General features: G+C 47.4%; 1 protein-coding gene across 2 annotated transcripts; it reads right to left on the bottom strand.

The window, feature by feature from the left end:
• Positions 1-44,742: 44,742 nt before the first annotated feature.
• Positions 44,743-108,770, bottom strand: ATP13A3 (ATPase 13A3). 2 transcript variants are annotated; one of them, XM_051991596.1, is made up of 33 exons: positions 108,707-108,770; positions 83,773-83,873; positions 82,532-82,705; positions 80,529-80,702; positions 80,271-80,341; positions 79,488-79,568; positions 78,680-78,749; positions 74,358-74,492; positions 73,545-73,617; positions 71,791-71,922; positions 70,738-70,917; positions 69,940-70,097; positions 69,488-69,676; positions 68,230-68,291; positions 67,638-67,788; positions 66,170-66,286; positions 65,353-65,370; positions 65,110-65,263; positions 64,915-65,035; positions 63,768-63,892; positions 62,931-63,109; positions 62,574-62,696; positions 62,401-62,480; positions 61,720-61,762; positions 61,526-61,635; positions 61,187-61,283; positions 60,289-60,361; positions 58,506-58,683; positions 57,000-57,187; positions 55,031-55,119; positions 53,561-53,641; positions 52,029-52,118; positions 44,743-47,556 (listed from the first exon to the last, which is right to left on the bottom strand). In XM_051991596.1, exons 2-33 carry the CDS (start codon positions 83,821-83,823, stop codon positions 47,359-47,361), a joined length of 3,765 nt encoding a protein of 1,254 aa, XP_051847556.1. In that variant the 5' UTR covers positions 83,824-83,873; positions 108,707-108,770; the 3' UTR covers positions 44,743-47,358. The 2 variants fall into 2 exon arrangements, with proteins under 2 accessions (XP_051847556.1, XP_051847558.1); XM_051991598.1 differs by lacking the exon at positions 52,029-52,118.
• Positions 108,771-121,466: the final 12,696 nt, after the last annotated feature.

Genomic DNA, 121,466 nt, shown 5'->3' with positions numbered 1-121,466 from the left:
GCAATGCAAGGACACCCTCAAGATCGCTCTGAAGAACTTTAGAATGCCTCGATGACATGGGAGACACTGGCAGCGCCCAGCACTGCGTGCCCTCATGGGAAAAGGGGCTGTGCTCTCTGAGCAAAGCAGACTCGGATTAGTCCCAAGGAAACTCATGATGCACAAAATTAGAGAATCCCAAATGTTCATAGGGACTGTTTGTATCTAATCCGTGGCAGAGCATTCTGAGCTCCGATTGGCTGGATCAGCCAGTCAGCCACACTGGACTCTTAACATATGATGTCATTCTGGCCCTCTTCAAGAACAAAGGACAACAACCAAACAACCTTTGCAATACCTGCCCTGAAAAACAAACAAAACCAGTCAGGGCTTTGAAATAAAACAAATTGGGACCCAGTACGGTGGAAAACATAGCCAAGAAACACTGACTCTGGGAGGGCTTCCTGCTTCCTGTTGCTCCCGGCCCCAACCTATTTTCCACATCACAATCCACAAAACATTCCTCCAGCCCTGGGGAGCACATGACTGCTCCACATCCTTCCCTGGCTGCCCACTGCCTCTGGGCAAAGGATGATCTCCTTCTCTAGCATTCAAGTTCATCCTCTAGCTGTCCCCCCCCCCCCAAACTGATGAGACTTTCCCAGCCCCAGCTGGAGAGGTCAAGGAAGGGTTGGGAAGGAAGTGGAACCTGAGCTAGGTCCTGAGGGAAGAGGAAGACGTCAACAGACAAGGTGTGCAACTACACAGTGGAGGGCAAGATTGGGTTAATGTGACTGAAATTCTGTAAGACAACAGGGAATGGGCCTGGACAGCATGGGGAGGAGGAGGGTTCTAGAAACATAGGGGAGATGGTGAGGAAAGTGGTGCAACAAGGCTTGGCCCATCAGTAGATTGAGCACTGAGGTGCAGAGTGCTCTCTCTGTCCTTTCCAGCCTCACTGGCTGCAATAGTGTGGAGGCAAGTAGGGTACGGAGACAGTGCTGGGTTGGGAGGCAGGAAGACCTGGGTGCATAGTCTTTGTGTGGCTTTAAGCCAGGCCTGAGTGGACTGCTTGTCAAGAATGGAACAGAACTAGACAGTATAAAAGACCTGAGGGTTCACTTGCCAAAACAGACACAGGAGCTATATGAATAAAAACATAAAACACTATTTACTAGATAAAATCAGACCTAAATACCTGAAGTGATATTTATTGTTCAGCTAGCTAAAGCCAAAGTAATTTTTAAATGAAAATTTTGTCTAGTAATGAACTGAACCAGCTACGCCCAGCGAAAGAACTCTGGGAGATGACTAAGAACCATTACATCGAATTCCCAATCTCTCTATTTTTGCCCGCCTGCATTTTGGATTTCCTCCACAGGCTAATTGTACAATATTTCAGAGTCCAGTTCTTTTTGTGCAGAAAATAATAGTTTGGACATGTAGACTTATTTTGTATTTAGTTTATACTCTAATATATTTAACATGTATTGGTCATCCTGCCATCTGGGGGAGGGGGTGGGGGGAAGGAGGGGAAAAATTGGAACAAAAGGTTTGGCGATTGTCAATGCTGTAAAATTACCCATACATAAAACTTGGAAATAAAAAGCTATTAAAATTTTTAAAAAAAGAAAAAGAAAATTTTGCCTAACCTATTTAATGTCATCTCAATTAAATTACTAAAGGCATCTTACTGCCTTAGAAAAAATAACAAGAGTTCATTTGGTAAAGGAAGCTGGTAAGCAAAGTTTCTGCATCACCAAAAAAGATCCCGAAGGTCCAAGGATGGCAGAGACTGGACCTGGAGAAGAATGTGTAGCTGAAAGTCAAAAGAGGAGAGGCTATTGCACAATGGGAGTTCTGAGAGGGAAACAAGGAAGGGAGGACCTGCCGGCCAGTCCCTCTGGTCCTGGGAGAGAAGAGGAGCCAGCAGGGGAGGAGATGGTGGAACATCATCAGGAGAGGTTCTAGCTGGGAAGCTGCTACCAGCAGACGGAAGGCGGGGAGAGAGAGGGAGGGAGGGACAGAGACAATGAGAGAGAGGAAGAGAATGGGAAGAAAGGGGAGACAGATGGAGAGAGAGGATTTTCCAAAGGAATGAATGAAAACCCAAGAGAAGGAGGGCCAGAACTGAGCCGGATGGAGGGGAGAGGGAGCAGGGAGAAAGCTCAATCCCAGTGAGGTGCCAGATGAATCTGCTGATCTCACTAAGCTATTCATCAGAAGGGGGGCTGGATTAAAAAAATATTGTTTATCCAGTGACTCCCCATCTGGCCCATTAGAAGTATCTCAGCTCTGGGAACGGCCGCCGTCTGCATCGTTGTGTGCCCTGAAATGGCATCCAAGATTTACCTTCCAAGATGGGACACCAAGCTGGGCCAGGACATTTGGCTTCCGGCCTGACCAGTCACTCACCACGTGGAGGACCATAGCCACTAGGCTGGTCTCCAGATGTCTGCGGGACTCCTGGCTTGGTCCAACCTCCCAGCCACCTCCTCTCGGACTCTCCTTTGAGAAGCATCCAGGACTGGGCCAATCACCCCCAGGGCTCCTCCAGACTCAGTCAGCCCTCTTAGGTGACCCTCTGCCCCTCCCAGTGATCCCCAGGCAGGGCTAGGTCTAGGAACAATGATGGAGTCTTCACAGAGACCAGCAGACAGGAGGACAGGCCTCTGTCCTTAGAGGACTTGAGGGACCAGCAGGGCCAGAGGGGCTAGAAGTTCTGCTTGGCCCCTGAGAGCAGAAAAGGGAGCAGAGTGAGGAGCAGAGGGGGGTATTTCAGAGCGGGGGAATTCGGCTCCATCTAAGTAAATCCTTCCCGCCAACTATGGGCATCCCAAAGGGGCAGTTCCTTGCTCCTGAAAGTCTCCAGGGGAGGCTGGGGGCCTGGTCAGGCAGATGGTGGGAACAGTGGGAAGCTCTCAGGATGCGGATGCAGATGCCTGGGTCTGAGTCCCAGGCCTGCCACTTCCTCAGAAATCCCTTCGGCTCTCCGGCCTGGGCTCAAAGGGAGAGGACGGCCTCCCCTCTCTCTCTGGCCCATGGGAGGAGAGGGCTCGCCTCTCACACTCTGCCATGCTCGGCCCCACGTCGTTCTGGGTCAAGGAGGGAGCCACCGCTTCCTTCTCTGACCTGAGCCCCTTCTTCCTTCAGACATCCTGCCCTGGGCAGACGCGGCTCCCTGGTGCGGGCTCCGGGGCCCGCAGTGGTCTCCCACAAAGCCTGTGGTTTCCTGTTTTCCATCAGCCCCTGTCACTGCTGGCACAGCTACTCCAATCATCCTTCAGACCCTCCGGCCTCCCCTCAAGCTCTGGATGGCTGAGAAGTGCCAGAGCCAGAACTGCAGGCCCTCCCTAGGGAGGCCGCCCTACAGAGAAGGCCCCGCTGCCGCCAGCCCCCCACCGGCCTCGTCGGCCAGGGCCCGGAGCCTCCCGGGGTCACCATCGCGGGCCCTTCCTCGTGCCTCAATAACACACGCTACCCACGGGCCGCTTGCCCACTGGCGCAGATGCCAGTTAAAGGCCTTCAAGGCCGCATTAATTATACCCTCCTCACTGGTGACACGGCTGCGTCCTCAATAACTCGGGTGACTCGGCCCGGCTTCCTAAGGGAGAAGCCAAGCGTCCGTCCCTCGGCGTCCACAGGCTGGGTCGCCGCCGCCGCGGGCTGGACAGGTGGTCTGCTGGGTGTTGTCCCGGGCCCTGGGACTCCCTCCCTTCTCCCAGGCTAGAAGCTTGCTCTTGGGCAACAGCCAGCGGAGCCCCGTGCATGACTCACAGGATATCACTTAATTAGCCAAGAAGCTTCCACCGTTTGGGGCCTGGAGCTTCTTGCTTCTCTCTGCAGCTCTCAGCTTCCGAGAGGAACAAGGTCTCCCAGAGAATCTGGCCAGAGTCCAATTCTGCACCCCCTCCCCCTATCCAGCCCCTCAGAGCCCCCTCCCCCCTAGTCTGGCATCTCCCCGGAACACCACTTGCAAAGAGGGGGTTATCTCCCCGGAGACCCCGGCCCTTCGTGCCCTAGTGCTGTGGTCCTTTGCACCCCGGCCAGCTGCCCAAAGAGGCCTTTGTCGGCCTTCAAGAATGACCTCGAGCCTTCCGCGAGTCCCCAACCCCTTCCCTGGTGGGCGCCCTCTAGAGTCTGGGGTAGATCCTGTGTAGATCTGAATCAGGAGCCAGCGCTGAAGCTTCCTGCCTTCTGGGGGAAGGGCACCAAGCTCACGGACCCCCCAGGAGCAGACAAAGCCTCACAGGCTCTGAGGGCCGCAGGGGCCTCAGACACGGGCTCCCCCAGCCCTTATAATGCTCAGAGGTGGAAAATAAGTCCCTGAGTGCCAGCTTCACACGTGACAGAGCATGGGTTCCTGAGGGCACCGAGCATGGTGGCAGTGCCGGGAGGGGGCCAGTGCGGCCGAGCGGCCGAGCCTGCGTGTGGGGGGAGGAGACCGAGCACGGCCCGGCGTGCTCCCCTTCAGGGCTCTTCTCCAGCCGCAGCTTCCCCAGGCACCTCCTCCATCCCAAGACCACCTTAGCAGATCGCTCCAGAGACAGCATCCCACCAGGGGAGAACTGACCTGCGGGGGCTCCCCCGGGACCCAGGGATGGCCCAGAGCGGGAAGAAGGGGCGGCTCGGCAGGCAAGGCTGGCCAAAACCTGGGGGTCCCCCGGACTCATGGGCTGGAGCTCCATCGCTGCCCCCGAAGCCGCTCCCCAAGCTCAGAGTCACTAAATCAAGATTCCCTTGTTTTCTGCTTCTTTCCTCCCAGGTCTCCTTGCTCCAGCCTCGGCCCAGATCTCTGCTGATCTCCGTATTTCTCAGCCTCTGTCTCTGAGGCAGCAAAGAGTGCTGGAGCCCGGGACCCTCGGCAAGCCCCTCATCCATAAAATGGGGCTCGAGCACCAAACTCAGGCTTGTTGTGAGGAACACCCGAGGTCACAAAGAATCTGAGCGCTTCACACCGCTTAGTCATTTTCAGTCAGGTCTGACCCTTTTGGAGAATTTTCTTGGCAGAGATACTGGAGCAGTTGGCCATTTCCTTCTGCAGCTCATTTTACAGATAAGGAAACTGAGGCAGACTTGCTAGGAAGTATCTGAAGCCAGATGTGAACTGGCTATTGTTTGTTTCTATCTTTGCCTAAAGAGTTGTCTGTTTCTGTCTCTTCCTGTCTCTGTCTCCCTATCTCTGTCTGCCTCCCTCCCTTTTTCTGTCTGTCTCTCTGTCTCTGTGATCTCTCTCTCTCAGCCTCCCTCCCTTTTTCTGTTTGTCTTTCTGTCTCTGTGATCTCTCTCTCTCAGCCTCCCTCCCTTTCTCTGTTTCTGTGTGTCTCAATCTCTGTCTCTCTCTCTCTGCCTCTCTCCCTTTATCTGTCTGTCTCCCTCTCTCTGTCTCTATGTCTCTTTCATCTATCTCTCTTTGCCTCCCTCCCTTTCTCTTTCTTTCTCTATCTCTATCTCCCTCCCTTTCTCTTTCTTTCTCTATCTCTGTCTCCCTCCTTTTCTCTTTCTTTCTCTATCTCTGTCTCCCTCCTTTTCTCTTTCTTTCTCTCTCTGTCTCCCTCCCTTTCTCTGTCTTTCTGTCTGTCTCTCTCCTTTTCTCTTTCTTTCTCTCTCTGTCTCCTCTCTTTCTCTGTCTGTCTGTCTCCCTCCCTTTCTCTTTCTTTCTCTATCTCTGTCTCCCTCCCTTTCTCTTTCTTTCTCTATCTCTGTCTCCCTCCCTTTCTCTTTCTTTCTCTATCTCTGTCTCCCTCCCTTTCTCTTTCTTTCTCTATCTCTGTCTCCCTCCCTTTCTCTTCTTTCTCTATCTCTGTCTCCCTCCTTTTCTCTTTCTTTCTCTATCTCTGTCTCCCTCCCTTTCTCTTTCTTTCTCTATCTCTGTCTCCCTCCCTTTCTCTTTCTTTCTCTATCTCTGTCTCCCTCCTTTTCTCTTTCTGTCTCCCTCCCTTTCTATGTCTTTCTGTCTGTCTCCCTCCTTTTCTCTTTCTTTCTCTCTCTCTGTCTCCCTCTCTTTCTCTGTCTATCTGTCTCCCTCCCCTTCTCTTTCTTTCTCTATCTCTGTCTCCCTCCCTTTCTCTTTCTGTCTCTGTCTCCCTCCCTTTCTCTGTCTGTCTGTCCATCTGCCTCTGTCTCCCTCTCTCTCCCTTGCTCGTACTTCTGTCTGTTCATTTCTCTCGTCTGGTATTTCCGTCTCTGTCTCGCTCTCTGTCTATCCCTCCTTCTTCCCTCTCTCCTTCCCTTTCTGAATCTCTAGAGAAATGGGTTGAGTGCGGTTTGGGACAGCAATCTGTGCAGACATACAATTAACTTGGCAAGAGAGGCCGGGGGGAGAAAGCCTTTCAGGCATTTCCTGGCAAAGCAAAGAGAAGGATTGAAATAAAGTTTTCCCAAAGAAGCTCCCGACTTCCAGTAAACAAGCCCTCGGGGCTCCAGGGCTCCTCGGTGAAGCTGAAACAGAATTAAACTTGGTAGAGACTCTGGGGATGCTTCCTGGTCTCGGACCCAAACTCGCGGGGTGGCCTGTGAAGCTGGGGGGCGCAGAGGACTCAGGAGAGGAGGTGACTGTTGTTAGCAGCCTGGCTCCCAGTCCCAGCTCTCTCTGAGAAAACGGGAGCTCGCCAGGGGCCACTTCGGACTCCTTTCCTGCCCAGCCTTGTCTCCCGAAGGCTGCCCTCCTGGCCTCCGGGAGCCATCTCTCTCCTGCCAAGGGCTCCTGGGCTCTCTCCTTCCCCTCATTTCTCCAGTGGCTGATGAGCTCAGCTCACCTTCTCTTCCGCTCCCTATTTGAGGCTTCCATCTCGGACTGTATGAAAGCCCAGGCAGAGGGGCTGAGCACCCCAGCTTCCTCTCGGCCCCCAGCACAAGCTCGGCCCTGGGCTCAAAGGTTCCGGGTCCCAGAGCAGAAGTCACAGCAATCCAGGGTCATTTCAAAAGGAAGGCTCTGCCACTGAAACTACAGGCTGAGTTTGAGGGGTGACGGGGACTCCCTTTCGGGAGCGTGGAAGCAACTGGCCCCGAGCGTCTGTGTAAGCCGGAGCCCCGCTGAGAAGGCTGCATCTGGTGCGGGAGCCGGAGCTCGTCCCCAGCAGGCTGCTCTTTCTCTGCCAGGCCTTAGGGTCACCACAGGGAGTGGGAGGGACTGAGCGGGACCACTCGACTCAGGACAGTGGTATTGACACCCCTCGGACATGGAGTATCGTGGACCACACATGCTCCCAGGCCCCCCAAACTCCTGGCTGTCTCAGCTCACTGGGACCATGGGATTGAGTCAGGGAGAAAGGGGGCAAAGAAGGTGGGGCTCACGCCCTGCCAAGAGCCTGGGGAGGCTAGATGGAGTCACGGGGACTGAGCCAAACAAGGGAAGATCAAGAACCCGACGCTAATCTGGATCCAGATAGGAAAAGTGAACCATGACCTCAGACCTGGGCAGTTTGGGGGCGAAATGGGGGAAGAACATCCTCCACTTGACACACAAAAAGAGTCTGACTCCTCAGGACATCCAAAGGAAGCCCAATGGCTGAAGGAGGGTGCCTCAGTTTCTCCTCTGCCCAGGGGGCCCTGACTACACTAAGTGGTCCGCAGTCCAGGGTCCTTCCCAGATCTGACGTTCCGTCTCATACGCTCGGCACTGCCTTCCAAGGCGGCGTTCTTTGCCTCATGTTCTAAGACCTTCCACGAGTACGATATTCTAGGCTCAGATTCTGTATTTCAAGCTCTCACCTCCTCTATTTTCTGTTCTAAAAAGTCCCGGTGGTTGTAAATGTGGGCAAAGAGAATGAAAAACCTCTGTCCTCTGGAACAAAGAGCTGCTCTCCGTTCCAGGCGCAAAAGGAAAGACCATGGGCGTTTGAGGAGATTTTTGAAATCTTTCTTCTCCATCCAAATTATCTTCTCTCTCCCCAAATACTGCCCTGAGACTCATTATTGAATGACAGGAGAGTCCTGGCCAGAAACAGCAAGGAAAGCCGCCCAATCCAGAGGAAAAGCCGGGATCCCCACTGAGGTCCCTGGAGCTCAAGCCCAGCTCAAGGCAGAGAATCTACTCAGATGTGCTGGAAGCTCAGAAATATTGCTCAAGGAAGCAGCCCAGGACCTCTGCCCACCCTGGATGGCTTCAGAACCACGCTCTCCCAGCTCTGCTGTCGGGGAATCTGGGAGTGATTTGGGGCCCCTCCCAGCACAAGAATCCCCACCTGAGGGGTCAGAGCGAGATTGTCCGTGGGGGAGAAAAGAAGGGATGAGAGGGGGCAGAGCAGGAGGGGACCCAGGCGGCCCAAGCCAGCTGCCAAGCGGCTGCTCGGGGCCGGCTAATTGGGGAGGACGAGACGCTACTTACCGGCTCCTCCTCTGGGGCAGCTGCTGAGAAGAGGCAGTCCAGAGAAGATGCGAGATGGCTCAGGACTGCCGCATGAATGTGGGGAGGCTGGGGCGTCCCCCTATTTAAACAGTCCAAAGCAATGAATCAGCAGAGGGGCCGTGTCAGAGGTTAGGAGAGCAGGCGTGTTCTGGGAGCCAGGGGGAGCTCCCTGCCTCCTGGGGCTGCCTGAGCCCGACAGCTTCTCTGTCTGCAGGGCCCGTCAAGGCGACTCCCAGAAGCAGCCCCTTCCTTCTTCCTCCTCCCTCCCCTCTTCCCATCTCCTTTTTCCCTTCTTCTTCTTTCTCCTCTTTCCTCTCTTCCTCTCCCTTTTCAAACCCTTCTTTGTTTCTCTTATTCTTTCTTCTTATCCTCTCTTCCTTCTCCTTTTTCTTTCCTTCCTTTCTTTTTTTTCCATTCTTTATCTTTCTTGCTTTTATGCTTTCTTGCTACCTAAGTTCCCTCCCTGTTTCACCCTCCAATCCATTCCTTAGGATCGGATTTAAGAGATTTAAGTGTTTTTAATAGTCATCTCCTCTAAGTCCTCACAAGGACTTTTCACAAGGAAAGTGAAGCTCAGAAAGAACATGCAGAAAATAAGAGGCAGATCTTGGAGCTCAGCTCTCATTCCCAAATCCAGCACTGCCAGGGTATCCCATTGTCTTCCTCCTTCCTTCTTTCCTTCCTCTCTCTCTTCCCTCCTCCCTTCCTTCCTTTTTCCTCACCCTCTCTTTCTTTCTCCCTCCTTTCCTCCTTCCTTCTCTCCCTTTATCTTTTCCCTTTTTTGCTTCCTTTTTCCTTCCTCCCTCCCTTCTTCCTTCCATCCTTCTTTCCTTCCTCCATTCCTCTTCCACTCTCTTTCCCTTTCTTCCTCTCTCCCACCTTCCTTCTTTCTCTTCTCTTTCCTTCCTCCTTTCTTTCTTCCTTCCCTTCCTCCCTTCTTTCCTCCTTCCCTTCCTCTTTTCCTTCCTTCCTTTTTCCTCTTTCTTCCTTCCTTTTCCCTTTCTCCCTCCTTCTTTCTCTTCTCCCTCTATCCCTCCTTCTTTCTCTCCTCCCTCCTTTCCTCCTTCCCTTCCTTTTTCCTCCCTCTCTTCCTTTCTTCCCTCCTTTCTTTCTTCCCTTTTCACTTCCTCTCCACTTGCAGAATCTCTCACAAGAAGCTATCACTCTTAGTATCAGAGAAGAGCCCTGTGTGAGTACTCACCTAAGTACTTACCTAAGAATGTGCAGTCAGACTTTCTGGAGAAAGGGATGATGCTGGGTCCTTGCTTAAGAACTCCTAAGAGTCAAACCTAATGACCCTTCCTCAGGCCTCCTCTTCTGAGGTCTCTGCAGCCTTGGACTGCCAGTCCCCCTCCTCTCCTGGACCCTCTCTTCTCTCCAAGTTTTCAGCACATTCATTTCCATCTCTCCTGGTCCTCCTCCTTCCTCTCAGACAAGCCCTCCAGAATATCCTTTGCTGGATCCTCATTGAAGCTGCCCTCCCACTATGATGAACAACTCCTTGCATTCCCCCTCTAGCCTTGGTGATCACATCAGCTCCCATGGAATCATTTTTCATTTCTATTCAGACAATTCTCAGATCTATTTATCCAGCCATACGCCCTTTCCTGATCTCCGGCTTCATTTCTCCCCTGCCTACTGGATGCCTCATTATGGCAAGATCTACAACTCAATGTGTCTGCAGCTGAATTCATTATTCTCCCTTCTTTCTAACTCCTTATTTCTCATTAAGGGTCCATCACCTCCCCATTTCCCAGGCTCAACACCTCGTGTCATCCTAGATTCCTCACTCTCTCACTCCTGACGCTACCTTTGAAACATCTCTTATCAAGGCCCTTTCCCTCTTCCAACAATACCCTCACCTTGGTGCAGACCCTCACCATCTCACCCTGGACCATTGCAGGGAAGGGGGCGATCTGCCAGCCCCAAGTCTTCCCCCATTCCATTCCAGCCCCAAGTCTTCCCCCACTCTGGTCCAGCCCCAAGTCTTCCCCCATTCCATTCCAGCCCCAAGTCTTCCCCCACTCTGGTCCAGCCCTAAGTCTTCCCAACTCCAGTCCATCTTCTGTTCAGCCATCAAAGTGACTTCAAGTCTCCACTGAAATCCCACTTTCTCCAAGAAGTCTTTCATGATCCCCCTTAAGGCCAGTGCCTTCCCTCGTGGATCCCCTCCCACTCTCCTGTAGGCGATGTGTTTGTACCTGGTCATTTGCCTGATGTCTTCCCACTAGACTGGGAGCCCCGTGAGGGAAGGGCCTGTCTTTGACCTCTCTAGGTCCCCAGCATCTTGCCCGGTGCCTAACACAGAATCCTACTTCATAAATACTTGGCTTGACCAAGACTCCCATTGGGGAGCGTTACCAGAGGGTTCTGCTGCCGCCACTGGAGAGGGTGGTGCTTTGGAGCTCCGGTAATTAACAACACATTTTGCTGGTTTTATTTATAGAAAAGACATTTGTTTGAGATTCCAATGTCTTTGTGCAGTCTCCGTTCCCATCGTCACCATAGTCCATGCGCAGATCCTGGGGAAGGGAAGCTGGTAGCAGCAATACCATCTGGGGCTTTGAGCTTAGCCACGGGAAAAGCACATCCAATCCCCTCACTTTATGTAAACGGGGCCAAGAGATCTGCCCAGAATCATGAGCCAGCAACAGAGCCAGCTGGGGTCTCCCTCCAGGATCTCAGGCTGCAGATCATGGCTTCTCTCTTAGTCTGTTGGTCACCGAGTGAGAGAAGGGCTCCAGATGGGAGAGTCTCAGGGCTGGATCTTTATATCTGAGGCTCAGAGTGAGGGAAAGGGTTTAAGACCCGAGATGGTTCCCATCACCACCTCTGCTACCAGCAAGGTGGGACAAGAAACAATTCCTATTATTTGGGGAGGTTTGAAGGGTTGAGCTCTGGGGACTGGGTGCTGCTATAGGTTCTAGTCCAAGATGTAGCCTTCACCTATTTGGTTGCTTGTCTTGGACCAAGACATTCTGCCCTTCCCTGGCTTGGTTTGTCCACTCTGTAAAATGGGGAGAGTAATATTTACCTGCAGTACCTTATTGGAATGGCAAGGAGTTTAATTAATGTTTGTCTTGTGCTTTGAGATCTCTGGATGAAAGGAAAGACATAAAAGTGCATAGTGTTATTACTGAAATGGTTGGTTGGTGGCTTGCCACCGTCAAACCAGAAGGTTTGAATCATGCAACATTCTTGGGCATTTTGGTCCGTGATTCACGGCCAAAAATGAAAAGCACACAGGCATAAAATGACGCGAGTCTGGGAGATGCAGGCAACTTGGGTTTCTTTGTTTCCTACTCCCTCCGCCATGATCTCAACCACTCCCTTCCTCCACAGCCGGTATTCCAAATAAATAGAAAACGACTTCATCCCCAAGCACTGCTTCTCCAAACTGGCAATAACCCAAGCCCTGAAAAAAGGATGGATGTAAGGGCCAGGGCACCCACTTCTTAGGAGTTGGAGAGCTCATTCCGGCAGAAGGTGTGGGTGGGGAGCCTCCCGTCACCTACTGCTAGTCCTGGAAGCATCATCTGCTGCCAGGGTTCCCGGAAAGGACACCTCATGTGCTCCACTCATCATCCCCGTGACTTCCCCAGCACAATGCCCCTCTTGGGCCGCTCCTCCCTCATAGATAATTGCCTCCTCCTTAGAATGGAAGTTCCATGAGGGGAGGGATGATTTCTCTTTGCATTTGCCATCACAGCAGCGTGTGGCACATTAGCAAACTCTTTTAAAATGCTTTTTCCTCCATTCACTTGTTATCATAGATGGAAGAGATGTTAGCAATCCAGGGACCACCCTCCGCTTTACAGAAGAAGGCACAGACATCATTAAAATGCAGCCAGTGCTGCCTTCTGGGACAGCCTGTCAACCTGTGCCCACATACCTGACAAAGTAGCACCGGTGACTCATCGGCTCCCTGTTAACTGCCATTAATTTGGTCACAAGCTCGCTGGTCCACTATCTTAGGGAGAGGGCTAAAATTTCTCTGTCTTCTAAAGACAATGGCAGAGACCACATCAATCTCCATTGTTGAGCTTTCCACAGACTCCCTTCCATTCTTGAAGGTGCAGCCCAAGTGCCATCTTCTGTCTGCAGCCATCCCAGGTCCTCTCAGTAACTGGTGGCCACCTGACATTTCCCTTCTTTTTATTTCTTTTTTATAAATGTGCTTTTTGTCTCTTCTACTAGAATGTAAGTTCCTTATGACTAGGGATCAGTTGATTCTTTGTAACTGGTCTTCAGCACCTCAGACAGCGCCTGGGAACTGGACATTAACAATATTATCGATAACAGCACTTATGGACTGGCTGATTGATATGTCCAGAACTTCCATCACCAGACCAATGCCCCCCACTCCTGCATCCATTAAGTTTCATCATCATTAAGTCTCTCATTACCCCTAATACCACCATCTAGTCTCCTTGGGAGAACAAAATGCCTTGGGTTTTTGGATTGCCTTAAATTTATTGGCTCAAAGATCTCTGCACATTTCTATCGCATCCTCTCCTCCTTATTCCCCAGCATCCATTTTTTTGCACCAAGGGTAAATATAAATCAGTTTCATAAGACCAATATGAGAAAGTTGTGAATGACCAGCAGACATTTATATGAAAAGAATAAACATGGGAGAAAAGATAATAAGCTGCAATGTGATGAGTTAGGAGGGAAAATAGCAATCAAGGGAGCTAAAGGGATATTGTGCTGTATTTGGAGCCAGAGTTTCCAAGACTGGAACAGGGATAGGGAATTGATGTGCGATTTCTCTGGGGTAAGAAACTCCCGTAGGAGGAAAGCTCCTCTACCAATACAGGACAAAGCCTTTTCCACTCCTCGTCTTAGAAAGAAGGTTGAGAGGTAGGGTGTGTTCAAGGAGTGCTAGTGCCTCTGGTGTGAGGTTGCTGAGCCCTTTTTTTTTATTATAGCTTTTTATTTACAAGGTGTGTGCATGGTAATTTTTCAGCATTGACAATTGCAAAACTTTTTGTTCCAATTTTTCTTCTCCTTTTCCCCACCCTCTCCCCCAGATGGCAGGTAGACCAATACATGTTAAATATGTTAAAGTATAAGTTAAATCTGTCAATATAAAGTTATTATAAAATAAAATAAAATATTAAAAAAAAGAAAAAAGCATAAGTTAAATACAATATATGTATACATATCCATAGTTATTTTGTTGCACAAGAAGAATCAGACTTTGAAATAAGGTAAAATTTATCTGAGAAGGAAATCAAAAATGCAGGCGGATCAAAACGGAGGGATCGGAAATGCTATGTTGTGGTTCACACTCATTTTCCAGAGTTCTTTCCTTGGGTGTGGCTGATTCTTTTCATTACTGAATAATTGGAACTGATTTGGTTCGTCTCATTGTTGAAGAGGGCCATGTCCATCAGAATTGATCATCATATAGTATTGTTGTTGAAGTATATGATGATCTCCTGGCCCTGCTCACTTCCCTCAGCATCAGTTCCTGTAAGTCTCTCCAGGCCTTTCTGAAATCATCCTGCTGGTCATTTTTTACAGAACAATAATATTCCAAACCGTTCACATATCATAATTTATTCAGTCATTCTCCAGCTGATGGGCATCCACTCAGTTTCCACTTTCTGGCCACTACAAAAAGGGCTGCCACATGTGGGTCCCTTTCTCTTCTATAAGATTTCTTTGGGATCTCTGGGGTATAAACACTGCTGGATCAAAGGGGATGTACAGTTTGATAACTTTTCGAGCATAGTTCCAAATCGCTCCCCAGAATGGCTGGATGTATTCACAATTTCACCACCAATGTAGCTGAGCCCTTTTGAAGGCTGCTTTCCACCCTGGCTGTCCACTTGATCCATTTGACTCTCACCTGTGGCCCCAAGAAGCCGTAGCATGCACAGCAACCACATGTGATAAACCATTTTGGCAGATGGGTTAAATCCAGCCGAGGGTCACTGAGGGTCAGACCCTTCAGTGAGTGGGGAGGATGTTTGGAGACTTCCCCTGGTGGAATGGAAGATGAGGACGGTTTGTTACCAGTGCTTAGAGCTCAGACAAGATCCTCCACTGTATCTTGAGCCCTCACCAGTCATCTTGACTCTGTCCACCACTGGACTGTGATGACCCTGGAAGAGAGAGAGAGGCAGACAACCACGTGCAAACCTGCCTCACTGAACTCCAATTTGCACAATTTACCATTTCTCCCTATTTCAAAGTCTTGTGGTGATGAATGTGGCAAATCAGCAGGTGCCGAAGCCCTGGCAGCTGCAGTCGCAGCCCTGCACGGGCCCAGTCACCTTCTCGGGGGGATTCAGCAGCCCCGGCGTGTCTGGGCAGCCTTTTAAGCATCACGCTGCTCACCTGCGTGAGGAAGGGACTAGGAAAGGTGCCCCACAAATTGTCTGCCCACCGGGCCTGGCGCCGGATTCTCAGGAACAGCGAGGCAGATTCAGTTTTGCACTGAAAGGAACAATCCAAAATGTCTTTATGACGCCCTGGAGGCCGTTTAGGAGCCCAGGGTGCGTCTCGGCTCCTCAGTGCTGAGGGAGCCCAGCCATTTGGTGATAAGGATGTGACCTTGGAGAGGAGGCTGAGCCTGCCATGGTCCTCTCAACAGGCTCTCCTCTATCCCTGCTGAAGCCACTGCCCATCTGCATACACAGGCTGAAGTCAGCCCTCTCTAGCCAAACTTCCAGCTGCAAAAGGTTTCTGAATCGCATTAAGGCTCCGCTCCTGCGGCAAAGCAGCTGGTGCCGATTCTATTCCAGCTGAGATTCACAAGGTGAAAGGTCCACTGCTCATATACGAGCTGAGTGAAGATTCCTGGGAAATAATACAAAGGCACAGACTTGAAGGGGGGCATCCATCACACAGGAGAAACAGCCCCGTGTGGCTCGACTGTGGCTGCATCCAAAAAGGGGAGGGACCCGGGGAGGGGGCAGCTTGGAGGAGGCTTTCCACAAAAAACAGGGGGTTTACTTGACCTTGGAGGGAAGAAGGTTCCACTAGGATTTATTCTTTAGGAGAATCACTATTTACCGGGCAGACTATTGTGGAGGAGAGAGGCGATGTAGGCAGATGGCTGCTTGATGAGAGAGGTGATGGGGGTCTGAGCTGGGGTGATGGTGATGAGAGGAATTATGGGAGATACCATGGCGACCACTCAGAGGTGAAGAGTCAAGGGTCACACTGAGGCTGTGGATCTCCTCAGGGATGGGGAGGATGGTGGTGCTCTTGATCTCACTAGGCAAGTATCTCCAGGAGAAGAACTAGCAGTTTGAGACTTCCAATAGACAATGGTTATTATGGAGCTAAGGTTTAGGAGAGATGATAAAGAGATCGATAGAGATGATGGCTGAACCCATGGTTGCTGACGGACATCACCAAGTGGGAGTACAGAGAGCCTGAGGAGGAGGCCCTTGGCCAGAGCTTGGGCAGCACTCAGTGGGCATGGCCTGGATGAAGCCAGTAAAGAAACAAAGGGTAACACAAATCTAGAGGGGCAAAGTACCCAGGAGGAGTCAGGGGTCAAGGGGGTCAAGGGCTGCCAAGAGACGAAGACGGGTGAAGACGGAGAAAATGAGAACAAAGTTGTCCACGAGGAGACTTAGACCACGGTCACTAGAGAGAGAGGGTTGAGTTAAATGATGAGGTTGGAAGCTGGGACAAATGCATCCAGGCACGCAAACACCAACGGGGGCAGGAGAGTAGATGCTCTCTGCGCTACATGGCTACCTAACAGTCAGCACTGCTTAAGCACCACTGTGTGCCAGGTTCTGGGCTAAATGCTGGAGACACAAAGCAACTCCCCCAAACGCTAGTCCTTGCTTTCATGGAGCTTACAGCCTCATGAGAGACGGCTTGCAATCGACAGTGAGACAACAAGAGAGGGCTCCCTACTGGAGTGTTTGCATCCATCTCGGCTCATTCTTTTTTTATATAATTTATGTTTTTTTATTAAAGCTTTTTATTTTCAAAACATATACATGGATAATTTTTCAACACTGACCCTTGCAAAACCTTGGGTTCCAAATTTTCTCCCCTTTCCCGCCATTCCTTCCCCTAGGCAGAAAGTAATCTAATATATGCAAATATGTGCAGTTCTTCTACACAAATTTCCACAATTATCAGGCTGCACAAGAAAAATCAGATCAAAAAGAAATAAATGAGAAAGAAAACAGAAAGCAAACAACAAAAAGAGTGAGAATGCTGTGTTGTGATCCCCACTCAGTTCCCACAGTCCTCTAGGTGGAGAAGGCTCTCTCCATCACAAGATCATTGGAACTGTCGGCCCATTCTTCAGACCCCTTTTTGTCACTCGATGCCCCGTAGATCTGGGGTCTCCTTCCCCTGGGAGTAGAGAAAGGACTTTCCCTGGCGTCTCAGATTGGCTCATCCAGAGAAGCCTGGCTCACACCCAGGTAAACATGGGACAGATGGACAGACACACCCAAGCAGCACACGCCCTCCTATCTCAGAAAGCCAGTGATTCACCTGGCCGGGACGGACAGTTTGGATTAGACAATGAACAAGCCGAGGGACAGGGTTGGAGGGAAAGGAGACTTCTGGTCAAAAGCAGTTGATTCAGCCCCTGTCTCACCCATGTTTATGTGAGACTCCCCCGTGTTTATAGGGCAGTAAAAGTGGGCCAGTCCTGCCAAGCTCGACCAGGTGCCCGGGGCTGGCACTGCTTCCGGAGCCTTGCCAGCCTTAATTAAAGGTCAGGGATGGGTTTGGGAAGAGCCAGAGCCTTCCTGAAGGAGCCCAGGGTTGGGGCAACCACGCTGCAAGAACGGACAGGTCCCTCTGGAATGCACTGCATGAAGGAGGCTTACATGTACACAATGTAACACATGGGGCCCAGGCCAGGGCTGGGGAGCTGCCCGGGCCACTGCTGGCATGAGCCCCTTTCTCTGGGCCTGAGAGGGAGAGAACAAGGAAGGGAGGAAGATAGGGAGGAAGGAAGGAAGGAAGGAAGGAAAGAAGGAAGGAAGGATGGAAGGAAAGAAGGAAGGAAGGAAGGGAAGAAGGAAGGAAGTGAAGAAGGAAAGAAGGAAGGAAGGAGGAGAGAGGGAGAACAGAGGAAAGGAGAGGAGAAGGGAAAGAGGGGAAGAAGGAAGGGAGGGAGAGGTGAAAGAAGGAAGGAAGAAAGAAAAAAGAAAGGAAGGAAGGAAGGAAGAGAAAGAGGGAGAAGAGAGGGAGGAAGAATGAAGGGATGGAGGGAAGGAGGAAAGAAGGAAAGAAAAGATGGAGGGAGGGAGGGAGAGAGGGAGGGAGGGAGAAGAAAGAGAGGGGGGAAATAAAGGGAAGGAAGGAAGGGAGGGAAGGATGGAGGGAGGGAGGAAGGGAAAAGAGAGGGAGGGAGGGAGAAGAGAGGGAGGGAGAGAAATGAAGGGAAGGAGAGAAAGGAAGAGGGAGGCAGTGAGGGAAGGAGGGAAAGCAGGAGAGGAGGGAAGGAAGGAAGGGAGGGAGGGAAGACAGACATACAGAGAAACAGCCTCAACTTCTTTTATTGGTGTTTTTCCTGCCCCACCTACTTGGCTACTTAATAAATGCTAAATAATAGCAATGACTTCCAACACCCAGCCCTCATTCCCAGAGCCTCACAGGAATCGGCTCATCTCCCCGGCTCAGTTTCTCCATTTGAGAAATGAGGAAATTTACCAACAATTAATTGTTACAGTAAAATACTTTGAAGATGAAAAATGCTGTGAGTGCTTATTACGATCATTAGCAGTGAATGGGAGGCAGAAGTAGGTTAACAGTTTGGAGGGGCCGACCTGGCTCTCTAATGACTGGAAGGCGTGAGACAAGGAAGAAGCTACAGGTGGAACTGGCGGAAAAGGGGTTTCAATGAAGCCCGATCTAACTGAATGGAAGCTAACAAGCCCTGACCTTGACCCCTGAACCACAAAGAGAGTCCAAGTATTTCAACTCAATTCAATAACATCTATTAAGTACCTACTATATACCAGCCACTGGAGATACAAGAAAACCAGGTCCCTGATCTCAAGGAGATGACATTCTATTTAAGGAAAAAATGTAAATGTGTAGGTATGGAGATAGTTAGATAAACAGACAGATAAATAGATGGATAGATAGACAGACAGGTAAATGATAGACAGATAAATAAACACAGAGACAGGTAAAAGATAGATAAATAGACAGACAGACAGATAAATAGATGGATAAACAAGACAGACAGGTAAATGACAGATAAACAGATAAATAGATAGATACAGAGACAGGTAAATGATAGACAGACAGACAAACAGATAGACAGACAGACAGATAAATGATAGACAGACAGACAAATAGATAGACACAGAGATAGGTAAATGAAAGACAGATAAATTGATAGATATAAATAGACAGACAGACAGACAGACAAATAGACGGATGGATAAGTAGATAGATAGAGAGACAAATAGATGGATAGATAGATGTAAATAGATAGACGGATGGATAGATAAATATAGATAGACAAATAGGTAGATGGATGGATGGATAGATAAGTCGATAGATAGATGGATGGATAGATAAGTAGATATAGATAAATGGATATTTAAATAGATGGGCAGACAGACAGGTAAATGATAGACAGACAGACAAATAGATAGATGGATAAGTAGATAGAGAGACAAATGGATGGATAGATAAATAGGTAGATAGACAGACAGATAGATGGACAGACGACAGACACGCGCATCCACGCACAGTGTATGGCTCTGTCCACTTCACATGCACCTCTGTCTGCAGACTATGAGTGCCCACCAGTTGCCCCTGGCTGGGGCCCTCTCAGTCTCCTGCGTGTGTCTTGGATGTGACAGGCAGGCCCTGCAGGCGCCTGGAGGGTGTCGGCCCTGTAATCTGTCTCTGCAGAGACACAGCTCCAGACTCGCTGAGAGACTTCTGGGAGAGCCAGGCGGAAGAGGAGAGACTGGAAGGACGGGACATGCGGCCCCAGAACACAGGAGACCCCCGGGAGCAGAAGGTCCTCAGGGACAACCCGCAGATGCCCGATGTTCCCGGCCCCTCGGTCCCAGAGACCAGAGCGGACTCCTCGAGTTCTCCCTCCTCCGTGTTCACCTTGCTCTAGCTGTGGGTCACAGCCCCACACTCAAAATGGGGGCCATGGCAACAGTACAAGGCACAGTGAGTTCAGACACAGTGACTCCGAGGGGCTCTGGCAGCACCTGCCACCACGCGAGCCCCGCTTCTGCACTCACCACGTGCCCTTAACACCGTGCACAGCGCGCTGCCCAAGCGCCGGGGCTCGGATTCAGGAAGGGACGTGTAAACATTTCTCAGGGAAAGCGGGTTGAGAGTGCTCTGGTTCAGACCAATATGAATTTAAATCCCCAATTCCCGTATTTATTCGATCCCCTTGATACGTATGTTGGCTCACTGTCCATGGTGGGAGGAGAAAGCCACGTGGCCACCATTAGGTGTTACGTCCCCCCTTCCACACTGACCCGACATGGGAGACGCCAGGACCGGGGAAAGGGGGTCCTGAACCCCACAGAATCACCCCCTAATACCTGGCTACAGCAGCTGTAGCTCCAAGCCCCTCTGAAGAGAGGGAGAAGGTGCTCGAAGGGCCTTGGCCCTCCCCACAGAGGCAGAAACCCGATCCTTGCAGACTTGGTGGGGGGACAGGGACTGAAAGCTCTAATCTGGCTGCCGTTTTCTGCTACACGTGGGCTGCTCATTATGGTGTGTGGCTCAAATGCGACACCCACGGAGAGAATGTCAACCCGCAATTCTGAGTGTGCACTGCAGTTATTACCTGGGGACAGGTTGTACCGCCATAGAATGGAAGCTCCTTCAGGGAAAGGGATATGCTTTTAATCCTCCCCACCTAGCACAGTGCTGGGCACATAAAGGTGCTGGACAAATGCTTGCTGGTTTTTCTTAAGGTCTTTTCAAAAGACAGCGGGCAACAAACCAAAAACCAGCCCTCAGAGACAGCGGGAAGAGCCCTCGGAGGACGTGGGAAGAGCCCTCGGAGCACGCGGGATGAGCCCTCAGAGACAGCGGGAAGAGCCCTTGGAGACAGCGGGAAGAGCCCTCGGAGGACGTGGAAAGAGCCCTCGGAGCACACGGGAAGAGCCCTTGGAGCACGTGGGAAGAGCCCTCAGAGACAGCGGGAAGAGCCCTCGGAGGACATGGGAAGAGCCCTTGGAGCACGTGGGAAGAGCCCTCAGAGACAGCGGGAAGAGCCCTCGGAGACAGGGGGAAGAGCCCTCGGAGCACGTGGGAAGAGCCCTTGGAGCACGTGGGAAGAGCCCTCAGAGACAACGGGAAGAGCCCTCGGAGGACATGGGAAGAGCCCTCGGAGCACGGGGGAAGAGCCCTCGGAGCACGGGGGAAGAGCCCTCGGAGCATGCGGGAAGAGCCCTCGGAGCACGTGGGAAGAGCCCTCGGAGACAGCAGGAAGAGCCCTCGGAGACGGGGGGAAGAGCCCTCGGAGACAGCGGGAAGAGCCCTCGGAGACAGCGGGAAGAGCCCTTGGAGGACGCGGGAAGAGCCCTCGGAGCACGGGGGAAGAGCCCTCGGAGCACGCGGGAAGAGCCCTCGGAGACCGCGGGAAGAGCCCTCGGAGACAGCGGGAAGAGCCCTCGGAGCACGGGGGAAGAGCCCTCGGAGCACGCGGGAAGAGCCCTCGGAGCACGCGGGAAGAGCCCTCGGAGCACGCGGGAAGAGCCCTCGGAGCACGGGGGAAGAGCCCTCGGAGCACGTGGGAAGAGCCCTTGGAGCACGTGGGAAGAGCCCTCAGAGACAGCGGGAAGAGCCCTCAGAGGACGTGGAAAGAGCCCTCGGAGCACACGGGAAGAGCCCTCGGAGGACGCGGGAAGAGCCCTTGGAGCACGTGGGAAGAGCCCTCAGAGACAGCGGGAAGAGCCCTCGGAGGACATGGGAAGAGCCCTTGGAGCACGTGGGAAGAGCCCTCAGAGACAGCGGGAAGAGCCCTCGGAGGACGCGGGAAGAGCCCTCGGAGACAGGGGGAAGAGCCCTCGGAGCACGTAGGAAGAGCCCTCGGAGACGGGGGGAAGAGCCCTCGGAGGACATGGGAAGAGCCCTTGGAGCACGTGGGAAGAGCCCTCAGAGACAGCGGGAAGAGCCCTCGGAGACAGGGGGAAGAGCCCTTGGAGCACGTGAGAAGAGCCCTCAGAGACAACGGGAAGAGCCCTTGGAGCACGCGGGAAGAGCCCTCGGAGCACGGGGGAAGAGCCCTCGGAGCACGCGGGAAGAGCCCTCGGAGACAGCGGGAAGAGCCCTCGGAGCACGGGGGAAGAGCCCTCGGAGACAGCGGGAAGAGCCCTCGGAGACAGCGGGAAGAGCCCTCGGAGACGGGGGGAAGAGCCCTCGGAGACAGCGGGAAGAGCCCTCGGAGAATGTGCTCCAGACCGTGGTCTGAAGGAAGCTCGAGAGAGAGGGTCTGAGGCGGGGGACAGAATGAGTTCTCCTTCGAACACATTGAATCTGAAATGTCGAGGGGCTTTGGTGCTGCAAGGTCCACCCCCGGGGATGGGGGGGCGGAGGAGGAAGCACAGGCTTGGGGGTGACAGGCGAGGCAGTAATTGTTCATGGAAGAGACCCCAGAGAGAGAGCAGAGACCCCAGGGACCAGAGCCGGCCCCCAGTGACGAGCAGACACTTGAGACCCTCGGTGGAACCCGCCGCTGGGTCCAAACCAAAGCAGAATTGCTCGGGAGGGGAGGAAAGCCCAGGCATCGTCTCCAGCTGGTATTTGGGTGAGCGCCCATAACTCCAGCTATAAAATGAATTAATCATCCTGTCCCCTATTTACGGAGGCGACGCTGCTGACCCAGGGGAGGACGTGATTTCGGGATTGTTGTCAGTCCGGACCACGACGAGCCGACCCCGCCCTGACATGGGCCCCTCCGGGAGCAGGGACCGGGGTCGGGGAGAAAGCTGGCGCACGTGGCCTCGGCCAGCCAGGAACTTCGCCGCTGCTCGGTGGCCTTGGGCCGGGGGCTCCCAGCAAGCTCCCAGCCCCGCCTTCCAGGCCCCACGCCCCTCCCAGAGACCGGGGGCTTCTCAAGGGGGCGGCGCCCTCAGCACGTCCAGGGCGCTGGGAGGTTAGCAAGGGGCTGGCCCTGCCCCTGGCGAAATGTGCCGGCCTCCCTGCCCCCCGCCTCCCCCCGGGCCCACTCCGGCCTCCTACTGTCCCGCCAATGCTCGTTGTGCGCATGTGTGTGTGTCTGTGTGAGCACGTGTGCGGGGGGCGGAGGGAGGGAGAAAGGCAAAGCCCCACCCCGGCTGCCACGGCCCGAAGGCGATCCCGGGAGTCAGGAGTTCGGGCTGCCATCGGACCCGTCCCCGCGCGGTGAGCCCCGGCCCAGGCCACAGGGCTCCACGAAGGGCTTCGGGGGCGGGCGAGCACTCGGATTCCGAGGGGCAGCAGGAAGGGTGCCGGCCCCGGGCAGCGCGCCCTCTCGGGAAGCTGAAAAGCAGGGAAAGGGAACCTCCGGGTGCGGGGGCAGCCCGGGAGGGCGGGCCTGCGTTCCCCCTTCAGTGGAAGCTCTTGGGGGGCCGCAGGGACGGAGAGGCCTTCCCTGGGTGCTTCCAGGGCTGGAGGGAGGCCTTAGTGGGAAGAGGAATGGATCCCAGAGCTCCTCCGCGACCATGGGTCTGAGCTCAAACACCCCCGGAATGGGGGCTCGTTCCGTCCCGTGTGCATTGGAAGCTGCGGTAATAAGAGAGCGGGGCGGCGGAGAAGGGCGGAGAGGTAGAAGGCCCCAGAGCACCTCCCGCCACTTCCCCTCAGCCGCTGTGCATCCCCGAGCAGGGCCCTTGCCATCTCTGGACCTTGCCAGGCTCTAGCAGGAGGTCTAGGAGGGGCGAGGAGAGCCCTCACCTCGGGGGCCGGGTCTGCTCGGTCCGACTTCCAGCTGAGCGGCCTGGAGGGGGCCCACAGAGGGCCTGGGACCTTGGGAGCAGGAGCAATGCCATAGCAGGGGAGGGGAACCCAGAAGGCAGTTTCCTCTGCCACCATTCCCACGAGAGAGCCAGCACTGCCTCGCAGGGCATCCATCATGTCTGTGCCCTGTCAGGCTGGGAGGGGGGGTTCTGAGGGGAACGTGCCCTCGGTTTACTGGGGACCATCCTCAGCCGTCCACCAACTAGTCAGCATTTATTAGCCTCCTACAGGGGCACTGAGCTGTTGTCAGGGGTCGAGCCTGACCTCAAGGGGCTTGGCTGCTCTGAAGGATCTGTCTCCCTCCCTGCCCTCAAGAGGCATCAGGGATCTCAAAGGGTCAGGCCCGCCCTCTCTGCCCAGGCACAAGCCAGGGGGACCAAGATCCAGGAAGGGGAACTAGAGAGGTCAGGCTGGGCCCATGTGAAGGGGCCCCAAAGGCCCCGCATCTGAGAGAGGGGGCACTGGGCCCAGAGTGGGCATTGAGCCCCAGAGCGGGCAACAAGTACCAGAGTGGGCATTGAGCACCAGAGCGGGCATCGAGCACCGGAGCAGGCAACGAGCACCGGAGCAGCCATCAAGCACCAGAGCGGGCATCGAGCATCGGAGCAGTCATCGAGCACCAGAGCAGCCATTGAGCACCGGAGCAGGCAACGAGCACCAGAGTGGGCATTGAGCCCCAGAGCGGGCATTGAGCACCGGAGCGGGCATCGAGCACCAGAGCGGGCATCGAGCACCGGAGCGGGCAATGAGCACCAGAGCAGGCATCGAGCACCGGAGCGGGCAATGAGCACCTTCTGTGTGCCAGGCACTGTGCCAGCACTGGGAACACAGCAGAAAATGGAAGAGCAAACCAAGAACTCTCACAACAGTGAACCAGATACCAGGAAACCGAGCATCCCCCGAATGTCTCCGGGAAAGGTGGGATAAAGAAGGCTCCCCCAAACCCAGCAGGGAAATCACGGGGTGTGGCCAGAGGGCTCTGCACAATGTGAGGAAGGCACAGGAGGAGGAGGGGCTGAAGGAGGAGGGACTTTTCTCTATTAAGAATATTCTTTTTGAAACGAATGGCTGGGGCAGAGATGGCAGAGAAGAGGCAGCGGCTGGCCTGGCTCTCCCCCGGACCCCTCGGACACCATTAAACAACGCCACAAGACAATCCCTGAGCCGTAGAACCAACAAGAGCGGGGAAGGTGACTTTTCAGCCAGATGACAGAAGGTTGGCAGGAGAGGGTGAGAGCGAGCGCACAGACCCTGGGAACCTCCGATCAGCAACGGGGGCAGCTTCTTCAGGACTGACAGGTGGTAGGGGGTGGAACTGCCGCTCAGAAGGGGGTCGCAGCTTTGCTGGCTTCCCTAGCACAGAGCAGGACCTGCTGGCCCGGCCCAGATGTAACCCTGGATCTTAGTCCCAGGTGAGAGGAGTAGCCAGAGCTTGTGGCCACAGGGAGCAGGGGCCCTCCCCAGAGTGCCAGAGCAGAAAAGAGTGCTTATGGCCCCTGACAGGCCAGGGCGCAGCAGCGGAGTAAATACGCTTCTCCTTTCTGTTTAGGTCACAGCACCCTGGAAGAACTGAAAACTTACAGTCCCTAGAAGCATCTCTGAAAACAGCTGCACAAAACCCTCCCCCCTAGAAGCAGAGCCCCCCCTTTAACAGAGTCAAAAGTCAAGAAATAAGCAGGAAAAATGAGCAAAGAATAGGAAAAAAGAATGCTGACCATAGAAAGGTACAAGGAAGATCAAAACCCACACCCAGAAGAAAACAACAAAGTCAAAAGTCCTTCATCTGAAGTCTCCTAGAAAACTGTAAATTGGTCTCAGGCCACAGAAGAGCTCAAAAAGGATTCTGAAAATCAAGTAAGAGAGGGAGAGGAAAAATTAGGAAGAAAAATGAGAATGAGTCAAGAAAATCATGAAAAGAGTTGACACTTTGGTAAAGGAAACTTACCAAAAGAATACTAAAGAAAATAACACCTTAAAAAATAGAATAGCCCAAATACTAAAAGAAGTACAAAAATCCAATGAGAAGAATGCCTTATGAAGTATTACAGAGGAGAAAAATGCCTAAAAATCCACTCTGGGGGGGAAAACTCTTTAAAAATTAGAATTCATTAAATGGAAAAGGAGGTACAAAATCTCAGTGAAGAAAATAATTGCTTCAAAATTAGAACTGAGCAAGTGGAAGCTGATGACTTTCTGAGAAATCAAGAAAGGATATAAAAAAATCAAAGAATGAAAAAATAGAAGACAATGTGAAATTACTCAGTGGAAAACCAATTGACCTGGAAAATAGCTCTAGAAGAGATAATTTAAAAATTATTGGACTACCTGAAAGCAATGATCAAGAGAGAGACAGAAAGAGAGAGACAGAGACAGACACATTATCTGTCAAGAAATTATCAAGGATAACTACCCTAATATTCAGGAACAAGAGGATAAAATAGAAATTGAAAGAATCCTGAAAGAGATCATCTGATCATTTCCTGAAAGAGATCCCAAACGGTCAGGAATATTAGAGCCAAACTCCAGAACTCCATGTCAAGAAGAAAATATTGCAAGTATCCAGAAAGAAATAATTCAAGTATCCTGGAGCCACAATTAGGATAACACAAGATTTAGTAGTTCCTACATTAAAGGATTAGAAGGCTTGGAATATAATATTCTGAAGGGCAAGGAGCTAGGATTACAACCAAGAATCACCCACCCAACAAAACCAAGTCTTCAAAGGAAAAAATGGACATTCTTCAATGAATGAAATAAAGGATTTTCAAGCATTCTTGATGAAAAATCCAGAACTGAATAGAAAATTTGACTTTCAAAACAAGACCAAAGAGAAGCATGAAAAGATAAACAGGAAAGGGAAATCATAAGGCACTCAGTGAGGGTTAAACTGTTTGTATTTCTACATGGAAAGATGATACTTGTAACTTTTGCATTTTTTTGGACAGGCAGGAATATATACAGGCAGAAGACATGGGTGTGAGTTGAATGTAAAAGAATGATATCGAAAAATTAAAATTAAGGGGTGGGAAAGGGATATACTAGGAGAAAGTGAAAGAAAAGGACAGCATGGGGTAAATTATAAAATTTATAATTTTATTATAAATAAAATTTATTTTTATCGTATAAAAGAGTAAAGAAAAAGTTTCTACGGTGGAGGGGAAGAGAGGAAGGCAAGAATAGGGGATGGGGAAAGGGATGTGGGTGAACCTTACTCTCATCCAAATTGGCTCAAAGAGGGAATTACAAATACATTAATTGCATTTAAAAACCTATCTTACCCTACAGGAAAGGAGAAGAATGTGATAAGAGAAGGTAGCATATGATGGAAGAGAGAATGGATTAGGAAGAGGGGGGAGTGAGAAGCAAAACACTTTTGAGGAAGAACATAGTGAAAGCAGAAAGAGAATAGAATAAACGGGAAAGAAATAGGATGGAGTGAAATGCAGTTAGCAATAATTACTATGAAAAAAAACTTTTAAAGCAAGTTTCTCTGATGATGGCCTCATTTCTCTTTTTTTTTTTAATTTTTTTTTTGTTTTTTTTTTATTTTTTGATGGCCTCATTTCTCAAACATGTAGAAAACTGAATCAAATTTATAAAAATAAGAGTCATTCCCCAATTGATAAATTATCAAAAGATATGAAGTTTTTGGATAAAGTAATCAAAACTATCCATGGCCACATGAAAAAAAATGCTCTAATTCAATACTGATTGGAGAAATTCAGATTAAAACAATTCTGAGGTACTAGATCATACCTAATATATTGGCTAAAAGAACAGAAAAGGAAAATGATGACTGGTAGAGGGATTGTGGGGGAAACGAGGCATTAATACCTCGTTGGTGGAGTTGTGAACTGATTCAACCATTCTGTAGAGCAATTTGGATTTATGCCCAAAGGGTACCCTTTGACATAGCAGTAGCATCCCCAGGTCTGTATCCCAAAAGAGAGTTTTTTAAAAAGAAAAAGAACTTATGTTGTATTAAAAATATTTATAGAAGCTTTTTTTCTGGGGCAAAGAATTGGAAATTGAGCGGATGTCCATCAAATGGGGAGTGATTGAACAAACTGTGGCACATGATTATGATGGAATACTACTGTGCTTTAAAAAATGATGAACAGGATATCTCAGAAAAGCCCGGAAAGACTTCCATGCACTGATGCTAAGTGAAATGTATTGTAAGATTGATCAGCTGTGAGTGATTTAGCTATTCTCAGCAATACAATAATCCAGGACAAGTCAAAAGGATTCATGATGAAAAATGTTATCTTCCCAGAAAAGAAACTGATAGTGTCTGAATGCACATTGAAGCATACTTAAAAAAAAGTCTCTATTTTTCTTGAGGGTTTTTTGTTTGTTTTATTTTGGTCTATGTTCCTTTCACAACATGACTATCATAGAAATGTTTTGCATAACTGCACACATATAACTATAAAAAACAAAAGTCTTAGCAAGAATTCCATGAAGCTGCTGGTAAATGGAAAAAGATTTTTATTTAAAATTGGGTGTGTCCATTAAGACACATATATAGCCTTTTATTCCCTATTCCTGATTCAAATTTCCTTTCTGGAGCCCCTAATCCCACTCCACTCACCAATCTGAATCTCACATTTTCTAGCCCCCTTTTCCCTATTTTATTTATTTATATTTTTAAAGCTTTTTATTTTCAAATATTTCCCAAAAAATTCAAAAAGTCACTTATATGTATCAAGCAAAAGGTGTCTGTGGTGTTCTCTTCTTTCTTTTAATATATGATTGTTCTCTCTGGGAGCAGGTTTCTTGGGGAGGTTTAGTTTCAGTTCAGAGTAATAATCCCTCCAAATACAGCCAGCTGATAAAATCCAAAGGTTTATTTCTTATCCCTTTCCTTGGGCCCGGGCAGCTATCTTAGAGACCTATCTCTCTGCTTGGTTCCAAGAGCTCTTGCAGCTTGTCCTTTGCCTCTGCTTTCTTCAGCCTCCAGCCAGCACAAAGATGGAGGATGGAATGAATCTGACTTTGCCTCCGAGAGTGGGCTTCTGTACCTCCCAGAGTGCTGTCTGGCCCCGAGAGCTTCTTGCTTATATGCTGTTCTCTGAGTACACACCAATCGTTATATCACTGGGAAACCACTATTTGTTGTAGGATTAAATCAATTCTAAACTAGATCTAAACATTGTCTCCTCAATTCCCCTTAGTGCCTTGTTTCAGGTTCTGGCCCATAACATCTCCTCGTAGGGTCAGATCAATGATAGTGAACCAGGCTAAATTAGATAATTATTGTCTCTTTCAACTCTAATGAGTTAACACTCTGCAAGGATTCCAACAGGTGTCAACCTTTCCCAAAGCTGGCTCATTCTATAAAATACAGTGATCCTTCCATGGGGCAGAAGGAAGCAGACTGCATGGGACAATGCCCTCCAAATTCCAGGTTACTGGCCCGGCAGCTACTTGTACCCTGGGTCACACAGAGCCTGCCCATCCCGTGCTTCCATCGACACACCGAGAGCTCATTGCCCTTGCCTCTGCTCCGTGGCCGTGGCCCCAAGGCCATCACTCAGGGCTGGCGGGGATGGCTCTGCCCAGGCCCTTTCCCTCAGCAGTTCCAAGAAGGCTGGTGCTCAGAGCTCCCCTTGCTTTACTGGCTTCATGGGAAACTACAGCAGGTTCTTCTTTCCAGCATTAAAATTCTAAAGCCACAGTTAATGTGTACCTGGTGCACCAGGAGGGACTCCACCTGAGTCCCTACTTCTTGCTACCCTGGTCATAGTTTTGTCAAAAAATTACTTCACAAAGGACAAAAAGAAGAAAAAAGAGCACGGTCTATGAAGACTGGAATGCTAGCCAGGGACAGCCATAGGCTGGTGACCACTTTGTAAGAAGTTCTGGGTCCACGCAGAAAAAAGGAAACCCACAAAAATGAGTCTATGTGTAGCCTTTCCCTCCTATGGGGACATGGTGGAGACCTGAAGGGTCTCCATCTCTCTGCAGAGGGAGCTTCCTTGTCCAGTGACAAATGACTAGATACACTCATAAGGAATGGAATTGTATTAATCTCGACATTTTCACTATTAATGAGACCAAAAGGTTCTCCCACACTAGGGCAACACCCTCTCTGCAGTCCTTCTCCTTTGGAATATTCAGCCAATAGATGCTGATGCAACCTTTCTGGAGAGCAATCTGGAACTCTGCCCAAAGGGCATCAAACTGTGCAGACCCTTTGATCCGGCTGTGTTTCAACTGGGCCTGTATCCCAAAGAAATCTTAAAGAAGGGAAACGACCCACATGTGCAAAAAGGTTGGTGGCAGCCCTGTTTGTAGTGGCAAGGAACTAGAAACTGAATGGATGCCCATGAGCTGGGGAATGGCTGGATAAGTGATGGTATATGAATGTTATAGAATATTACTGTTCTATAAGAATCGATCAGCAAGATGATTTCAGAGAGGCCGAGAGAAACTTACATGAACTAATGCTGAGGGAAGTGAGCAGAACCAAGAGAACACTGTACATAGTGGCAACAAGATTATGGGATGATTAATTCTGATAGACATGGCTCTTTCCAACAATGAAATGATTCAGGCCAGTTCCAATGGTCTTATGATAAAAAGAGCTTCTATACTCAAAGAGAGGACTGTGGGAACTGAATGTGGATCACAACAGAGCATTTTTGTTATTGTTTGCTTTTTTCTTTCTCATTTTTTCTTTTTGATCTGATTTTTCTTGTGCAGCGTGATAATTGTGGAAATATGTAGAGAAGAATTGCAACTATTTAACAAATATTAGATTACTTGCTGTCGAGGGGAAAGGATGGGAGAAGGAAGGGAGAAAAATTTGGAACACAAGGTTTTGCAAGAGTGAATGTTGAAAACTATCTTTACATATAATTTGAAAATAAAAGGCTATTATTTAAAAAAAATAAGTGTGAGAAAAGCCAAATGGATGAAAAATGCTGTCTATTCAGACCATACTATGTTAAATGGACGGTTAAATGGATTAGGAACCCATCACTATATAAATATATCTTGGCTAAACCTGAAAAGACACATTGAGTTGAGCCCAGATTTGAGTAGAAGAAATAGAGTGAGATTAATTATTTTGGGGAAATTAATGAAATACCCTTCAACCAAACTTCCTAGCAAAACAATGGCACCAGTATCTCTTACAGAGGATGAAAAGGTAAGACTGAAATGAAATTTTCCAAATTAAATCAATATTTATTCTGAGACTTCAATACAAAGGACAAATGAAGAAAAATGAATCAGAAAATATGACTCAGGTAAGAGACAACAAAATTGAAAAGACTGTTTACATAAGTCTCACACCTATAAATTGTACTTTCCTTAAGAGAATGAAAGTACTGATCATAGTGAGCGCTGATAAACACCTTAAAAATAAACTGATAACATCTGAAAGACAGAAAACTACTAGTTATACATATGGGGGTCATTTCTTCTCCCAGCTCTACTCTGACTTTGCCACCATGTTGTAACTGCCTTCTCACCCCAGAAGTTCCACCAGCTTCTGGAGTCCCCATTTTTCATCAGATGTTCCACCTAAAACTTCCATTTGGAAGAAATCTCAATAATTTGGAACTATGCTCAAAAAGTTATCAAACTGTGCATACCCCTTGATCCAGCAGTGTTTCTACTGGGCTTATACCCCAAAGAGATACTAAAGAAGAGAAAGGGATCTGTATGTGCCAAAATGTTTGTGGCAGCCCTGTTTGTAGTGGCTAGAAACTGGAAAATGAAAGGATGCCCATCAATGGGAGAATGGCTGGGTAAATTGTGGTATATGAATGTTATGGAATATTATTGTTCTGTAAGGAATGACCAGCAGGATGAATACAGAGAGGACTGGCGAGACCTACATGGACTGATGCTAAGTGAAATGAGCAGAACCAGGAGATCATTATATACCTCAACAACAATACTGTTTGAGGATGTATTCTGATGGAAGTGGATCTCTTCGATAAAGAGAGCTTTAAATGATCAAAGATGGACAGAAGCAGCTACACCCAGAGAAAGAACACTGGGAGATGAATGTTTGCAGTTTTGTTTTTCTTCCCGGGTTATTTCTACCTTCTGAATCCAATTCTCCCTGTGCAACAAGAGAACCATTCGGTTCTGCACACATATATTGTATCTAGGATATACTGCAACATATCTAACATATATAGGACTGCTTGCCATCTGGGGGAGGGGGTGGAGGGAGGGAGGGGAAAAATCGGAACAGAAGTGAGTGCAAGGGATAATGCTGTAAAAAATTACCCTGGCATGGGTTCTGTCAATAAAAAGTTATTAAAAAAAAAAAAAAAAGAAGAATGCTCAAGCCAACCACTCTTCTTTGATTCGACCTTTGACTCTCTACCCTTCACCACCATGTTCCCCACATGGTACCTTTCCCCATTAAATAAATGTAAGGCCATTGGGAGCAAGAAATTTCTTTTTTGGCTTGAATTTATATTCCTACCACTTAACATTGGCCCTGGTACATAGAAAGTATCTAATAAATTGTTTATTGATTTGCCTTCTAAATCAGCTATCTGCATACAGACAACCAATTTGTGAGAGCAGAGATCAAAATTAACAATAAATTAGAAGAAAGAAAAAAATCAAAAGACATGCTGTACAACTAAAACAACTCCAACTTGAACTATTTAAACACACTATTGAATTTCAAAGTTAGAAATGTGTTTAAAAAAACATTTTGAATACCATTATCATTTGCTAAAGAAATTGAACTGAAATGAATGAATTGCTGCTATAAAGAGATCAAAAGAGTCAGGAAACTATGTTATCAACCAATCTCTTGATCTGTTTCTCAAGTGGAAAACAAAGCTGTCAAACACCCCACTAGTTTAGGACACAAGTTCATTAGTAAAATCTAATGAAGCAGGATGGTAGATGATTCTGAGCAGAGTCACCTCTTAAAACAGGAATGATGTGGAGGGAAATATGACAAGCGATACAATTAAGCCACATCACGCCGAGAGTATTAAATGATGAAACAGGGCAAGTACATGAGAATGGAAGAGGTCGGTGAGGATTTCCTCGGGGACAGCTGAGTCACCAGATTAGGATTCTTACCATCTCAGGCCCAGAAGCTCTGTAGGAAGAAGGAAAGATGTCTCTGAAGAAAACAAAGATGAGGAAAGTAATTTTTGAGACCACGTACACAGAGAATACTGTTTGTTATTTGTGACGGTGGGTTTCTGCAGGAAACGGCACAGTAATTACCAGCCATGCGTCGATTATCTCGTCTTTGTAAAATTTTTAGGGAAATAGTCTAGACATGTGTCGATCTCATTTGGAGACAAAGGCATAAAGAGACTATAGACAGACATTCCCAGACTGCTCTGCAGCGAGTCCTGCACAAAACAGGCTTTTTGGCGAGCATACAGCCGAGCAATGTGGCCAGCCCAGCGGAGTTGTGGTCTCTATGGCAGAGTTGGAATTCTGGGCAATTTAGTTTGAGAAAGGAGCTCAGGGTCTGGTACCTGATCCTGCCAGGGGATCTTCAGCCCCTTCCTTAAAAGTTCACATGGCAGTGATTCAATTCCCTGGCCTGGCGCTGGCGGCCTGTCCAGGTTTCACAGGCCAACAACCGTGAGGAAGCACAAAGTCTCTGTAGACCCTCAGTTTGGGTCTACTCCGCTCCTCTCATGTTCATTTGGAGCCTCCCAGACCCTGAGCTAGCTCGTGTGTCCCCCTCATTATCCGTGTCGACCTCCCTGGAATGTGCGCTGCCAAGGCAAGTGAACTCCGGAGCCTCCAAAATTCTCCGTTTGCTGTAACCGAAGGTTCCTTGTATGGACGGTGTGGATCTGGCTGCTGGAGCATCTCAGCTTCAGAGGCTGCACCGAATTGCCGGCAAACGAAGAATCTCGCAGCAGTCTTGGCTTGAAGCCGTTAGAAGAATTTCCCAGAGGGCGGCAGCTGACCCGGAAGCCATGTGGGTCCTCGCTGAAGGCACCTGACGCCATGACTGAAAGCGTCCTGCTAACAAGCACGGGAGCGAGCTCACGCCAATGGCCACGGAGAGAGTGGCGACGATTGTTTATTCTGCCGTACCTTTGCAAGCGTGCCCTGGTGAAACTGGTATAAAACACCGATGACCTTTCCTAGGTGAGCAAATTTTGACACTTTTCCTAAACCCTCATGACTGACAGTATCAGAGACCTTGGTCAGATTAATGGATGTTGTACAGGGACTTCTTTTCTGCTCCTGGCATTTCTTCTGCAGTTGTTGGGCATCAACTCATTCTTTGGTCCTTTCTGAAGTCACCTTGGCTCGCAGGTAGATGAGCGTCTTCCCAGTATGGGATCAGCTTATTAAGGACGACTCTGGTAAGAATCTTGCCGCAGTGACTAAGAGAGAGATCCCCTTGTGATTATCACAGGACAATCTATTCCCTTTGCCTTTCGAGAGATGGATGATGGAGGCATTCTTGAAGTCCCGAGGGACTTTCTCTTGCCATGTAACCCAGAAAATTTCAGTTAGTTTTTGTTTGAGCAATGGATCCCCATCCCCCTATACCTTTATATCTCAGCTGGAATAGAATCAGCACCAGGTGCTTTGCCATACTAAAGGAATCTAGTGGCATTCAAAACCTCTTTTTCAGTTGGAAATTTGGATAGAGAGGGATTGATTTCAACCTGAGGTATGTGGCTGGAAGGTTTCAGCATTGATGAGGGTCTGATGAGGGTCCTTATCAACAAACAATGTGGCTCCATCAGCAATGAGTAGTTGAGATGCACTTTACGTCTTTGGCTCATAATTTTCAGGGCATTAAAAGGAGACTTTGGATGTTACTATCAGCGTAAAACTAAATTCCATCTGCCTTCTTACTGAGCTAAGAATCCTGCATCTCTAAGTTTTGTTTGCATTTGACTTTTGATAGATTAAATGCTGCCTACTGGTAAGTTCCGTAGAGTTCTCGTTTTTCATTTATCAGTTTCCGAATTTCCCTACCATTTTTAATCAAACCCATTCAGATGTCTGTGAGCATCCCAGATGAATAGCTGTGCTGATGTACACCAAATCTCTGAAAGCTTCCCACTCCTTTTCTGCCCCACAATTTTCTCTGCGAGCTTATTCTAACATTACAGTCACTCAGAATCACAAGCTTTTTCTCTTTCAGCACATCGATGAGGAGGGTGTTCAGGTCTTTACAAAACTTTTCTTTGACCTCATCAGGGTTTGTCATGTTGGGAACATAGACAACCGATGATGATAGCACGGCCCTGTCCTGCAGGTGACAATCGCATCATCATGAGCCTATCGTGAGATTTCCTTTTTGAAAGCAACACAAGCTTGCTCACTAGAAAAATTACCTAGTATCTAAAACATATTGTTAACTAGATGCATTGATCATACAATTGACTGAAAGATAGAAAACTGTTCAAATTTGAAAGATATTTCACTTGGCTTCCTTCTGATCATAAATAGCAAGTGAAGCACAGATCAGGGAGACTTTTGCTCACCAAATATGTGCCACAGTCATAAAGACCCCCCAGAGCTAAGTCCAAATGAAAAAGGGATTCTCTAGGGACAGTGAAGTCCTCCAGATTCCTATTTATGAAGGACAGCGTGCTGACTACACCATGCCCTCAGAACATGGCGGGGACTCCCGTGAGATCCCTCATCACATTCTCTCTCCCGCATGCTTAACCATCCACCCAGGAGAAATACAGTGGATGAAGAATCTCTGCTGTCCAGTTGAATGGACATCCCATAGAATTGCCCATATATGTAAGTGTAGACTGCACATGGACATACGTGCATGGGTACAGTGTGTGCACGTTTCTTGGAAACCCCAGATAAACAAACAGCCCAGAACTGAATAGGAAAGAGAGGGCAGACTGACGGAAGGGACCTGAGGGTCACGCAGCTTAGTCCCCATCACTTTACAAATGAGGCAACAGTCCCGGGGTCGTGCCACGGTGTAAGGGTGTCCTCTAGGAGCCTGGACCGGGGCGGGCAGTTTGTCTCTGCTCTCGATGGCCCCCAGGCCGTCGCGCTCAGCAATTTCCACATCCGCCATGAATAGTTCTGGGTCTTCGTTGGCTGTTGGCTTGTCAATATTTAGTAAATGCCTGTTGACTGACTTGCCCTCCCATTTGGCTGCTATAATCACGCCTGCCTCTAGCATAGTTCCCAACCTCAATGTCCTCCCTCTGTCCCTTTTATTGGTTGCTACAAATCTGCTGTGAGCCCAGATCCCAGAGACCAAGCCCATTAGAAGCTACAATCCAGAGGGAAGAGTGTCTCAATAGAGTCATTAGGAGTCATCGTGCTTTGGTTTACAAATGTATGTATAAACACCACAGACCGCAAGGGTCCAGGGGACCTCGGGTGGGTGACACTTCCTTGGGACTGCCGGGGGCCACTTCTGGCCCACCGGAACTGGCCGGTCTGTGTAGATTGAACATTTCTCTCCCTCCCTCAGCTGGAAGGAGCACGTATGTACACGCTTACACAGACACAGGGCTCCCTCACTGCACAGGGAGCTGGAGGGCTCCCTGGGAGCCGCCATCTTGTGAGACCCCCCGAGGCCGGCCTCGCCAAACTGTTCTCTCAGCTGTGCCCCAGCCTGGCCAGGGAGAGTGGGGGAGTGGGGAGCAGTAGTCAGGACTGGAAGAGATGCGCGAGCACATTCCATCACAATTCCACATCAGAATCTATCCATGTCCTTTCGGAAGCTCACAGGATCTGGGTTGGAAGGGATCGAGGACCCTCTTATTCCAGACGGGGGCGGGGGGGGGTGCAGTGGATAGAGCACGAGACCTGGGAGTGGTGCTTGGTGCTCCCCTCTGCGGTCAAGCAGAATGAGGCCATTCCCTCTCTGACATGACAAGAAGCATCTTCAGTTATCAAACACGCACAGAGCCAGAAGACCCGAATTCAAGTCCCGATTCAAACATTTAACAACCATTGACTTTCAGCAAATCACGTTGTCTCTAATTTTAACTTCCTCATTCATAAATGGTGTTGATCCCAATGGGACCCAGCGAAGAGAGCCGTGCAGACCAAATGATTTAAGGCGGAGGGAATGAACTGCAAACTTTAAAGTCCTATCTGTCAGCTGCTATTATTATACTGAGTGAATAACAAAGTCATCGAGCCAAAGGAAAGACCATTTGGCCGCAGATCGCATTTTATAGCCAATACAAAGTCTTCATCATTGTGTTCCTCCCAGCACCTAAAATAGTACCTCGTACACTGTAAGTGCCCAATAAATGTTTGTTGAGTGAATGTATATGGCCGTCGTGTAATTTAATTCCTGGCAATTCATTTAATTTGAAATAAAACCTGACATGTTGCATATAAATTACGTGTGTATACATATCTATGCATACCCACCAGTCAGACTGAGTTAATCTTTAGCAAAAGCGTTCACTCAAACAGCACATAGCAAGAGTAGTAATCAGCAATCATTTCTCACCCACACTCCACCCCAGTCCCCCCAAAACCCCTGGGTCACGCTCTCCCATAAATAGCCACGAGTCCGTGGGGGAGAACGGGCCCAAACTATGGGAACGGGGCCCCCATGCAAGAGCTCGAGATGTGTCCTAGAGGGGAGGCGCTGGTGGTCCGGATGAGCTGCCGGCCTGCCTCCTCCCCGGGTTCCACTGGAAAGGTCGGTCTGCCGCTGGCCTGGGAACAGGCCACTCATTCCCCGGGCGGGGATGGGCCCTGCTGGGCAGGACTTGGGTCTCGGCACCAACAGCTGAAGGATGCTGGGAGCTCCGGACGCAGCCCTGCCCTTCCCAAGACATCGGCCCTCTCCCACCCGGTCACTGGCTGGCCTGTTCTCCCCTGGACAGACGGATGAGCTGCTCTGTCAGGGATCCCCAGGCCGGCAGGCCACAAGGCAGCAGCCCCCAAGCCAACCCTTGACTTGGGACATCCCTGTGGGGAGGACATGACCTTCCTTCCCCCCAGTCTAGCCCGGGGAGGCCGAAACTACTGTTAATGAATGAGGGGCCAGTTCCACGGTCTGCACCCGAGAAGACCATGGGAACTGAGGGTGGACTCAGCGGAGCAATTTCACTCTCAGTTGGGAGTCTGCTTTTTGTTTTCTTTCTTTTTTTCCTTTGTGATCTGATTTTCCTTGTGCAGTGTGGCAAATGTGGAAATATGGATAGAAGAATTGCACATGTTTAACATACATGGGATCACTTGCCATCCGGGGGAGTGAAGAGAAGGGAGAAAAAAAAATGGGAACACAAGGCTTTGCAGGGGTGAATGTTGAAAATTATCCCTGCATATGGATACTTGGAAATAAAAAGTTTTAATAGGGTAATACAAAAAGAATGAACACCAAGGCAGAGGCGGGACTACCAGGATGAGAGGGCCAGTCACACTCAGAGTGGTCCCCTCCCTGTTGTCAGCAGAAAGGCCCCAGGACATCCTCCTGGAGCTGCTCCAAGATCCAAACCTTAGGCCTTGGCCATTGGATCCCAGATCACCTCCAGTCAGTCCGTGTGCTCCGAGTGTAGTGCTGAGGGGTGAATGGTGTGGTTGTCCTCCTTGGGACCCTGGAAAGCAAATTGTGAGTTTCAATAGGAAATGGAGGAAGGAAAGGAGAGAATGAGAAAGGGAAGTAGGGAGAAAGGAAGGAAGGAAGGAAGAGGGAGGGAAGGGAAGGTGGGAAGGTAGGGAGGAAAAAGGAAGGGAGGGAGGGAGGGAGGAAGGGAGACCCAGAAGGAGAGAAGAAAGAAAAGGTAAGGGTGGGGACAGAAGAAAAAGGGAAGAGTGGGAAAGAGAAGGGAAAGAGAAGTTTGAGTAGTTTTACTTTTTTTTAGTTTAAAGTAGGACGTGCATCCGGCCTCAGACACTGTAATTTAATTTACGGGCTGAGAGGGAAGGGCAGTGATCCAATCAAACTTTCCCGTATGCCAAATACTTTCTGGATGGCTTTGCATTTCAGCGTGTGTGCGTGGGTAATGGGGAGCAGCTCTCCAACGGTCCTGGCCTGAGTTCAGAAGGAGGGGCAGATTTCCATGGCAGCCCTGCCATGTGGGAAGATCATCCCCAGTCCAGCTGGGAACTGAGATTTCACTGCTCCGTCCCACATCATATACTTAAACATGAACTCACACACGGGCCCTCTTCGGCTTTCAGTACAAACACCTTTAACACTGAAATTTGTAGGGAATACTGCCGCTCTGCCAAGGTCTGGCGTGGCCCCAAATGCATGGTCATGGATTTTGTCATATAACATATAAACCTTTTCCTCGTACCTCAAGCTAGCTCTATGTTAATGCTTCTCTATCCCTAAGGTTCTAAGCAGAGCTTTCCTTGTAGGAATTAAATGTCACTAGCCCCTTTCCCCTATCATTTTGCCCCCATCTTCCTCAATCTACCCTCTCCCCATTCCCATGCCTCCTACCTAACTTCAGGATCAAGTTTTGGCATTCAAAGCATGCCCCTGCCCTTGCCCATATAATCTTCTTTTCTAGTCTTCTTACCTTTATTTCTCCCATGAAGTCTTCAATATTCATTAGGGAAATTGGTCTATAATTTTCTTTTTCTGTTTTGACGCTACCTGGTTTAGGTATCAGTACCAATATCTGTGTCATGAAAAAATTTAGCAGGGGTCCTTTCCCTATTTTTCCAAATAGTTTGTATAATATTGGAATTAATCTTTAAATGTTTGGTAAAATTAATTTGTAAATGAATCTGACCCTGGGGATTTTTTCTTAGAGAGTTGATTAATAACTTATTCTACTTCTTTCTCTGAAATAAAAGTAATCTATTTGTTAATCTAGGCAATCTATATTTTTGTAACTGTTCATCCATTTCACTTAGATTATCAGATACTCATACTGTTAGGCAAAATAATTCCTAATTATTGCTCTAATTTTCTTGTCTTTGGCGGACAGTTCACTCTTTTAATGTTTGATACTAGCTATTTGATTTTCCTTTTTCTAATCAAATTAACTAAAGGTTTATCTATTTTGTTAGGCTTTTTTCATAAAACCAACTCTTAGTTTTATTCTTTTTTACTTTCAATTTTATTAACCTTCCCTTTTATTTTCAGAATTTCATATTCAGTATTTAACTTAATTTTTAATTTGTTCTTTTTCTAGCTTTTTTGGTTGCACATCCAATTCATTTATCTTCTTTCTCTATTTTATTCAAATAAGCATCAACATTAAAATTTCCCTTAATTTCTGCTTGGGCTACATCCCATAAATTTTGGTGTCTCATTACTGTCATTCTTTTGGATGAAATTATCGTCTCACCCACTCATTCTTTATGATTATTTAGCTTCCAATTAATTTTTGGTCTATTTTCCTCTGGCCCTTTAATACATGTAATTTTTATTGCATCATGATCTGAAACAGATGCATTGACTATTTCCACCTTTCTGTATTTGATTGAGGGTTTTATGAGGGGTTTTTTTTTTGTGTAGGTTTCATGTGCTGCTCCACTTGTTTTGTCTCCAATTTTCTCCCAAGTTTCTGTCAAAACTTGACTTTTCTAAAATTGTATTTACCTCCTTAACTTTTTCCTTGTGGTTTGTTTTTATCTTATCTTCGATATAACAAGGTTGAGATTGCCAACTAGCATAGTTTTGTTGTCTACTTCCTCTGCAGCTCTTTACTTCTCCTCTAGGAATTTGGATGCTATACCACTTAGTATATACGTTTAGTATTTATATTACTTCCTTATCTATGGTACCCTTTAGCAAAATGTAGTTCTACATTCTTCTATATTCAAATTTTCTATATTCTTCTAGATTTTTGCTTTTGCTTGATCTGAGATCAGAATCACTAAGCCCTGCTTCCCCCCCCAACCCCCCATTTCACCTGAAGCATAATATTGTGCTCTAGCCTTTCACCTTTACTCAGTATGTATCACTGCTTTAAATGTGTTTCTTATAAACAACATTGTAGGACTCTGGCTTTTAATCAAGTCTGCTATCTGCTTCCACTTAATCTCATTCCCAGTTAAAATTACTATTTCCCACCATCTTATTTTCCCCAAGTCATAATTTCATTTCTCCCTTTTCCTCCTCCCCAGTTTTGTTTCTGACCACCACCTCCCCATCAATCTGCCCTCCCCTTTTCTTTCCCTTTCCCCTTCTACTTCTGTTCTACCTTTTATTAGCCTCCCCTTTCTTTTCCCCTTTCCCCTCCTACTTACATCCCATGAAGTCTTTAATGCAGTGATAACAAAAGAAATGAAAATGCTATGATCTACATTCATTCCCCACAGTCCTCTCTGGGTGTTGATGGCTCTCTCCCTCACAAGACCATCAGAACTGGCCTGAATCACCTCATTGTTGGAAAGAGCCATGTCCATCAGAATTGATCATCCCATAATCTTGCTGTTGTCGTGTATGATCTCCTGGTTCGGCTCACTTCACTCAGCATCAGTTCCTGCAAGTGTCTCCAGGTCTCTGAAATCATCCTGCTGGTCATTTCTTACTGAACAATGATATTCCATAATATTCATATACCACAATTTATTCAGCCATTCTCCAATTGATGGGCATCCACTCAGTTTCCAGTTTCTCACCATTACACAAAGGGCTGCCACAAACACTTCTGCACATGTGAGTCCCTTTCCCTTCTTTAAAATCTCTTTGGATATAAGCCTAGTAGAGACACTGCTGAATCAAAGGGCATGCACAGTTTGATAGTTCTTTGGTCATAGTTCCAAATTGCTCTCCAGAATGGTTGGATCAAGTCACATTCCACCAGCAACGTATTCATGAAGGACTTTCTTTTGGATTTCTTGAACATGGTATGAACTTAACCAATTGATTGTTGATTAATATTCACGTTAATTAAGTGCTTTTCACTGGGCCAGCTGGAATTCCCTTCATTTGAACGGTTCCTATTTATTGGCTCTCACTAAGACCCTTCTGGAAGAGAGCCTACCCACAGAGGAAGATGAGGAGCTATGTCCTGGCTATACACTCCCTCACTTGGCTCTGCCCTTCAACATCCCCAACAGGATCCCTGGAGTCACTTGTCCCCCACTATTACTTCCCAATTCCCCAATTAGCTCTACCCAGTACCTTTTCTTCCTCTGAAGCTCATGTAATTCAATTTTCCACTCAGTCCAAATTATGGGAGCTGTAGTGTGCCCAGCCCAGGTCACTTTACCTCCTTCCTTGCCATCTTCTTCCCAACTATTGCACAGATGCAGCTAACTTGAATATTCACAGACACTCCATTCTTTGCTGCCTCAAATCTCAGGATCATCTTCCCTCTGCCCAAGGCTCACAGCCTTGCCGGAGAGCTCACCATCACCCACAGAATCCACTGCTCTGCATAAAATGCCTTCTCCTAGGTGACCATCACCTCTCCCCAAGCCTTCTCTGTCTTCAACCAGATCCCTCCATACTTGCTCAACCCAACCCTCCCCAACTCCAACTCCAACCTCATCTTTAGCCATTGCAACTTGACCCTGTCTTGTTCTTGAGTCATTTGCCCACTTGTCCTGTTGTCCCTTCTCATTTACCAGAATAGGTTGAATAAATGGGCAGAAATGGAAATGGCATCTTAGGAAGGCTGAGGGGGACCCATGGAAGGGAAGGAACAAGGACTCAATTGCCACTAGCACTCTTCATCATTTCTGGAGCAGCCAGACCCAAGTATCACTCTGCTCAGCCTTGCCAGCTCTGCTCCTGCCCACAAGCCACTAAAGGAAACCAGATTCTCACAACCAAGCTAACTGGGCATGTTACAACCCAAATCACTCAACTTGAACTGGCTGCTCAGTGCCCCAGAGCAGTCCCCTCGTTCCTCCCTAACTCATCACCCACCTCACTCCTCACGGAAGTTATTCTGAACATCCTCTTAAGTCCTCAAATTTCCAGCACCTTCTTCTCCATCCCCTCTTAGCAGAGGACCCGACTTCTTGGTTCACTAAGCTACTTGAGACCATTCTAACTATGCCCAAGGGGCTATCAAACTCTGCATCTCCTTTGATCCAACAGTGTCTCTCCTGGGCCAGCATCCCAAAGAGATCATCAAAAGGGAAAATGACTCCCGTGGGTGCCTCTCCAAGCAATGATACTTACTTAGCAACACCTGCTTAAGCTGCAGGATTCGAGGTCATCTTGATCTGGCTTTGAACCCCATCAAGTGCCAGCCAGCAAACTGGCAAAGATTGAGAAGAATTAAGAACGAGTGTGTTGCTCATGTATCATTAATTAGGGCGGTAAGGGAGTGAAGCTGTTTTTACAGAAAATGCCTAGTTTCTACTAGTACCCAAAACATTGTCCCTTCATGCACTGATTTATCTTGTTTTATGTTTCCTTAGTAATTTTGCAGTTTTGCAGTTTTAAAACTTAAATATGGAGAGCACAGATACAATAAACTTGTCTTGACTCTCAATACTGGCCATTCTTTTTCTTGCTTTTGTGGTCTTTTCAAGAGCCGATACAGCTGGTCTGTCATTGGCATCTCACATACACGTGCAAAAAGGTTTGTGGCAACTTTTTTTGTGGTGGCAAGGAACTGGAAACTGAGTGGATGCCCATCAACTGGGCAATGGCTGAATAAGTGATAGTATATGAATGTAATGGAACATTATTGTTCTATAAGAAATAGGTCCTTCCCAGTGCTTACAAATATTCCCATGACTTCTCATGATGGTAGGAGTGACTTCAAGTGACAAAATGAATATGGAGAAAAAGAGGGAAAAGGAAGGTTCACAAATGGGCTAAAAATTTAGATTAGACAGAAACTACATGTTTCTATTTCATGAACTCTGAGAAAATTTGATAAAGTACCAAATAATATAAAGAAAAAAAAAAAAGATTACATTTTAAGACAAAGGAAAACTTGTTTTTGATGTGAGATGGTCCCAAGTTATTTGTCTTTTATATAATCATATCAACTCAATTGAGATAAAATGAAAGAATAAGAAAAAGATATATAATATATATAAGAAAAAGAAGTAAAGGCAAAATGACAGCCCTGAATTAAGTCATTGAAAATCAGAAAACAGGAATGGACAATAGAAGTAACATCATCAGTTATCATTAGGAAATTTATTATGTAAATTATTTTTCACAGTAGACAATAAAGAGCCTAGAAGCATTTTAGCAAGCAATCACCTGACTTAGTGAGCTGCCAAAACCATGCTAGAATATGGTGAGTGTAAGTAGTATTAAGTCATTATGCAGAGAGAAGTAATAAGTAAAGACCAGTTTAAAGAAAGCTTGGTTAAAGAGACCCAAATCAAATCAACCCAAAAAAATTTAAGGATAAAAATGGAAGAGCAACAGAAGAAAAATGTAAATGATTTTAAGAGAACTATTTTAATTATTTTTTCCATCAAGGATAGGGAAATCACCACACCTGAACCCCAATATCAAAATCCAAGCTGTGCTTATAGAAGAATGGAGAACAGTTGAATTAGTGTGTGGGTACAATGAAAAGTCATACAGCAAGAAGACATGTGAAGATCTGAAAAACTTAGGAAAGTCTGTATGTAATAAGCGGCAAAACCTGGGTTGTATCAATGTAAAAAGTCAAAGTACCAGATAATGAAACTCAGCAGAGGCTGGATGTGGGAAGAGCTGGATGTCACCTGCATTATCAGATATGTTCACTACCAGATGTTTCTGATCAATTTTATCCTCTTGGATTCCATGCTATTTTGTTTTGGCCTTTTCTGACTCTATTCTGTAGAATTAGCTGGACCTCTCAGCTATGTCATCTGCAAAGTTGGTAAGCATATCATATATGCAAATCATAACAGTACAACACTAGAAATATACTTAAAAACTCAAAATAAGTTGTTAGCAAAACGGCTAAAATGAAAATGCTAGCTGTTGGATGAGCTGTGGGGAAATGGGATCTTAATGCACTGTCAGTGGAGCTGAAAAGTGGTCCTCCCATTTTGGAAAGCTTACATGGCCTTTGACACCAAAGAGATCAAAGAAAGAGGGAAAGGGGGACACATAAGAACAAAATATTCATAGCAGGTCTTTTCAAGGTGGCAAAAAATAGAAGAGGTATCAATTGGGGAATGGATGCATAAATTAAAGATACATGATGAATGCTGTTGGGCTCAAAGAAATGACGAAGGGAATTGTTTCAGAGAAACATAGGATGACTTAAATGAAGCGAGGCCGGATCATGTGAGAGAACCAGAACAACTTACACACTATCAACAATATTATAAACAATTGTGAAAAACAGCACAGTGACTAACAGGCAATCGATCAAAGTGCAATTTAAGAAGTACTTTTTGGACATCGTCAACAAAGAAGGTGATTTTGCTTAAGTAACTATGTGCTTCTTCCTGCAAAGGCCTTCCTTATCCCTCTCGCCCCCTTAATGGAAGTGGAAGCGGCAGGGAAAAAAAAAACAACAGATTTCTGATGATTAAAAACAATAAAATAATAGAATATGCCGGCCCTCCAGAAACCCACATACATGGTGTTAGCAAAGAGCCCGGATCACTAAAAACCCGAGTTCAAACAAACCACAAATTCACAATCACAGGGAAAAAAAAAAAAAAAGAAAAAAAGAAAATATATTTTATTCACTTCAGTTTCATTTTGAATAGCTTTAATCCAAAGATTTCACAGGCTATTTACAATTTTGAATTTACAATTCTGTATGTCTGCCTTTTTGACAACAGGGTACCATTCTCGAGCAGCAATACTTATTTTAAAATATAAAGATGCGGTATCATTTCTCTGATATAAACCAACTTTCTTCTTTAAGCCAAGTTTTCAGGGAATTCTGTAATCTAACAGGAAATAACTTTATTTCTATTAATTTCATGTGCACATAATTATGAAATTCTAGTACATTAAAAATAGTTGTAAATGCCCATAAACTGTACAAAATTAACATCCAGAATTCTAAAAAGTGTTCAAAACCACCCTCCCTCCTCCCAAAATATACAAAATTTAGATTACAATGTCAACAGTGCATGCACAAAATCCTAGAATGTTTCGAATGTTTTCCAAAGTTTGAATTCTAATTCTGTCCGGACACTTCATCTAATAATGGTTTGGGGAACAATGCATACAAACATATTAAATTATGATTTGCCATGCCTTTAACTATCCAGAGCTTTCTATAAATAAGGGAAAGCAAATAAAACTAAAATAGAATAAAAATGGGAACGATTCTGTTCAAATCCAAGTGCTTTGGAAAGATTGTTCTAACTGAAGGATTTAAAAGGGAATAGGAACAATCGTTTATTTTGTACTTGGTTTGTCCACTTTGATTCAAACATTATTTGCAGCATTGTTTTTGCAACAGACAGTACTAGAGAATAGAAAACATACAGTTATCATTAATTATGTCTGGGAGGGAGGTGCCAAGGGGAAGAGGGATAAGGAACCTTTCAACAACCCTGAGGGACACACTTTAAAAATCTGGTTATTTATTAAAAAAGTAAAAAAGTTACATATCATTATTTAACAATTACTTTCTTTGACATACCAGTCCCTTAAGTATGTGCATAAATAAAATTTAAATCCACAATATTTATAAAATCTTATTACATCAAAATAAGACATGTACAGATTTTAAATTTTAGGTATGTATACACTCAAATAATTTAATATGAAATTCAGAATCAAAATTTCTATGTAATGGCAAGCCACACAGTAGAAAGGACATCTTCTATCTAGGGCATGTAGCAGGGCCCGCTAAAGCTGCTCACCTGAATTCACAAAAAAACCTTCTCCCACACTCTGGACACCATCAGTTACGACCTACAAAGCGCCCCCCCACCCCCATCCTGCGGTCAAAGCTAGCTTCCTCCAAAGCCTTCCTGTGAGAACATGGACAGATGCGACAGAAACCTTCGAAGCCCTAGCCCAGAAAAGCAGGGGCTCCCCAACAGCGGCCACACGCTTGCTTACAGAGATAGGAAGTGGGATGAGATGTTAGAATTGTTCAGCTGCTGCTGAGCCATTCTCATGTAGTTACTTAAGCGTGAACCACAAAGAAAGCCACAATTGGGGACAGCAGTCAGGCCCTGCTCCGTGGTACTGAGATTTGTGCGCGTATTAGGTACCTTGAACAAGCAAGTTAGGAAAGGAAATAAAAAGCAAAATGAAAACAGTGCTCGATCACAGCCCAAAAGGTCTAAGATGCATAGATAGCTTCGTGGAGTCACTCCATGGAACAAACCTTGAACAAAAGTAACGACAAGTGGATTCCTATTCCCTTCTCTCTCTTCCCCGAAAGCCTGGCTGGGAGCCACCAGGTCAGCAGCCGGCGCTCCCCCCTCCCTCCTCGTCAACACCCCCATGGAGAGGCCCTCGCCCCCTCCTGGAGCCGGCCATCGGGCACCGAGGACGACGGGGGCAGCGACGGGACCAGCGACGGGACCCTCCGCTCCGGAGACGGGCTGGACCAGCTAAAACCCTGGGGTGGGGGGGCGCCCAGCCCTTCTCCCTTCTTCCTAACCACCGCTGCCCCCTAGTGGCCACACCGCGCCAGCTGCCCAGCCATCAGGGACAGAGCTTGCAAGTCTAAGCCATAATAAGAAAAAATTAGGACCCCACTGTGGGAGTCCTCATTGTCTCATTTCTGGACAAACAGGTAAAAGGAAGGAAAGCTGCAGAACTTGGCAAGGCCTCTCTGACGGGTCAGGGAGGGGAGGCCTGGAGGCAGCTGGCCCGGGGGGATGCTGCCACCGGATCTGAGAGGCTCTGGGGAAGCCGGGGCAAGAGGCCGCCCTGAGTCATGGCAGGCAGCCTGGGCCGCAGTAGCGCTCACTCCCCGCAGTGCCCGGCTCCCACAACGCCCCCTCCTGGCAGCACTCCACTCCCTGCAGGGTTCCGCTCCCCGCAGCGCTCCCAGCAGTGCTCCTCCCAGCGTCCCCCCAGCAGTGCTCCGCTCCCAGCAGCGCCTCCCCGCAGCGCTCCGCTCCCCCCTCCGAGCAGCACACCCCAGAGTCACTTCAGCATCCAGCACAGGACAGCAGCAAGCAGGATGAGACCTTCAGGCCCACATACTCCCCTGCTCTGGTTGAGAACACAGGGCTTAGAACCTCCCCCATTTTACCAAAGCTAATCTAATCGCCCTGGGGGGCTCCCACTTTACCCACATTCCCAGAAAGTCTCCCCCACCCTCGCCCCCGCTGCTCTGGCGCCGGCCCGAGAGTCGCTGTTACGTCACAGTGATGACTTGACAGGATCCGTTCTCCTTCACCAAGGCTTTGGCTTCTGTGGTCGTGCTGGGCTTTGGCGGCCACTCGGGGTCAACCAGCAGCTCCTGGGCCAGATGCATGTACTTGGCCTTGGGAAGCTTCTTCCTACAGCCAAGCACCGAGGAGATACAGCACTTTCCCCAACGGTCCACGGACTCCTAAGAAAGGCAAGAAAAAAAACAGCACATGAGGACTATGCTAAAACGCCAGCTTTTAAAGAGTTTAGCAGCTAAAATGCTACATCCAAGCCACAATCGGGTCCAAGAATGGCCCCGAGAGGTGGAGGGAAGACACTCCCAACTTCCAAAAAATGAACCTCCCTCAACCCCTTACGGAGAGAGGATGGGTTTTCCATCCGGATATTATCCCGTTCCCACTCTCCCCTTCCCCCATCATCCCTTCCCCTCCAAAAGGTGAAGCTGGCAGTGCAATGAGCAGGGCGACTAACATTTATTGGACACTGTTCTCAAGAGTTCCTGGTAGTATTTTTTGCCTTTAGAGAATTTACTTCTTTGGGCACAAATGATCCCTCTCTCTCTCTCTCAAAAAGCTCTTTGAGAACTTTGCTAACTGGCTGAAAACAATCCTAACTCACTAATGAGGCCATTTCAGGATTACTAAGATGCCAATTGGATGCCCTGGAGATGCCCTGTCGGCCTGATGGTGGGCTGGCCGCCGCACTCCATGCACTGGGTGCTCGGGGATGCAAGAGGTGCTTTCCCTGTTACTAGTGGCCTCTGGCTTCTTGATGTGTACCAAAGCCATCCTCTAGGAAAACCCAAAGAAAAAGGACTGCCGACTTCTCCCTCACTGTTCTGGTCTCAAGCAGGAGTCAGAGGGTACTTCACTATTGCCGGGCCTTCCCCAGTTTATTTGATTTATAGCATTTGTATGTTCCAGACCTATTTTTTCCCCACATCGACCTCTCTATTAGACTGTGAATTCCTAAAAGAAGGGACTCTTCATTTTTCTTGCATCCTCAGTGTTTAGCACAGTGCTTTGCACACAGTAGGTGCTAAATAAGAAACATGACATTAATAAATATGAAATTTCAAGCAACTGGCCCCCCCCAAATTTAAAGGCCCTTCCTTTGGAGGAAAAGGACAGAAAAACACTCCCAACACAGTAACATCAAACAACATTGCCAAGTTTTGCATTAGGGCCAGCTGGGGGCTTACCCGCCTCTAGGCTCTACGTGGATCAGCTTTTTAGTGGGGAGAAAAGTGGAAGATGGAGTCAAGTAAGAAAAGGCAAAGAGGAGAAGGGATTACATGAGCAGGTTTGACAATATGACTAAGAATTGAAAAGGAGAATTTGTCATCGAGAATAAAAATAATTCATTCCCAAGCCAAAAAAAGAAATCATCTGCATCCAGACTTTTCAATCCATAGAGATCATTGATTCTGCAGCAGCTGAGAAATTGGAAAGGATCGACAAATCCATGGGAAATCAGATCAAAGGCATTTTGTGGGGCTGTACTTATGATCGTGAAGAAAACGTGCCTTGTCTAGACAGCAGGGCTCCTCCGTACCTTTTGCTAGTTCACATGTATATGGCTGCTACGGTCAACAGAAATCGCTTTTTTCCAAAAAGGAGCTTAAAATACTTGTAGTGGATCAAGACAACACTCAGGCCATGATTTAAAGCACGATTTAAACCTGAATGATCAGGTAAATATAAGAACCAAGATAAATTGTTTCTATTGTTAGATACGATGTCTCTTCACCTTCCCAAAAAACCACAAACACACACACACACACATACACACAGGACCAACTTAAAAAAAAAAAAGCTTCTCTGCTTACATCTTCAAAGCAAACAAAAATGAGACAGAAGCAGTATCTCACAGAAACTCGGCAAAGGAGAGAAGGCAAGAACATAAGGAGCAAGAGGGGCCGAGCAACAAAGTCGAATGCGATGCGGGGCTGCAGCACCAGTTGGGACGGGAGCCGGCCCAGCGGAGGGAAGGGGCCTGTCCGAGGGAGGAGAGAAGCTGGCCAGAGCCCAAAGGGACTCCACACTGGGGGGTTTCCTCCTGCGTTCTACAGGCCTAAGAAACCCCTCTGCCTTTGGCTGAGATGGCTTTTAGAAGCAGAGGCCTAAGAATGGCAGCAGAGATCACATGGCCGTGGTCACATTTGGGAAGGGATTTTAATGGTATTGTGTTTCTTCTGAGGCCTCTGTGTCAACACTAAATATTTTTCAAAGCATCTCTTCCCCCCACAATAGCTATATAAAGCAAAGAATAGGAACAGCCTTTATTCTAAAACTGCCAAGTCTCCAAAATTATGGACAATCCCTATTCTGATGAGCACGATGACTCAAATTGTCTCTGCTCATATATGTAAGCCATCTATAATCCTTGACAGTGCTGACTCTCCCTGATGGCATCAGAGCAGGGAGACAGCATAACTGCATTAACAGCAAGCGGAGAGACGTGAAGTCTTCGTGGAGCTGGCAAACGGCCTGCTGCAGCCAGCTGACTGTCAAAACCCCCCTCAAGGGCAATTTCCTTTTGCAAACTGAAGAAACCGAGGTCCAAGAAGTCAAATAGTTTGTCAAACATCAGACAATTACCCATAGAAGCGGTGATGAAGAACACACTGATGTGCTGGCACATCCTGAAATGACTTACGCCAAAATCCCATTTTTCTAGAATTTAAATGAAGATCATGTGAAAGTCTTGAGCTCCCTGAATGGCAGGACACCTAAAAACACACACTGTGTTTAAAAGCACTAACTGTCCTTCCCTTGGGAATCTTCACTGGGTTTGATTTCTCGAAAAACCTGACAACAGTGAAGGTGAATGGTTCAGGAGGAGGTTGTGGACCCACTCACTGCTCCATCTTTTAGGGGTGGCTGTTTGGATGCACTTTTAGGTCTGCAAGCAGCCAGCACGGAGAACCCCATACCACATGTCTGTGCTCTCTACAGAGGACTGTGGCTCCCCAACGGCCAATACTCCATAAGCCAAGAAGCTAAACTCTTTGACGCCTGTGGGTGAAACAGAAACTACAGGGGTCTGGGGGTGAGTCTCCCTACAGGCTCTTCTCAAGATGCAGTGCTGGGAAGATCCAGACTTTCTCACTGGGATCAAGGCAGCAAGCTAGAGAAGGAAGGCCAGACTGGACAAGGACCGAGATCTGCAAAAGGAGTCTGCAGGCCCTTGTGCTCCTGCTCCATGGAGCGCCTTGCAACAGAAAGGTAGCAAACATCAAGGTGTGGCCAGAAGGTAAACATGCACATTTAAGTATCAGCGCAACAAAGCTCCCTTTTCACATCATCTGGAAACTTCCTATTTTGTTCAGGGTCAGAGCCAGGGCTTCAATTTCAAGTCTTAAATGGGTGGCTCAGATAGCAACAAAATCGGGGCAACAGAAAGTAAACAAGCGACAATGCTTTTGCTGCTTTGGAGCCGCGGGCAAAGCTTTAAAAGGCTCTGTGATGCTCAAGTCTGACCAACAGATACTTTTAAGGACTTATATTGTTCAGAGGATCGATATTTAAATGTTTCCTAAATCTAGGCCAAGTGATCATAAAACTGCTCCAGCTTTTACCAATAAGGAAACCTCTGGTCCACGAAGTTGGACCTTATTGGTCCAAACCTAGCATTCTCAAAACACAGGCTGTGTAAAGGCTGGACGAGGCTTATCCTGGTGTGGAAAGAGTGTGTCTCTGTGTGTGTGCGCGTGCGTGTGCGTGTGTGTGCGTGTGCATGTGCGTAAAATAGGCCCAGCTTCAACGGAGATCTGGACCTATATACTGGAGAGCAGAAGGACTCAGCTCCAAGATTAGGGACTTGTGTCCTCATTCCATGTACTTAACTACTGACCTCTGTGAAGTCTTTAAACCCCATTGGGGGCACAGGGACCCAAAGGAATGGGAAAAGAGAGAGGAAGGTCACCTCCATTAAGAATCCCGAGTCACTGTACTAACGTCAAGGTCTAGTGGCCTGGGATGGAGACAAGACTGGATTTGCAATCAGTTCAGAAAGAACGTAGACACGAGCATGATTCCTAAAGTTCTCTTTCAGGCCAAACGAGTTTTAGTGAAAATGGCCAATTTAGGATGATATTCAAAAAACACCATCCTGTGTGAAATGAGAGTATCCATGAGGGGATGCACAGCATGAACTGGGCAGCAGCATCACAATCATATTCTCAAATGTCTAAGACAAATAAAAAGGAAAAATTACTTGCTCTTCGGAGCTGCTTCCATACACAGCTTTCCCCAAGGGAAGGGTTGTGTTCACTGAGTATGAGATATGGAAGGACTGAGGCCACATGGGGGAAAAAAAGCAAAGCCTCAGAATCAGGGAACACAATTTAATTTCTCCAAAAAAAAACAAAAACAAAAACAAACCACAAAACTAAAATGAGGAGAAATCATATTTAAATCTCGAGACTGAAACTAAGAACTTGACACAAACAGTTGGAAAGGAGAAGAGACTCATGGATACTGAAACACAGCGGTGTCTGGAGTGGCACAATGGAGAGGAAAGATGGTAGATGGGGAGGGAAGGCGGCCCGCCCCCTATGGCCCTGCCCCTGCCCGCCCGTCCGCCCCACCCCAACGACACACAAGAGCCTGGAGACACGGGAAGAATGGAGAATAAGTGGTGATTTCCAACCTGTGGCGGCTGTGAGGTGGCGAGGCGATATTCTCCTGGTTTGTCTCGATTGAATACAACCTTCCAAAGGATCGTGTCCAGGAGGAAGCTCTGAGACACATTCCGGTGGGTGGAAGAATGAAAAAGGACTAGCAATCATTCTTTAGTCAGGTGTGCATCACACAAACCCCCAAACAGTGCAGCAGAACATGAGCAACAACAACAGGCTAGGAGCTGTCCCCCCAGTGCCCCAGCCCTTTCCGGGGTCACAGCAGAAGGCCCTAGGGAGGCCCGCTGGGTGATCCTGGACGAAGGCGTGATCAGGATGCGTGGGCATCCACACACAGCTAGCTCCCTTGATAATCCCAACCATCTACGGGTGTGAGCATGTCCATTTGATAGGTGGGATAACGGAAGCTGAGAAGCGAAATCATTAGGCAGGGACACAGTCCTAAGCAGGTGGATCCAGGCCTTTCCTGACTCCAAGTGCAGCCAGTATGCTTGCCACTAGACCTCAGCCTAAAGAACATTTTTATTCTGAAATTTTAAAAAATAAGAGAAAGGCAACCAGAAAGGACTCCTTGAACATTGTCAAATTTCATAAAGAAATAGAATCTGGGTGGAAAGACAAAGACACGATTTCAGATAGAGGTGTCAAAGCTGCGGCCTACACCACTAGGCTGCGGCCAGAACCACATCACAATAAAACTGGGAAATATTTAACAATACGAGGAAACACAGAGAACATTACACCTGAAAACTAAGTCAGTGTGCAGCCCCCAGGGATCCTTAATGCAGGGGGGTTCCCATCTCTAGTAATGTGGGACACCCTTACTTGGAAGCTTCTCTCTCTGCTTCTGATTCCTCCAGAAAGCCTGAGAAGGGCAGAGAAATATCCCTCTGCCATCAAGTGAAGAAGCAGACCAGAGCCATCCCACCCTACCCCGCCACCAGCTGAAAAGGAACAAAGCATTCCGAATGCCCCACTCTCCCAAGCCCCCACATCTGAGGGCAGCCCAGAAGGGGCAAGGAGAGATGACAAGCTGCCCTTCAGCTCCAAAATCATTCCCATTGGCCTTCCTCTCCACTTCTAAATGTGTCTATTGCTAATGTAAATGGAGCAGCCTCCGCTCCCATTCAAGCCCCCCAGGACAGCTCATTCAGTGAAGGAGAATTGAAAGTCTGGGGAAAATGAGCAAAAAGTCACTCTAATACATTTGTGTTTATGTATAGAGATATTAAAATATTTTTTAAATCCTTCATTTACATTTTCTTGCCACTGCTGACATGTTTTCTCATCTCTAGAAAATTATAATCTGTAGGTTATTGAAAGTGGCCCCTTACTGGGTATTCCCCATGGCTCCAATCTTCAGGAACTATGGGAGTGTCTGACATGAGGAGCTGGGGGGGGAGGGGGGAAGGATTCCTTTTTTTGAGCTTCCCTCTTTAGTTATACTCCCCGGCCCCTCCTTCTCTAGCCCAGCTAATCGGACGTTGGCAAAATCAGTCAGCACCAAAAGCGCTCGAGACATCCGAGAAGCTGGCTTACTTACCTCTGCCAAGATAGAGACAAGCGCATTGACAAGAATGATGATGAGCATTGTTATACGCCACTGATATGGAACACAAACTATCTAGAAGACACAATTCCAGAAATTCACGTTACATTTCCTGTTCCACACGTGCTCCAAAGTCTAACAAAATCCCCACCGTTAGCTATACCTAGCGGGGCCCCTTGCATACACAAAGGAGCTGGTAAAAGAAAATTGCATTCAACTTAAGTGTCGAGTCCAAACTAGGACAGACACGTTTGTTTGAAGATATGGTTCTAAATGAATAAAAACATTAGCTTATAAGTAAAATCCCTTAGAGAAAATGCCCTTTGCATCCAGAGAGAAAAGCAGGAGACCTAATGCAGGTTGAGGCATACTATTTTCACCTTTGTATTTTATTTGCATTTCCTTTCTCAGGGTTTTTCTTGTTTGTTCAACAACATGAATCATGGGAAACAACATGAGTCATATGAAAATATATGTTTAAAAGGATTTAAGGGAGGGAGGGAGAAAAAATATGGAAGTCAAAATCTTTCAAAAATAAAGACTGAAAATTATTTTTACATGTAACTGGAAAAATAAAATACTAGGGAAATTTTTAAAAAAGTAAAATCCCTTCATCTTATGGAACAGACAGTTTGTTAAAGTTGTTGGGCGGTGGGCCAGATCGGCTCTTTGGCCCCTTCCAGTTCTGTGGCAGCGAAATTACAAGTTTAGCACCCACTGGACTCCCACCCAAGGTGTCACAGGCAAAGAGGGCCCTGCACCTCATTCATGCCACAGGCATAAGAGCATAAATTCAAAAGTCACAAAGGAAAAATCACAAAGAAAAAGGCCTCTTCTTCATGGTGACTTTGTTTCTGTAAGCTGGCTTCAATGAGTCGCCATCCCAGTCTTCTGCTTCCCTTAGTGCCATGGGTAACCAATAGTTAGCTACCCGTCAGTCCGAGAAGCAGGGAACCCGTGAGCCTTGGCGTCGGCCCCCTCCCCACCGACTGGCTTCCTACCACAAATGAAAACCGAGATCTTATGAAACAGAATAGCCCCAAACAAGTTCAAGCTGGGACCCCGACAACCCCAAGCGGGCTTCTGTTTAACACCTGCACCTTCAGAATTTGATGAACAATTCTGGTCTGGTCCTCCCATACGCTAACACTCCAGAAAAAGAGGGTGTTCATTTAAAACAAAAGATACAGAACTCCCTTTGCCTCCATGTGTGGGAAGGCTCAGAATTTCTCACTGAACTTTGTTCATTCAGTCCCAAAGGACTGGGTAAGAGTGCCAGTGGGTGTCCCTCTGCTGCCAAGCCAAGTCCCAAGCACCAGAAAAGGCCTGGGTTAAGGCCCTTCCACAGTGGGGGGGAGGGAGATGACTGCTGGCTGCCTGTGTCCCTCAGAGGGTAGTCAGCGAGGGGGTCAGGGGCCCTCCTGCCTACTCACCATGATGAGCAAAACAAACATAAATCCTTACCTCAAGAACCTGGTCAATATAGGCAACAGGATGCAACATGATGAAAAATATGAAGATATACAAAATAATTACAGACACAACAAAAAAACCTGGAAAAGAAAACGATCTAGATTAACAATTTGCTTCTACTAAGTTCCCGCCAGTCAGCTCCTGTAGACATTCAGTATCTTCAACTCCCACAACTTAAATCGGCTCAATTGTTGAAGAAATTACAAACGGCACATTCTCAACCACTCCCAAGAAGCAGCGTGATCCACTGGGGCGCAGGGCATTGTGGGTACCTCGCTCAGAATGGCAGGCAGGGATTTTGTAAGCTTTCACAGACAACTCCAAATGTTTGCTATTTGTCAAAGTCTAAAACCCTAAATGCCTTTCCCCAACATGTAGAAACAATGGACAAAACATCTTACTAAAAGAACAGGCTTTGTATGAGACAAATCTTCATTATTAAATTGGATTGGGGCTCTTTTGATACCAAGTTCCCTCAATGACAAAAACACCAACAATCAAACCACATGCTCAAGAAGCAACGGCCAATCTCCCCAAATGGCACAAGTAAACTCTCTCTGCCCACTTGTCAGCCCAGCTTCAGCATGTCCAGGTCCTGTCCTGAGAGCTAACTGGCACATGAAAGAATGGGGAGGAGAAAGAGGTCACAGCTGGCATCGCCAACCACGCTGCGGACATGGTATACTAATGACCAACGTACCGCTGCCAGGGCCTCTAAGTGACCCCTTTCCCACCCCCGTTCTAGATTACAGTGCCAGGTAGGGCACTGCCTTCACAAACCCCAGGCCAAGCCCACCTGAGGGACACTGGTCGTCCTTCACACCTGAGATACCTTCCCGTGAGAATGGCAGAGGGGACAAGCCTTCCTAGTGCTGCCTTACAGGCCTTCACCTGGAAGGTGGATGAGGAAACTGAGACCGAGCAAAGGGCCGTGCCCAGAGTCCCAGGACCGGTGCCCCGAGACCAGGTCTGTCTCCGGGTCACCCCCGAGCACCTCCAGGGTCCATCTGAAGCACCTGGGCCAGGACTTCTCAATCCGCCAAAACTGCAGAACATGCCAGTAACCAGCAGCGGCCATGCTTCCAGATCTCACCCGGAAGAGGTGCCCCCATCTCACAGAGGAGAAACCAGAAGCCTGACTAAGGTCGGCATGCTCATGAACTAGCACAGTCCTTCCCTGCACTTCTGACTCTATGCTACTAGGCTAAGGGAAAGGGGGAGAAATCCTGGACCACAACAAAAGAGCATGCTGGGAAATGGCAACAACAGTCAACAGAACCAGCCTGAATATCCCCTGTTAGAGTGGGTGTTCCTGAGGGCGGACCAGGGCCCGGGCCAAGAGCTGGGGCTGCCTCCAGGACAGACCTGAGAGTCTGCTGGCCGGCTCCCTGCTCCTCTCTCAGTGTCTTCAGTCTCTGCATCCTCATCTACCTTTGGGGGGTCCTGCTAGCAGCATCCAGGACCCTCTTCTCGTCCCCCACTGCCATCAAGGCCTCCCCTCTGAGGCCATCTCCCACTGATCCCATCAAGAAGTGGTCTGTATACAGTTGTCTCCCCCACTCCCCATTTGTCTGTGCCTGCACACAGATGACCCTTAATCAATGCTGCTGGGCCCTTGGACACTATCACAAGGCCAGGTTTTAGTGTGGAGAAGGCCCAGGGTCTAAGCCCCTCGCAGCCCAGATGAGCCAAGGGAACTGCCAGGAACTCCTCCTGGGTCCCTCCCTCTGCTACCCCCTCGCATTGCTGAGATCCCTGCATCCCGTCTCCATGAGACACCTACCTGCCTCTGCCCCTCCCCAGAAAGCCCCCAGCTGCCTGCCCTCCGCCCATGTGTCCCCTTCCAGGCCACCCCAAACACAAGCCCCCGTGTCTGCAGAAGAGCAGGAACAGGCCTCGCTTGCACATGGGAGCAAATGTATAATTAAGGCAGGAAACAAGCAGCCCCAGGCCCACTCACCATTCTTGTAGCAGGGCTGCCTGAACGGCTTTCCTTTAGAAAAAGCGATTGCGACAATGAGGTACTGGAAGCTGGAGATAAAAAACACGGTGGTATTTTCATAATTTTTTATATTGTGCTCATCGTGCTCAGTCTCATTGGCAGAGTGTGACAAGTTGGGAGAGAGGCTTCTGGACAGGTTACAAGCGCTGCAACGGAAGACAAGAAGCCGTCATTTTCTTTCTTTTTGCTGCGAGCCATCGCGGGGTAAGGGACTTGCTCAGGATTCCACAGCTAGGAAGGGTTAAGTCAGGTCCTCCTGCCTCCAGGGCTGATGTTCTAACCGGCCATCCGGTGACTCCCTCACAGGGGCCCTGCCTGAGGCTGGTGACCGACCAGAGAAGGCTCCTGCCTGATGGAGGAAGCGCCAACTCCTAGAGGGACTTATGGGCCAGCAAGTCCTAAGACAAGCTTCTTCGGGTTCCAGGACACACCCCACAGGGGCAACCCCAAGCCTGTGCGATCGACTACAGCGTCTGAATGGGGCCCTGCCATAGCTCACAGACAGCACCCGCTGCTGGGGCCCTCTGGGGGTATGCTGGCACCCAGCAGGCCCGAAGCAGAGAGGAGTCATCTTACGTCCCAGCTTGGCCTGAGAACCCACCGATTTCCCAAATACAAGCCCAAAATCCAGAGAGGGAGGAAAGGGGAGCAGCCTTTACTCCACCACAAGAAAGCGGCTCATCTCTCTATAAAATCTTGCCCCTTATGATCCGAGGGTCACAGGCACAGAAAACTAGAAGGAAATCTTTGACTGCCTGATTTTATTGGGCAGCATGATAACTGTGGAAATATGGACAGAATCAGTGCTCATGTCCGTCCTGAATGTCAATTACCAGAGCACCAATTCCAAAGTGTCCCCAAGGAGGACAAGGAAGAAGCGTGAGGAGAAAGGAATGGTCCCGTCAGTGTGAGGGAAAGCAAGGGGGAGGGGGGGGGCTGGAGAAATGCCTCAACACCGTTCCCTCGACCACCTCCCAAGTTGTCCGGAGAGGCTGGCACAGAGCCCCCGTGAGGCTGGCTCTCACTGTCCAGGGAAAGCACCCATTTACATACACACAGGAAAACTTTGATCATTCACTGTTTAAGTGGGAAGTCGTGACAACGTGTATCCACTGCTCCATTTCCTAGACTAACGCTAGCTTTAACAAAAGCCTTTTGCCTTGCAAAATGAGAAGCCAGCCAGTCATTTTCAGTCTAAGTCAGGAAAACAGAAACAACATACACTGGGAGGTTCCATTAGAGCAAACCCAGGAGAGTCTGTCCAAATTGGGGGCAAAGGTGGGCACTAAAATTGGGACACTGAACAGCCCTTTTTATATGGGAGACATCTGCCAAAGTTCAGAAACTCTATTATATGGAGACATCTTTCTCCAGAGGGATTTTTTTGGGGGGATGTTAGGGAAGTAGCAGAATTCTAATCATTTACCCCCCTGAAGTGTATTTAAAAATCACGGGTCAACTTACTCTGAATGTGGAGTCCAGAGCTCATACCAAGGCTGTTGTCTAACCCAAAAAAACCCAAAACACTGGAAGCCGATGGAAATGATGATCTGAGACAGAACGGAGAACAGCAGAGCCCCAGAGATGAGGCCGGAGGGGGGTCTCTGAGCGACAAGTTCCTTCCAGGCTGGATTTAAACTCACTGTGGAGGGAACGGAAAACGTGAAGCTACTTCAATCGGACGATTCTTCCCGATATACCGGGATGGCATTTCTGTTTAAGATGTCAAGGGGAGCTTGTGTGTGTGTGAGAGGGGGGTGTCTTCCCCACCTCCGAATCCCTACCCCCACCCTGGAGGCAGGTATAGATGGCAACAGGACACACAGACCCAGGGCCTCGGCAGGCCAGGCTCCAAAGGCTCCACCTGCTAAGTCTTATGTGGGAGAGCAGCGCTAGGATCGCAATACTTCTCTAATTAAGGATCTCAAAGCCATTCAAGATGGATGTACAGAATCACATGCTCAAAGCGGCGTGAATTAGGATTTGTACTTTCTTATCCAGTCACTCCCTTTTGGGATATGTTTTTTGACTGATGTATGGAAATTCTTTTTCTAGTGTTCATAAACTTACTTATGAATAAATTTCAACAGATAAAATTAAAGATCTTCAGGGCAGAGAGAAAAAAGTCAATGTATAGATTCGGAAGAAAAAAAATTTTTATAAAGTTTCCCCATTTTCAATTCAGTCAGCCATAAAGCTTGGTCTTAAGCTCTTCCCACGTGCCAGGTACTCGGAGACAGACAAGACTAGCTTTTGCCCTCAGGATGTTTGGAAGGTCACCTCAGAGGCCTAACAGCACTATGTGGGGAACAGGTTGAATAGGGGCTGAGCAGCAGGAGGGAACAGGGAAATGGAGGGGAAGGGGCAAAGTATTGCAGCCTAAAGTAAGCCTGGGCAAAGACGCAGAGGGGGGAAATTTCATATTTAAGAAAAGAACAATAAGTGGATGAGTGGAGACAGATCTTAGAGATGGGAATAAAATATAACCAGACTGAAAAAGTCGAGGAGCCACTCTGGGAGGGAGTGAATGGTCCTGGAGGCAGGAGGGAGCCACTGCAGTTTCTCAAGATCACCTCGACCACAGGATGAGGAGGAGACCTGAGGCAGGAGGAGTGGAGGCAAAAGTGACCTCTAACTGGTGGCCCAATGCCAAGGGCAGAGCAGCTCCCTGGACCCCTACCGCCCAGTATGAGCTGGACACTGGCAACCTCACAGAGGCAGTTCGAGATGCTCGGGGAGTTGGCAAGGAGAAGGAAAGGAGGGGGACAGAAAATCCCAGGCTGGCCCACAGGTGAACTGGAGGTCAGGAGAGAGTCCAAGGCTAGCCCAACAGTCACAAGGACAGCCTTGGACTGAGTGACACCCAAGGCGGGCAGGGAGGAAGCAAATGAGGGTCGGCAGCCTCAGAGGCTACAGCCGGGCCCGGGAAGAGTGGGATAGGAGTGGGGTAGAAGCGGGCAAAGGGTACAGGGGTAGTCACAAGAGCCACTCGGGGTGCTGCCAAGGCCTCGGGCAAATGGATGGCACAGCCTGCCTAAGCTCCCGGAGGGAGACAGAAGCGTGAAAAGCCACAAAGCGAACAGCCATCAGCCACAGCCCGCTGCATGTCCTGGAGGCAGCACCAGGCTGGGCAAGCAACTAGTTCTACATTTCCCTTTAACTTTAGAGTTGACAAAAGCTTCATTTTGGAAATAATTTTAATACGTTTACAATTCAAGGTCTTAGGAAAAAAAAACCAAATACTTACTTGTGAATACCACTACCAAGATGATGGCCAGATCAATAAAAAGGAACTGGAAATCTCCTAAATTACTCAGGATCTAAGGAAATCATTTTTAGATTACTTATAATCAATGACATTGCCAAACACTCAATAAAATCAACTACAGGCAGTTATTTTTACACATTAATCTGCAACCATAAAATGAATCTTAGATTTGGAAAGTCAAAATCAAACGTAACTTGTAATACAGCAAGATAATATTTCTCATTGTATCAACTACAAACACTCGAGAACACAAAATACAAGTCACCCAACTGAGCTGATGAAAAAAACCTACTAAAGCCCAACCAAGCCGCCATTACCAAGGCACAGGCCGGCCCACTCTGGACCAGAGCTAACAGACTAAAACTTTTGCGTGAGCTCAATGAAACACTTGCTGGGGATGGCGGCCACACGCGGACAAGGCTTTCCTCTGCTGAGAAGGAAGAGCCGCCATCGTCGGGGGCCACCGGTCCAACAGACATTTTCCTCGGGCCCTGCCATATGTGGACGGGTGCCCCCTGCCAACCCGTGACCAGGGCGAGCCCAGAGTGAAATCTCCCACCAAGTTCTGAAACTCCCCAAAGCATTTCACCTTTTTCTACGGTTCTGTGGCTCGTGCCAACCAGTCGGTGGGGGCAAGGGGCAGCGAGCGGGCCAGGAAGCAGAGCAAAAAGCCTGGGTCCCACTGGTCCCCTATTTAATAGCCTAAGATTTAGTGAAATGGCATATTAAGGGATAGGGCTGGGGGAGGGGCGAAGAACCCGCCAGTCGCTCTTTGGCAGAAATCGGAAGAGTGCCCTAGGGTCACAGAAACGCGGGTGCTCAAAACCGGCTCCCCCAGCCCCACTCGCTGCTACCACGTGCACAAACGGTCACTCACCGAGTACAGCAAAGTGACGCTACAATACTGGATGATGCTGTACAAAGCCATGAATTTAAACACGCAGAAGGAAGTTATCAAAGCCGCCCGGCCTTCCCTGCAGAAGGGAGAGAAAGGCATTGGAGAAAGGCCCTCCCCCCGCCCCCAGCCTTGGTCAGCCCCCTGCCTCCATCCTCCCGCCCCTGCCTCGGCCCGGCTCCTGGGGGCCCCTCCCCTTTGAGGACAGGGGCAGCTGGACCCGCTCCCGGGAGATCAGAGCGCTCCGGGCCGCCTCACTGGGGTCATTGAGCGCACTGCGGTTCCCTGACCAGCAGCTCTGGGGCAGAGATGGGGGTGTACCTGATGAGGTTTGGCACACAAGCAATACTGGGGGTCCTGGAGGTGAAGGGGGACGCCACCGAAGCTTCCAGCTCAGACAGGGATATGCCTCCATGGGCTCTCTTCAAGGCCTGCCACCACAAGAAGAGCAGTCAGTTGGCTGACAGGAGGCGGGCGCCCGCACTAAAGCAAGCCCGGCCCGAGCAGACACTCACCCCACAGTCGTTGGCGCCGTCACCGCACATCCCCACGTAGTAACTGCAAAAAAACAGAGTTCTGCTGCATCTGTTCAGACAGCCAAGGGGCAGGCCTGAGGAGTGGGCCGGGTCCCAGGGGAGCCATTCTCCCCCGAGGTCCTCCAGCCACCCAGAATCCCCCACCGAAGGCAGAGATGGGCCGGCTTTGGAACCACGCCGGGCCCTGCTATCCTGAACACGGGCACCAGGCAAGATGCTCCCGCTCAGACTGGGCCCCTTCTCTCCAGGCCAGCTAACAGGGCAAGGCCTCCACAAACACTCGTGAAGAGCTCGTTTCAGCGCCAGACGCTGGGCTAAGTAAGCACTGCAGAGCTGGACAAAAATGGCTTTTAAAGCCAAAAAACCAATCTGGACACACTGCGCTCAAAGAGCAGCCAAACACGTAAAAATACGTGCAGATCAAATGGCTGTTCTGTCCTAAAACCTTTACAGGGGAATGAAGAGACGCTCTTCAAAGCTTATAACAAACATTAACAAGGCTTTTTAAGGTACGATACGAGCAGCCATTGTACAGAGGGTTCCATGGAAAACTCGGGAAGCCTCCACACCAAAAGGCTGAGCACCAGCAGTGGGTGTGTCGTGAAGCGTCCCTGTGAGCAAGGAGCCCTCCCGGCTCTTTAAGAAGTCAGGCTTACTCACTCCACATTCTGCAAAGCTTCCACCAGCTGCGTCTTCTGATCAGGGGCCATGCGAGCAAACACGGTGCCGTGCAACACCAACTGCAAGAAAAGATTTCTTAGCGTCTGCGACTGTCCCCCCACCCCCACCTCCGCCGATGCCCACGCCGGCATGCCCACACCCAGCCGGCTCACCTTGGGCACCAGGTCCTGAAAGTGCTCCAAGATCACAGAAAACGACTTTCCATTCATTGCAAAATGATAGGGGGCCACCTGAAGATCCTCTAGGCTGTCGTGGACCAACTTTATTGGGATTTCCTGTGCAATCAAACAACGCGCACTCACCAAGGGAAAGAGCCCAACCGACAAGAACGCTCTGCCCAGCGGGCCCGCCAACCTTTGCTCCCTGTCCTCCCAAGCTTCAAAGGAAAGTCAATCCCCAAGCTAAAGGGCCTATGAGAAACAGACAGAGTTTCCCCACATGAGACCGAAAACTCACGCCCCTTCGGGCAGAACGGGACACTAAGTTGGGATCCAAAGTCTCCCAATCACCTCGGAGTCGATTTCTGGAGAGCTAGTGCACTTTGTGGTGAGAGTGTCTGCATAATGCCAGTTGATTTTGGCCACTTGTCCGTCCTTGGGAGGTAGTCCATCTGCAATAATCACTTTATCCTGAGGTAGAATCATTCCACAGTCTCTGGCCACGGAAATAGCAGTTAACATGTTGTCACCTGGTCAGCCAAACAGAAAAGTTGAAATGAAAAGGGTGCCCTGCTTCCAACAGCTAAAGAACACATCCGCTGCGGGGACAAGGCAATGCCAGACCTCCTGACGCTTCAACTGGCCCCATCTTATCAAGAATGTCCCTTGTTCTCCTAGTCCGTGTGATGTTTAGGTTGAAATAAGGAGAGACTAGTGGGTGACAAAGGTCTTATCTGAGATCTGAGTACGGTGACTGGGTTTGGGGAAGGCTGCAGCGAAAAGGAGTCATGATCATTCCCCTGGAATCCTTCGGGTGATTTACACACACCGGGCATAATCCCTCCAAAACCTTTTATTTCCTTGATTATTTGCTAGTAGAAGCACAACTGTCATCTCTTTACAGAACCCGAATGGCCCAGGGGCGTGTCTGGATTGGGAAGGGCACGGACCATCCATGCCTCTCTCAGCTCCAGACCGCTAAATGGTCCCCTCTCGTGTCCGTACGATGAGGCACGGAACCTGCAGAGCTGCAATGTGAGAGCTAAGTCGGGGCTTCATTACCGACAGGAGAATCAAGCAGGATTTCTTAAACGAAAACTCTGATGGCGACCGGAGTGAATGTTCCTAGGAAAGTAGCCCAGGATGGCGGCTCTGGTGCGGCCGGCCTGTTCTGCGCAATTAGCTCACCTGTGACCATGACAGTACGAATGTTGGCTTTACGCAAATCTTCAAGTACAGCAGGGGTTTCTTGTTTTAATTTGTTCTGCATTATAATTAATCCCATAAAATCCATGTTGCTCTCGATGGCATCTCTGTAAAATGGAAGCTCCTCGTTAGATCTGCTTGTTCTTGTCTCTAACAAATCAAGAAAGCAACGTGCATTATTAAGCACCTACTCTACGCCGAGCACAGGGACAGACATGGGCAAAAGCGACATGGCCTGTGGCCTCTAGAAGTGTTCATTTCATGGATGTAAAACAAGGAGTGCAAAAAGAGATCAATAACATCAACCCTTCTCTAACCTCCCACAATTCTCTCTCCCTCCCTTCTCTCATCTGCTTCTGACCTCATCACCCACCGGGCCAGCCCTCTCTCTCAAGTGACCGAACATCTCTCTGTTGCTGACCCGGTGGTGTTTAGTCCTAACTCTAGTGCTTCGGACCTCCCGCAGCCTTGGGCCAGGAGGTCCCTTTCTGCTCTCCAGCTCCCCTCCTCCTGCGCCCCTTTCTTCTTGGTATTCTTGGCCAAACCCTCCTCAGATCACGCTTCTCAACCATGGCACCATAGGCTGTCCTGTGCCCTCGGCTCGTCTCCCTCCAGATTAATTCTCTTGGGATCTCCTCTGTCCCGTGGAGCCCATGGCCATTTCCATCCTGACAAGCTCTCTGCCGACCTTCACTTACCTCAACTGCTTTCTAGACATCTTAAACTCTCAACAAAAGAGCTGCCCCCCCCCCCCACACACACACACACATACACACTACTATAGAGGGCAATGGCCTCCTTCCAGGCACTCAGGACTCCTCACTTTCTCACCCCCCCATACCTGAGCTGAGAGACACGGAAAGAAGTTAGGACACTTAACAGGGTCCTGGGAGATAAAACAGATTCAAAGGCCTGACCTCGAGGCACCACCTGCAGCCGCCATGGCTGCCCCACACCACAGAGGCCCCACGGGAAGAGGCGGCTCCCAGACGGCCCAAGGACAAGAAGCAGCAAGGAGCCCCCAGGAAATCTAGAGATGGGCCTTGGGTCTGCAGACCAGCATCCAGAGGGAAACACCCACCAGTCAGGGATGTGGCCCTGGGAAAAAAAGAGCGTCAGTGCGTCTCACCTATTGATGTTCTGTATCTTGTGCCAGGTCAGCTTGGATTCCAGTTTCCTGTGTGCCAGAGCGATCACCCGGAAGCCCTGTTTCGTGTAATCTTCTAACACTTTTTCAAAATCACTGGGAACTGAAGGAAAACCACCATCTTAGCGTTGGTGAGAGGGGGCCCGGGACCCCTCGCCCTCCATTCTCGGCTCTTACCTGTCTCTGGCTTACAAAGGCCGGCAATGACCTCCGGGGCCCCCTTCATGTAAGCATCCATCTTCTTATCCCCCAGAATCCGGGCCACCACACTCATGCGTTGCAAGGCAGAAGAAAACGGGAACTGCCGAACGATCCCGATCTCGTAGTTGGCCTGCGAGAGAGCTGCGGTGGGCACCCCCCTGCAACGACCCCCTCCCCCCCATAAATGACTCGGGAAGAAAGAACAGAGAGAACACTTACGGAAAGCTCGAAAAGCTCCTGGAAAAAGAAAGAAAAGACCAGAGGTTACTTATGACTGCCGAAGGCCCCACAGAGGTTTAGAAATGTTCGTTATCTGGAAGGTGAGAAGCAGAGCCAGCCCAGGCCCTTCCCAGTGGCTGAGGGGGTAAAGGGGCTGGGGCTCCTGCCCAGAACTTTCTTTCAGCCCTGTCTCAGCAATGCAGCCAAGCAGCCGGGAGCCACTCCACCCCCAGTGGGACTGATAGGAGAGCCGCCCAGCATGGGCACTGGGCACAGATCCTGTCCTACAGCCCACTTGGAACTTCAAGGGGGAAAAAAGGGGGAAGGAGTGAAGGAGCGGGCACCTGGGACAGAGAATGGGGCTGGAGTGCACCAGCAATCGGACCATTCCTGAGGATCACCAATCTCCCCAGGGCTCTGGACAGAGCCCTCAGGCCAGGATGGACAGAACATGACATCCCCTCTCTCCCGGAGCTTCAGCCATGCCCTGGGCATTCAGCACGCAACTTCCCCAGGACGCCCCTGGCCCGGGCTGGCAGGGCTCTCTCGGGCCCACCTGCTCTGTCCTGCTTTTTACCCCAGCCCCCGTCAGAGGCTCATTACCACAAAGCTGCCAAGCACAATCCCCCCCCCCCCATCCCACCTATTCCCTTCTAAGGGCAGATAATCCCAACCCAATGCTCCATTTCACTACCCAAGAATAGAAATGAACACCCCTAATGTGGACTCGCTGCAAGGATCCCCCCCAGGATTGGTTTGGGGGAGGGGATGGCAATTTAGCTTCAAATGAGCAGCCCAAACCACCTTGCCGACCTACCATGGACTGGTTGGCTGCAGGTTTGGGCTCCGGAAGCAGCTGTTTCGGAGGCCGCACGACCGTGGGCATGATTCGGTTGTGCAGGGCCGTCTCCTCTTCAGTCGCTTCTTCTAGAATCTGAGAAAAAGAGAAGATGAAGCCTCGGCCTCTCCACAGGGCCAGAGCATGGTCTGACCCAGGCCCGTGGCCCCATGGCGCTCCCTTGGTAGGAGGTGGGGGTCAGTGCTGTTTGCCAACGGTCCCAAGTAACTGGCTATAACTCTTCTCTTTATCTTTTCTATCCTTCCCAGAGCCAGTTGGAAAATTTTTTTAAATATAATAAGCAGGGAGGCTCAAGCCTTTCACTTTTCCAAACTCCACTGTGCCCTAAGTGAATGAGATTTCCTCAAATCTGCTATAGAGAGTGGGGGCTTAAACTGAGGGAGAGGCCTCTGGTGGCAGGAAAGCTCTCCAAAAGAGCCGGCAGCTACTAGAAACAATCCACAACTTTAGCAAAGTTGCAGGATACAAAATAAATCCACAGAAATCATCAGCATTTTTACACATGACCAACAAAGTCCAGCAGCAAGACATACAAAGAGAATACCATTTAAAATAACGGTCGATAATGTAAAATATTCGGGAGTCTCTGCCAAGGCAAAGTCAGGAATAATATGAGCACAACTACAAAATATTTTCCATACAAATGAAATCAGATCTAAACAATTGGAAAAATATCAAGTGCTCATGGGTAGACTGAACTAATGTAATAAAAAAATTTTAAAAATAAAAATAATACTACCTAAATTAACCTATTTATTCAGTGCCATTCCAATCAAACTGCCAAGAAATTACTTTACAGAGCTAGAAAAAATAATAGCAAACTTCAGGAAGAACAAAAAGGAATGAAAAAACAAATGCAACAAAGGTGGCCTAGTTGTACCGGATCTAAAACTACATTATAAAGAGACAGTCATCAAAACTTATATGGTACTAACAAAGAAATGGAGTAGTTGATCAGTAGAATAGGTAGGGTTGACAAGTGCACAATAGTCAATGACTACAGTATCTAGATAGACCCAAAGACCCCAGCTTCTGGCATGAGAACTCACTATCTGACAAAAATTGCTGGGAAAATTGAAAAATAATATGGCAGAAAGTAGGCACTGATCAACACCTAACACCCTATACCAAGATAAAGTTGAAATATGTTCACAATTTAAACGTGAAGGATGGTACTATAAGCAAATTAGGAGAGCAAGGAATAGTTTTCCTCGCAGATCTGTGGTGAAGGAAGAATTGATAGCCAAAAAAGAACTAGAGAACATGATGAAATGCAAAATGGATCATTTTGATTATATTAAATTAAAAAGGCTTTGTACAAATAAAACCAATGCAGCCAAGACTAGAGGAGAAGCAGAAAACTGGTTCTTTTTTGGCTCGGCCTCAGGCTCACAGAACAAACAGGAGGCGAGAAGGCGGCCCTTACCCATGCGATAGCTTCAAACATCTTTAAATCGAGCGGGTCTCCAGAGAGCAGGCCTTCGATCTTTGTCAGGGAATGGCAGGTGGCCATGCAAGCCACAAAATGAGACTTCACCAGGCTCTCGCTGCAGGCTTTCTCCTCTGGCAGCTGGAACCTGAGGAGAAAAGGCCCCAAGCTGGGAGAAAGGCCGGGTGCCCCCAACCACCACCCCAGGATTCGTGGGAAGCAGAAAACTTGGGGGAAAGCCTTTTTTTCTCTCGGTCCTAAGCAGAGAGATGGACGGCAAGGGCAGACCTCAACTCAGTTTTCCACGGACCTAAGGCTAGGATGGGCAACTCAGGATCCTCCATCAGAGACCCGGGCTGCTAAAGCCCTAGGTTTCATGGTGGCCAGGGAATCCATGTTTAAGCATTAAGTGCATGTGCTAACTTCACAGCTGCTATCCCCAAAACCTTTCTCTCCATGAAAGCTCTACTCTCCCTCCTGCCTGAAAATCCCCAAAAGTGCAACATGAAAGGCCTAACACGATGAATTATCAGACCAGAAGGAGAAAACATGTCAGAATTCCAAAGCAGGAAATCGAATGAACTCTTACTGTGCGTTTTCCACTCTTTGTATGCCCCAAAGGTCTAAGCCGTCTTCGGTCAGAGTTCCTGTCTGGAAAACAAAGTCTGGGGTCACTGAGAGATGCCCAACAGAACCCAGCAACACAAGTTCAAGAGCCTGGGTATCTATGCCCCTGACATGAACACATTTTCTTAAAGATCCCTTTCCCATAACTGATTCATTGCTTCTTCAGAGATTCATGGAACTATTTTATTTATGACAAAGCCTGGTATGTGGTCTGTGAGTTTCACTTCAGGCAGGCAAGTTCAGGGAGACCATGAGCTCATGCCAACGATCTGGGGCTCCTATGTGGGAACTCCCTTCATCTGAGGTCATTAAGGAGAGCGCAGGAGGCTGAAGTGGAAAGTAGCTGCCCTAACCAAAAGATTCTTTCACGAGGTATAAGGTCTGGCACTTTCACCCAGCCTTATGGCCTCTTCTGACTGTGAGCTCCTCCCCAGCTTTTCTCTTTCTGAATACTTTCTCCTCCCCTTAGAAAGAAAGCTCCTCAAGGGCAGGGAGGGCAGGGAGGATATTTCTGTTTGTACAGTTTGGCTCACACCAGAGATTCTGGGTATGGGCCCTCTCAGTCTCCTGCATTTGCAAATGCTCAGAATCAAATGCTTTTCACAGAGCAGGAGACAGCAGCAATCAAATCTGAGGGAAAAAAACTCTGAAGGACTCTCTGTGGAGAGAGCCCCTCGGAAATGTTCATGACAACGATAACAAGGGAAATTAATGGGGAAGCAATTTGGTGGTTTGGAAACCCTCATTCTCATGCCCAGTAAAGGATGTTCTTCATAAAAAAAAAAGTAATTCATAATCATCAGTGCCGATAGAGACATTCAGCATCTGCCAAGGGTTTTGCATGTCTCATGGCCATCCTGTGGGGAGGAACCAGAGGCTGGAAACAGTGGCGTCCCTGCCCGGGCTCTCAGCCACACTTAAGATGACCAGTGGGCAGGTCAGGAGGGCACACCAGGACCCCGGGCACAGGCTTTGGAAGAGGTTACTCCACCAAAACAAATTTATATGTTTCTTATAAGCCAAAATACCAACAAGATTTTCAACATGGAAAGGCTAAATTTAAAAATATTCAAAAATAGGAAAAAAAAAAAAGCCTACTACTTAATGAGGGGAAGAAATTGCTTAAAGGAATTGAAAACCGTATTTAGTATCAAGCTTGAAGCTACAAATACAAAAAAGCAAATAAGCCTAGTGAGACCTGACTGTAAAACTGGTCTTACCTTGTCAAAACAAACAAGATTTAGCTGTCCACAGATATTGATCCGCTGAGGGCTTATGCAAAAGATCCCAATCTTTTTCAGTCTCCTTTGTGCATACACAATCCCAGCAGTCATTGCAGCTGGAAGGGCAGGAGGCACAGTAATTGTGATGATATCCAGAGATTCAATAACTATGACGCCAGCCGATACCTAGGTTCAGCCCAGGAAAAAAAATACATGTGACTGCTTCAGAAAGGCCTCTTTTGTAGCAGAGAAAGATTGGGGAGGCGAGCGCAGCCAATCAGGGGCCTTTCTTCACTCTGTTTACATTATATGCCAATGAATGTTGCAGTTCCCCAGTAGTTTCTTGGGAAAAGCCAGGAGAGAATCAAAGCAATTTAGCTTAATTACCCCAGAGAGCCGTTCTAGAATCCCCCAAGGATGAACAAGGCCATAACCCGAGCCTTCTGTACCTTATTCAGTATGCTATGGACGATGGTGTAAATAAATCCAATGCCGGCCACCACGACAAGACAGAGCAGAAACATGTAAGCATCTCGGTAGAGTTTAAAATCCGTTGGCTTAGGATACAGTATGGAACGTACAAGCTGGCCTTTTGAAGTACTAAACCCTGGAATCAGATGTTTGACAAGTTACTACAGCAGAATCGATGATCAAAATAGCAGGAGCAGAAACTATTGGCCCTGTTTAAGACTGGAGTCAGAATGATTGGCTATCAATCTGGAGGATATACAAAAGGCGGAAAGAGATATGTTTTTGTTCAGATATGTAAGTATACACACACGCCTCCCCATGAAATCAAACATACTGTTCTATATTTGAAGTAGCAATGAGATAATTTTTTTTTAAAATTTGCTGACAGTGTTCTCAATTATTCTCTCCCCATACTGAAGTTTTTCATTTGTCTCTAACATTTCCTAATTCAAGTGGCAATACACTTGAAGGACCAAGTCATAAGTCCAAAGGTTTTCACATTTATTACTAGTAAAAGCCTTAAATCCCAGCAGTTTCATACCCAAGAATTATGTCCCTCCAGGAGGATCTTAACTCCAAACAAAGACCAAGAAGTAAGCTAAAGGGAGTGAAGGAATGAGGAAAAATGAAGCACCCAAAAGAAATCACACAGATTTTTTAAAGGGAACTCTCATTAGACTATCCAGAAGTCCTTCCCAGCTCCTCAAATGCTCGCCATTTGGAAATAAGCACTTATGGCTCAATGATGCAGCATGGGTAAATGAAACGCTGCCCACCTGTCCTGACGACCACGGCTCTCACGAGCTCTCCGGTGTAGAAGCGAGTCTGAATGACGGTGGTCCCGCAAAACAAAGTGTGCCGCTTATGGAGCTCGGGGCTATACATTTCATCCTTCATTCCTTTCACATCCACCGAAGGGTTTGGCAAGTTCGTCTTTGTTACAGGAACACTCTCACCTTAAACAGAAAGCTTAAATCCTCAGCACAGAAAGCTTTAACATTTTAAAATCAATCTCCAAAGATATTAAGTGCTGCTCTGAAATAACCTTCAGAAAATTTCAGAGTGACGTGAACTTAAATCGACAAAAAGAGCTGTGGTTCTAGCACAACATCCAGAGATCTGACTTGTATCTCAAATTGCTGAATTTTGCCTGCCAAGAACAAGAAAATTCCATCACCAACATAACTGGTAGGATAGAACGGCATTATTAAACATCCATGTCCTCCTGTTCCCCAGCCTTCATGAGACAAAGGAAAAGTACCCGTCTCCCCCGGTGACTCCAGCTGAGGAAAAGCTGTCACTGGGAGCCAGGACTGGCCGGGACCAGGAGCAAGGCCCATGTGCTGCCGCATCAAAGCAGAAAAAGAGAACAGTGACTGATGGGGAAGATCAAAGATTTTCCTTGTTTCATTCTCCCCCAAAGAGCACCAGCAGCACAGACCAAGGGCTTCTTTACATGCCCCATATTTTGATCCTAACAACTGCCTAGTCGGGAGGATGACCCAAAGTGGTCCCGCGTTACAAAAGGGGAAACGGAGGCTCTGGGCTCCACAGAGAACGACCAGAGCCAAGCCTCTTCCAAGCCCAAGGCCATCACTTCCCAACACATCCATCAGGCTCAAAATGCCTCTTCCCACCTTCATCATTCCCAGGAGATCCACAATTCACTATAGTAGGTTCTTTTTAGACTTCTAACTTTTAGTCTTTTTTATCCCTTAAAGTCACAGTATGAAAATAAAATATTGCATGGATTTCCTATAAAAGCATCCTGCCACTCTGGTGAAGACTTCCCTAGCCCAGCTCTAAGAGCCATCACTGAGCCCGTTTACCTGTAAGCATGCTCTCATTCACAATGCAGGTACCACTGATCAGGACCGCATCACAGGGCATGACCGTCCCATTCATGGGGATGATCATGATGTCTCCAGGTACAAGGTCCGTGGAAAAGATCTCTTCCGTTTCTGAAAGGAACAGAGACTGCGAGTTAAATGCTGGTTTATGTGAAGTAACAGGAACACAAGAGCCAATGGTTCTGTGTCTCAGAGGCTTTTGCCCCCCAGGAGAGAGATATCAGTGGTCCAAGGGGAAGGAGAGGAAGCCTACTGAAACATACTTTTAAATGACTTCAGAACCATGAACATGGCAGCACTGAGGGAGCCCCTACCCTCACGACGCTCCTAATTGAATGGTTGTAACAAAAAAGAGAAGCACCAAGTCCTGCGAGGTCGGGGAGGAGATGCCACCAGAGAAGACTTTCTGGGTAGAAGCAATGGCTGCCAAATGAGCTGGAGCAAGAGCAAAGAGATACCTCCCCACTGGGCAAGAATGACTGGAAAGAGGGACAGAGAGCAGCCCACAGGGAGCCTGCGAGCCAACCAAGGCCGACCTGGGGGGCCAGATGGAGGCCACAAGTGGAAGGTGAAGCCAGGAAGGAGCGGCAGCAGGATCAGGGCTCTGCTTTTTCAAGCTGGAGGGGAGACTATGTTCACACTGGGAAATACCACCAGGAGAAAACAAAAGCCCATGCGATCCACAGCCCTCCCTCAGTGGGGTGTAGAGGACTTAGAGGAAGGATCTCTCCAACTCAAGATCGGTCCCTGCCCAACTCCACAGACTAAGCCCCTTGATACCATCGCACACAGTAGGAATTTGTGTGCAGAATGGAACAGCTTCTACATTTTTCCTCAGGCCAAAAATACAAGGTTTCACTCTTAGACTTTTGGGCTATGGACTTTTAAGTCATCAGTTTATTAGTTTGTGGCAACTCTCAAGATCCTTTTTAGTTCTTCCTACTCAGAGAACTGTTTGAAGTATAAATGCAACCACAGGAATTGTATCTAGCTTTCCACAAAAAGGAGTTTGCCAGCATGGGTCTGTGGACATCCCATCAAAGGATCTGTGGATAAACTTCAGAGATTCTGTAAACTTGGCTAAGAAAAAAAAAGCATCTTCATTTTCACTAACCTTAAATGAAATTTAGCCTTTCCCTCAATCATGATTTTTTTTAGTGAGAAAATGAAATCCATGTCTCTTGGATAGGGTCCATAGGTTCAGAACACATGAAAGGTAGAGAGTTCCTCTCATGACCTCTTGGCAAAGGAAGACAACTGAAGCAACAGGCCAGTTCTGCCCGTGGCGAGAGAACGTCCCTTTCCTGAGAGCTGTCCCCAATCCAGCAGACATGCCTGACTCTCCCGTCTCAACAGAACAAGTTTCCTCCCTAGATCCTCCCTTTGGCTCTCAGTCATGGGCCAGGCCTGCAGTGACAAGCCAGCAGTCTATCTGTCCAGCAGCCTTCCCCACAGCCCTGAGCAGGACACTGCCCAGCTGGGCCAGACCAAGGGCTCCAGGGAGAAGTGACCTCTGCCTGGAGAGAATGGAACGGGCCCAATACGACCTTCTGCAAAGTGCTTCCTCCACTGTCCTACGTGCAATAAGCATCTATGTGAGTATGTGGCTGACAGACAAAATGGCCTTCCAGCTCCCCGCGCCCTCCTGGCGAAGGCACTCGGTGGGGCACTTTCTGACTCACTCTTCCAATCCTTGACCCCTCCAAGGGACAGACACGTCGTGGGCTACTTACCTCCACCAACTCTGCAGACGGAAACTCTCACAGTGCTGTGAGCGGCCACCATATCGTGCAACATGATGTATTGCTGGAAAGAAACAGAGAAACTATCAGAACCCAAGGAAAGTCTGAGCTTAACTATGAAGTGATACTCACACAGGCCAATGAAATTAGAGGTCCAGGGAACTCCCCGCCCCCAACTATCACACACACACTCACTCTCTAAGAATCCAATGACTGCAGAAAACAACAAAAACTGGTCAAAGCTAAAAAGCCGGGCATTGACTCCAGAGACTGGCTCCTCTGGGGACCCTTTCTCTCACCTTCCCCCAGCACGCAGGAGAGCATTCTCCCAATGGAAATGGGGGAGGCTTCTCTGGGGGTGCTGTGTCCACTCTTCCTCCACCCTCCTCACCCCAGCCCAAAAAGCCTAAGCAAGCTCCCTGATCCCAGAGACTCACTTTGGCACAAAGTTATTCCAAACCAGATAATCACAGGTTTCCAGGTTTTCTTACATTGAAGAGTCAAAAATTTAACTTTACGAAGTCAATGAAAAAAAACAGATTTTGCGAAAGAAATCCAAGAGCCAGTTATTTTAAAAGCTGGCTGGGAATCAGAAAGCTCCGGGCTTACGCCCTGCCTCAGTGGCCCCGAATAACTCCCTCAAATGTCTGTCTTGACAATTGCCAAGAACTGAATCGTCAAAGTCATCACAAAAGGCTATAATCTTGGGTAGGAAAGGGAGTCCCAAAACACTGACAACATCAGGAGCTCCAAAGCTCTGAAGGATCGGTTCGAAGGCCTGGGCACCCCAGGACATGTGCTGACCTTCCTAATGGTGTATAAGGAGCTCACGATGGAGATCACAGACATGATCACAATGGCTAGGGCATAGTAGTAGTATTCATCTGTGCTCCACAGGATCACACTGAACAGCTGGAAAACGTAGAAGGGATTGAGAACCTGGAAAACAAAAAGCAAGACCGATTTCAGAAAAGCCTGGGATTACATAAACTAATGCTGAGTGACGTGAACAGAACCAAAACACTGGACACAGTGATCATCAACTATGACAGACTTGGCTCGTCTCAGCAATGCGGTGATTCAGGACAATTTCCATAGACTCGGGATGGAAAATGCCGTCCACATCCAGAGAGAGCGACAGAGACTGAATGTGGATCAAAGCGAGGACCCTCATCCTTTTTTGTTTGTTTGTTCGCTTTTTCTTTCTCATGGTTTTTTTCCCTTTTGATCTGATTTTTCTTGCACAATATGACAAATGTGGAAATATGTTTTAAATGACATTTTTAACCTACATCAATGATTGCTTGTCTTGGGGAGGGTATGGGATGGAGGGAGAAAAATTTGGAAAACAAAATCTTACCAAAATGAAAACTGGGGGCAGACAGATAGTGCAGTGGATAGAGCACCAGACTGAATTCAGGAGGAACCGAGTTCAAATCTGGCCTCAGACACTTAACACTTCCTAACTGTGTGACCCTGAGCAAGTGCCTCAGCAAAAACAAAAACAAAACTGAAAACTGAAAAATGCCTTTATGTGTATTGAAGGGCTTTCCCCATCTACATGAGACTTTTATTTTTAAACTCCATACGCTACACTTCTCCATAGAAGGGACCAGAGAAATCTTTGGATTTTTTTATCTTAATACACTAGAGAAAGCAAGTCCTAAACACAGTCTAAAAACAAAACCCTATCTAGCATTTAATTAACAGTCCAACATTTCTGCAATTTCCTAAGCTGAACAGAGAGGATCCCTAAATGCCAGCTGCCACTGGGGGGCAGTGTGGCATCCCAAATGCACTCAGGATCAGCAGAGACTTGGGCCTCTGGGCACCCGGCTCCCTCTGAACAAGATGACCATGGGGAGATTCCTGAGGCAGCTCTGGGCCCCGCTGGCCTCCTCCCACCCAGGACAAGTCCTTCTGCGTCTGACACAAGGCTGTCTGCAAGGATGGCTGGGGTTGGAAGTTCAGGCCTTCTCAGGAGGCAGACATCTCCAACTGACAGCAGAAAGCCCCTTGGTTCCTGTGATTGAACAAGAAGGGCCCAAAAAACTACAAATTCCACAGAAAAGCAGAGCTTTAGGGAGGCTGCTCAAGTCCTCAGCCTTTGGCCCAGCCCAGGACATCTGGGCCGCTCTTATCCAAGTCCGCCCCTTCATGGCCCCATGGCCCCCTTGCAGTCTTAATCTCTGGCCAAGCTCACGGTCTTTGCTGCCCTGATACCATCTCTCCATCTCATCCTCTGCTGTCCCCTTTTCCTTTTGCCAACATCAGAAAGTCTTCCAAGGAGTCCCATCTTTTCATTATGTGACCAAAGCATTTATGCTTCAGCTTCAAATTTTGACCTTCCAGGGAATAGCCTGTATTAATTTCTTTGAATATTGACTGATGTGATCTCCCAGCTGCCCAAGGGATTCTCAGAAGTCTTCTCTAGCAGATCATTCAATAGCATCTATGCTGTGGTATTCAGCTTTCCTGATAATGAAACTTTCCTAGCCGGACATTGCTACTGGAAAATCCATAGCTTGGACTACAGACTTTTGTCAAAAAGGGGACATCTCTGCTTTTCAGTTTGTCACCCAGATTTGCCCAAGCTGTCCTTCCAAGGCACCTGAGCAATATAAAATTTGACACTGCTTCCATTTCTTCTCCCTCAATTTGCCAGGAAGCAATGGAACCAGTTGCCAACATCTTAGGTTTTTACGCGCTCCTTTCTAGTCCTCATCAAGAATCTCCTTATTACGTATTCAAGTCCTGCCTTAGAATGTTAACAACTGCATAGCTAAAATTGTTGGTACTTCCCCCAGCAACCTTAATTCTGGTTTTGGATTCATGCAGTCTGCATTTCCCATGAAGTATTCTGCACATAAGTAAATACAGGGATAATATAAGCTTTGTCATACTCCTTTCCCAATCCTAAGCAAATCAGCTGTTCCATGTTCAGTCCTGTTGCTTCTGGCCCACATGCCGGTTCCTCAGGAAACAAGAAAGATGATCTGGTCCTTCCAACTCTTTGAGGACCTGCCACCTTTTGTTGTGATCCACACAAAAGCTTGAGTGTCTTCACGAAGCAGAAGTAGCGTGTTTCTTGAACTCCCTCACCTTCTCCATAATCCAGTGTATGTCGGCAATTTGGTCGCTAGTTTCTCTGCCTCTGAAAACCGGCCTGCACTCGAGTACATCCTGGTTTACATCTTGCTGAAAGAAGCCCAGCTTGCAGAATCATAAGCATGACCTTGCTGGCGTGGGAGATGCGCACAAGGGTTCCGTAATTTGGAACATTCCATGGCACTGCCCTTCTTCAGGACTGGGATGTTACCTGGCCTTTTCCAACACATCGGCCATTGTGGAGTTTTCCAAATTTGTTGGCCTATTGAGTGCAGAGTTTTAACAGCATCATCTTTTTTTTTTTAATATTTTATTTTATTTTATTTAATAATAACTTTATATTGACAAAATCCATGCCAGGGTAATTTTTTTTACAACATCATCCCTTGCACTCGCTTCTGTTCCGATTTTTCCCCTCCCTCCCTCCACCCCCTCCCCTAGATGGCAAGCAGTCCTATATATGTTAGATATGTTGCAGTATATCCTAGATACAATATATTTGCAGAACCGAACAGTTCTCTTGTTGCACAGGGAGAATTGGATTCAGAAGGTAAAAATAACCCGGGAAGAAAAACAAAAATGCAAATAGTTCACATTCGTTTCCCCGTGTTCTTTCTTTGGGTGTAGCTGCTTCTGTCCATCATTTATCAACGAAACTCAGGTCTCTTTGTCAAAGAAATCCACTTCCATCAGAATACATCCTCATACAATATGGTTGTCGAAGTGTATAATGATCTCCTGGTTCTGCTCATTTCACTCAGCATCAGTTCATGTAAGTCTCTCCAAGTCTCTCTGTATTCATCCTGCTAACAGCATCATCTTTAAAGATTTTCAATAGCTCAGCTGGAACTCCATCACCTTCACTAACTTTATGGTTAGCAAAGCTTCCTGAGGCCCCTCAACTGCATTCTCCAGGATGTCTGGCTCCTGATCACACCATCGTGATTGTTGATGAAGTTCAGCTCTTTGTTCAGAGCTTTCTTGTCTATCTCTTCTGTATATTTTTGCCACCTCTTCTTAACCTCTTCTACTACTGTTATCTATCTCCCTACCATTTGCCCATTTTTTTACATGAAACACTAAAAGCCCCCAAATCATTAAGACAGCTTGAACCTAATCCTTTAACCCTTTTCTGCTGGATTTTGTAGTATCGTTGGGTTTTTAACAACTAATTCATAATGACAAAGGTGGAATTCCTGCTGTAAACAATTCTAATTGATTTGTGACCCCATTAAGAAAAATTCAGCCTACTTCTATGGTCCTCATTCTTATTCTGAAGCTGAGTTATAATGAGTTGTAACATATTTACTAACACATCCCCCACCCCACCCCCAAAAAATGAGTTTGGAAAGTATGCACTGTCACAAAATATAGGATTTTACAAAGATCTATTTTAATTAAGATAAAAAAAATTAATCAAATCATCCTCCAGGTTTTTGATGTGATTATCAAAGTCATTGCTTCTGAAAATCAAATCAGTTTCTCCCAGCAGACAGAAAGAGGAATGTATTTAAACTATCAAATACAAAGATAGCACAGTTTACAGGGAAATCTCTGACTCTTAAGTGGAAATATAATTTAAAGTACACTTGATTTAAATTCAAACCATCCCAATTTAGTTCAAGAATCATTAAGTACTGTCTGTAGGGATCTATGCTACGCATTGGAGGAAACAGGAAGAGTAGATAAATCAGTGGACCCTAGCCATAGCAAAGCTTCAAATCTGGTACAGGGAAAAAGCAAACAACTAGAAATCCCAGTGTATAAAACAGATGCATGAGCAACATATGAATGCAAAGTTCACCTAAGGAGGACAGATCAGCAAAAGCAAGGGGAAGGTGAATGGTCTTGATTGACCTTGTCAGGAGCATCCTAAGCCACAGAAAACAGCACAAGCAAAGACCAGGACAGAGAGGCAGTGCTGAGTACCAGCAGGGAGATCAGAGCAGAGAACCCCAAGCCTGCCTCTGATGGAGGCCTCTGAGGTCTGCCCCACACCAGCCAGCCAGGGGCCTTACCTCTTTAACCAGAAGTTTAAGGACAGAAGGCACTTTGACAGCAATCTCATTCATTCCATACATCAGTTTTCTGTGGGACAGAAGAGAAAAGTCAGGATGTCAGGGCAAACTCTGGCTTTCCCACCCCTCTTGTCGTCCCCCCCCCCCCCCCTTCCTCCCCAGGTTTCAGTGTTCCGAATCTGAGCCTCGTATTTGTGAGATGCATGCAGATCTGTGCAAAAGCAGCAGGTGCTGGGATGAGAACGGCGTCCACAGAATCAGGCTGTTCTCCACCATTTCCTGACAAATGGCAAAAACTAGACTCTCTAAAACTCCATTTCTAATCTGAAGTCCAATAGACTACTTTTAGCAAAAGAGAAAATAAACACTTCTGCATAATCAAGTAGCATCCTATGAACCAGAAGTGGACATGAAGACCAATCAGCTGAGGATATGCTTCCTGTCACTGCCTAATTCTCAAGGAGGAAAAAAGTTTCCCTTATAGTAAATTAGAATTTTAAATGAGTTAAAGGCTAAACTTTAGTTCTTGGAAAAAACATTGTAGCTTTTTGAGTTTTTTGTTTGAAACCACTTCTATTTCATTTTAAAATAGTGACCTTAAAGAACTGTATTTAAGTACAGATTTCATTAATTTAGTGAATGACACTTCCAAAGTCATTTGTCAATTCATTACCAAAATCAAAATCAATTTACTGATCAATTGAAGCTTAAATAATTTAACTTCTCTTTAATGTCAAAATCACAGTATTGGAGAGGACACCAAGCGTAAATAGGCCGGAACATTCACTGGCGTTTGGATTTTCTGTACCTGTAAGCGTGTGTCTCCTTCGCCAGCCCTGAGCTGTGTTGTTCATAAATTGAAGTACAAGAAACACCTTCATCCAGGCCCCTAAATAAATAAATGAATTCTTACTTTAATCTAAATCTAAAATATTTAAATTCTTGATACTTGGGTAAAAGTTTGAGAATTCTACTCTATGTAGGAATCCTTAGCTACAGTTCTAGGATAAAAGAGAACTTTTAAATTGTCATCATAAATCTTATCCCACAAAGGAAAAAAATCCTTTATTTTTTTTTTTTTTTGGGGGGGGGGAGGAGGATCTCTTAAGTTGTTTACTAAGTATTTTCCACTGCATTATAATTCAAATAATATCAAGTGAGCAGAAATATTTTATTTACTATTTTTAAATTAGTTTACACACACACACACACACACACACACACACACACAACACACACACACACACACACACCCTTCTTCCTAGGCCACATTCAAACACAATTTAACAGAAGGTCAGGATCAGGGGCCTCTAAGAGAAAGAGGACCAGCCAATATAGCATCACCCTGCCCCAGATGTGCTCTGCTCCCTCCTCACCTGACCATAACCACTCCTACAGGGCTCTAGTAGGACCCAATTTCAAGAAGGCGCTGTCCCTGAAGGCCATTTTTGGGGGACACATGAAGGAAGGAGAAGGCAGCAGGGGTCTCCTCTACTTCTGGACATAATTATAGCAAGCTCTTTTTATGTCTGACTTTGCAAACACTCAAGATGTGATCTATCTAAAGCTAAAGGAGAAAACCCCCACTTACTTTAACACATCAAAGTTCTGGAGGGAGTCATGCCAGAAGTACCTCACACTGTGGTGCGTGAAGTAACGAATCTGCAAAACACAAAGCGTCAGAGTGGGCACCCAGATACCCTGGCCTTTCACATTTCAGTTGATTCCTAATATTCACTTTAAAAAGACATGAAATTGGGCTCCAGCACATCTTCAAGGGCTCCAGCTCCTAGACAGACATTCTCAGGCCCTCCCCGCTGGACCAAAAGGCAGACAGAGGTGACGGTACCTGTTGGGGCTGGGCAAGGTCACGCTGGTTCTCTTCAGACAGGTCCTCAGGGAAATGGAAATGAGCAGCGTGGCCATTGGACACTTTTTTATTTACTGTTTTAGGGCTTGAAAAAGAGTGGTTTTCTAGAGAAAGAAAGCGAACTTTTGCACAAAACCATATCCTGAATTCATCCTTGAAAAAAAAAGAGAGAGAGAAACAATGTTCATTCTAGCATTCTTGTTTTCCTGTACGTATGCCATATGACAATCAATCAAAAAACCCTTCACAAAGGACTCCTCTTGTCCTACAAGCTCTCAATTGAGGGCCGAGGAGGGCTCACAGGCGGTTTCAAGTCATGGTGCCATGGGCTATTAATTCAAATTCATCACTACCAGCCTAATTCCTCCAATTCCATTTGGCAGCTGGGAAAATACAGCCTCCTGATCACAGTTCAGTCATAGCTCAATGTTCCCCAATTCCTTCATTCTGAAAAGTCTCCGGAACATTCAAAATTTAGTTCAAACCTGGTCATTTCCAGATAAGAAGTACAAAGTAACAGGAACTATCAGACTCTTTCCTTGTGACTTTTGTCTTCACACCTACCCCAAAAAGCAGCTATTACCCTCCCCATTTTACAGATGGGGAAACTAAGGTGAGCAGATGTAGAGGGGGCACTATGGCCCCCATCCTGTGATTTCCTCATACAGATAGGAACCCAACCTGCCAAACACTCAAAGGGTTGAGGACTCATCCCTGGCAACCCTAACATCCTCCAAGACAAGCCTTGATTTGAAGGATATTAGCTTGTCCACAAGGCAAGATGGCACCTTCATAAAATCAAGGTTCCTGTTGGTTTTTGGTTTATGAAAAAAGACCTTAACTCTGCAATTTGTAAAATAACCGCCAACTAAAGCAAAGGAGATACTCTCATTTTTAGCATGAAGAAGCAACATATGGACATGGCTCTCATCAACAATGAGGTGACCGAGGCCAGTTACAATGATGTTGTGATGGGGAGAGCCATTCACATCCAGAGAGGACTGTGGGAACTGAGGGAGGATCACAACTAACATTTTCACTCTTTTTGTTGTTTGCTTGCATTTTGGCTTTTTTTCTCTTTTTTTCCTTTTTGATCTGATTTTTCTTGTGCAGCAAGATAAATGTGGCAATAAGTATACAAGAATTCCATATGTTTAGCATATACTGGATTACTTACCATCTAGAAGAAAGGGTGGAGGGAAGAGAGGGAAAAAATTTGGAACACAAGATTTTGCAAGGGTCATTGTTGAAAAATTATCCATGTATATGTTTTGAAAATAAAAGGCTTTAATTAAATTTAATTTAAAAAATTAATTAATTAAAAAAAGAAGCAGCAACATGAAGGCCAGGCCCCATAATGACCAGCAGGAAGCTCTGCAAGAGCCAGGCCTCCTCTAGGCTTCCAGGCTCATGCCTACCAATTTGGGGATGGTTTTGTATGTGAAACACCCCATGAGGTGATAATCAATAAAAACAAATGAGAATTCCAGGTAAGACTGATTCAGCAAACATTCCATAAGGGATTACTCTGTCTGGAGGCCTGAGCTCAGAGCCAACCCCTACCACAATGCTAATGGGAGAGGCACAGAGTGCACTGTCAATGCTGGGCAACCCGAAAAGGGGGAACTTCTGACACACAAGCCTGTTTCCCAGAGAAGTAGACTCTGAAAGGGGAGAACAAAAAGACCCTGAAATTCTGGGTCTTGTGGACCAGTGTGGCTAGAAAGCCAGGTGTGTCCCATGGAAGAACATGGAGGTCCCACAGAAGGCCTGGAGCTTCCATCGCCAGCCAAGCACTATGGGAGCAGCAAGTTTTTGCAAAGAGAGACGGCTCAGTCAGAGCCATACCTTAACAAGGGCATCTTCCCAGCTTACAATGGAATGGCAGCAAACACAACTGACAAACTACTCGGTAGACGAGGCCCAGAAGATGAGGGCCAGCGTCCAAAGAGGGGAGAGAGGAGGGGGTCAGCCACACTCACCGTCGTCCGCAGCAGGACCACCTCGCAGTCCTGGAGGGCTGCTCTGAGGCACGTGGCCTTCACTCGCCACTCGGGCATCCAGTAGAGGAGGAGGAGGAGGAAGCCGCCAGTACAGATCACCCCAAATGCAACTATGAGCAGCTTCCAACGACTCAGATTGTACCCATAAATCTCCTGCACACAAATAGGAAGGCAAATAGTGAGCAGCCGTACCTTTAGCATTTTAGGCAGAGAAGTTAACCGCTTACCATTTGAAATCTGAGCAGTCAACCTGCGTGTTCAAAGCGATCCTTGTTCTTGCTTTCCCAACTATCTGCCCAATACACTGCTTCCCCTGGGACACTTCCTGAAACCATCCTAGGCACGCTAGCGGGCATTCAACAAACCAGTCTTTGTGGGGATTTCTCGATTACCCAAGAAATAACCAGCCACTTGTGACTGAAGAATGCCCCGCAGGGTCAATAAACGAACTGGCCGACATTTCCATGACAGGATACTCACCACAGACCCTCCACTGCATCTGAACATGAGAGGGACTAGCTTCCAGCAAAGTATTCACACGCCCCTGCGCACGATTAGCTACCAACCCAAAGAGTAGAGCTGGAACCCGACTTTAAGCACCTAGATGATCTGGGTGCCACGAAGTAAAAATGCCCAAGGATGGGGACAACATACATTTGCACTAAATTAAAACATTAAGCAGCAACTACATAAAAAGTACTCTGTGTGTGTGTGTGTGTGTGTGTGTGTGTGTGTGTGAGAGAGAGAGAGAGACAGAGACACAGACACAGACAGAGAGACAGACAGAGACAGAGACAGAGAGAACAAGAGTGAAAGCATGGAGCTACGATGCTCCATTGATGGGGCTCCCAGCTCACAGAAAAGCAAGTTTGCTGGGGAAGTGAATTATGGGGCTTAGTGGGAAATGACCACTACATTGTTCTCTTGGAGAGGGAGCCCTGCTTCCGTAATCCACATCTCCCCTAACAATGGTGATGGGTGTGAGAACAATCCACATCCTCAGCTAGCCTCCTTTCCAACAATCCACGGCCAAAAGGTTTGTTTCGCTCAGTAAGCCGGCTGGCCTGTACTACAGGAATCCCTTCCTCCCCTCTCAATCCCCCCTCCGGCGCCCGTGGTAATTTTAGCTACTATTAGAACTAGCCGGTTGGCACAGTGGACAGGGCCCCCAGGCTGAGCCCCCACCCTGCTCCTCAGCACAAACCAGACAAGAGAATTACCATTTCTTCCTCTTGGCCTTGATTAATAGTCTTCTTTTCTTCTTTGTCCATTTTTACTGCGTTACAAAATTACTCCTCTGCTTCAGAACACTTGAAGATAACTAAGAGGAAAAAGAACAAGAATTTGCTACATTTAATGCTGAGTTCTTCAAGGAGCTGCGTTGTCTGTGCCCGGGCAAACCCCACCCCACTCGGGCAGGTTCGCTGGGACAGGCCAAGTCTTGGCAAAAAAGCCTTTGAGCTCCATAGGCCTCAGAGGCTGAGGGGGTCAGCTATTGTCTTGGCTCGGAGTTGGAGACATCTGGGGTTAAGAGGGCAACCCTGGCCCTCTTGAGCGCTCGAAGCCTCCCACATGGGCCGTCTGGCCCACTCTCCCCAGGCCTTAGTAACCAAGGCACAGATTGGAAGAAGGGCAGCCCCCTTGCCTGAAGCAATGAGACCAGCTCATTCTACTCTCTCCTGAGAAATAAGGACAGCCCTCCCCTTCCGTCTGTGGCCCCACTGGGCCCGGCACCAGCCGGAAGAGAGGCCAGTCTCTGCTTGGCCCTGCGGCACTTGATCTTCTCCCCCACAGCAGTTTCCAGCTGAGGCCCAGGCCTCCCCTCACTAGAACTGCACGCTTCTGCCCCTCAACCCCGAGGGGTCTGCAGCCCCTCACAAACAGGAGCCAGGCCCACAGCGAGCCGCCTCAGGGAACCCATCGTTCAGTGAAGCTTTGTAAAACGAGGCAGGGCCAGCATCGATTCAGATCACCAACCGTGTTCCCGAGAGATGTCAGGCACTGGGAATATCAACACCAAGAATGGGGTAAATCAGCCCTCGATTGATCAGGGTAACTCGGATTCTAATCTGATGGAAATGAGGGCGCCGAAAACCACGTGGGACTCAGACACCTTCAACCCTTCGGCAGAAAGGGCCTTAGGACACGCAGTGAGCCAGCAGCTGGGGCAGGCCCGAGATGGGGAGGGGCCAGAGAAAAGAGGGAGCAGATTGGAGCAAGGGGGCTGCAGGGAGACCAATGAGGGGGAAATGACAGCTGTGTGAAGGGAGCGAGAGGAGATGACAGGAGGTCGTGAAGGGGTCTGAGGAGAGCTGAGGAGCTAGGGAGGGCCCCCAAGCCCAGGAGCAGACAGGACTCACCCGTCTGTGCCCTCCACGGCAGGTTACCCGTCACTCCCGGCCAGTTCCCAGGTCCCCTCCCCTTCCCCAGGTCATTGCTCCTGAAGCACCCACATTTCCCCCCATAATTCTCTACAACCTCCCTACCCCCCCCCAAGCAAGCACTGTGCTCAGCACACAGTAATCACTCAAGTTTTTCTTAAATGTTCTTTCTCTCACTGACTCATTTAGTCAGTCATAACAAGTGGCTGAACTTGAAGCCACAAAGAGCTGCATTCAAATCCTGCCTCAGACTCTTGGTGGCTCTGAAACCACAGGCACAGCTGAGATCCTAGTTTTATAAAACTTTATAAAAGTTATATGAGAAAACAGGCACAGAAACACCTGCAGACTCTGGAGGGATACAGAGCCAGTTGCCAGCCTTAGTAACCTAAGGCACCTAAAATGCTCCTTTCTTTTCCCCAGAATGCCAATGGAACAAGTCTTCTGTCCTCAGCTAAGAGCCTGCCCTAGGTGACTCTGACTGAAAGATCCCAGGGCTGTTTGGCCAGGACAGGAAAGAGAGAGCTCTTGGGAAACAAAGGCAGCAGAACAAGAGGGCAGACCCAGAAACCCAAGAACCCTCAGTGATTTCCCAGTTAGGTGGAGCCCATTGTTCCAGGATGTCAGCTTGGGGTCTTTAGAAATCTGACTTTTGCACTCAGTGTGTCAGCTCCTGATTCCAGCCTGATATTGGCCACAAACCAGATCCAAGTCCGTGACAGCACTAGGGACAACAGGAGGACGAGGGCCAGAGCCCTGCCTCATGGTACAGAGAACTTCCCCTTGTGGCCCTCAGCTCTTTCATCAAAAACAGGAGACAGAAGCTGCTTGTGCACATGCCCACTGTGACCCCATCCCACCGGCCTGTGCAGTAATCAGGCAGGGTAGGTTGGCGTGACATCTTTCTCCAGGATCTCCAAAGATCTGCCGTGTCCCCACCACAAGTTTAGGCCTTGTCACTTGTGTTCGAGTGTCTCCTTTATTCTCCACGGGCCTCCCGGGGCCTGGAAATCAAATTCAGCTAGTTCTGGACACTCAATAACACAACTTGCTCCCAAGTCTGCTGGGACGGGGGACGGCCCCTTGTCACTAACCACCCCTGAGAGGGTTGTGCCAAAGGGAGCAGAAGGAACGATCAGGACTCGTACGTTTTTGCTCCCTCGGGTCAGTTCTTCCTCCCTCCCAAAGCTGAGCGAAGCAGTTCTGGGGCAAAAGGAGGCACATCTGTCCATTTGCTTTCTTAAGTAAGCAAAGTAGGGAAATGGACAGTCCCAGGAGGTTACCCTCTTCCAAAGTGAGGTGGGAAGCCAGGACTCTTGAGAGCTTAGGACAATGGACATGGCCACGACAGGCGGCTTTCTGCTGCAGCACTCTTAAGGTCAGGGAGGAAACCAGGCAAGAGCTGGAACACCAGCAGACTGGCCCCATTTCTCTCACTCCTTCACTCAGAAGGAGGTCATCGGGCTCCCTGGGGTGGGCCAAGCCCTCCCCCCCACACCCATCAAGCAGCTCTCACAGTCTCAGGTGAGCTGGTGGGGAAGAGCAAACTCACACTGTCCATCAGCCAACAGGCAAGTGGAGGAAGAGGCAGAGGCTCGCTCTGGAGGTGGGAAGAACCCAATGTTCTCTGCCCCACTTGGAGGCCGGGCCAGCAGGAGTCCAACAAGAGATAATCAGGCAGAACCAGGAGATCGTTATATACCTCAACAATAATACTGTCTGAGGATGTATTCTGATGGAAGTGGATCTCTTCGATAAAGAGACCTAACTCAGGTTCAATTGATCAAGGACGGACAGAAGCAGCTACACCCAAAGAAAGAACACTGGGAAATGAATAGAAACTGCTGGCATTTCTGTTTTTCTTCCCGGGTTATTTTTACCTTCTGAATTCAATTCTCCCTGTGCAACAAGAAAACTGTTCGGTTCTGCACACATATATTGTATCTAGGATATACTGTAACCTATTCAACATGGAAAGGACTGCTTGCCATCCAGGGGAAGGGGTGAAGGGAGGGAGGGGAAAAATCGGAACAGAAGTGAGTGCAAGGGATAATGCTGTAAAAAATTACCCTGGCATGGGCTCTGTCAGTAAAAAGTTATTAAAAATAATAATAATAATAAAAATTAAAAGCAAACAAAACCATTTTAAAAAAAGAGAGAGACAATCAGGCAGCTCTCCACCTGAAATGGTCCCGGCCTGCCAGGACTGCAGCAGGGGCTTCCCTCATAAAAATGCTCACTTCAATTAAAACCAAAACAAAACCAAGCCAAAGCCTACAACACAACCCCCCCAAGGAGACAGAAAAAAACAAGGACCAAGTCCCCATTCCAAGAGGTGAGTGATGGGCCCAAGAGCTTCCCACCTCAGAACAGCCCAAAGGACCGCTGCCACAGCCGAGATCAGTGGGCACTAACATGGGAGTGTCAGGGAAGGATCCAGGTGGGGGGCCCTGAGGCCCAGAGGGAACCCCAGGACTGAGCAGGCGAGTGGACTGGAGGACTGGAGAGCGGGAAGAGGGAACTAACAGATTCCAGATGTAGATTAATAGAGCTACATCCTCAAAGAGATGGGGGAAGTAAAACTAATTTGCAAATAACTCTAAAACAAGATAGTAACAATGGCGCACACACACACCCTCTTGTTCTTTAAAATTTGCAAATCACTTTTCATCAGTTTTTTCATCGGAGGATCACTCCAGCCCTGGGAGGTAATGCTCCTCTTATCCCTACTTTACAGATGAGGAAACTGAGGCTCACAGAGCTTGTAAGAATGGCGCAGAACTGGAACTCCAGCCTGGCTGACTCTTGGCCACAACCACACCGGCAGGTAGAATGCTAAGGAGGGACAGAGTCCTGAGGCCACCCAAGGAGCCTAAAAGCCAACAGACATGGAGTGTTCTGCTCACTGAGGCCAGCTGTCCCTGAGGAGGACAGAAAGAAGGGCGGGCTCTGGAGGCTAGAGGGAGACCCTGAAGGCAACTTTAGGAACACAAGCAGGCTGCCAACTGCCTCCAGGTACCTGGGCTAGAAGAAGGGATGATAATCAATCAAATCAAGTAAAAAAGTTTCCCGGGAGCATTCACTCATTAATATTATATTAATAATATAATAAATATATTAATAATAATTAAAATTTTGGGCAAGTCAGGACCACTTGTTGAATTTTTAAAAGAACAGGCTGGTTTCCTGGGAAGCTGGTTCCCACCTGCCCAATGTGATTGGGGGGGGAGGGGGAAGAGAGAGGACCGACCTCTCAGGAGGGCCTCGAGAGCTGGAGTTCCCATCTGGGTCATCTGATCTGAACTTCTTAAATACATTAACAGCTATTTCCCCCCCTTACAATCTCCTGCACTTAATTCACTTAAAAATATTCTGAGGAGTCTATAGGCATTTAGGGTCAAAGGAGACACGAGGACCCAGAAGCTTATCATCCGCAGGCTGGTCACCGGACGGCAGCCACTTTCAAAATGAAGGCCCTGAACAGAATAGGCTTTCAGAGCCCAAACTTATTTTTAACAATTCCTGAGTCACAAGTCAAACATTCACTAACACATTGGGGGAAGGAGGGGGCGGGGGAGAGACAGGGCTGCTGGGGGCTGTGGATAAGCCAAGCAGCCAACTTGCAGCCTCCTCTTGTGGACTTTCTGCCGGCCAGCCGAGGGTTGCTTGGGCTGGGTTCTGTTCTCATAAGCACAGCCCTGAATATATTTAACCAAAAAATTAACCACAGGATGTCGATTGTAAATCCCACAAGATCAGGGGCAGCCTCTCTGCATCCTATCCCCCATATGTGATTTCTTCTCCACTAGTCAGTCACTTAAACTTTTTTTTCAGTGAATATCAACTGGTTAAGGATCAGGTCATAAAGTTAGCTCCATCTTCATTTTTGGCTTCCTTTCCCCTCTGAAGAAGCTTTCTTTCTACTTTTTCATTTGGAATTTGTCCAAATTAAAACATTCTTCTTACCCTGCAAAAAAATACGGCTTCTCTTTAAAAAGCTTCACTAACAATTTAATCCTGAGGGATTCATCTTTTGGTGGGATTTATTTCTTAGATCTCACCCAGAAGGAACAATGTCAAGAAATCAAGCTAATTTTTTGCAAGCTTAAGATAAAACTTTCCTCAGAAAATTATAATGTAATCTTACAGCATAATAACTCATAGGCCTAATCTAGCCTAGCAAGTGGCTCTATCTTTTTTCATATAGGATATTTAGGTTTGTTTTACAAAAATAATTTTGAAACGCTAAACCCAAATGAAATAGAAATTTCTCAAATTATGAATATTTGAAGTCATAGATTTAAAGACTCTGACATAGTAAATTAGAGAGGAAGGATGGGTAAAATTCATCTTTCAGAGTAAAATATGACGAATCAAGTCAAGAAAATGAGTAGTCAAAGAATGAAGGAAAGACTCCTCTTTGTAAAAGCTCCATGATGAGAGAAAGTGTCCAAATGTCCACCAGAGACACTTGTTGAACTTAAGATGTCATCATCCATATAAAATGAAACAAATAAAAAGAAAGTCTACATGATTAAACATACTAAAGATGTTTCTCTCTCTCTCTCTCTTTCTCTCTCTCTCTCTCTCTCTCTCACACACACACACACACACACACACACACACTCAAATACCAACAGATCCTTCCAATATTAACTTATTAAGACAAATGTCTTTTTAAGAATCAGCATTCCAATTCAAACACACCAACTGACAGATACAACTTAGTTTCTTTTTTAAAAGTGAATTCAATTTTCAAATCACAAATTAGAGAATAAAGCAAATGTTCTTACCAGTAGCACCTGCTAGTCAGTCCTCACCAACGCTGGGGTATCAGATGCTTTCAAAGGGCAGCTGAAAATAAAGCCGAGGCCAGTGCTGCTGCTGCCTCAACTGTTTTATACAAAATCTTCCCCTCCTCCTGCCCCCAAAAAGAAAAAAAAAGTCTCCAAAGGCTTTCCCAAAACTCCTTATCAAAAGATTAAAATATCAAAGAAATTTGGCACTTCTTTATTTTCAAACAATTGAAAATGTTCACTGGATTCTCCGAAGCTGTGCCTGAAGCCACTGCCAGCTGTCCAGGACAGAGTCTATTCAAATAAGCCCAGCTCAGTTCACTGGGGTCCCAACCCGACCCAGCAAGCCTGACCCTGGATGTTATCTACATGGCAAGCAGCTTATAGGATATTATGCTTCTGACCAAACCCTTCCTAGTATTTACAGTGAAAGACTGTCGGCTATTCTATAGCCCCAGTAAAAAACAATACAAGAATGTTCATCCCAAATGGAAAGGATCCTGAATTTTGCCAAGGATGGCTCACTGAAATTGTTTCTCCCTTAATATGCAAAATACTAAATAAATGCTAACACGGGCTCCAGCCTGGGAGCTGAGCCAGCAGAATCTCACTGAAGCTCTGGTACAATCAAGTTTTTGTCAGAAAGAACTTCCAGGCTCCACCTGTGCAGAGCAGAATCTGCTCCACTTGGACTCTAACCTGGCCTGTCTGCTAGGGCTACTGTTATATCGTATTCTAAGAAAGAAAAGAAGGATTTTCATTGCTAAGAATTCTAGGCAATTTATTAAAGGAAAACAATCAGTTACAGAGAAATGAAGGTTTGGAGACAGATGGTTTTCAAAAATTACTTCACGCATATATGTGTGTGTATAAAGAGACACATACATCATGTATATTATATTTGGAGAGAGAAAGAAAAGAGAGGGAACAAGGGAAGGAGAGAGGGAAAAAGGAGAGAAGGGAGGGTGAACATCCCACCAACACAACGTTCTGGAGCACTTTCCATCTCCTAGGGAGCCAGACAGGTCTTGTACCACCCAAGAAATGGCAGGGGAACGCCCCATACAAATCTGCTCCCCCATCTCCTCCTACCGCACCTTCACATCCCTTTAAAGCATTTCATAATCCACATCAAATTCTAGGCAAAGTCGAAATTCACAAGATGAGAGCATTAGACTGGGACGAGACCTTCGGGGCCATCGGATTCCCCCCAATGCCCACTCTGCAGCTGAGTGGATCAAAGCCAAGAGAGAGTATGCTGTTAGCCACCAGGCCAAGTAGCACAGAAGGGCCTGGAAGCCCAGATCCGATCCTTTTTCCATTGCAGCCCCTAGCTCAATCCAATATTGGGGAAAACCACAAGATAAAGTCCCTCACCTGCAAACCTCATTGTGTGCACATTCTAGAGCATAGCTTCTTCAACTTTTTCTTGCAAGCCCTTTTCACCCCAAGAAATCTTTCTATGACCCCAGGTATACAGGTATATAAAATAGATAGAAAAATCCAACATTTATTGATAAGAACTCATTTCTCAATCCCCACAACCCCCATACCCTACGACCCCATACCTTGACCCACAGTTTAAGAAGATGGAGTCTAAGGGAAGGCAGAGCCAAGATGGCAGAGTAAAAGCAAGATTGTGAGGTGTATAGCTGAGATAAAAATTGTAGACAAATGGGACGACTCTGAATGTTAATAACAGCTTTCACTTATGAAAAGTCTGTATAGCACAATACACTTAAGTAAAGCAAGCTCCCTCCCGATTTGATAAAAATGGTTGGAAAAATTAGAAAGCAACGTGGCAGAAATTAGGCTTAGACCAATGCCGTATACCACACTCCACAATTCACTCTAAATGGATGTGTCTTTACTATTTAAGATCAAATTATTAAAGAGCTAATCAGACCAAATGCCACAGATTCTTAACAAACAAGCAACAAAGGTAAGTGCAAAAGACAAAATAGATAACTTTGGTTACGTGTAACTGAAAATTTTCTGTGTAGACTGCATTAATGCACCAAGGAAAAGGGAAAAAGTCAAACGGGAGGGGAGTCTGCATCAAATTTCTCGGATAAGGATTTGGTGTCCAAGATATATAAACAAGAGATATATATACAAGACAGAAAGGTAGTCAAAGGTTAGGAACAAACAATTGTCAAAAGAAGTATTAGTCTAGTTAAAGCTTAGTATAGCCCTATCAAAAAATATTTCCAACCTTAGTAGGGGAAACGAAAATCAAAAAGGAAAAAAGAAAGTGAGCTCCCAATACTGAAGATCCTTTCCATATAAAATTCTGCCTTCTAGTCCATGACATATATGGGAATGTTTGTTTAATTGGTGTTTCTGTATAACCTAAACAGCTTTTCTTTCCCAGATTTGCGTTTTCTAAATAGCTAGCTGGCAAGGCTGTGTTTCCTTCAAGGATCTATGACTTCCCATGTATGCACACACCTCCTATTGTTAGGCCTAGGGTTGCTGTCTCCATACTTGGTGGAGGGGTTATTTCACCAGTTCCTGGGAGAAAAAAAAGCATTGCTCTACTTCAAAACCTCCCCTAATCTCAGCATGAACACCCACCCCCTCTCTCTCCTCTTCTAGGTTAGTCTACAAGAAACCTTTCTCCTTTGCCAAAGACAAACCTCGGACCTGTATCCTCCTCCCAGAATCTCCTTTTCCCCCAATTTCAGTTTACCCATCCATTGGTTCTTTCCCAGATACCTACAAAGCTGTCCCTAATCTCTCCCTTCAGAACCCTTAACTGGACCATACCATAGGTCTCCTCCTTTCCTAGCTCTATACCCCAGGGTTTGCCCTCTAACCTCCCGTCTTCCATGGTGAACTCTCTCTCTGAGGTTATCAATGACCTCATTGTGGCTAAATTCTATGGCCTTTTCTCTAACTCTGATCATTATCTTTTGGGAGGTTCTATTCTGCTTGGAGTGGCCACCACTGTCCTAGCCCAGGCTCTTTCTCTACCCTCATGACTCTCCTCTGCCAGACCGTCAAGCAGCCAATTCTTTCTCATCTGTCCCCTAGTGCTCTCGTGTGCAGATGACTTCAAGGCCCACCAGCCTGTCAATAAAAAGTTATAAACAAACAAATAAATAAATAAATAAATGAAGGCCCACCAGCCCCTAACTCCCTGTGTTCTCGCTCATCCTGATCATTCCATGGACATGTTCACCTCTCTTCCCAAATGGCTTTAAGTCTGCCCTTCCAAAGGGGTCAATTATTACTCTCCTTCATACAGAGCACTCTAGCCAACCAATCCAAGAGCGAATCTTCATAGAAAACCTTCCAGATCTTTGTGTAGGTTGCCCTTGGGACTAGAATGTTGTCCCTCTGCCTCTCTTGGAAGCCCCGGCTCCCTTTCCTGATCCTTAGCTCTTAGTGTTCCCCAAACTAGGGACTTCATATTTATCTGTGAATGGAGAATGTAAGCTCCTCAAGAACAATCAGGAACTTCAGGGAAACAGAGGAAGATTGATACGAGCTAATGCAACACAGTGACAACAAACAATGTAAAAGGAAAATAAGAAACTTCTGAGTACCTGAAAACCAACAAAGATCCTAGAAGAGAGAGAAGGAAACAAACTTTCTCCCTCATTTCAGAGATGCCAGACTCTAGGACAGTCCCTGCATTGTTTAATTATGTTTCTTTGTTACAAAGGAAGATTCAAGGAGATACGAAAAATATTTGAAGAACCACAGTATAAAAGCAAAGGGCATCAATAAAACAGAATTCATTAAAAAATTTGTCTTCAGCTTTCAAGTCCCCCAAGCTGACTCCTGTTCTGTTCACATGGCATTCAGGAACTCAGAGTCACAATCACAACCAAGCGCTGGGGCCTGAGGCATCAGGAGGGTCCGTGTCTGGCAGAAGTGGGTAATCCTAGGCAGGGAAAGGCACCACAGCTATTCTGGGGTCTCCAACTTCATTTGGATGGGGAGCACTTCTGGCCAGCTTTGCATTTATTTCCACTGTAATCAACAAAGTCCCAATTTTAAAGCCTTTTAAACCCCAGAAAGTCTGTCCTCAGCAGCCTGCATTTGTGATGTCCCCAAACAGAAAACTCTCTACCGCGGCCAGAGCCATCGCTTTTCTTTTTCCATTACTCTTTGCAAACTTTAAAGTGAGAGGTAGAGGCTCTGTGGTTGCTGTTGTCATTCAATCATGTCTAAACCTTTATGATCCACTTAGGGTTTTCTCGGCAAAGATGCTGGACTGGTTTGCCATGGCTTTATCCAGCTCATTTTACAGGTGAGGAAACTGAGCCATAATAGAGCTAAATGACTGAAATAGGTCACAAATGTATTTCTGCCCCCATTTTACATACTGGAAAATTGAGATCTATGAAAAAGTAAGTAGCCAGGCCAAAGCCATCAGCTAATAAGGGTCTGACCCTGGTCTTTAAACATAAGCAAAACTTAAGCTATGGCCTGGTCAGTCCAGAAGCATTTATTTATGTAGGGTTGTGTATTGGGAATCATAAAAAAGGTAAACCTCGTCCCTGCCATCCTCACACCAGAAATAATATGGAGAACAACTTAAGGACACACATTCAGAATCAGGCAACCCTATACAAATCCCATTCAACTTCCCAAAGACAATTTCTGCCTAATGAAGGCATTTGTTGGACTCCAAACTAGAGCCTTTTAAATTTTCAGGTTAAAAACCACTGCGCACGAGCAATGCCACCAAAGCTTGCTAGCCCTTAAGAAAACATCGCTCCCAGAGAATCCCCGACTGTGTGGCTGGCACTCCCTTACCACAGCATCGAGGTCTCAAGTAGAGTCTTGTTAATGCCAGACAAAATGCCGGGCAGGGAAGAAACAGCCCTGGCGTTCACTTTCCACGGCTCTACGTGCACGCGAGCAGTGTAGATGGGAAAAGTCCAACCCAAAAAAGACCTTTAAGGAGGGACAGGGCTAGTGGACACTTTACCGCTCAGGGAGCGCGGCCCACGAGCAGAGAAGATGAGCTCCCATTGCCTTTGGGGAGCACCTTTGTCTTTGTGGCGTCAGGATGGAAACCCTCAGACAAGCCCAGAACAGGCTGGGCGCCTCTGAAGAAGCCTCCAACTTAAGCCTAGGCAGGGGCTGCTGGGGCATGTCAGAGAGAAGGTTGGTATTAAGCGGCCTTCTTCCTGTGGTTCGCCATCGGAGGGGCGTGCGTTTCTGACCCGGCTGCACTTCGGCTTCTCCCGAGATGACACAGACACTGGTACTGTCCCATCAGTCCCTCCCCGTCCCCCCAGCCAGGGGAGCAGAAGAGAGCCATTCTTCATCTCCCACCGGACTTCTCTATCACATCCAACCCACCAGTAACCTACGAGTCCCCCCACCCAATATTCTTTGTGTTTTCCCCGTTAGACTGCAAGCTCCTTGAGGCGGGGGAATGTCTTTTACACAGTAAGCACTTAAAGTTTACTGACAGATTTTTTCCTTCTATTTCAAAGCACATACAGAAGTCTACTGCGCAAACACTTCTCTGCTCCTGTTCAAAGGGAAGGTGTTTGTCCCTCTAAGGTTATTTTGTCTAGATGTCTTTCCATCTTGCATCCATTCGTTACTCACAAGCATTTATTAAGCACCCTGCAGTGGACCCAATAAAAGAGGAAAGAGACCAGGGTGTCAAGAGCTTACATTCTATTAGAAAGAACCCCAGGTAAGGAAAAGTAACGTGAAGGCCACAAATTAGTCAATGATGAAATGCCACGTGTGATTCCGTGTGGAAAGCCTCTAGTCGGGTTTCCTGTTGCAGGTCCCCTATGTCGGAACCTTTATTCCCTGTAAAGCACAGCCATTTCTTTCTTTGCCTCCTCACCTTTGCTTCCTGGGATCTCTCACACTAAACACTTGGGAAATGTTCACGACAGCTTTTAATCTACAAAACCGCCGTTACCAAGTCGCGTCTAGTCCCAAGCCCCTAACAATGAGAATGACGTAATAGAATTTCATGAATACATGGAAATTTTACAAGTCGACCAGCAAAATCTCAACAAAGCTTTAGTCAATGCCCATTTTATCACTTCCCATCTGAGGCCGTCTCTTAGAATACTTGCTTTTGTTTCTGTGTTTAGGCTTGAGGAAGACCATTGTGTCCAACAGACCCCAAACTAACATTGTATTTACATTTGTAACCTGCATTCTTGGCCAAGCAAACTTTTTGTACGCGGCCAACAATGGGATGGCAATAAAATGAGCTGCAATTAGGAAAGTTAATGAAATGAGCCTCTCAAAATGACGAGCATCATTCCAAGAGTTAGGATGACAGCTTTCCACCAGCCAGACTTTTCCTGGATGAGTTTGATCGTTCAATCTGACTATTACATGACGCCGAGATCTTATAGTCGGTCAGACTGCCACAGCTCAGAAGCTGGCCCGGCTTGTCTCGGCCGAGTGGGTCTCTGCACACGCAGGCACAAAGCCTCTCAGCCAGGACTCTGAGACAGATCGGGCACCCACGGTGTGAGAGCCTCTGGGCCAATGGGCACCTCCTGGGGAAATCCAGCAGGGAAGGCGTCTGCTGGGACACCTTCGTCCACCAGGGGGAGCGCCAGGCCAGAGCTCCATCAGGCCATCCTGACCATCCAAGTCAGGAAAGATCTAGCTAAGTTGAGGAGGTTTTCCAGGAGCCTCAAGCCTTCAAACCGCTTGCATATTCCAGGAAGCTTCCGATGGGAGGATCATAAAATTTGGGTTTGATCTCCACCTGCTGGGCTCAGTGCCAGCAGGTAACTACAACCAGAGGCAGGAGCTAGACCTGCCCTCAAGGAGCCCATGATCTAAAAGGGGGGGAGGGAGGGAACAACGACAGATAAACAAATCCGCAGAAAGCTCTGTACAGGCTTAAGTACTGACCAGAGAGAAGGCCCCAGAACTGGAGGGACCGGAGAGGCTGCTTGTAAAAGGGGGGACTGGACGAAAGCCCCGGAGGTCAGCAGTCAGAGGAGAGAGAACATTCTAGGTATGGAGGCCGTGAAATAGTCCTGAATGCATGGGAGAAGTCAGGGCAAGAAAACTGATGAAGAAGGGGGAAGTAGACTATGAAGGGCTTTGAATGCCAAACAACCTTTTGTATTTGCTCCAGGAGGCAACAGGGAGCCACTGGAGCTTATTGAGAGCAGAGGGGAGGGGGGAGTGGCAGTGTCAGGTAAGAGAAATCCTGAATATGAGTGAGAGAATGAAAAATCCAGGGTGACTATTAGGTCAGGAGCCCAGAGTACCAGAGAGATGGTGAGGGAGGGATTGAGAGAGAGGGGAGGGAGGGTTAGGGGGAGGGGGGGTTAGGGGGAAACTTACTGAGCTCTGTTTTGGACATCTGCAGTGTAAGATGCTACTGGACAGCCTGAGCTGTCTGAAAGGCAGGACAGGGAGACCTGACTGGTGATCCAGTAAGACAGAGGAAGAAGAGTGTGATCAGGAGGAGGATCCAGCAAAGGAGACAGAGAAGGAGCAGGCAGAGGGAGGAGGGACTGGCTGGATGTTACTGGACGGCAGGTGAGACTCTGGAGTCCACAAGTGCCCTTTAGAACCTTCTGGGGGAGGGAGGTGGGGAGAGAGAGAAACTCTGCAAAGCTGATTGACAACAATGACAACAAATCATAACACAATTACATTATATGGCACCTGAGCTGTGCAGAGCTAATTCCAATCAATTTTTTTTCCCCACTGTAGGATCATAAACTTTGAACTGGAAAAGGACAACTCCCTCTTGGTTCTATTTTCCAGATGAGAAAACTGGGAGCCAGGAAGGTCAAGGAAAGCCAAGCAGGGTTCACAGAGACAGAGCGGCCACAGGGTAGGGGATCGTCACCAAGCAGAACCGGCCAGGTCTCAGCCTGGCCTAGGAGAGGGCCCTCCCTAGCTGCAAGGGCAATAAAGGCGCCTCCCTCTCCCGACAGAGCCTCACCCTCTCGGGGACCTTGGACAACTCCTGCAAGACAAAGGGATTTCACTCCAGGATCTGCAAGATCCTCACCGACTCTAAATCCTAACATTTAAAATGCTGCACTTGCCCAAAATCAATGACCTAGCCCTTTAGATCTTATTTAAAGCTGATGCAAATCCCACCCAATACCAGCACTCACTCCCTAGAGGACAGGAAGGGTCCCCCTCAGGGTCTGGCCTTCCTGAGGTGACCAGTGGCATTATCCCTCATTCTCACCATGTGCCCAGATGCCCTCAAATTTAAGGTCTTTTGGATCTCTGTGCTGACATCCTTAGGCCTCTATTTGCTAGGAAAGGGCCAAAAGCCAGGAGTGGATCTATCAATGAGCACTTCTTCAGTGTCACTGCCTACCATGGACCAGAGAGCACCGCACTAGGTGCCAGTCAAACAACCACTGATCTTGAGGAACAACACCCACAAAGGCACGATCCTGGGCTCCGAGGCTGATGGGGCGCTCGAGCAGGTGATCGATCTAATGCCAAACTCGGTGACTCTGGACGGCTCATTTACCAGACTAACAACACACAACCACGGGACTCCAGAGCTGGAAGGGACCACAGAGGGCAACTGTAACTATGAAAAACAATCTTAGCTTTAGGACCTCTGATGAGCAAGAGGTAGCTGGCCTCGGGCCCCAGGCAGTTGCTCCTTTCTAGAACAGCTCGGTCCTCTTGTTTTGAAACCTACCTTCATCTGTGCGACAGTGTCCACCCACCGGTCCCAGCTCTGCCTGATGGAACTAATGCAACCTCTCTCCCTCCAGGCAGCCCTTCAAATACGTGAGGACATCTAGCACATCATCCAGGTCTTTAATCTCAGCTAAACATTCCCCATTTCTTCAAGAGACGTTCCTCCCAAGCACAGAACTACCGCCTCCCTTTGGCTCGGCTCATTCAGGCAGCTCCTAATCCACCCAAACCTACCCATCATCCCACAGCTCTCCAACATGCCCACAGAGCAGAGGAACTGGCAAAGGCATCCTCCCCATCCACTAACCTACGGCTGTTGTGGAAAAGATGAGATTAGTCTCAAAGACTCCCTCGGTCTGGCCCCCTCTCTAGCTCCTTAACTGACCCCCTGCAGATCTGGACCATCTCCAAGCACAATGCTCTCTCCCCTACATCCCGCTGGGGACTCAAATACTAGGGCGAAAATGGGGCACAGAGGTACTTAGACCCAAAGCCCTGGAGCAGGCAGCAACTAAACCAAAGATGAGGTGGTTTGGGCACTCAGCTGTCCTTTCAGCCCCCCTCATCCATCTAGAGCCTCTATGATCTCTTGAGGAGTTTACCAACAAAAACAAAAACAAAACCTCTCCCTAACTCATTGGGAAACTTTTACAGCTCCCACTGGGATTCTGCAGCTCCCCCACAGCCTGACACCCGCGACCGGATCACAGCTGTTTTTGTGACTCCACTGCTCAGAAACTTTTCCTGTTCTCTGCTGCCTCCTTGCTCAGGCTACTCGAGCTCTCAGAAGTTCACCCTATTTACTGGGGCCAGACTCACATCGGACGCTCAAGCTCAGAACTCCCAAGCTCAAACGGCTACCAGCCTCAGCCTCCCCAGGAGCTGGCAGGAAAGGCCATGATGCCCGTGACTGTGAATGGAGAAGGGACCGAGCCAGCCTTCTCCTGCGCATCACTAAACACGCCCCCCTGGAAATGCTCTCATCGTACTAACCAAAATTCTTGGAGCAGAATTTTTCGGTCGGCTGCACATCCACTTACCTATACTACCAATCCAGCCAACCTTTTCCTATTTTGTCTAAAGGACATGTTGCCTTAGGGAAGTGGAATTACACTAGCCTGCCAGCACTCCCAGCATGTCCCAATTTAGCAGCCCTTTCAGATGGCTCCTCGATCACTACAGGCAGCCCCCTACACACTCCTAGTCTCTCTCCTGAGCTCCAGTTCCATATCACCAACTGTCTTTCCAACTGGGTGTTTCCAAACCACATTAAACTTAATAGCCAGCTACTAGCTAGCATTTCTAGAGCACCTCCTCCGTGCCAGACACTGTGCTGCCCACTTCACACATATTATTTCGCTTAGCCCTGGAGAAAAGAGGAGATGCACCTCCTCCTTTCAACAGAGGCGAGGGAGCTAAGGCTGTGGAATGTTAGGGTCACTTTGACAGTTGGTTTTGCTTAACTATTTTTCTTTGTTAGAAGGCAGAGGGAGTTGGAAGGGTTGGAGATGGGGTCCCGCCAAATGACTGGGGTTTGTTTTAAAAGCCAAAAGTAGCAATAAAATGTGTTTAAATTAAATTCTGAAAGCTCAACGAGAAATAATTTATATAAGGAAAAAAAAGGAAATTGTCCAAAGAAATGCAGATGTGGCTACTATAAGCAGCTCTCTAACTCAGTTGTTTAAAAGATATAGACCCAAAAAAAGCCTGGACAATACTGAAAAGCTCTCAAGGATCTCCTCTCCCCAAAGGGGCTTATTCATTCCATTCCAAAAGCTGCAGATGGCAACTCCCTTCTGCACAACCCCAGTTCAATTGTGTCAGGTGGTCCATAAACATTTGTTAGGCACCTATAGTGTTCCTGACCCAAACGTAATTAGAAATACCAAGAAAGGGCAAAGACAGTCAAGGTCCTCAAGGAGTTAAGAGAAAAGTGGAAGTGAAGAAATGCAAACAAGCCCTTAATAGGATAAATGGGAAACAAGGGAGCCTGGGAAAGGCTTTCCTGCATACAGGGACTGAGTTGGGACAGCAATGGCAGAGCTGCATTGTCCTGGTCACCACAAGCATGAGGAACATGGGGCAGTTGGCTACAGCAGATGACAAACATCTCAAGATGTATCGGAAAAGCATTTCCAGAGTCAAAGGAGGCTGACGGGCAAGGAAGTGACAAGTTTAAGTCAGTCAGTGGCTGAATTCTTAGGGAACTACAGACCAACAAGAAAGTAAGACACAGCAACAACCACCGCCCTGATTGTGCGGGGTCCAAAGGGAAAGAGCAACATGTGTGAAAGGGGAGCGTGGATCAGCAAGGAAATACATAAGTTGTCAATGATAAACGTCTACTGTTTTACAAAGGGTAAGAGAGCACCATCAAATACTAGTTGCTACTTGTCCATTTCCCGGCAGAGGTTCTTGAGGTTCTACGGAAGGACTGTCTTTCCTGGAAAGAAGCAGGAGGCCAGTCCTTGGCTTCTAGCTATGGAAATTCATGATGGCTACAAGACCAAGGCACATTTAAATGGCCAGTGGGCAGAGGCAAGAAGGCCTCAACTCAAATCTACCAGGAGCTGTATGACCTGAGGCAAACCATGGAGTTTGCCTCAGTTTCCTCAACTGTAAAATAGGGCTCATAACAGCACTTATTTCCTACAGTTACAAGTGTTTGACACAGTAATGTTTGATAGGTGCGGGTCCCTTTCCCCTTTCCTTCCCGGATGTAAGAGAGAAGTTAGAAAAGACATGACTAAGCAACTAGGAACCAGGCAACAGAGAATACAGCCCAAGGTAACAAATGTCACAAACAAGGGAAGCAGCGCCTACAATCCCGCAGTTTAATTTGGTCTCCACCTTGTTTAACTGAACACATATTTTTAAAACACAATAAAAGTTGATAACTTCACTCTTCCTTGTTCTTTGCATAATAAAACATTTAATTCGTAATAAAAGTGTCTCTCTGAAAATCAAAGAACTTGGAGTCAAGTGCAGGCCCGATCAGGGCCCAGAAGAGCTGAAGCCAACTCTGGGCCATTTGTTAGAAAAGTCACAGAAAAACTTCAGAAGATACTAAGGAGTGAAGAAGCAAACAGAGGCTCAGGGGAAGATCAGTGAGAAAATTCAGCAGAACACCCAGAGGAAAGCTCTAAGAGGGTCACAATGGCTGCTTTCAAATACCCGAAAGGCCGCCCCATGGGAGAACCCTGAAAATAGACCACTATGGGACAGCTGGGGGCACAGTGGAGAGAGCACCAGCCCTGAAGTCAGGAAGAACCAAGTTCAAATCTGGTCTCACTCACTTAACACTTCCTAGCTGTGTGACTCTGTGTAACCAATTGCCACAACAACAACAACAAAAAGAAAATAAACCACTATGTGGGGAGATTCACTGTTCTCCCAAGGAGGAGCTCCCTGGCCAGCTAGCAGAACTCGGCCCAGGAGTGACAGCAGCCTGTCCAGACAAAGAGGCCAGATGGCCCACTCAAAGAGGGGATGAGGGAAGATGGACTGAATGGTCTCAGTTTCTCTGTCGACTCTTTTTCTCTGGTATTCTCAGAGATCTACGAACCAGAACAAAAAAGAATATAGTAGTCTGAAGCTCAGAAGAGAAGCCAGGGCTGTTGAGGCTTTAACCCAGCCCCTGGCTCAGAAAAAGTACTTAATAAATGCTTGGGGATCGACTGGAAATAATGGCTTCGAGTCACCAATCTACAAGCATTTGCTAAATGGAATGCCTACTCTGTGCCAGGCCCAGTAAGAGATCAAGTGTGGGAAACAGAAACACAATCAAAACAATCCTGGCTCTCAAAAAGCTTGCAAACATAATCTTGCTGTGGAGCTGAGATCGTGTCCAAAATTCAAAAAGATTACTATCGTATGAGGATAATCCCCAATTTCCCAATAAGTTCTCATTCAGAATTCGGAACATTTTACGAGAAGCAATGTTTCGAAAGGAGAGGTGGGTTCCCAAACTTCCCACTCAAGTTTATTTTATCTAGAATGCTGCTGAACTAGAAGTTTCATAAAGAACTGGGTTTGGGGAACAAGAAAGAGGGGAAAGCTTCCTCTCCTTTCCTAGCCACAAGGCAGACATATATAATTACCTGAAGCTGGTCTTAGTCCCCTACAAGCCTTCCCCCAAAGCCTCCCCTTCAGTAATTCTCCCTTTCATTCAACAACAAAAAAAAAGAATTCAAAAAGCACTTCACCTCACTAGAACAGTAGGCCAGTGGCTATCCCCAAAACGGCCCAACAGCTCAGCCCTAAGATCTAGATCGCTCCGAATTATCCAGGCGGGCCATCAGTTCACAAAACAGTTGCCACAGCTGTAACCAGTTTACCAATTTCACTTAGATATCTCTAAATAGCCTAGAAAAATGTCAGCTGCATCTGGCCCAAAGGTAACTAACCCTGATGGTTATCTAAATGGCAGTGCAGAAAGCGAATATCTACCACGCTTCAGGCCATGGACTTATTGCCCAATGGAATGCTGGTCATCAATTAAAGAGCAGAAACTAGTCATTTAACAAGTCAAAAAAAAAAAGTTATGCAAAATTTTCCAGGTTTATCAAATGACAAATGACCTCAGCAAAAGGCCATGAGTCTGACCTTTCAAATGGAGAGAAAGGAGGAAGGGGAGAAGTGGGAGGCTTGAGAAATCAGCTTACCAGAAGGAAAGAAGGAAAATGAGATTCCTAATTTGGGCATCGAGGAGTCTGTGAGACTCACTGGGTCTGAGTTGAAACACAACTAGGTTGAAAAAAGTAAGTCTCAGATTTTCCAGAAATACATTGGTTAAAATCTCAACAAAGTTATCACCCCTTTGGGGGTGATCTCAAAAGGCAGATCTATAAAATAAGATTATGTAGACTTTAGAGCAGAGGGTCTTCACTTGGGGTTTTAGTGTCTTCAAGAGTATTTTGATATGATTGGCTTCCTTTGCAATCCTTCATATTTTGTGCCCTTTCAAACATTCTGAGGCATCACCAAGCTGACAAAGGCCCCCGAGTCCATAGGAGATTCCCCCAGTCCATATCTGCCACCTGATCAAAATGTTGCCAGCACGCTGCCTTCTTTCCGTGCTGAGTTCAGCCCGATTTGGCTGCCTTTACTCCGCAGCTCCTGCCTTTATGGTGAGCGACACTCTTCAACCTGCACACTGGTAAGACTTGCAAACCCAACCTCACCACTACCCATGATCAAGTCCTCTTCACCGGACCCACACTTCAGGCCCGCACAAAGATCATTATACCATTGATCTTGCCATCATCCACAAGTCCACCATTCTCTCTGCCTGGAAATCCCCACCTCTATCTGCCATCCACATGAGGAGTGCCAATTCTTCAATCCCTCAGTCCTCCATTCTCTCTTCCCTTTCCCATCACCACTGCTTGGTGGACTGAGGCTGAACTCTACACTGTCCCCTTCAGTCCCCTGCTCATTATCATAGTGGTGATCTTGCCCTACCAAGCCTCAGATCACTTCCACATTTGTTCCTGCTTAAGTACTGCAGAACAAACTGAAGGAAACTGAAGGAAAATCCAAAACCAGGCTGACTGCTGAACAACTTTAAATAGGCCCTTGCTGCAAGGCAATCCCAAAATGCTATCCTTATCCAAACCTGATCATTCCTCCTCCCAGAATTCCCTCAAACTCTCCCTCTCAGCCGAGACCCTGGCCTCCTATTTTACTGCAAAAACTGAGGCCACTTGCCAAGCTAACCCTAATCTTCTTCCCTCTTTATCTTCCATCATACAGACACCTTTTGCCACAGTATCTATTCTTTCACCCCAGACTCACATGAAAAGGTCATCCTACTTCTGAACAAGAGATCCCATTGCATCAGATCTTCTCCAACAGATTGCTGCAGATGGCTGCAGACTACTTATCTTCTGTCTACAAACCTCCCTATCTCTGAAAAAAGGAGAGAAATCTCTCTATTGATCCAGTTTTCTCAGCAATCTTTGGACTAAATGAGCCTAAAGATCTCTTCTACCTTCAACACTCTATTAAGCAAAAAAAAAAGTCATCACAATAAAATCATATGGCAATAGCATGAAAGGACTTTTAAATGGAAGTAAAGACATTGCAATATGCTACACTAGAGCCTTCCCATCCCCAAACTATTAATAGGTTCTGGAACAGAAACACTATAGAAGAAGGAAGGATGGCATTCTCCCATTCCACAGCAAGAAACCAAGACTAACTGATCTGTGAGATCATTAATAATTATTTATCCATTGCTCAGAATGCAAGCACCCTCAAAGAACTTACAGTCTGAAGAGGGGACAACCCACAAAAGGAAACTGAAAAGGGAGCGGGAGGGGAAGGAGGGCATTAAGGACAACTGAAGAAAAGGATGGAGTTTCGAGCCCTCTGTAAAGGGAAGGCTTTTGGAGTTTATTGTTCTGTACTCAAACCCTCCCACCGAGAGAGGCATGTGAGGACACTGAGATGCTGCCTGAACAGCCTGGCTAGATCAATGGTCAGGTGCCGGATGGGCTTCTTCTGGAACATACAGGATGCTCCTGGGCAGAGGAGTTGATGGGAAAGAAAGTAAGCCACAAAGTGCTGAGCCCTCTGTGAAGGGCACACTGCTCCTCCTCCATCAAGAACTAAAATTTGACAGGGAAGTTCAGAAGAAAAACCAACACAAGACTAACCATTCAAAGCTTTACAAACAGCACACTCACTCTCCTCCCCACTCCCAAGCCAGACTTCCTGCTTCTTCCTGGCAGATGGGGCAGGTGACCCTGGCTTCTCAAAGGCTGTGCCAGCAGAGCAGAAGTTCCAGCACTTCTTATGGATCAAGACGGTACTGGAGCATGGTCTGTCTGTAAAGATTACTTACTGAAACTGGTCAAACACCAATCTAGCAGAGCTATAAGTCAGGTGAGCAGGGCCATTTTCTGGTGGTCATAAAAATCTACCACATGCCCTTCAATCTTGGGTTTCTCTCCTTCCTCTTCCAAACTGATTGCAAAAGGTCCAGAGAGCAACAGAATCAAAGCATTTTTAGACAGTCTATAAATATTTAATGGCTAGTAAATGGATTCCAATGACCAACAAGGTGACACTATTCAAAGTAACTGAACCACGTGAAAGTACAGACACTCAGCTTCCTTGAAAGCCTCTGTGTCACAGGCACCAGACACCTCATAAGCACTTACAAAATGCTTTTTCATTCATTGAAGAAACAGACCATCTCCCTTTTGTACTCGTGCACACAATAGGCACTTTAAGGCTTGTCTGGTGATAAACATCAATGTCAGCATTGCTATAAATGAAAAAATAAGGAAAGTTCAGTTAAATGATGAAATCACTACTTCTCAAGAAGAGGGGACAAGAGTTATCTGGGATGATTTCATTAAAATACATTTCTGTCCCCTCAACTGGAAGCAGGTGATTATTTGGTAAGACAAAGATTCATAAAATATCACAAAACTAACTATGCCCACTTATCAGTGGAGAAAAGAATTCTACCAAGAATCTTGTGAATCCCTTCAAATCAAGTCAGCATCTACCTAATAATTAGATCTTAATGTGAACTAAACATGAGAAGGATGGCATCAAGAACTGAAAACTCTGGTTCTGGATTGAGAAACTAGAGTTCCAAGTTTGTAGATGACACCTGTTTGTCTCTTCCTCCAGAAGAGAATCAGAGAAAACTATAACCACAAAATGGACAATATCTTTAGCAGGCAGGTAATAATTGCTTCCTGCAAACTTTGGAGGCGATCATTCTTGGCCCTATGTGGAGGAAAACGATGATCCAACAGAGAAAACTAAGATAGGGGAAGAACAGGATCACTCGATAGGATTTATTAAATTCCTACTGTGTGCAGGCACACTTCCAGGAGCTAAAACTGAAACAGTCACTGCCCTATTACATTCTATCAGGTGAGACAATATGAACAATACAGAGGCAGCAGACACAAAAGGACCAGATAAAAGGTAGCCCAAAGAGATAGACACTTAGAATCTGGAAGCTGGGATAGAGAAAGCCTGAAGACCTCTGACAGAAGGCTGTCTTTGAGATGAACCAAGAGGGCAGTGATACAATGTCAAGGAGGTCAAAAACTGCCAAAGGGTCCTGAAGGAAAGGGTCCCCCAGCAGGGGTGGCAGCTTGGGCTTAGAGGATCCAAGTATCCACTCAATCAAGATCTTCAGCATCAAGTACCTCTGAGAAGGGGCTCATACATATCCAAGTGGAAAAGGAGGCAGCACAATTTTTTAAGACCAGAAATCCTATCTCCTATGGTTAAGTCCTCAAAGGACAGGAACAAAGTTCTCTAAGGAAAAATGGTTTTCACAACCATTTGAAATGACTCTAAATCACTAAGAGAAGAAATATAAATCAAAATAACTAAGGCCGAACCTCACACCTTGCAAACTGGCAAAGATGGACGGACGCTCAATGTTGGCCGAACTACCCCAGGACAAATTAAATGCCCTGCTGGCAAATTGATACAACTGTGACGGAGCCACCCAGAGCTGTGCTGAAACCGTGACTCAACTGGCTGGGAGTTTAACCAGAACTCTCAGCACTAAGCCCTGAAGGCTCAAAGAAGGGTCCCATGGCCTCAACACAGCCAGCAGCACTTGGACAGGAGCAAAGTACTGGAAACAAAAGAGAGGCTCACAGTAGGCCCCAAATTACCAATAGGAAGCATTCGGTGTGGACTGAAAGAGGAAGGAGGAAAAATGGCATGCGTGTGGACTTTACCAACAGAATCAGAGTGAATGGCCAGAACGAGGCCCTGGAGAAAGCCGTATGGAGAGAAGGCTGCAGAGCCAATCACAGAGGCAGTGTCAGCTGGTTTGGCTGAAATGCTTTTTCTTTTTAAAAGTTTGTTGGGAAGACCACTGTTTAAAAATGAATTCGATATAAAAAAGCACATCCATAAAACATTTTTATTTAAATCTCTTCAAGGGTAAAGGGCCTAATGAAAAAAAATGCTTCTAAGTCATTCCTGAAGCTCTTCCCATCCATCCCACAGCATCCACTCACAACTTACAACCTTTTAGGTTTAAAAAAAAAAAAAAAGAGTCGAGTCCACATGCTTCTTCCCTCTAAAGGTTAGAATCTTTACGTAGAATTTGGAGAAATACAAAAGGCTCTCATCAATCGGCTTCTCTATTCGTTAGTCCCAGTCTCTCTCTCCAATACTGGCAGGTCATTCAACACAATCTTGAAAATTTAAGACAAGGGAATTTAAACAGGCAAGAAAACAAACAATGTCCCCAGGTTGTGCTGAGCAATCCTTGAAATGGAGTTAAACACCCCGTGAAGACCGTGGCTCCAGTTCCCTTTCCGGCTTTTACCTGTCTCTACCTACCCCTGATGCAATAACCCCTTCCCTCCTCAGCCAGGCCCAAGTGCCGGAGGAGCCGGGGAAATGCCCCTGCCCCAGGCCCCGGCTCCTTTTCTCCAGCCTTTCCTCTCCCAAGCCGCCCTTCGCTCCCTCGCAGGATTGCCCCACAACTGCTCCGATTTGACAGAATCAAGGAGCTCGCCCTGCCTCGGTATTTCGCCCACAGCCACACCTCAATTTCAACAAATGAACATTTCCCCAAAGCCAGGCGGTTTTCCTCCGATGTTGATGCACTGCCCTCCCACACCCCCTCTCGGGCGCGCCGGTGCGGACCCCCTCCGCGCAGCAAGTCCGGGGCTCCTTCCCACGGCGCCAGCCCCGGAGAAGTCGGGGGGGCCAGGTATAAAGTCAACCTCATTTCAATAATGAGTCAAAGTTTCCTCCCTCCCCCGGCTCGGAGCTCCTCTGCCTGGGCTAAAAGCAGGGTCGCTGGTGACAAGGGGATGATGGCGCGAGTCGGGGGACTCGGGATTAAGGCTGGAGGGCGGCAGCCCCCGGGTGGGGGAAGAAGGGACCTCGCTTCATCACGTGACCCGGAGGCCACAGTGCGGGACCAGGGGCTCCCCCCGGTCCCGACCCCCCCCCGCCCCAGGTCAGGCTGAGAGCGGGCCCTTTTCGGGACGCCCTTTTTCACTGGGCAGCCCACGTGGGGCTCAGGAGGCCCCCGGGCCAGGGGCTCCCGAGGAGCGGAGGGACTCAGGACCTAGGAGAGCTCGGCTTCGGGGACGTGGGGAGCGACCTGCTCCGGTGGAAGGGGCCCCAGCGCTCAGACCCCGGCCCAGGCAGAGCCCTTGGCGGCCCCAGGGTCAAAGTCGACCCTGGCCCGGGGCGGAGCCGCTCCTGAGGCCGGTCCGAGACGGAGCGCCCCCACGCGTGTCCGGGGCATACACGCGCCCTCACGGCCTCCGGCCCGCTGTCCCCGGAGGAGAAGGGATCCAGCGCCCCCGACCTTCCTCACTCACCGGCCTCCTCCTCCTCCTCCTCTTCCTCCTCCTCCTCCTCTCCCTCCTCGTCGTCCTCCTCGTCCTCCTCCCCCTCGTCGTCTCCCGCCGCCGCGCTCAGCTCAGCGCCATGGCCCGGGCCCGCCGCCCCGCCGCCCCCGGGGCCCTGGGCGGGCTCGCTGGGCCGGGGGCTCCCGGGGCCGCGCGGGGGCCGCGGGGGCGCGCGCTCCGTCCCTCAGGGCCTCCGGCCGGCCGTCGGGGCGTCGGTCAGTCGGCTCACGACGCAGGAGCGGCCCGCAGCGGGCCCGGCCCGGCCCGGCAGGAGAGGGCGGCGGCGGCTGGGCCGGGGGCGCAGGCGACGCGGGGTCCGGGGGGAGCGGCTCACGCGGCGCGGCGGCGGCGGCGGCGGCGGCGGCAACGAGGGCGCGAGCGCGAGCTCGGGACTCCCGCGCCGGAAGTGAGGTCACGTGATTGACTCATCCCGAGCCCCCGAGGGCAAAGCGCGGGGGCGGGAGCGGAAACGGCAGGCGCTGGAGGGGCGGGACCTAAGCCTGGAGCTACGCCCCCTAGTGGTCCCGCCCCTCCGGCTCCTCGGCGCGCGCGCGGGCGGGCCGGGAGCGAGCTGGCGGCCCAGGGAGGGACGGAGGGATGCAGGGAAAAGTGGCGCGCGCGCGCGCAGCAAGGGGTCAGATCGGGCCGGCCGGGGGCGGGCATGCGCACTGGGCCGACCTGGCGCCTTCCCCGAGTCGCGCAGATCCCGCGGTCGCCTCGGAGTTGGAAGGGCGCAGACCGCTGTGAAGTGCCTGCTGTGTGCCCGGTCCCGCTGCTAAGCGCAGAGGACACCAGAAAACGCAAAAGATGGAGGTCCTGCCCCCTTGGTGCTTACGAGGAGCGTACGCTCTAAGCCAAGAGCCATCGTGTGTTTAGTGCCTGCTGTATGCCTTGGGGAGACAGCCCCTTCAGTTTACAGGCTAAGCCAGTTGTCAGCATATGTTAAGTACCAAGTGTATGCCTTGGGGAGATAACCCCTGGCTTCCAGAAGCTTACACTCTAAGCCAGGAGCCAGAATCTGTTAAGTGCCTGCTGTATGCCTTGGGGAGACAGCCCCTTCAGTTTACAGCCTAAGCCAGTTGTCAGCATATGTTAAGTACCAAGTGTATGCCTTGGGGAGATAACCCCTGGCTTTCAGAAACTCACATTCTAAGCCAGGAGCCAGAATCTGTTAAGTGCCTGCTGTATGCTATGGGGAGACAAACTCTGCCCCTTTCAGCTTACACTCTAGGCCAATTGTCAGCACGTGTTAAGCACCAGCTGTATGCCAAGGGGAGACAGCCCCTGGCTTCCAGAAACTCACATTCTAAGCCAACAGCAAATAAAAGATTGAAACCCTGCTGTGGACAGGATGACTAAGGGGGAGATCATGCAGGGAGGAAGGTCTCTCGGAGGTGGAGGCGGGGGAGGGCTGGCCGGGGAGGTTCGCAATGGCTGGGCAGAGGGGAAGTCCAGGCCGGGGCTAGTTAAAAGGGCAGCCTGGCCAATGGCCGGAGTCAGGATTCAGTTCAGGTTCAGAGGCTCTGGGTCCCCGTGGGGGCCACCCCATTGGGCCCGTGTGGGGAGATCTCAGCAGTGGGTCCTCGGCTGCTCCGTGCGCTGTGGCCCCAACAGTGGGGAGAACAGCGACCATGTGACAGCTGGACTCCCCGCAGGGCTTCCTGGCCGGGGCTAGTCCCAGAAAGCACCTGCAATCATGCTGCGGTTTTGCACAGGCTGAGCGCAGAGGATTGTTGTCGTGCCAGCCAGCGAGCTTGCTGAGGCAGCTCCGGCAAACGGGGTGTTTCCCAACAGCCTGACGCTAGGAGAGGCGAGCTTGATCCCCACCTGGGGCCTCTCTCTCCATCCCTCCTCTGTTAAAGAACGGGCCGGAGCCGACACCTCGGGAGCCTTCTGCCCACAGCCCGCGGGCCCAGGCGTCTGCACCGGGTTGCTGAGTTCATTGTAAGAAGGGAAGTCTTGGGGAAACTTGCAAAAGAGGAAGCTCTGGGGAGCCCCGGTGCCGGCGCCCGCGCACGCCCCGGACGCGGACACAACGTGGGCACCCGCTTTGAGGAACTGACTGTGCTCCGGCGATCCAGAAACCGTGGAACGGGCCGGCTTGTCCTCCAGGCCACTCCTCCTTGGGCCCGAGCCGCAGCAGACTGACCCAGAGCACCGTGCGCGGGTTCCCCGAGGGACGTTCGCCACGGCCTGACCCGGCTTGGACGTTCAAGGAGCTCGTGGGCAGCGATGGAAGAGAGACCTTCGCGTTTCCATTTCCGGATCAAACCTCTGGTCGCGAGCTTCCGAAGCCATCAACCGGGCTGCGGCCTCGGGTGCCAAGTTTCCCTGGGTCTTTATTACCCTCCGACAGCAGAGAATTTCCTCCTTTGTGCCCTCATTAAGCCTGCCGCCCACATCCAGCCCTGCGGGCACTTCCTGGGCTCCCGAGCTCCCCGCCCGCCTCCTGCTAGTTTTCTCCTCCGAGCGGCTAACGACCCGAGAGGCAGTCACGGCCGCTTCGGGCAGCAGATGCAGCGAATATCGCCAGGATCTGGAGACTCTCCCTGGGGCAATTCCTCGGGAGCATCCTTGGATGCTTCCGCTTACCCAGCAAACACCGGCTCCCCTGTCCCGCCTCGGCCGGCAGCTACGGCCAGGAGCAGGGGCTGCGGCTTGTGAGAGGCCGGGAGGGAGACGGAGTGAGCAGAGCCCGAGTTGGGAGCCTGGGAAGCAAAGGCCAGGCTTTGCCAGTGGCCTACACTGGGGTAAACTGCTCCACTCTGCTTGCCTTCACATGGGGGAAGTCTCTGCTCCCACGGGAGGAACTAGGGAGGGCTCTGCTTGGTCACTGAGGCTGTCAGGGCCCAAAGGCCCCTCAGATCACCCACTAGGCTTCAAACGTCCAGCACAGTGGGTATCTGCTGGCTTAGCCCTGATGACTTACTGCCCTGTAGAAGAGATGGCAGCCCCCCCTCCCCCAATGGAGGAAGGCGGCAGGAGTGGGGGAAGGCTGCGGGATGGGCCAGACAGATTTCCAGGGCAAAGGGTCCCAGCTGAACAGCAGAGCCGCTTGAGTGGCCCAATGGAGCCCAGGCCTACTAGCCTGGGGGGAGGGGGGCAGCCTCCAGAAGGATTCAGAGAAGAACCTGGGAGTGTGTCAGTACTCATGACATCCCAAAGCCCCTGAAAGCCTGAAGAGGAGAGAACTTAGGAGATCCATCAGGAAAACTCACAAGAGATAAGATCTGGCCTGTAAGGTGATCATCCTGCTCCAACATGTGTCCTGGAGGACAGTACTAAGCAACCTACTTGCATCTTGAGGGTCATGTTGGTTCTGTCCAGTTTGCTGAGATGTCTTCCAGATCTTCTTCTGCTGATAAGACAAGTCTCCCTGGAGACATAAAAGGGAGCTGTTGCCACCGGCAGACCCTGAGGGTGAGACAGCTCTCTTCTTGTTTCCAGAATCTGGCCCTGCTGATGGTGTGCAGTCTCTCAGTTTCCCCTAGAAGTCCAAGAGCTAAGCATCTCTCAGCCATCTCTCCCTCTGACCCACATTGCTCTAGCCCCTGGAAGCCAGTTTTGCATTTCTCACCAGTCGCCCAAAACGGGGTCCCGAAAATGATTTGGGCCTCAGATTGTTTGAAGGCTTGGATCCAAAAGGTGTGAGTCCACTGAACATTCACTGCCCACTGTCCTTCAGAGATCAAGATCTTCCTTTGAGTGAGTAGAACCAAGAGAACATTGGACAGAGCAACAACAAGATTATATGATGATCAATTCGGATGGACGTGACTCTTCAACAGCGAGGTGCCTCAGGCCAGTTCCTATGGTCTTGTGATAGAGAAAGCCCTCTACACTCAGAGAGAGACAGTGGGGACTGAGTGTGAATCACAACCCAGCATTTTCACTTTTTTGTTGTTGTTTGCTTGGTTTTTTGTTTTCTTTCTCAATTTTTTCCTTTTTGATCTGATTTTTCTTGTGCAGCAAGATGATTGTGGGAATGTGTATAGAAGAATTGTACGTGTTTAATTTCTACTGGAATACTTGCCGTCTAGAGGAGAGGTGGGGAGAAGGGAGGGAGAAAAATTGGGAACACAAGGTTTTGCAAGGATGGATGCTGAAAACGATGCATGTGTTTTGAAAATAAATAGCTTTTTAAAAATTTTTTTTAAAATCATCCTTTAAAGAAACATTTCTCTCACTTCCATGGGGACCAGAAAAAAAGCTCAGTTTAAAGAAAGAAAACCCCTTCCTGGAAATTCCAGAGCCTTGAGGCTCTTCTGACTAAGCCAGAAACTTTCAAAAAGAGGGGAAAAAATCCTGCTCTCAAATAGATCTCTTATCTCAAAGAGACTGAGATAATAGAGTCCAAATCCCCGTGGGACAGGATAGAGCAGGGCAGGGGCAGCAGGCACAGCAAGCAGGGAGGAAGAGAACTGAAGAAGTTGCAGCAAAATTGTTTTCAAATGAAGAAAATCTTAGCTCCCCTTTCTAGAGCACCCTAAGATTTACAAAGCACCTTTCTTTTGAATTGGGACACGTGGTACAAGCATTGTCACCTCCATTTACAGATAGGGAAACTGAGGTTCAGAGAGGAAGGTGAGCTGCCTATGGTTACAGAGGCAGAGGGTGCCATGGAATTATTAGAGCTCTGTCCTTTATGAACTAAACTATAAAATCCCTGAGTTATATATATTGGATTACTTGCTATTTAGAGGAGGTGGGGGTGGGGGAAAAGGGAGAAAGAAAAAAAAAATTGGGAGCATAAGGTTTTGCAAGGGTGAATGTTGAAAACTATCCATGCATGTGTTTTGAAAATAAAAAGCTTTCAAAAATGTGAGTTATTGGTTAATATTCAATGTGTGACAAATATGCATTATCATAAGTTTATACAAATTGTAACTTCCAATTAAAAAGATGAAGAATTGCTTAGTAAAAGGTTTCTTTTTTTTTTTTTCCAAAGATAGAATGAGCCTTTTTATTAAATGCTGAGCACAGAAGCCTTTGGGAAAAGCCAGGAAAATCAGTCATTTTCCCTCAATTCAGCTTAACATTTATTATGAGTCTGTAGAGGAAAAACAATAAACACGACAATCACATTAAAAACAAAGGCATCCAAAACCACATTACCTCAATATATGCAGAAAAAAAAAACCTTGACAAAGAACAATCTTCATCGGTGCTTTTAAATCTGCAAAATATAGCTAGGGAGATCTTATTCTTTTAATATGTTAAAAAAAAAATCAGCCTACTAAACATAAGCAAAAATATGCAGTGGGGAAACACTAAAAGATTTCTTATTAAATTCAGGAATAAAGCAAGGCTGTCCACTCTCTTCGTTATTATTTAATATAGTTCTAGAAATGCCAGGACAAGGAAAAGAAACAGATGACATGAAAATAGGCAAAGAGGAGGCCAAATTACTCCTGTTTGTTGGTGACATAATAGATTACTTTAAAAATCCTAGGGAATCAACAAACTAATTGAGACAAGTCAATTTACCAAAGAATATGGAACACATATACATATATAGGAATATATATGTATGTATACATATATAGGAATATATATGTATGTATACATACACACATATACACTCTATATAGTCAATTCCAAAGGAGTCTTTAAATAAAGACATTTAAATTACTGGAGCAATATCCACTGCTTATAACTAGACCGTGCCAAAAGATAAAAATGATAATACTATTGAAGTTAATTTGTTCATTTAAACTACGAAAGGGACAGTTTACTGAAATAGATAAAATAATAAAATATATTGGAGAAACAGAGATAGAAAATAGCAAGAAAAATAATGAAAATGACAGGAAAGAAACAGGAATAACAAATTATTTTATAAAACAGCAATTATAAAAACCATTTGGTACCACTTTTAAAAAAAGAAAGGAAGAAAAAAAATAGATCAATAGAAAAGACCAAACAAAGAAATATCAGAAGCAATTGAACTCAATAACCCAGAGATCAACACACACACACACACACACACACACACACACACACACACACACACACATTTACCTAGAAAAGAACCTTTTATTTGATCAGAACTACTGGGGAAAATGGAAAGAAGTCTGAAAGAAGGAAGTAGGCTTCGAACAACAATTTATGTTATAGCATATTCCTAATCAACTCAAAATATATACATGATCTGACAAGTAAAAACAATAACATCAAATAATGAGAAGAGAAGCAAATTATATATTTTTTCATCTCTGTGAGATTAATTCTTCAGCACATAAGGAATAGAGGAAATTAAAAAAGCAAAATAAATCATTTGATTACATAAAGCTGAAAAGCCTTGGCACAAACAAAACTCATATGTCTAGAATGAAAAGGAAAGAGATTGAATAAATAAATAGATATAGATAAATTTGGAAAGCATCTCTGATATTCAGTGGATCAACAGCCAAGATACAGGGAGAAATAATCAAATGTACATGATCAGAATCCAAGTGATATGAAAAATGATCGAAGGATATGTGTAATTCTCAAAAGAAGAATCGAAAACTTAACCACATGAAAGCATGTTTCAAATCTCTAATAAGAAAAATTCAAATCAAAACAGCTTTCCAGTTTCAGTTCACATCCATCCAAAGTTGATGTTGGAGTGACTGATACAAAAGTGAAGTGAATTAGTACACTATTTTGGAAAGCAATCCAGATTTATGCAAATTAGGAACTAAGACTTTCAGTCCCTTTGCCCCATAGAGTCTCCTGATGGCATATAAACCAAGGGGCTTGCTCATGAAAAGAAAAGCTCTCTCTCTATATCAGGATATTTATAAAGGCACTTTGTGTGGTAGAAGCAAAGAATTGGAAATAAAATCGATCAATCAGGAATGGCTAAATAAATTGTACATGAGTGTAATAGAATAACAATAACAACAATAGAAGTGTGCACCTGAATAGCAAGCCAAAGTTTGCAAAACACTTTATAAATATTCCCTCGTTTGATCCTTGTAACAACCTTAGGATATAAGTGCTATTATTTTATCTTCCTATTACAGATGAAAAACAGTCCAAGAGAGATTAAGGGTCACACACCTAGTAAGTGTCTGAGGCTAGTCCCCCTAGCTTCAAAGAACTCAAGTCCTGTTTCCATGTTCCACATTGTGCACTGTGATATCACCTAACGGCCAAATATTTCTGCACTTTATGAAACAATTAACATGATGAAGGCAGAAGTTTAAAAAGACTTATAAGAACCAATGATTCGAAATAAGAGAAGCAGAGCCAGAAAAACAATGTACCCTGTGACTACAACAATGTAAATAAAAAGAACAACCAGACAGAAAGAATCAAAAAGAAATGTTGCAAAATTACAAAGTATAACCCTGGTTCCTAAAAGATATTTGAAAACTATCCCCCTCCCATCCTTCTCAGAGAGGTGGCAGGTCTACAAGTATGGTACCTTATACATATTTTCAGATTTTTTTCTTCATATTAAGCAATTATGTTGATTTTATCTTATCTTTTTCTTTTGTCTTTAAACAAAAAACAAAAACAACTCATTTATTTGGTATAGAGGATGCCTCTCAGAATGGGGAGGGAAACTAAGAGAAATTATAGTGATTCAAGAAATAACAATAATGGTAAATTAGCTTTAATTTTTTTTTAATGAGCAAACAAAAAATGTAAGTAGAAAGAGTAACCAAAAAAAGAATGAAAACTGATTGTTAGATAATTAGAAAGATCAAGTTTGGACCCATAGAAGAGAAAGCAATACCCCACACACACTCTCTCCTCCACTTTTTGGCAAAGCAGGGGAGGACTCCTCACCCCCCAAGAGTCTACAACATTATATATATGTGTGTGTGTGTGTGTGTGTGTGTGTGTGTGTGTATAATATCTCTTTTTTTAAAATGCTTTTGTTGTGTTTTTCTCTCTTCTATAGCTTTTTAAAAAATAATATCAGTATTAACTTTCTAGAAGGGGAAGGGATACAGAGGGGAAATGTAGGCAAGAGAGAATCAAAATCTTTTTTTTTTTTTTTTTAAGCGCCTATGGCAAGGATCCTGCAGGGCATGTAAGTAGATTGCCATGTGTACAGTGAAAGAGCGAAAATGGGAGCCACTGAGCAGGCCAGGCTATATCTAACTGAAATCCAGAGGACATGAGGAAAGAACCCAGCATTGTGAGCCCTTCTGATGCAGGTGCAGGAGGCCAAGGACGAAAATCAGCCATGAAGGAAGGGTGGGAATGGACAGAGATCTGCATCATGGGAGGGAACAATGGTTCTGGCTTCTGCCACTCTGAAATAAAAACTCTGTGTGGGACTAAACCCTGGCAAAGGGAGACAAAAAGGAACTAATTCCTCCCCTCAAGAGGCTTTTATTCTTAAATCCTTTCCTTCTCCTACTGCTGTGACCTAGGTAGCTACAGTCCTGGTCTCTAAGCTCATTCCATTATTCTAGAATGCAACAATCGGTACAGTCATTGGCCGATGGGTTTCTGATGGTTTGGGAGGAGTCTGGGAGCCAGAACCCCATGTAGAACAAAGGGAAGTTGGAGGGGATTGCCCATTCTCTGAGTACTTGCTCCTCTGCCCCTGCCTCCACAATCCCATAAGCTCAGTTGCAAGCAAAGGGAAACATAAGCTTCCCCAGCTCAGTTCCAAGGAAGTGATGGCACATGCTGAGACAGTAAATCCACCTCATTTGTCCATGAGAGACCAGCTCACATTCATGCCTAGAGACAGAAGTTCTGAGTTCAGATTCTGCCTCTCAGGAATCTCAGGAAAATCACTGAACATCTTGGGCCTCGTTTCCTCAGCCATGAGATAAAGAGATCAGACTAGATGTCCTCTGAGATCCCATCCAGCTCCGGAGGTATGATCAGGAAGCAGGGACATGATTTCTCCTCCCTTTCAGAGGGGACCAGCTCTGGTGGAGTTCTCCACCCCTCTCTGTCGACCTCCCCCACTTCTCACTGTGTCATTTTTTCTTTGTATCAAATAAAGTTTGGTGACCAAACCTTCTTGGGTGTAAGGAATGGCGTGGGTATAAGAAGAAGAAAAAACCTACTGACTCCTTTTGGGTAACCCAAACCCAGTGAGAGTACCTCAGAATCCCCACTCTCAGCAGGGTCACGTTTATTGGTTTGGATTTTGGGAACTGATTTGAGAACAGTTTCTTCTTTGTTGCAATCAGAGATACAAGATTCTACCGAGTGGACCTGACTCAAAGACATCAAGGAAAGAAGAGACTGGCAAATTCCCCGCACATAAAATCTTAGAGAGACCTTTCGCTTCTGGGGTCTTCAATCTGCCCCATCCCTCTCATCCTTTTCTCCTCGATGGAATCCGCCAAACCAAAGGGCATCCCTCCGATGCTGCAGTAACTCTCTAATATTACCCACTTTGGGCATGATCCAAAGCCCAGAGGAAAGACTCTGCTTCCAAAAAGTTAATGTGGCTCAGCACTGTGGATCGGTCCCTAAGAGGTGCGAATTTCCCCAGTTCCAGCTCTGGGACCTCCGTTCCTTTATTTATTTATACAGGTCCTTCCCCTGACCTCATAAGCTTCCTTCACCTAGTATATGCTAGAACGGGGCAGCCTAGGCTATATTTCCTACCCTTCTTTTTTACAAGGCCACTGATGAGGGTTACATCCCATCTCTAACAGTTCTTTTCAGACCTCCAGGATCAGGGAGGAGCATAAAATGGAAGGTCTGGGCCACAGTCGTCTCTGGAACCAGTGTGGGACCATGAGGCTGAATGGGCAAGAGATCAGCTTGTGAGCCCACGTGTACCTGTGCGTGAGATAAGGGAGGAGGAGAATTCCTGGCACCAAGCAGTCACAGTCAAGTTCAAAGCCAAATGTGGAAAAATAACAATTCAAAAACCAACCATTTTCCATGCAACTGAAAATCAAAGGGGAAAGGGAGGGCACTGAACACGTAATTGATTGCACCAGATCCTTCCTGCACAGATGTCATAGACTCTAATACCACCTCACGTAGGAAAACTGGGGCCCAGTATGTGTCTGGCCATAGCCACAAACAACTCTGAGGCAGGAGTTTGGTTTGGATCTGTCTGCACTTCATTGATTGCCAGGCTGTTCCTTGGACAGGGCGGGAGCCCTTTTTCCTGCACTAAAACCTCCTATCCTCCTCAGGCTCTCCTTGGCTCCTTGCTCCCCTCTCCCAGGACTTCATGATCCCACAATCTACTTGTTCTTAAGCCCATTTGGCCAGCTCAACCGCATCTACTTGGAGTCGGTTTTACTCTAGAAAGGACATCCCCTAAACAGGTTTTGGTACCATCGTTTCCTCCTCATGACAAGCCTACCTGGACCATGGGGAAACTCCTTTTGCCACCTGCTCCAGGGGATAGATGCCAGTGGGCCAGTTTGAGTGTCTGCTTCTTACCCTTACCCAGACTTTTCAGGTAAATCTTCACTCTGCCTGAACAGAGGGTTTAGTCTCCATTCTCTGGATCAGCCTTCTGTTCTAGTCAAAACCAGACACTATTTCTCCACTGTTGCTGCTGAATTGTGACCAGATGTTTCCAGGGAACCAGCTGTTTGCACATCCACAGATTGCTCATTATCTTAGTGACACTTTTTAGCACCATGGATAGAGCAGCCTGTGGGACATCTTTAGCCCCTGGAACCACAGGCCTCTGATGGGATCACCATGACCACAAAAGTCATTGTCAGTGGTGTGGTGGGTCCTTTGTGGAGTCTTCAAGGTTAATTTACCTCTACCAAGAGATAAATTCTTGAGACAAGGGAGAGCCAAGGAGCTCATAACCCCTGAACCTCCAGCTTCCTTGATTCCTTCCCTGTCTTGCAGGTGCTCTCCATGATCTGGGCAATTCTCTAATATATTCAACTGCACAGAAGGTAGAGAACACCTGCATTCGCAGAGGGGATTTCTGCCTCTGGCATTGCCCTGTATGCCCTAGCCCTATCCAATCTCAAAATGAAATTTGGATAGAAAGCTCAACATCTACCAAGGAGATAAAAAATGCAGTGACTTTAAACCTTAAGCAAAATATCACGTTCACAATCACAACCCAAAAATGAAACGCCCTGAAAACCAACCAAGAATATCGATAATGAAGAAATGCTAGAGGCTTTTCTAATAAGATTAGGGGTAAAGTGAGGATGTCCGCTGTCATCTTTATTAGTTGATGTAGTTCTAAGTTATAGCAATAAAACAGGAAGAAGAAATAGAAGGTATAAATAAACATAGGCAAACAGGAAACAACATTACTGCTCTTTGCAGAAGGCATAAGAGTTTACTGGGAAAAATTAATGGAAAAAATTAGTGGCATCAGTAAAATGGAAAGACATAAAACAAAAGGACGTAAGTCATTTTGTCCATTACCAGAAAAATCCAGCAGGAAGAGAGAAAAATAAATTCTATTCATAATAACATTGAAATAAATGAAAAAAAATCTGGGAGTCCAGCTATCAAGATATCGTATAACTACAAAGTATTCTCGATAAAAATAAAGACAGATCTAAATAGACAGATTATTTATTGTTGATGGTTGGGCCATGTCAATATAACAAAAGTGTCAATATTACTAAATAAGTTTATAGATTCAGTACATGCAACTCAAACTATAGAAAAATATAATAACTTGATAAAATTAGACAAAATAAATTTATAGATTCAGGGCCATGCAATTCAAAGTGTAGAAGAAACATAATTACTTGGTAGAATTAGATGAAATAAAATTCCTATGGAATAACAAAAGGTCAAGAATTTTAATGTCAATAAGGGGGGAAGTGAAAAAGTAAGGAGGCCTGTAAGTATCAGATCTCAAAGTATATTACAAAGCAGAATTATCATAATATTTACTACTGATTAAAAAAGTAGAAAAGCTAATCAATGGAACAGATCGGGAACAGAAGCACAGAAACAATTCAACTTAGTTGTCTTATCTTACCTCCGACTTCTGAGATAAGAGTTCTCTATATTTATGAGAAAGCAGCCGAGAAAATTGGAAACCAATCTGGCAGAAATTAGATATGGCAACACATCTTATACAATATGGCACATCTTATACAATAAGTTAGATATAAGATATCCTATCATAAGTTACAAGAAAGAAGAGTTACCTTTTACAACTATGGATGGAAAAAGAATTCTTGACCAAACAAGGAATAGAGAAATCACTGAAGCCATTTGAACAATTTTGACTAGTTGAAATTGAAAAGATTTTGCACAATGTATAGGAAACTGAGTCAGTTTAAAAAAAACAAAAAACTACAGTCCAAGGCCAATTTTAAACTCAGGTCTTCCTGACTCCAGGACTGGAACTTTAGATACTGTGCCATCTGGCTGCCCCAAAGGAACTGGAAATTGAGAGGTTATCTAACAAGTGGGGAATGGCTAAACCAATTATGGCACGATGACCATCCCTCAGTTATTATTACTTAGTAAGTAATGACAACCAGAAGCTGATTCAGAGAAACCTAGGAAGTCTTGTCTGAACTAATGCAGAACAAAGTGAACAAACCCAGAAGAATAATTATTCACTGTCTACATCATACAAGATACCTTTAAAAGACTTCAGAGCTCTGATCAGTTTAATGGCCAATCGAGACTAGAGGCTGAGGATGATTCTCCACTTCCAGGCAGCTAGGAGCTGGACTACAGGCGCTGATGAGTCATAAACATTAGTCACCATTCATAGGTGAATGAGAGAGAGAGACTACACTTCTCTGTTACAAGGGAGTTTTATTTTTCTTTGGGGGTTGGGGAAGGCAGGTAG

This window comes from Antechinus flavipes, chromosome 3 (genome assembly GCF_016432865.1).
Source record: "Antechinus flavipes isolate AdamAnt ecotype Samford, QLD, Australia chromosome 3, AdamAnt_v2, whole genome shotgun sequence".
Taxonomy (NCBI): Eukaryota; Metazoa; Chordata; class Mammalia; order Dasyuromorphia; family Dasyuridae; genus Antechinus; species Antechinus flavipes.
The sequence above is the reverse complement of the archived record's forward strand: the minus strand, read 5'-3'. Positions and strand labels throughout refer to the sequence as shown.

Excerpts from the sequence above, each read along its gene's own strand:
- ATP13A3 (XM_051991596.1), bottom strand. The coding sequence starts at position 83,823 with ATGGACAAAGAAGAAAAGAAGACTATTAATCAAGGCCAAGAGGAAGAA. Across the intron at positions 78,750-79,487 it reads AAGGAGACACACGCTTACAG|AAAACTGATGTATGGAATGA; the intron begins GTACAGAAAATC and ends TCTGTCCCACAG. Across the intron at positions 66,287-67,637 it reads TGTTTGAAGCTATCGCATGG|ATTCTAGAAGAAGCGACTGA; the intron begins GTAAGGGCCGCC and ends TCTTTTTCTCAG.